This window comes from Coptis chinensis, chromosome 6 (genome assembly GCF_015680905.1).
Source record: "Coptis chinensis isolate HL-2020 chromosome 6, ASM1568090v1, whole genome shotgun sequence".
Taxonomy (NCBI): Eukaryota; Viridiplantae; Streptophyta; class Magnoliopsida; order Ranunculales; family Ranunculaceae; genus Coptis; species Coptis chinensis.
Window position 1 is genome coordinate 73,919,966 of NC_141461.1, and position 144,179 is coordinate 74,064,144.

General features: G+C 37.2%; 1 protein-coding gene, 1 long non-coding RNA gene, 1 other non-coding gene and 1 pseudogene across 3 annotated transcripts; 3 read left to right on the forward strand and 1 right to left on the reverse strand.

Moving 5' to 3' along the window:
* Window positions 1-57,375: 57,375 nt before the first annotated feature.
* LOC147494416 (uncharacterized) lies at window positions 57,376-80,755 on the reverse strand. The gene is made up of 3 exons (XR_015199045.1): window positions 80,677-80,755; window positions 58,057-58,186; window positions 57,376-57,516 (listed from the first exon to the last, which is right to left on the reverse strand). It is a non-coding gene; the product is annotated as an uncharacterized LOC147494416 (long non-coding RNA).
* Window positions 80,756-98,258: 17,503 nt separating this feature from the next.
* On the forward strand, window positions 98,259-98,362 carry LOC147494417 (small nucleolar RNA R71). Its single transcript, XR_015200629.1, has one exon. It is a non-coding gene; the product is annotated as a small nucleolar RNA R71 (small nucleolar RNA).
* A 29,705-nt stretch (window positions 98,363-128,067) lies between these two features.
* LOC147494418 (subtilisin-like protease SBT5.3) lies at window positions 128,068-129,345 on the forward strand. The gene is made up of 3 exons (XM_086568870.1): window positions 128,068-128,279; window positions 128,449-128,983; window positions 129,196-129,345. Exons 1-3 carry the CDS (start codon window positions 128,143-128,145, stop codon window positions 129,292-129,294), a joined length of 771 nt encoding a protein of 256 aa, XP_086424996.1. The 5' UTR covers window positions 128,068-128,142; the 3' UTR covers window positions 129,295-129,345.
* Window positions 129,346-137,020: 7,675 nt separating this feature from the next.
* Window positions 137,021-137,494, forward strand: LOC147494419 (subtilisin-like protease SBT5.3 pseudogene; annotated as a pseudogene).
* Window positions 137,495-144,179: the final 6,685 nt, after the last annotated feature.

Genomic DNA, 144,179 nt, shown 5'->3' on the forward strand with positions numbered 1-144,179 from the left:
TTACATAGAAGAAAAGAAGATATTAATAGCATAAACATAGGAACAACCTTAAGTAGAGTTAATTGTTAACGATGTTTCGTCCAAGAGGGCATCGACATTAGCTCGATTGCCTAATTGTAGTCTATTTGTAAGAACAACCATGAAGCAGAAGGTCATAGATCAAAAGAATTGGTGGATTCTAATCTCTTGAGTTCCCTCTCTTATAAATTCTCAATAGTTTAGTTAATTTAGTTTAGTTTAGTATTAGAATCTAAAATCTCTACAATCATAGTTTTCAATCCCTCAAACCCCCTTTCTAGTCCTGTCCTTCACATAACATACACTTAAAAGTGGAACGATACCCTACTCATCCTTTACTTATTGAGGGATAATTAGGTTTTGATATGCTTCTATTTTGTTCAATGACCATCATCCATCTACATCATCCATATACCATCTCATCTTAAAAACACACAAAAAGAAGTAGTGTCAGAGGGACTTAAGTTGCAAACAACACGGTCATGGGAATTTATTGGAACCTTGGAAAATGGTGTAGTTGATAAATGTAAAATGTTAGTTTTACCTACGAATAAGCAACGAAACTCAAACGCAAGTAAAACTAAAACTATTTTCTTACTTTACTATCAAAGTTTTCTACACTCTCGATGATATTGCACTAAGTAGAGTAGAGAATCCGTTCCACTCCTAGTCCTTTATAATTAACGTTAACTAAGATTATCAGTTCTATCAAAGTCAATGAGAGTAACGATGGAAATTATACTAATAAAAGTTCGATAATTCAAAATACGGAAATACTAATTTGACTATATGATAATGAATTAGGGGAATTTGATTCCACCACAATTCGACTTAATCAACTAGCGAGGAATTGTCGTAATCCTAATTGTGATGCTTCCACATAACAATTGGGTGTTTCTAATCCCTAATTGTTCATGGTAATAATCTCTACAACCTAACAACTAGTATGTGAAGTAATCAAACTCATTCTCATGGTGAACGAATTACTTTCTAGAATGGAATAGAATATTACGAACTATTCTACACTAACAACAATCAAGTTTTCATCAAGGCTTCTTCAAACCCATCTAATGGAGGTTTTAGCCTTGAATCATTATACTATCATTTTTACAACAAGAACCATCAACACAAGTCATTATTGAATAACTAATTAACTTTCTTAATCTAATTTAACAATAGTCTAAGATTCAAATGGATTACAACTGAAATTAAAACTAATCTAGAACTAAATTTATGAATATTAATTATCAATTTAAAACAACTAAATCTATGAATGCAAGATTGAATTTGAAATCAAAGATTGAAATATAAACTAAGTATTTATTCTAAGATTCAAACTTGTTCTAACAACTAATAGAATTGACAACTAATTAGATTAATCTATATAACTAATTTAATGAATTAAATCTAAGTATTTGGATCATTCACTAATGCAAACTAACTAGAAAACTAATTAATTCAATGTAAAAAAAAACTAGATCTAAAACAAGTTATTGGATAATTCTAAGTAAAAAAAACTAGATGCTTAAGAGCTAAGTCTTGTGTCTTCAAATGAAGGAAACCAGATCCACTTTTTCGTGCATGGGTTAAGGAGCCATGTTTTGGGCCGGAAAATCGAGCCCAAAACCTAATTTCTTCAGTCCACAGAGGCCTTTTTAGCTAGATTTAACTTCAACAACTTTTTCATCTATTTTTTCTCCTCTGATTAAATCAAGGCTTCCACCATTAGAAAGCTTGTTCCGAGCTGATCGTTTTGACATAAGGTAGGCCCAATTCCGAGGTCTGAGTCCAAAGATATGGCTTTCGAAAGTTCTGCTAACTTTTGTGCGCTATTTCTGCCCGCGTTGACTTTGACTTTTCAGCTTTGACCGGGCTTTAAAAAGGTTTTTTCTCCTTGGATTTTGGCCTTTAATCATAGAACTTCTTAACAACCAACCCTTGCTCCATTATCTCGCAAAAAGGGTGCATTTCTGCACATATTCAACTTCAATGCTTGAAATACACAAGAGCACGATAACAGTACTAACTCTTACTTATTAATCACATAATTGGTCAAAAAGTAATATTGTTAAGGGTTAAAACTATAGTTTTGGGCTCTTAACAAACCACCCCCAAATAGCATTTTGCTTGTCCTCAAGCAAATATGAGAAATTAGAATAAGTGACCAAAAATGGAGATCTAACTAATCTCGTTTCGCCGAGTGCGATTGCATTGATCATATGTAACAAGGCCTTAAACCACTAGGAATTCCCTAGTGGACGAGTTATAGCCTCGTGAAAGTTTTCTAGTGAAGGTACTCACAACCTTCATCTATACTACAACGACTAAGAAATAAAACTATTGTTTCCTTATTTATTGTCTCAATTATCTATCATCTCACTAGCAATGAATACAGAATAATCAAGTCGAAACCTAAGCTAATATATGCATAATAATCAATTATCTACGAATAAATATATATACAATGAGTAATAGTATGAAATATTCTAACAGGTTCGATTATGAAACTTTGGAATAGCGTTCTTAAGTAGGTCCTCACATAAATGTCAAGACAAAAACACTCTGATTTTTCCGCTCAAGTTTCACTACTCTAGTGTGCAGTGGGCACACTTTACCTTACAATATCAATGACACACAAGGAAGCCGAAGTCAATCAAACACATTTGCCACTTATTTTCACACTATCATATTCCTAATTGAGCTAGAGGTCTTATTTAGGTGTTGAGGGGATTAGGAGATGGTTTAAGAAGGAAGGAATGGATATTCAAAAAGGACAAGTATGAGATAATAGAGTCTTCATATTATATAACTAGAGAAAACCTTGTTCTTTACTTTTGCTTCTACACTTTGTTTCCATCCTTAGCTATTTCTTTTTCTTTTTCTTTGGCTTTTGACTCCTTTGATTCTGTTTTTGGAGTTCTATCTCTTTATTTATTTATTTTATTTATTTGAAGCGACTAACAAATTCTTGATTTCAGAGGTCTTTCCCTTTTCTATTCTTCATCTTTATTCTCAAACTCATTCAAAGATGGGTAGGCTGATTTTGTTACTTTTATTTTGTTTTGTAAAAGGTTAAAAGATTTGCGGTTTATGAAAGGCTAAAGAAAGGCTCAGAGGGGCGACTAGCGAAAATAATTTCATATAGGTTTGAATTTCTGGCTATATCGATCCAAAGAGGGCCTAAATTCTCGCTTAGGATATGGTATAGTGATCAAGCAAGTGGACGTGTGATTTCTCTATACGGATTTACTTCTCCCTTGTGCCACTTCTCAAATGTTTCACTCATAGAAGGCTTTAGGCTATATTCTGACAGGATTTGTAGAATAAGTACTCTAGCCTAGATTTCAGAAACTTACTTCCAATACAACATAGATACTCATACAATATAGTTATAGAAAGATGCAAAGATTATTACCTACATATTAACCTAAGTTTCTAAAAACTATTCTAATGCAAAAGCTAACGTGAGACTTCTAGATTATTAAGAGCATAGAGAAAGAAACAATACCAATATTCCTAAGTGTATAGCATAAACTTTTTATTTATATTTTTGATTCGTTTGAAATTTTTACTAGAAAACAAGTGCATATTGTACATATCTATATCCTAACAGATGCCTTAATTACATGTGTTTCTATGCCACCCCCAAACAAGAAGCATGCTTTGTCCTCAAAGTATTGAAATAAAAAAGGTAGAAAAATACCATGGAAACGCGTGATATTTTGGAACATCTACAAAACAAGGTTAAAACATACTAGTATAGATAAAGAAAAACAGACGCAACTCTATATGAGTTCCACCCGTTATACAAGAAGTAAAGTGCTTGGGACGTAAGCAGACACAAACTGAAACTAAAAACTTACCTTAAGTCCATCGTTTAAGCGTCGTCCTCCTCATCTTCTATAAAGAAATGAGATTCCTTCACATCCTGCCACTCCATGATGACTTGCCAGGCTTCACGCCATTTATCATCTACAATCGCTAACCTGTTTAACGCCACTTGATCGGATGGGGTGTAGGGGGCAACCCAATGAGGTTGTATCCTCCACCCCGGCCAAGTCATTGCACGGAAAGAACGAATAATGCAGTTGGTGGGTTGTACTATGTCGACCCCTACCCAATCCGTAAAACAAGCACAAAAAATGAGAAAGAAACATAGCATGATTCGACAAACTAAGAGAGGCATAAGTAGTTACTTATGCCTCATACTCTGGGCTCATGCTAAACTAGACATTAATATCTTGGGAAGGTCGTATAGCAGACATCCCTCAGCTAGAGCAAGGAAAACGTCGCAAGTGGCGTCATTCGCAGAAGAAAAATGTCACTCCCCTAATATGTTTAGCATGATAAAGAACATCACCGTGCCCACGTTAAGGGACAAGCTACCAAGGGCTACGTTATATGTCCCTTGGTCCTCTACACGGAAAATTCCAGCCCTATAAGTCTCATGCAAAAGCTCGTAGTTGTATGCAGAGAAATTATCAACTAAATAGCCCCATGAGTCTTGAATCTCAGCAGGCATAGGAAGGGCAACAACAAAAGCCAACAAGAACTTGGTTATTTCCATTGTTTCGTCATTAATGGTGATGGAGAACACGTGTTCTCCATCCATCTGATAAAAGAATTTACAATGGTCATAAAAATACGAAGTAAGCGCAGGAGAGTAAAGTTCATCAGAACTTACCATTAAAGCTTGCCATCCTGCTTGTATGATCACTTCGCAAAACCAAAATCCATATGTGTTGCTCGAGAACAAATCTTTGAAAGACTGCTCAGGTATGAGTGTAAGAGATGTCATCACAATAACTACTCTCTAGAAGAGCTGTAAACTACCCTGTAACAACTCATAAAAATTCAGAATTTTTCGTGGCTACGAAGGTCAGGGCGCGGGTCGCACTCAGAAATAGCCTTGGTAGGGCGCGGGTCGCGCTCAGGGCTAAATCGAGTTACAAGCGCTTCAGCGCTAGGTGCGCTTAGAATTGTTCTTGCTAGGGCGCGGGTCGCGCTCCGTGTGTGAAGAACAGGGTGCAGTGAAAATCAAGAGGAAAAATTGGAGGTTTAAGGTGAGAGATGAAAGTGAGATGTGTGGGTTTTGAGTGTAGAATGAAAGAAGTATATATAGGGTTTTAGTTTCTAAAACGAATCGACAAGTTGCCAAAAATTTTTAAGGCAATTGCCGAAAACAAAATATTTCCAAAACCTAAAACGGAAACAACCCATATTTCTTATTCCAAAACAAACCTAATATCTTTTAGATTGAATTTAGAATAGTAACTTTCTAACTCATTGAAATTTCATCCTACCACAATATCTAATCATAGCCATGCCAATATCGGCAACATTCCCAACAATCATCGCAAAATTACCTCTAAAATGGTTGATCATATAAAAACAATGCTAAAAGAAATAATACCACCCCTAAATAATTCGGGAATGTGGGATTAACGCAAAAATCATCGCATGCGTTGAAAAGAACCAAATTAAATTAAAATCGAAATTCAAATAACAATTAACTACCGAATTCAAATTTAGCTACTGAATTCAACAACTTAACATCCAAACTAATAAAAACGATAAAAAATAACATCAAAACAACAAATTTTTCTAAGCAACTAGCTACGAGATGAAGATGGCCCTTGAGATGAAGATGGGACCTGGGATGAAGATGGGCCTGAGCCATCCGTTCTTTAGCGACGATGCTTATGCCTCACAAACTCCTCTGAGGAAAGACCCCCCATGGGTGGCATGCGTTCTAGAATCTCTACTCAGAATTGGCGCTGTGTTTCCATCTCTTTCTTCATTTCTACCCAATGCACATCCTGACGCTGGACGAGAGTCTCCATGTTATACTGGAGATCCTTCCCACCATCGTTGAGCTGTTCATAATTCGTCTGAAGGTTCTTTTGTTTATTTCAAATTATAATCTACCTAGTCTGTAAATCTTCACAAATACCATAAACGCAACGCAAGCCACTATGCAGCACTAACATGCGTTCTAAATCAGAAGTACACCTTTCCAAGGCATTTTCATCCAAACATGTCATATCCTCCATCTTAACATCAGAATCAACAACCCTATCAGCCGGTAACTTCCAAGTCTTTTGGATACATTCCATATAAATAATTGCATTTGAATGCAATTTTAAAATAATATGAACAGATTTTGTAACAGCTCTAAAAGACATCATGATTTTAGTGATCAATACCGGGAATGGCGCAATACTCTTTCTAACTCCTCTAATCATATTTAAAATAAACTTGAGAATGCAGAATTTATACCTCTTCTCCTGCAATATCCAGAAAACGTGTAGACAGGTCAGACCGATGTCGCTGACTTTCTCCTTCCTGATGACGTTCTTACCAATCCATTAAGCTACAGCCAGCTGGTTGGTTCACAGAGATGACTATCGAACACAATGAGAATTCGGATTGTACCGTCCCTCCATGACAGTGTCTTTCATCAATGTAGAAACTCCAGTATACTAGGATTCCTGCAAGGTGGCTTCAAGGTGGCGTTCAGGCGTAATGCCTAAAATATTAGGCAACAACTCTCTAGAAACTTCTCTCCTCGTCCCAACCAACTTCACAAAATTTTTTTGAACATCCAACTCTCTCTTCTTATAGAATTGTTCGACCAAATCAGAGTGGTAAAAATTATCTGTCGAATACCACAACCTATTCCAATCCCTCCTAATCATCTCGTCACTAAAAAACAGTGCAAAGCGGGCGACAGTAAAAGCTTGTTCTGGCAAAATTCTTCGTCTTTGAGCCATTGAAGTTTTGAAACGATTTGTGGGATGAAGACAATGTAGGGAACGAGTTTGAATGCGATTCACTCACAAACTTGGAGTGGTGGCGGTGGTGGTTCGATTTTTTTTTTTTTATTTATGTTTTGGTGGTGCAAACTGTTAGAAATGGTGGTGGAGATGTTGTGGAGAAGTTTTGGAGTGGGGGAATCCTAATTGGCGTGGTGGGATTTGGTTTTTTTTTTTTTGGTTAGGGTTTTGTGGGTGCTAATGGCGAAAGTGAGAAGATGAACTTGCGATCTATTTTTGGTTGAGGGAGGAGATGCACGTGCCGTGCACGTGCGTGCGATATTTGGGCCTAAGCCCAATTTGATTTTTAAAAATTTTCGATTTTATGCGCGCAACTTCAAACTAAAATTGCCGATTCGTTACCGGTCCGATTTTTGCGAATGAGATATGAAAACGATCAGGAGAGAATTTCCAATACAATGATCCATAAAACACTCTATTCTAACCATGGGTGACATATAAAATGATGGAAAATGCCTCAAAGTGTGTGAATGATGTAAGTTATGCGAACTAATGAAATCTAAATTTATAGATCATGTCAACCCGAATCAAAATACGATTAAACGGCACACGCAACAACAAAAAATGGAAGGTTGAACAATCAAGGACGGAAATACCAACACCCCACCCCCAAACAAATTTGATAGAACATAGTTTAGAAAATTTGTTTTACGCATGGGTCTTTTAAAGTCAGATTCCCGACACTTACTAGATTACTATTTTTATGATTTTAAAATTTTTTACTTTGTATGAATAAGATTTAATATAAGAAAAACAATAAAGCAATAAGGACATAATTCACACCATAGAGAAACATGACTCAAAAACCGAGAAAACATGCAAGAGTGGAAAACGTTAATTATGTTAAACGTGGTCTTAGGATCCGGTACTTACAGCCACACACTCCATAGGGAGGGCCCGGTTACTTGAATGGTGTACTAACCAATATAAGGAAGTGATGGAAGTACACTAACAACAAAGGTCAGTCCTCATAGACGGGGTCCAATAAAAGGACTTCTTCTACAGCAGGGGACAGTAACTCATGAAAATATTTTAACTGTTGGCCATTGACTTGAAAGGTACTGTTGTTCTTGGGATTTACCAAGGTGATTGCCCCGTAAGGGGTGACTTCAGCAACCAGAAAAGGACCAGACCAACGGGTTTTTAATTTCCCTAGAAAAATAATAGACGGGAGTTGTAAAGCAAGACCTTTTGACCTACCACAAACTCTTTGCGCAAGATTTGCTTATCATGAACAGGTTTTATGTTAGCTTTATAATCCTTCCCGAGATCATAAGAATCGCTACGGATTTCTTCAAGCTCATTCAATTGTAACTTGCGCTTGACACCCGCCTCATGAAAATTGAAGTTAAGGCTTTTTATAGCCCACATAGCACGGTGCTCCAATTCAACGGGCAAATGACAAGGTTTCCCAAATACAAGTCTAAAGGAAGACATACCTATAGGAGTTTTGAAAGCAATACGCCCATAAGGCATCAGTTAGACGCTTTGACCAATCTTTTCTATCAGGATTTACAGTTGTTTCTAAGATTTTTTTGATTTCCCTATAAGAAACTTCTACTTGTCCGCTAATTTGTGGATGATAAGGAGTTACTACCTTATGTGCAACTCCATATCTTTTTACTAGAGACGCAACAAATCTGTTGCAAAAGTGTGTTCCACCATCACTAATGATAGCTTTAAGAATGCCAAATTGACAGAAAATGTATTCCTTAACAAAAAATACAATTGTCTTATGGTCATTGCTACGGTAAGCCATGGCCTCAATCCATTTAGACACGTAGTCCCCAACAACTAGAATACATATAAAACCGTGGGAAACAGGAAAATGACCCATGAAATCAATGCCCCATACGTCAAAAATTTCTACCACCATGATTGGATTTCATGGCATCATATTACGCTTCGTGATTCGCCCAAGTTGTTGGAAACGAACACACGTCTTGCAATGCACTTGGGCATCTTTAAAAAGAGTAGGCCAATAAAACCCACATTGAAGAATTTTAGCAGCTATTTTCATACCACTAAAATGGTTATAAACGTAAAATTGAATAATTTACCTACGAAATGAACGATGAAACTCAAAACGCAAGTGAAACTAAACTTAATTACGCGTTGCCATCAAAGATTTTTATACTCTCAATTCTATCGAAATAGAGTGGAGTAAAAAGTTCGTTCCACTCTTAGTTCTTTAGCATTCACATTTCCTAGATTGACTGATCTATTCAAAGTCTAATGAGAGCAATGGTGGGAATTATACTACGATGTGAATTAAAACTAGTCGTAATATAAAGATTATAACTTTATTAAATTTATCTAAACCATAATTGAATTCTAAATTAATAACTAAGAATTAAATAACAACAACTGAAATTAGATCTAACAATTTTAAATGACAAAATCAAAATGAACAAAAAATAACTATTTTATTTATCTAATCAATGAAGAACTATGATTCAAAGAATTAATCTAAAACAATGTATGAAACTAATTAATTTAACTAATTGAATTCAAAAACTAGATCTACAAGCTATTTTAATGGCTACTTTCTATTCTAGATTCTCTAACTATCCCTATCTTAAGAGCTAAGTCTTACTTTATGTAAATGAGGAGACCAGATCCACAACTTCGTGCATGGGCTGAGGTCTCATGTTTTGGGCCGGAAAATCGAGCCTAAAGCCCAATTTCTTCAGTCCACAGAGCCCGTTTCAGTTGACTTTGACTTCAACAGACTTTTCGTCCATTTTTGCTCCTCCGATTGGGTTAAGGCTTAGACCATTGGAAAGCGCTTTCCGAGCCGGTCGTTTTGACATAAGGTATGCCCAATTCCAAGGCCTGAGTCCAAAAATACGGTCTTTGGAAGTTCTACTGACTTGTGCACTATTTCTGCCCGTGTTGACTTTTCAGCTTTTGACCGGGCTTTATAAAGGCTTTGTCTCCTTGAATCTTGGCCTTTATCACAGAACTTCTTAACAACCAACCCTTTGCTCCTTTATATCGCCAAAGTGGCACATTTTTTCACATAATTGAGTTCCATACCTGAAATACATAAAAACACGTAATTAGCATTAACTTTTATTTATTACTCGCATAATTGGTCTAAAAGTGGTATTATTAAAAGGTTAAAACTATAGTTTTGAGCTCTTATCAAACCACCCCCAAACAGCATTTTGCTTGTCCTCAAGCAAATATGAGAAATTAGCATAAGTGACCAAAAATGGAGTTCCAACTAATCTCGTTTCGCCGAGTACGATTGGATTGACCATATGCAACAAGGCCTTAAACCACTAGGAATTCCCTAGTGGACGAGTTATGTCCTCGTGAGAGTTTCTAGTGAAGGTACTCACAAACTTCATCTATACTACAACGACTCAGAAATAAAACTATTGTTTCCTTATCTATGTCTAAATTATCTATACATCTCACTAGCAATGAATATAGAATAATCAAGTCGAACCTAAACTAATATGTGCATAATAATCTATCATCTACGAATAAACATATTTGCAATGACTAATACTATGAGATGAACTAGCAGGTCCATTTCTTAAAACTCGAAATATCGTCCTTAAGTAGGTCCTCACATAAATGTCAAGACAAAAACCACTCTGATTTTTCCGCTCAAGTTTTGCTACTCCAGTGTGCAGTGGGCACACTTTACCTTACAAACTCAATGACACACAAGGAAGCTGGAGTCGATCAAACACATCTGCCACTTACTAGCACACTAACTTATTCCTAATTGCGCTAGAGGTCTTTATTAGGTGTTGCGGGGATTAGGAGATGGTTTTAAGAAGGAAGGAAATGGATATTCAAAAAGAACAAGTCTGAGATAATAGAGTCTTCATATTATGTAATTAGAGAAAACTTTATTCTTTACTTTTGCTTCTACACTTTGTTTCCATCCTTAGCCATATATATATATATATATATTTTAATTTGGCTTTTGACTATTTGATTCTATTTTTGGAGTTCTAACTCTTTATTTTCTTTTTTCTTTTTTCTTTTTTCTTTTTTCTTTTTCTTTTTATTTGGATGGAAACTTACTTTTCTCTTGTGAAGTGAATAACGAATTCTTGATTTCAAAGGTTATTCTCTTTTCTATTCTTCATCTCTATTCTCAAACTTATTCAAAGAATTTGGTAGGTTGATTTTTTATTTTATTTTGTTTTGTAACAGGGTAAAGGATTTGTGGTTTATGAAAGGCTAAAGAAAGGTTCAGAGGGGCGACTAGCGGAAAATAATTCATAGGTTGGAATTTCTAGCTATATCCATCCAAAGAGAGCCTAAATTCTCACTTAGGATATGGTATAATGATCTAGCAAGTGGACGTGTGATTTCTCTATCAGGATTTTACTTCTCTCTTGTGTCATTTCTCAAATGTTTCACTCATATAAGGCTTTAGGCTATATTCTCACAGGATTTGTAGAATAAGTACTCTAGCCTAGATTTCAGAAACTTACTGCCAACAACCATAGATACTCATGTAACATATTTATAGATAAATACAAGGATTATTACCTACATATTAGCCTAAGTTTCTAAAAACTATTCTAATACAAAAGTTATGTGAGACTTCTAGATTATTGAGAGCATAGAGAAAGAAAACAATACCAATATTCCTAAGTGTATAGCATACTTTTTATTTATATTTTTTTAAAATTTTTGATTTTTTAGCTAGAAAACAAGTGCATATTATACATATCTATATCCTAACAGATGTCTTAATTATAATGTTTCTATGCATTTCAAAACAAGAAGCATGTTTTGTCCTCAAAGTATTTTAAATAAAGAGGGTAGGAAAATACCATTAAAACGCGTGAAATTCTGGAACATCTGCAAAACAAGGTTATAACATATTAATATAGAAAAGAAAACTGACACAACTTTATAAGAGTTCCACCCGTTATGGGGTTAATGAGAAATCGATTGCTTGGGACATAAGCAGACACTAACTGAAATAAAAACTTACCTGTACTCCCGTTTAAACATTAACCTCCTCATTTCCCTCTTCAAAGAGATGAGGTTCTTTCGCATCCTGCCATGCCATGATAACTTGCCAAGCCCGCCGCCGTGTGTCGTCAACTTGTGCTAACCTGTTTAGTGTTACTATGTCTGATGGGGTGTAAGGAGCAACCAAATGAGGTTGCACCTGCCATCCTGGCCAAGTCATTACTCGAAATGAGCGAACCACCCAATTGGTGGGTCTCATGACTTCAACCCTTTTCCAATCCGTGAACTTGGTACATAATTCTGGTAGACAATTGCGCAGGATGCGGCAAACCAAAACAGGCATAAGAAGATACTTATGGTGCATGCTTTGGGCTCTCTTAAGACTAGCCACTAATACTCGGAGAATGTCATATCGGTGACGTCCCTCTGCTAAAGCAAGGAAAACGTCACTAGCGGTACTATTTGCAGAAGTAAACTAAAACCCCCATAGAATATTCATGAGGATGAATAACATGGCGGTGCCTACATTTAAGGACAGGCTACCAAGGGCTATGTTGTAACGCCCTTGGTCTATTATACGAAATACCCCTCCCCCATAATACTCATGGAAATATGTATAGTCATAGAGGCATGAATTATTGGTCATATATCCCCACGTGTGAATAGGATCAGGTATTGGTATTCCCGAAACTAATGCTACCACATACTTATTGAATTCTAGGGGTGTGTCATCAACCGTGACGGAGAATTCTTGTTCTCCATCCTGGTTACAATATAACTTAACATTATTGTAGAAAATTTTAGTAAGCTTAGGTGAATACGAGTCGTCTTCACTTACCAGAAGATGCCTCCATCCGAACTGTGTGATCCTCTTGCGGAACCAATGTCCATAAGACTCGCTCCCCAACAAGTGTTCGAAAGACTGCTCCGGTATTACTATAGGAGAAGTCATCACAAAACTACTCTCTAGAACAGCTGCAACTATCCCGGAACAACCCTCGTAAAACATGAAATTTTTGGTGCCCACATGGGTCAGGGCGCAGGTGCGATCAAGGTACGTTTGGGATGGGCGCGGGTGCGCTCTGTTGAGTTTCAAATTCCAAGCACTTGGACGCAGGGTGCGCTCACATTTAGCTTGGGATGGGCGCGGGGTGCGCTCAAGATGAAAATTGGAATTCCAGTGTTTTGGGTGCAGGTGGCGCTCAGGTTTGTGTTGGAGAGGGCGCAGGTCGCGCTCATGGTAGAATTCCTCTTACAAAGTCTGATCTTTGCGCAGTGGCGCCCCATCAAGCTTGAGTGCTTCGAGGGGCTGTGGAGGCCAAAATGCTAAGGAAAAATAAGGTAAAGTGATAATGAAACGTGAGAGATGAATGTGAGATGTAGTTGGGGTTGCGAGTGTAGAATGAATGCAGTTTTTATAGGATTTAAGTTGCTAAAACGAATCGGGAAGTTACTCAAAAAGTTTTAAGGAAATTGCCGGAAATTAGAAAATTTCCAAAACCGAAAACGGAAACAACCCATATTCTCTATTCCAAAACAAACCTAATATCTTTTAGGTTGAATTTAGGTTAGATACTGCCTAACTTATCGAGATTTCATCCTAACACAATATCTATTTATAGCGATGCCCATATCAACAATATTCTCAACCCTCATTCCAAAACAACTTCTGAAAATAGATGATCATATAACGAATTATGTTAGGCTAAATAATACAACCCCCAAACAATTCGGGATGGTGGGATTAATGATAAGAACAACGCATAATTTGAAATTAACCAACTTATAATAAAATTGAATTCCAAATAACATACGACAACCAAATTCAAATTTGATTACTGAACTAATCTTTTTACATCCGTACTAAATAAAAACAAATACAATAAAACAAATCAACTCATTAGATCCCTAAACCACTCGCTACTAGTAGTGGAATGCGCTCGAGAAGAAAATAGCCCTTGGGCTTCCGATGGGCCAAAGCCATCCGTCTTGCGGCCACGACGCTCGTGCCTCACAAACTACTCCTCCGAAGAAGAACCCCCCTGGGGTGGGAAGCGTGCAAGCATGTCGTCTCGGAACTGGCGCTGAGCGTCCATCTCGGCCCTCGTCTATTCCCACCGCTCATCCTCGCACCAGGCACGAGTCTCGAAGATATGATGCATGGTAGCCTACCAAGTTCGGAGGTCTTCACAAATAGTATTGAGAGAACGCATGCCACGGTGAATCACAGCCATGCGTTCTGCATCCGACCTACACCTCTCCAAGGCTTCGGCATCAAAACATGTCTTGTCATCCTCATCCTCCGAGTCACTCTCCTCGACTACCCTCTCTTCAGGCAACCTCCAAACTCGCTGGATACACTCCGTATAAATATGATGATTTCGGTGCTCCTTCAGGCAAATCCTATCAGACCTCAGAGTCTGATAAGAGCCCAAAACTATAGTTTTAACCCCTTAATCATCATACTTTTAGACCAATTATGTGAGTAATAATTAAGAGTTAATACTGATTACGTGTTTTTATGCATTTCAGGCTTCAAAGTCCATTATGTGCAGAAATGTGCCACTTTAGCGAGATAAAGGAGCAAAGGTCGGTTGCTAAGGAGTTCTATGAATAAAGGCCAAGATTCAAGGAGACAAAGCCTTTGTAAAGCCCGGTCAAAAGCTGAAAAGTCAACACGGCGTAAAATTGAACAAGTCAAGTCAGAACTTCCGTAGGCCGTATCTTTGGACTCAGACCTCGGAATTGGGAATATCTTATGTCAAAACGGCTGGCTCGGAAAGAGCTTTCCAATGGTTCAAGCCTTGACCCAATCAGAGGAGCAAAAGTGGACGAAATATCTGTAGAAGCCAACTGCAGTTGAAGAGCCCATTTTGGACTCAAGAAATTGGGTTTTGGGCCCGATTTTTCGGCCCAAAACATGGCTCCAAGCCCATGCACGATTTTTGGATCTGAAAGTATAAAAACAAAAGTTTGACTCTTTGTTAGAGGAGGAGGTTAGGAAGTTAAATTAGGTTAGGTAGAAAGTAGCCATTAGAGATTAGTTTTTAGATCCAGATCTAGTTTTACATTATTTAGTTTTACATTAATTAATTAGTTTATTTCTTGAGTATTGAATCATTGTTTTTATTGTTCATTAGATTAATAAGTAGTTGTTATTCATTCAATCATATCTTGTTCTTATTGTTCTATTAGATTTATAAAGTTAATTACTTATTCCATAATTACATGTTCTTATTATTGTTCTTGTGTTGGGAATGGTAGTATAGAAATTTCACATCAAATCATTACTCTCACCATTGTTCCTTTTGGGTTTGATTAGTTGAATTCAATTTAAGTCTAGACAGTTAAGAGTGGAACGAATCCTTACTCATTATATTGCATGATTATGTTTTGAGAGTAAGAAGAATTGATTTAAACGTAAGAACGGTAGGATTATGTATTAGTGTTGTTAACATTAATATTTAGGATTGTACTATTTTTACGGTTATCAAATGGCGCCGCTGCCATCTTAATCTCGTTAAAGACAAGAATTCAATTGCTTGAATCCAAGGGGCAATCCCCCATTCTTTACCCACCCACCCTTTTAATTTTTCATTCTTATTTCTTGAATTTTCGGAACTGTTCATTGTTTTAAGCATAGGGGCTGTGGATTCACAATGAAAAACACTGCGGTGAAGGTATTTCTAAATTTTCAGACATAATATTTAATGTGTTGTTGATTTACTGGAATATTTTCAGATTTTTCAAAGTTGGTTTACCTTGTGAAAAAAATACGATCTTTACAGTGTTGCATTTCAGTTTTCACACCGTATGTTCTTGAAAAACAGACGCGTAAGGTTACTTAAGGAGTTCTAAAAATTCTATAATTTTTACAAGAGTATCTATCCTAAGTCAGGAGTTTGTAGTAAAAATTTGACGAGTTTTTGATTTGTTTTGACCTCCTAAATAGTAGAGTGTTTCCATTGTGTTTCTGCAGTATTGCAAACACTTAATATCTGGAACACCAGCTGATAAGGAGAGGTTGTAGAACTCCAATTGCTCTAAAGTTTTTATAGGAACAAGTAGGATCTATCAGGAGTCTCCAGTAAAAATTTGGAAATTGTTGGCTTTGTTTTGATGGGTTAACCATTCGGTTGTTTGTATTGTGTCCGAAAACTGTTTTGCAAACTTTGCAGGGCAGTAGAGGGACTTTCATAGCTCCGATTGATCTGACATTTTACAGGCTACTTGATAGACGTCTTAGCAAATTACTGTAAACATTTCAAATTTTTTGGAGTATGATAAAAGGCCTAAAACTCGAAAACCCTGAGGCGCACCTCTGCCCAAAATGAGTGTACCTTCCCTCAAAACATTGGACATTCGAAAACCCCCGAGGCGCACTCAAGCCTCAAAGGAGCGCGCACCGCGCTTAAAGTTACTTGGAAGCTGAAGCGGCGTGGCCGTGCCCAAACCGAAAAGCGACCAGCTCAAACACTGTAACTCGAAGTTTACACCGAGCTTTTCGCTTCAAAGTGAGCGCACTCGCGCCCTAAGCTGAATTTTGCCGGATTTCCACAGGTTTGTTTCGAACTTTGATTTTTTAAGTTTTTCAGTGTTCTAACTTGTTATATACATTGAACACGCGTAAACAAGATGCTATTCATAAGCGAAGCAAGGACGCAATCAAGTATTCCTTTCTTCCATACCTCGCATCTCCAGTTAGAGGTTTATACTAATTTATCAAGATTGTTTGGAGTGTTGTCGTGTTTAGACTTAGACTTGTATGAGATTAAGGTCTGGTCGGAGAAAAACACCAAACGTAATTAACCGTCAATGTCAACAAACAAGTCTATCGAGTATACCAATCACTATACCTCTAGCTACTATCCCACCCACCACACCTGACATAATGGTTGAAGAAAGAGAGACTCCTCTCTCCGACTTTTACAAAGCCTTGAGCGATAGCCCTAAATCTTGCATCGTTCTAGCAGACCCAGTGGGGGATTTTCAAATCCCCCCAAACACATTTAATTTGTTACCCGTTTTTCATGGTTTAGACCATGAAAAACCTTATCAGCACATGCGTAGGATTGAACAAGTCCTAACAACATTCCACCATCTCACGGTTGGTGTGGAACAAATTAAACTGAGCGTATTCCTTTTCACCTTAGCCGATAAGGCGGCGTCTTGGTTAACTGCCTAAATGCCAAACTCTGTAGACTCATGGGCTCAACTTGTTCAATTGTTCATGGAACAGTTTTACCCACCACTGATGACAGATGAAATGCTTCACAAGATTCATTTCTTCAACCAGAATCCTCATGAATCCTTTTCAGAGGCCTAGAATCATTTCACTGATCTTCTCATTGAATGTCCGTATCATAATCTTGCGAAAGACACGCTTGTTCGTGCTTTCTTCAAGGGGCTTTCACATTATCATAAGGAGGTTCTAGATATCATGACTGGGGGTAGTTTTCTTAGTAAAGGAGCCTTGGAGGCTTATAAATTCTTAGAAGATCAATCTAAGAAGAACAACAATTGGGGAGGTAACGATTCCTCCCGCTCCTCTGCTTCTTCTCTTGAGGTTAAATATGGTCCCGAGCTTAAAAATCTTATCGATGCCCTCACTAAAAAGGTAGATGCCATTTCTGTTCAACAATAACCCACTCCAGTCATGAACATTAACTCTACTCGTTGTAATGTCTGTTGTAGTCTTGAGCATTCCGACTTCTATCGTCCTTTTGTCTATGCACAAACACTACCACAACCATCACACTTCAACCAGTTAACTCAACATCAAGGACAAGGGAACTTAGGTGACCCAAATAGAGGTTTAGTACCCATAACCCAGAACTATCAACATCAAGACATGAACGCTCAACAAGCTTTAATTCCAATACAACCATTTACAGACAAAGTAGTAGTGACCTTTTGGAGAAACAAAATCAAATTATGCAACAAAACTCCAACTTGATGAAAGATCAAAGATGATCAAAACTCTAATATGATGAAACAAATGATGCAAATGATGCGGTCTTTGTGCCAAAAGGTTATTGACATGTCTTCTAACCAAAATAATAACCAAACCGGCGTGTTTCCAAGTCAAGCAGTACCTAATCCTAAGTCAACAAACACCGCCTTTGAAATAAACATTATTTACTGTAATGGTAATATAAACCAAGGGGACCTACAGGCAGTCACTACCCTTCGCCGCAGTAGCGCAGTAGTTGATAACCAAGTGACTATGCCTAAAGATTACCCATAAACTAAAAATAATACCATACCAAATACTATAATAGAAACTCAAGACCCTACAACCGTAGAAGTACCCGGTTAAACCATAACCAAAAAGGGAAAACATTACAAGACCCAATAATAGAAAGTGAAGACCCTACACAGTAGGGTTCCAATATGGACACCTAGATGGAAAACGGCTAGAGATAAAGCAAAGACTAATAATACTTTTATCCCTTCGCTAAAAATAGCGATAAAGCACCATATCCCCAAAGACTACTTGTGTTTAAAAAAGGACGAGAATTTTGATGAGATTAGGGAAGTGTTTAAAAATTTGACTATAAACCTACCTTTTCTAGAAGCTATAAAAAGTCTACCGGACACGCTTAAGTTTCTAAAAAAGTTGTGCACCAAGAAGAGGAAAACCAACATACCCCACGAAGCATTCTTAACTCGAACAATATCCCTCTTTATCCGAACATAACGGAATTGTTAAGTACAAGGACCCCGGTCGTCCCCCTATCAGACAATGCACCTTAGGTGATACCTTCATAACAACCGCTTTATTAGACCTGGGGCGAGTGTTAACTTACTCCCTTTTATTTATATAAACAACTAGGTCTAACAAAACTTCAACCAACCAAAATGACTTTTCGGTTAGCCGATCGTTCTATTAAGTATCCCAAGGGTGTAGTTGAAAATATTCTCGTTAAAGTTCAGGATTTTTACTATCCAAATTACTTTGTTATTCTTGACACGAAGTTGCTCATGATTTCATTCCCATCATCTTAGGCGCCCTTTCTTGGCAACCGCCAATGCCCAAATCAATTGTCGGGATGGCTCAATGACTCTTTCTTTTGGAAATCTTTCGTAGAAGTTAACATGTTTAGACAAAAACAGGGGACAACTAGGTTTGCCTGTAGAAGGGGAAGTGAAGTCCATTGAGAGTTTTGTACCTCACATTAGTCGCGGTGACACTTTAGTCCCCACACTAGTAGATACCCCTCTTATGGAAGAAGACAAGGATCACAATTTCTACTCCCTAGGCGTAGATAACATCAAGGAGGATTTCCTTCTACTCTTTTGCAACCCTTCTTTGCGCCATGAAGTTCTCTCCTATTGACATCCATTCATCTCTTGACGCCATGACGGAAGAAGAATTTTTTGCCCTCTATCCCAGTGATTCTTCTTACCCACCTATTGAGGAATGTCTTGCATATCTCAAGGCCTCTGATGATATAGACCTAAGAACACTAGTTGAACACCATTCACCCACCTCACATCCTCATGTCACTCATTCACCTTCCATCACGGATGTTCCTCGCCCTCTACCTTTTCAAAGAACCATTGAGTTTGTACTTGACCTTGGCGTTTCTCCTATGCTTCATAACTATCTAAAACCAACTGGTGAAGAAGTAACACCCAAGGACAAGCCACCTGACACTTTTTCATTTTTTCCATTTTTTTCTTCTCAAAATTATCCACATCCTACGTATCTTCCACAACCATCAATTTTCTCACGTTCATTTACTTGGCATCCCCTTCGTAGGAGGATAAAAAAAGAAACTCCAGATGCTTTCGATTAGGTTTTAGATCTATAAGGCTTTGCTTTCATTCCACTAAGCTACGTCATAGGAAATCTTGGTGCTTAATTCTGTTTGATGGTGCATTCCATGTTAATTATTTGTGGAAAGACCCACAACTTTTTAGATTGTTGATATATGGTAAACTGCATTTTAATACATATATATTAGATAAAGTCTCGAGTATCTGACTATAAAAGACTCATTTTATTCTTCGGTGTACTCCATTCCAATCTTATGTTATGGGAGTGCACCATTAAGGCAACCGGACCCTCCTTTTGGAGTAAGTGGTTGTAAGTGTCGGATTCTTAGTCTACGTTTCATGTGACTCACGCATTTATCTCTTGCACTTTTTCTCGTGGATTGAGTAGTGCTTCTCTATGGAGTGAGTTTCATTTTTATTTCTTTATCGTAATTTTGTTTTGTTTTTCTAAAAATCAAACATATAAAAACTAAATAAAATAAAAACATAAACATATATTAGTAAGTCTAGGGAATCGACTTTAAAAAGACCCAAGTTTTAAATACAATACCAACTTTCTAGAGTATAGGCCAAAAAAAATTTTCAAACTTAAAAAGAGTTTTCCAATTTTGTTTGGGGGGTGGCATATTTTGGTATTCATTTCAAATCATGTTGCCACCCTAAGCCTGTCATGTTTACTCCAGGAGAGTTAGTGTTAGTTAGTATGCACTACCCAGTTTAATTGTGCTTCATATTATCATATCATCTTTACAATATTTCTCATTCTGAGTCTTTGCCAATTTTTGCCACGCTTTCTATGGTAAATTCTTTCCTTATCTCTTTACACTTTGAGGACAAAACGTTCGATTGTTTGGGGGTGGGATAGAAACATTTGCAAAAATTAGACACTTTTAGGATGTAAATTACACACTTTTATTTATAAAATGTTAAAAATTATAAAAATTAGTTAGTTACATAATTTAATTATGCTATTGAATTGTTTCATGAACCCCCTTCTCCCAAATTGTTTGGGGGTGGTATAGAAACACGATGTAAATGTTAAGCACATATTAGGTTGTATATTATGTATTATTTGTCTTAAAAATAATAAAAATAAAAATAAAAATTTTATGTTATACACTTAGGAATATTGGTATTGTTTCTTTCTCTATGCTCTTAATAATCTAGAAGTCTCACGTAGCTTTTGTATTAGAATAGTTTTTAGAAACTTAGGTTAATATGTAGGTAATAATCTTTGCATCTATCTATAAATATATTACATGAGTATCTATGATTGTTTGACAGTAAGTTTATGAAATCTAGGATAGAGTACTTATTCTACAAATCCTGTGAGAATATAGCCTAAAGCCTTATATGAGTGAAACATTTGAGAAATGACACAAGGGAGAAGTATATTACGAATAGAGAAATCACACGTCCACTTGCTTGACCACTATACCATGTCCTAAGAGAGAATTTAGGCCCTTTTTGGATCAATATAGCTAGAAATTCTGACCTAAGTATATTTTACGCTAGTCGCCCCACTGAGGCTTTCATTAGCCCTTCCATAAACCACAATTCCTTTACCCTGTTACAAAAACAAAACAAATATAAAAATTAAAAAAAAAAATCAACCTACCCGTTTTAGAATAAGTCTGAGAATAGGATGAGTGAAGAAAAGAGAAGAGAAAAACCTGTATAAACAGAAATTAGTTAGTTGCTTCAGAAAAGAAAAAGAAAAGAAGTTTCCATCCAAAGAAAAGAAAAGAAAAAGAAAAATAGAAATAAAATAAGAACTCCAAAAATAGAATAAAAGGAGTCGAAAAGCCAAAAAGAAAAAGGCTAAGGATGGAAACAAAGTGTAGAAAAAAGAACAAGGTTTTCTAGTTACGTAATATGAAGACCCTATTATCTCAGACTTGTCTTTTTGAATATCCGTTTCCTTCATTCTTAAACCATCTCCTAATCCCCGTAACACCTAATAAAGGCCTCTAGCTCAAGTAGGAATAGGTTAGTGGGATAGTAAGTGGCAGATGTGTTTGATCAACTTCGGTTTCCTTGTGTGTCATTGAGATTGTAAGGTAAAGTATGCCCACTGCACACTGGAGTAGCAAAACTTGAGTGGAAAAATCAAAGTGATTTTTGTCTTGACTTTTATGTGAGAACCTACTTAATGACACTATTCCAAAGTTTCAGAAACGGACCTGTTACTGCATTTCATAGCATTACTCATTGTATACATGTTTATTCGTAGATAATTGATTATTATGCATATATTAGCTTAGGTTTCGACATGATTATTCTGTATTCATTGCTAGTGAGATGTATAGATAATTGAGACATAAATAAGGAAACAATAGTTTTATTTCTTAGTCGTTGTAGTATAGATGAAGTTTGTGAGTATCTTCACTGGAAAAATCTCACGAGGCTATAACTCGTCCACTAGGGAATTCCTAGTGGTTTAAGGCCTTGTTGCATATGGTCAATGCAATCGCACTCAGCGAAACGAGAGTAGATAGAACTCCATTTTTGGTCAATTACTCTAATTTCTCATCTTTGCTTGAGGACAAGCAAAATGCTGTTTGGGGGTGGTTTGATAAGAGCCCAAAACTGTAGTTTTAACCCCTTAACCATCGTACTTTTAGACTAATTATGTGAGTAATAATTTAGAGTTAATACTGATTACGTGTTTTTATGCATTTCAGGCTTCAAAGTCCATTATGTGCAGAAATGTGCCACTTTAGCGAGATAAAGGAGCAAAGGTCGGTTGCTAAGGAGTTCTGTGAATAAAGGCCAAGATTCAAGGAGGCAAAGTCTTTGTAAAGCCCGGTCAAAAGCTGAAAAGTCAACACGCGCGTAAATGCGATACACAAGTCGTGAGAACTTCGAAGCGCGTATCTTTGGACTCGGACACCGAATTGGGAGTATCTTATGTAAAAACGACCGGCTCGGAAAGAGATTTCCAATGGTCCAAGCCTTGACCCAATTTTAGTAGCAAAAGTGGGCGAAATATCTATTGAAGCCAACTGCAGCTGAAGAGCCCATTTTGGACTAAAGAAATTGGGTTTTGGGTCCGATTTTCCGACCCAAAACATGGCTCCAAGCCCATGCACGATTTTTGGATCTGAAAGTATAAAAACAGAAGTTTGACTCTTTATTAGAGGAGGAGGTTAGGTAGTTAAATTAGGTTAGGTAGAAAGTAGCCATTAGAGATTTGTTTTTAGATCCAGATCTAGTTTTACATTATTTAGTTTTACATTAATTAATTAGTTTATTTCTTGAGTATTGAATCATTGTTTTTATTGTTCATTAGATTAATAAGTAGTTGTTATTCATTCAATCATATCTTGTTTTTATTGTTCTATTAGATTTATAAATTTAATTACTTATTCCATAATGACATGTTCTTATTATTGTTCTTGTGTTGGGAATGGTAGTATAGAAATTTCACATCAAATCATTACTCTCACAATTATTCCTTTTGGGTTTGATTAGTTGAATTCAATTTAAGTCTAGACAGTTAAGAGTGGAACGAATCCTTACTCATTATATTGCATGATTATGTTTTGAGAGTAAGAAGAATTGATTTAAACGTAAGAACGGTAGGATTACGTATTAGTATTGTTAACATTAATATTTAGGATTCTACTATTTTTACGGTTATCAGAGTCACTCTCAAGGTTATCATGATCTTCGTTATCAAAACAGGGAGAGGTGCAATACTCTTTCCAACTACCATAATCATGTTACACAAAAACTCCAAAATACAAAACTCATACTTATGCTCCTGGAGTATCCATAGAACGTGAAGGCAGTTCAGACCGATATCACTAACTTTCTCCACCCCAGGGTTGGTTGGTTCGAAGAGACGACTGGCGAACACAATGCGAGCTCGCATTGTAGTTCCCTTCCGCAACAGTCGCGTTCATCAATGGTTCTACAATAGTAAACTCCCTCCTGTAATGTGGCATCGAGATGGTGTCTAGGTGGAATGCCTAAAATCTCAGCCAACAACCCAGTAGTAACCTCTCTCCTCCTCCCAGCCACATTAACAAAAATTTGATCCCCATTCAACTCCCTCGTCCTATAAAACTCTCGGACCAAATCTTCGTGGTAAAAATCGTCTGTCGAGTACCACAAACCACTCCAGTCTCTCCTAACCATCTCATCACCGTAAAACGGCGTGAAGTGGTCGGCAGTAAAAGCGTGCTCTGGCAATATCCGACGTCTTTGAGCCATTGGAGTTTTTATAAGATGTGTGGGTTTGAATAAGGTAGGGGACTTGTTTTGAAACACCCTAACTAAAAATAATGGCAGGAGGCGCGGTGGTGGTGGTGGCAGTCCAAATTTTTGAATTTTTGGTGGTGTTTGGTTGTTTAAGTTGGTGGAGGTGGTGGTGGATGTAGTTAGGAGGAGATTTGAGGTGGGTTTTGTGGGTGTATTTAGGTTTCTTATTTTGTTTTTTTTAGGTTAGGTTTTTGAAGCTTTGATGTTTGGTAATGGTGGTTTGGATAATGGAATCGCGACTGTTGGTGTGAAGGAGAGAGACGCACGTGCGTGCGAAGTTGGGCCCAAGCCCACTTGATTTTCGAATTTGATTTTTCGATATTTCGAGCAACTTCAAAATAATTTGCCGCTTCGTTACTGGGCCAATTTTTGCGAATGAAGTATGGAAATGATCAGGAGAGAATTTCCAATCCAATGATCCATAAAACGCTCTAGTCTGACCGTTGGTGACATATAAGAAGATGGAAAATGCCTCGAAGTGGGTGCATGACGTAAGTTATGCGAACGAATAAAATCTAATTTCATAGATAATGTCAACCCAAATTGTAATACAATTAAACGGTCTAACCAACACAACTGGAGAGTTGAATAATCCAGGATGGAACGAACACCCCACCCCCAAACAAATTTTAGACACAGAGTTGAGAAAATTTGTTTTAAAAAGTGGGTCTTTTAAAGTCAGATTCCCAAGACTTCTTAACTTACTATGTTTGTGATTTTAACAATTTTTTTTTTAATGAATAAAATTTAATATAAGAAAACAAGAAAGCATTAAATGCATACTTCACACCAAAGAGGGACATGACTTAAAAATCGAGAAAACATCCAAGAATGGAAAACGTGAATTATGTTAAACGTGGACTTAGTATCCGGTACTTACATCCACACACTCCATAGGGAGGGCCCGGTTACCTTAATGGTGCACTTACCAATATATGGAAATGAAAGGAAGTACACCAATGAAAAAGGTCAGTCCTTATAGACAGGATCCTGTAAAAGGACTTCCTCTACATAAGGGGACAATAGCTCGTGAAAATGTTTCAACAGTTGGCCATTTACTTGAAAGGTATTGTTATCCTTAGGATTTACCAAGGTGATTGCCCCATAAGGGGTGACTTCAGTAACCAGAAAAGGACCAGTCCAACGGGTTTTTAATTTCCCTGGAAAAATATGTAGATGGGAATTGTAAAATAAGACCTTTTGACCTACCACAAACTCTTTGCGCAAAATTTGCTTACATGAACACGTTTCATGCTAGCTTTATAATCCTTTGCGAGGTCATAAGAATCGCTACGGATTTCTTCAAGCTCATTCAATTGCAACTTACGCTTGACACCCGCCTCATCAAAATTGAAGTTAAGGCTTTCTATTGCCCACATAGCACGGTGCTCCAATTCAACGGGCAAATGACAAGGTTTCCCAAATACAAGTCTAAAGGGAGACATACCTATAGGAGTTTTGAAAGCAGTCCTATATGCCCATAAGGTATCAGATAGACGCTTTAACCAGTTTTTCCTATCAGGATTTACAATTGTTTCTAAGATCTTTTTGATTTCCCTATTAGAAACTTCTACTTTTCCGCTAGTTTGTGGATGATAGGGAGTTGCTACCTTATGTGTAACTCCATATTTCTTCACAAGAGATGCAACAACTCTGTTGCAAAAATGTGTTCCACCATCACTAATGATGGCCTTGGGAATGCCAAATCGATAGAAAATATACTCTTTAACAAAAAACACAACTATCTTATGGTCATTACTACGGCAAGCCATGGCCTTTATCCATTTAGACACGTAGTCCACGACAACTAGAATATAGATAAAGCCGTGGAAAACTGGAAAGGGACCCATGAAATCAATGCCCCATACGTCAAAAATTTCTACCACCATGATTGGATTCAATGACATCATATTACGCTTCGTGATTTGCCCAAGTTGTTGGCAATGAATGCACTCCTTGCAATGCACTTCGGCATCTTTCAAGAGAGTAGGCCAATAAAACCCACATTGTACAATTTTAGCAGCTATTTTCATACCACTGAAATAGCCACCACACTCTTTTTCATGGCAGAATGAGAGAACCTCATTATATTCCCACTGGGGAATACAACGACGAATAATCTGATCCATACAATACTTAAAAAGGTAGGGCTCATCCCAGTAGTATAGCTTAACTCTGGCCAAGAACTTCTTACGTTCATTTCTTGACCAATCATAAGGAATAACATCAGCCGCTAAATAATTCACAATGTCAGCATACCATGGTGTAGAAAAAATACCATACAAATACTCATCAGGAAAAGAGTCGAGTATGGACTCTGAATCACTATCATCATCGTTTTGACCCCTCTTTTGTCCTTTATTTCTAATGTGAACTCTTGCAGGAGGAGAATTCATCGGATTAATCTCTGCTTAACATCTTTCTTTGCGAGAAGGTACCTAAGGGCTACATGGTCGGTGTAAACTAGGGTCTTAGAACCAACCAAATAAGGATGAAACTTATCTAAAGCATAAATGACAGCTAAGAATTCTTTTTCAGTAGTTGTATAATTCATTTGAGCATCGTTTAGAGTTTTACTAGCATAATAAATAATAGTGGATTTATTATCTAGTTTTTGTCCCAAGACAACACCAACTACATAATCACTAACATCAAACATGAGTTCGAAAGGTTTAGACCAATCGGGAGGCTGTATAATGGGTGTAGAAGTTAAGGCGGCTTTTAAAGTTTCAAAAGCCTGTTTACAGTTAAAATTAAAATCAAAGATGGCATCCTTTAAAAGCAGATTAGTTAGCGGCCTAGCTATTTTCGAAAAATCTTTGATAAAGCGCCTATAAAAACCTGCATGGCCTAGAAAGGCTCTAATATCCCGGATAGTCCGTGGTATATGTAGAGTCGCTATCTTATCTAGTTTGGCCTTATCAACTTCTATGCCATCACTAGATACAATGTGACCTAGTACTATGCCCTTTTTTACCATGAAATGACATTTTTCCTAATTTAAAACTAGACTATTCTCTTTACACCGTGTCAAAACCTTAGATAGGTTAGATAGGCAGTCAGTGAAAGAGTCTCCATAGATAGAAAAATCATCCATGAATATTTCCATAAAACGCTCTACCATGTCACTAAATATATGAAGCATACCCCCCTAGAAGGTACCAAAAGCATTACAAAGGCCAAAAGGCATTCGTTTATAGGCGTATGTTCCAAAAGGACATGTAAAGGTAGTCTTTTCTTGGTCATCAATATCAATAATAATTTGGAAATAGCCAGAGTAGCCATCTAAAAAATAGTAAAAGGATGACCACTAGACGCGTTCTAGCATCGATCTATAAAGGGTAATGGAAAATGATCCTTTCGTGTCATGGCATTTAAACGTCTGTAATCAATACAGATCCTCCATTTCATAGGATCATGTGTGGCAACATATTCACCCTTGGCATTAAGTACCATTGTAATCCCTGATTTTTTTAGAACTACATGAATGGGACTGACCCATTCGCTATCAGAGATTGGGTATATGATACCCACATCAAGTAACCGTAAGACTTCTTCTCTAACCACTTCTTTCATGGCTTGGTTCAAACGACGCTGAGGTTCGCGAGAAGTCTTTACGTTATCCTCTAAATGGATACGGTGAGTGCACACATTAGGGTCAATTTCCTTAATATCAGCTAGGGACCAACCAATCGCAAAACGATGTTCCTTAATCACCCTGATTAAACGTGTCTCTTCCTCCTTAGATAATATAGAAGATATAATTACCATATGGCTACCATCCAGATCAAGTTGAATATATTTTAACTCAGGAGGAAGAGGTTTAAGTACCGGGGTGGTTGGTATGTCGATAAAAGCTTCTGGGGTGTCCTCATCTTGAGTAATGAATACTTGCTTAGGCAGTAGGTCTTCAAACTCTGTATATGGAGCAACCGAAGGTTCTACGATTTGTGTAGACTCGAAGATGGTGTTGACTTCTTGTACGTAGGAATCATCGACAAAATCTGAACTTCCAAAAGAAAGGAATTTATGCATATGGTTTTCTGGAAACGTGTTATTAAAGTAATCTTGCGATAAGCTCTCGATCATGCTAATCTCTCCATCTATATACGAATCTGGTAACTGTTTCATCATTTTAAAATCATTTACCTCAACCGAAAGATGGCCAAAAGACAAAGACATCGAACCATTTTGGCAGTTTACAAGCGCGTTGGCAGTTGCCAAAAATGGACGCCCTAAGATGATCGGAACAGAGTCATTAACGACTTCTATATCGATGATAACAAAATCAGCAGGATAGTAGAAATCCTGGACCTTAACTAGCACATTTTCAACCACACCCTTAGGATACTTAATAGACTTATCCGCTAATTGCAACGTCATTTGAGTAGGTTGCATCTCTTGTAGACCTATTTGTTTGTATAAATAATACGGGAGTAAGTTGACACTTGCCCCCAGGTCTAATAAAGCGGTGGTCGTGTGAGAATCTCCTAAGGTGCATTGTACAGTAGGACGACCAGGGTCTTTGTACTTCACAATTCTATTATGTTCTATTAAAGTTGGAAATTGTTCAGTTAGAAAGGCGTCTTTAGGAATATTTGTCCTACACCTAGTAGTGCACAACTCCTTAAGAAACTTAGCGTGGTGAGGTAATTTTTTAATTGCTTCGAGAAAGGGTAGGTTAATCGTTAGATTCTTGAATACTTTCCTAATTTCGTCAAAGTTTGTATCTCTGTTTAACATAGCTAATTTCTGGGGAAATGGTGGTGTCTCTCTATGCTTAGCGGATGGTTCAACTGGATGTCTAACCTTTGCTTTTTGTTCCTTAGGTTGTGGTTTAACTGGTACCTCTACAGGGGTAGGCTCTTCAGTTTCCATTTCGGTATCTAGTTCAATCTCCTGTGTAGGGACTACTTGTGGGGTAACTATAGGCATAGTTACATTGTTGTCAACCACTATACCAGAACGGAGAGTGGTGATGGCATTTAGCTCACCTACGTTTACATTTTCCATACTAGTACTACCATTCACCTCAAAGGCTGTGTTTGGTGTTTTAGGATTAGGTATCGCTTGTCCTGGAAACACAAATTTGGGTTGTACTTTCTCTTGAGCTAGCTGTTGTAAAGAAAGTTGGATGGCTTACAAAATCTGTTATTGAGATTGCATAAAGGTATCAGAACGATCCGGTTGTGGAAGAGTGTTAGCTATAGGTTGTGTGACAGGAACTATGTCACGTTGATTATTTGTGGGTAGGTTGAGATAGTTATTATTATTAACCGGAACGATACCTCGATTTCCATTATAATTATTATTGTTATAATTATTATAATTACCCTAACCTTGTGCTTGACCTTGTCGTGGTTGCGCTTGGTTGTTATAATTATTATAATTACCCTGACCTTGTCCTTGTCGTGGTGGAGGTTGGTTATAATTGTTTGCTTGCCTAACATTTTGATTATTAAATCCTGGAGTTGTTACTTGTTGATTATTTCTCCAACTGAAGTTGGGGTGTTGTCTCCAAGGGGCGTTAGGAATAGGATAACTATTAATTAAGCAAACGTTATCTTGCTGTAATGTTTGCTGTTCGTAAACAAAAGGATAATAGGAGTCAGGGTGCTCTGGACTCAAACAGAAATTACATGGGTTGGAGTTGAAATCCATGACGGGGATAGGTTTTTGTTGGACAGAAATAGCCTGTACCTTTTTAGTTAGAGATTCGATTAAATTTTTAAGTTCTGGATCGGGTTTCATCTCAAACATACCGGCGGCTTTAGCTGTTGTAGAAGAACTAGCGGAACGGAGATATCATCACTACCCCCATTATTATTTCGCTTAGTTTAATCTTCTAAAAATTTATAAGCCTCCGAGGCTCCTTTACTTAAGAAACTACCCCCATTCATTATGTCAAGGACGTCTTTATGGTGGTGTAGAAGTCCTTTGACAAAGGCACGAACTAACATGTCTTTCGCGAGCTTATGGTGTGGACACTCTATAAGTAGATCGGTGAAACGATTCCAAGCCTCTGAAAATGATTCATGAGGATTCTGTCGAAAGAAATGAATCTTAGAAAGCATTCCATTGGTCTTCAGTGGTGGGTAAAAATGTTTCATGAATAGTTGAACAAGTTTAGCCCACGAGTCCACAGAATTAGGCGCTTGGGCAGTTAACCAAGATGCCGCCTTATCGGCTAAGGTGAAGGGAAATACCCTTAGTTTAATTTGTTCAGCACCTATTGTAGGATGGTGGAATGTAGTAAGGACTTGGTCAATCCTACGCATGTGCTGATAAGGTTTTTCATGGTTTAACCCATGCAAAACGGGTAACAAATTAAATATATTTGGGGGAATTCAGAAATCCCCCACTGGGTCTGATAGAACGATGCAAGATTTAGGGCTATCGTTCAAGGCTTTGTAAAATTCAGAGAGAGGATACTCTCTTTCTTCAGCCATTACTTCAGGTGGTGTGTGTGGTATGCTAGCTAGAGGTGTAGTGAATGGTATACTAGAAAGACTTGTTTGTTACCATTGTCAGTTAATTACGTTAGGTGCTTTTCTTCGGCCCGACCTTATCTCATGGAAGGCTAAGACCAATATTAATGAAACACAACAACACTCCAAACAATCTTGATATGCTAGTATGAACCTCTAATAGAAGATGCGAGGTGTGGAAGAAAAGAGTACCTGAAAGCCTCCTTGCTTCGCTTATGAATAACGTCTTGTTTAAGCGTGCTCAGTGTATATAACAAGTTAGAACACTGAAAACTTTGAAGAAATGGAAGTTCGAAACAAACCTGTGGAAATCGGGCGGGTTTCAGCGAAGCGTCTTTCGAGAATATGCCTAGGCGGCGCAGGTCGCTTCGAAAGCAAAAGGTAGGATTCCAGCGTGTGAAGCAGGTGGCGCTCCAAGTTGGCCTTGGTAGGGCACAGGTGGCGCTCAGCCAAAGGGTGGGATTCCAGGCGTGTGGGCGCAAGGTGCGCTCCACTTTGGCTTTCCCAAGGCGCAGGTGCGCTCCGAGTAATTTTCTGTGGAAACTTGCAAAGCTGAAACAAACAACCACAGTGAGAATCCAAACAAGGGTGGGTGGGTTATGGGACTTTGAAAAATTATTAAGTCTACAGAAAACAATACTAAATAGTACTAAGATGGCAGTGGCGCCATTTGATAAACGTAAAATTGAATAATTTACCTACGAAATGAACGATGAAACTCAAAACGCAATTGAAACTAAACTTAATTACGCGTTGCTATCAAAGATTTCTATACTCTCAATTCTATCAAAATAAAGTGGAGTAAATTTCGTTCCACTCTTAGTTCTTTAACATTCACATTTTCTAGATTGACTAATCTATTCAAAGTCTAATGAGAGCAATGGTGAGAATTATACTACGATATGTGAATTAAAACTAGACGTAATATAAAGAATAACAACAACTGAAATTAGATCTAACAATTTTAAATGACAAAATCGAAATGAACAAGAAATAACTATTTTATTTATCTAATCAATGAAGAACTATGGTTCAAAGAATTAATCTAAACAATGTATGAAACTAATTAGTTTAACTAATTGAATTCAAAAACTAGATCTACAAGCTATTTTAATGGCTACTTTCTATTCTAGATTCTCTAACTATCACTCTCTTAAGACCTAAGTCTTGTTTTATGTAAAGGAGGAGACCAGATCCATAATTTCGTGCATGGGCTGAGGTCTCATGTTTTGGGCCGAAAAATCGAGCCCAGAGCCCAATTTCTTCAGTCCACAGAGCCTGTTTCAGTTGTCTTTGACTTTAGTAAACTTTTTGTCCACTTTTGCTCCTCTGATTGGGTCAAGGCTTAGACCATTGTAAAGCTCTTTCCGAGCCGGTCGTTTTGACGTAGGGTAGGCCCAAATCCAAGGCTTGAGTCCAAAGATATGGTCTTCGGAAGTTCTGCTGACTTGTGCACTGTTTCTGCTCGTATTGACTTTTCAGGTTTTGACCAGGCTTCATAAAGGCTTTGTCTCCTTAAATCTTGGATTTTATCATAGAACTTCTTAACAACCAACCCTTTGCTCATTTATATCGCCAAAGTGGCACATTTATGCACACAATTGAGTTCCATTTCTGAAATACATAGAAGCACGTAATTAGCATTAACTCTTATTTACTACTCGCATAATTGGTCTAAAAGTACTATTATTAAGGGATTAAAACTACAGTTTTTGGCTCGTATCAAATGGCAACCACACTCTTTGGCATGGCAGAATGAGAGAACCTCATTATATTCCCACTAGGGAATACAACAACAAATAATCTGATCTGCACAATACTTAAAAAGTTAGGGCTCATCCCAGTAGTATAGCTTAACTCTGGCCAAGAACTTCTTACGATCATTTCTTTACCAACCATTAGGAAGAATATCAGACGCTAAATAATTCACAATGTCAGCATACCATGGTGCAGAAAAAATAGCATACAGATGCTCATCAGGAAAAAAGTCTGGTATGGACTCAGAATCACTATCATCGTTATTTGTTAGTCTAGATAAGTGGTCGGCAACTACATTTTCGACTTCTCTTTTGTCCTTTATTTCTAATGTGAACTCTTGCAGGAGAAAAATCCATCGGATTAGTCTCTACTTAACATCCTTCTTTGCGAGAAGGTACTTAAGGGCTGCATGGTCCGTGTAAACAAAAGTCTTAGAACCAACCAAATAAGGACGAAACTTATCTAAAGCATAAACGACATCTAAGAATTCTTTTTCCGTAGTTGTATAATTCCTTTGAGCATCGTTTAGAGTTTTACTAGCATAATAAATAACAGTGGACTTATTATCTAGTTTCTGTCCCAAGACAGCACCAACGACATAATCACTAGCATCACACATCAGTTCGAAAGGTTTAGACCAATTGGGAGGCTGTATAATGAGTGTAGATCTTAAGGCGGCTTTTAAAGTTTCAAAAGCCTATTTACAGTTAAAATTAAAATCAAAGATGGCATCCTTTAAAAGCAAATTAGTCAAAGGCCTAGCTATTTTTGAAAAATCTTGAATAAAACGCCTATAAAAACCTGTATGGCGTAGAAATGCTCTAATATCATGGACAGTCCGTGGTATAGGTAGAGATGTTATCTTATCTAGTTTAGCCTTATCTACTTTGATGCCATCACTAGATACAATGTGACCTAGGACAATTCCCTTTTTCACCATGAAATGACATTTTTCCCAATTTAAAACCAAACTCTTCTCTTCACACCGTGTCAAAACCTTAGGTAGGTTAGACAAGCAGTCAGTGAAAGAGTCTCCATAGATAGAAAAATCATCCATGAAAACTTCTATGAAGCGCTCTACCATGTTAGTAAATATATAAAGCATACACCGCTGGAAGGCACCAGGAGCATTACAAAGGCCAAAAGGCGTTCGTTTATAAGAATATGTTCCAAACAGACATGTGAAGATAGTCTTTTCTTGGTCATCAATATCAATAATAATCTGAAAATAGACAGAGTAACCATCCAAAAAACAATAAAAAGCATGACCAGCTAGTCGTTCGAGCATCTGATCTATAAAAGGTAAAGAAAAATGATCCTTTCGTGTCATGGCATTTAAACGTCTGTAATCGATACAGATTCTCCGTTTCATAGGACCATGCATGGAAACATATTCACCCTTGGCATTACGTACCATGGTAATCCCTGATTTCATCGGAACTATATGAATGGGACTAACCCATTCACTATCAGAGATTAAGTATATGATACCCGCATCGAGTAACCGTAAGACTTCCTCCCTAACCACCTCTTTTATGGCAGGGTTCAAGCGACGCTGAGGTTCCCAAGAAGTCTTTGCGTTATCCTCCAAATGGATACGATGAGTGAAAACATTAGGGTCAATTCCCTTAATGTCGTTTAGGGACCAACCAATCGCCGAATGATGTTCCCTAATCACCTTAATCAAACGTGCCTCTTCCTCATCAGATAATAGAGAAGATATAATTATTGGATGACTACCATCCGGATCAAGTTGAATATACTTTAACTCAGAAGGAAGAGGTTTAAGCATAGGGGTGGAAGGAATGTCGATAAATGCTTCTGGAGGGTCCTCATCTTGACTAGTGAAAACTTGCTTAGGAAGTAGGTCTTCAAACTCAGTAGATGGAGCAACAGAAGGGTCGACGATAGGAGTAGACTTGAAGAGGGCATTGACTTCATCTAAGTAGGAGTCATCCTCAAAATCTAAACTTTCGAAAGAAAAGAATTTATGCATTTAGTTTTCTATAAACATGTTGTTAAAATAGTCTTGAGCTAAGCTCTCGATCATGCTAACCTCCCCATCGATAGTCGTATCAGGTAACTGTCTCGTCATTTTAAAAACATTTACCTCAACAGAAAGATGGCCAAAAGACAAGAACATCGAACCATCGCGGCAATTTATAAGTGCATTGGTAGTTGCCAAGAAGGGACGCCCTAAGATGATCGGAACAGATTCGTTAACGACTTCTATATCGAGGATAACAAAATCAGCAGGATAGTAGAAATCCTTAACCTTAACAAGCACATTTTCAACCACACCCTTAAGATACTTAATAGACCGATCCGCTAATTGCAACGTCATTTTAGTAGGTTGCATCTCCTGTAGACCTATTTGTTTGTATAGATAATATGGGAGTAACTTAACACTCGCCCCCAGGTCTATTAGCACGGTCGTCGTGTGGGAATCTCCTAAGGTGCATTGTACAGTAGGACAACCAGGGTCCTTGTATTTAACGATTCCATTAAGTTCGGTTAAAGTTAGAAATTGTTCTGTTAAAAAGGCGTCTTTAGGAATATTTTTCTTACGCCTAGTAGTGCACAACTCTTTAAGAAACTTAGCATGGTGAGGTAACTTTTTAATTGCTTCAAGAAAGGGTAGGTTTATCGTTAGATTTTTAAAAAGTTCCCTAATCTCATCGAAATTCATATCCTTGTTTAACATTGCTAATCTCTAGGGAAATGGTGGTTTCTCTCTATATTTAGCGTATGGATCAACAAGATGTCTAACCTTGCCTTTCTGTTTCTTAGGTTGTGGTTTAACTGGTACCTCTACAGGGGTAGGATCTTCAGTTTCTATTTTGGTATCTAGTTCAATAGCTGGTGTAGGGACTACTAGTGGGGTAACTATAGGCATAATTATGGCGCTATCAACCACTCTGCCAGAACGGAGAGTGGTGATGGCATTTAGCTCACCTACGTTTGCATTGTCTTTACTAGTATTACCTTTTACCTCAAAGGCTGTGTTTGTTGTTTTAGGATTAGGTATCGCTTAACCTGGAAACACACCTTTGGGTTGTACTTTCTCTTGGGCTAACTGCTGTAAGGAAAGTTGGATGACTTGTAAAATTTGTTGTTGGGATTGCATAAAAGCGTCAAAACAATCCAATTGTGGAGGAGTGTTTGTTACAGGTTGTGTGAGAGGAACTATGTCACATTGATTATTAACAGGTGGGTTGTTATAGTTATGATTAACTGAAACGATACCTCTATTAGCATTATAATTATTATTGTTATAATTATTATAATTCCCTTGACCTTGTCCTTGTCCTTGTCTTTGTTGTGGTGGAGCTTGGTTGTAATTGTTTGCTGGCCTAACATTTTGATTATTATACCCTGGAGGTGTAACTTGTTGATTATTTCTCCAACTGAAGTTGGGATGTTGTCTCCAAGGGGCGTTAGGAATAGGATAGCTATTAATTGAGCAAACATTATCTTGTTGTGATGTTTGTTGTTCATAAGCGAGAGGACAATAGGAGTCGGGATGCTCAGGACTCAAACAAAAATTATATGGATTAGAGTTGACATTCATGATGGGAATAGGCTTTTGTTGAACAGAAATAGGTTCTACCTTTTTAGTTAGAGATTCGATTAATGTTTTAAGCTCAGGATCGGGTTTAATCTCAAACATACCGGCGGCCTTAACTGTTGAAGAAGAACTAGCAGAGCGGGAGATGTCATCAACGCCCCCCCCACTGAAGTTATTATTATGCTTTGTTTGATCTTCTAGAAATTGATAAGCCTCTGAGACTCCTTTACTAAGGAATCTACGCCCATTCATTATATCAAGGACCTCTTTATGGTGGTGTAACAGAATCCTCTTTATGATGTGGACACTCTATAAGAAGGTCAGTGAAACGATTCCAGGCCTCTGAAAAAGATTCATGAAGATTCTGTCAAAAAAATGAATCTTGGAAAGCATTTCATCTGTCTTCAATGGTGAGTAAAAATATTCCATAAATAGTTGAACAAGTTTGGCCCATGAGTCCACAGAATTAGGCGCTTGGGCAGTTAACCAAGACGCCGCCTTGTCGGCTAGGGTGAAAGGAAACACCCTCAGTTTAATTTGTTCAGCACCAACCATAAGATGATAGAATGTGGGTAGGACTTGTTCAATCCTACGCATGTGCTGATAAGGTTTTTCATGGTTTAACCCATGAAAAACGGGTAACAAATTAAATATATTTGGGGGGATTCGAAAATCCCCCATTGGGTCTGCAAGAACGATGCAAGATTTTGGGCTGTCGTTCAAGGCTTTGTAAAAGTCAGAGATAGGAGACTCTCTTTCTTCAGCCAATATATCAGGTGTAATGTGTGGTATACTAGCTAGAGGTGTAGTGAGTGGTATACTAGAAAGGCGTGTTTGTTGACGTTGATGTTTGATTACGTTAGGCGATTTACTTCTACTTGACCTTAATCTCATGCAAGGCTAAAACCAATCTTAACTAAACACGACAACCATCAAAACAATCCTAATATGCTATTATAAACCTCTAACAGGAGATGTGAGGAGTGGAAGAAAAAAGTACCTGAATGCCTTCTTGCTTCGCTTATGAATATCGTCTTGTATACGCGAGGTCAGTGTGTGTAACAAGTTAGAAACACTGAATAACTTGAAGTAATGGAAGTTTGAACTGACCTGTGAAAATCGGGTTGCTCCAGAAGAGGGCACGGGTCGTGCTCAGAAATAGCCTAGGTAGGGCGCGGGTCGCGCTCTTGTCCAACTCGAGTTCAAGGCGCTTCAGCACCGGGGCGCTCGAAATTTGCCTTGATAGGGTTGATAAGCACCCAAAACTGTAATATTAAACCCCGAGGGACATAGCATTTTGGTCGATTATGTGTTTAATAATCATGTACTAATTATATTTTCGTACTTTTGCAGGTTTCCGCAATTAAAATGAAGATAGTGATAAAACATACATCAAAGTACAGGAATACGGGAACATTTGGAGTTTCCCACTCGACCCCCGCGGAAGCGAAGTTTCCAAAAGAAACGAGACCCGTCGAACGGGCCCACATATGAAGAAGCAGCAAATTTCCGATGCTCAAATCGGATAAATCTAGGTGCCGACGTTGGCTAGTGAAGCTGCCAAGTACAAGAATATGGGAATATTGGGAATTCACACTCAATCCCGTGAAGCCCAACAAAGCCCGACTAGAGCCGGTTCCCAAAAGAACGAGAACCGGTCGCGAAACGGGCCCACATATAAAGAAGTAGGAAACTTCCGATGCTCAAATCGGATAAATCTAGGTGCCGACGTTGGCTAGTGAAGCTGCCATAGCGACGAGGCGACGAACTTCTGCTTAAGAGGACAAAAGTAGTAAAACGCCAATTTAAACGCCAATTTACAACACAAAGTGGACACACTCTGCGGGCCCAGAAGGCATGATGAGTCAGCATAGGCAGGTGGCAAATGATGGTTTCAAATTGATACCACCTGGCAAGAAAGAAGACACGTACTAATTCAAACCAGGTGGTTTGAATTGAAATTAGCTAACAGACGAAACTTTAAACAGCTAAAAGACGAAAAGATAAGCATATCAAAACAAAACTCAAAGTTTTGAACAAATAAACCAGCTACCGGCCAAAAGCAAATTAAAATCATTCACGGATGGTCATCCTATGATGCCTATAAATATGAAGGGGTTGCCTTCATTATGAGGTCTTCAGCATATTAATGCTTTAGCTACGTTTAGTTTTTCTTAATACTTACCTTCCGCCATTTTTATTTCAAAGACTTAATCTGATGAAGTTATTTTACCCTTAATAATAATCATTTCTTTTCTTGTTTAATTTTTGTCCTGCATTTATTTACTTAATGTATACAGCAAGTTTTATTATTCCTGCTATGATGATGAGCTAATTCCCCTCATGGGAGGGTTATCTTTGCTTCGTGTGAAAATCGGATTGACTTCGTTAATATTCTAGAATCACTACTTAGGAATTAGGCATAGAATTAACATCCGGTCCCAAAATGATCCCGAGCATACAAAGTTAGATCTTTGATGCTCGAAACGTCTCGTAGCGAAAAAAATGTCTCTCGCCGCGACTTTCTAAGTGTCGAACTGACTCTCCAATTCGTCCGGTGATGTGAACTTGTGCGAGGGCGGAGATAATATACCGAGATCGCGGTATTATTAAAACTCCTTATGCTAGTGAAATCGCGACCTAGAGATGTGGGCATGCACTAGGGATCAATACTCGACGTCGTCTCCGAAACGAGACGAACTAGAGATGTAGTGATTTGGTAATAAAAACTGTTGAAAAATGATTCTTGTATGAGAATGATTAACTCTCTCCCTGTTTCTCTACATTTTGTTTACCTATATTTAATCACCGTAGTAATTTACATTACCGTTAATTTAATTAAAACCAACTAAAAAGAAACCTAAAATCCTACTCACTTAAAGTTGTAATTCCAGTTGTGAACCTATCCGAGTCCTAAGGTTTGGATGATCCCTTACTCGACCTATCCTGCCAATCCCACGTGAGTAAGGTAACTTGACTAAAATGTACGACTATACGGACGTTGGACTTTGGACTTTGGACTTGGACTGTGGACCTCGGACTTTGGACTGTGGACCTCGGACTTAAGAAATAAGTAACTGAAAGCCGATAAACGTGTGTAAATTTGTGTTTTTTATCAAATGGCGCCACTGCCGGGGAAGGACTCTGGACTTAACGTAATAACTGGAATACATCCATAAAAACCCCTCCCTTACCTCATCATCTTTTTAATTGTCATTTCTGTTACAATACTAACTCCTTACCGTATTTTTTTTTCTACTAACAAATAACTGTGAGCCAAGTTTTGTTTATTTTCATTAGCACAGTCTAAGTACTCCGTAGGAATTTGAAGTACTAAACAGACAAAAGAGTCTCGGGGCCGAGATGAATTAGTAAGCACGCGAAACTAACCCGGAGTATCAACACTCCGGTTTTTCAGTCTGAGCCACTTTCCTTTTCATTACTCTTTTTTGGGCTCTTTGGTCCTGTTTTTCTAGTAAGCATAAGCTTGGGAGTAGTCGATCGCTATCTGAGGAATCGCGGGGCCGCCGTGTTTCAAACTCTTAAACTCCTCAAACTTTGTCGAGGATATTATTTGCTATAACCTGTTTTACCTCGTATATTTGTATGTTGGAATGAGAACTCGTGCATGTAAAAGGTGGTTCGTCATCACATATTCACGTAACACAATTAATATGATTCGTATATATTTTGATATATCGTAGCACCAAACCACTTGCTTAGAATATTTTTGTATGTGTATGTTACATCAATTCACATACGCGGTATTCAATTGCATGAGTTAGTTCTTGACATTCCCTTAACTCACATTATAACTTACACATAGTTGCATTATAGGTAATATAGATTTGCATGGGTAGACTTTTCTCGTAAAACTAGTATATGTTAGTTAGTTTCTATTTTGGCATCTATCGTTTTTAATTGCATATTTCGTAATCAAGTCTCCATAATACACTAATCACGTAAATTAAAATAAAAAAAAAATTTTAAAAATTAAAAAAATTAAAAATTAAAAAAAAAATAAAAAAAAAATCATAGTAATTAAAAATTTCATCTAAATCATCTTAATAACACCCCGCATAATACACCATCATAAATCATCATCATATTCCATCAGTGCCTAGGAAACTTGAAAAAAATTGAGGTTGCCTAATTAAGGAACGTGCTAGCACGAACAACCTCCCTCAATTCTCTCAGGTAACCTGGCTGCTGGAATATTCACACGTTATCCTAGTGATATATGTAAAATGAATAGTTTACCTACGAAATGAACGATGAATTCAATCCGTAAGTAAACTAAAACTGATCTTTTTGAGCCTATGTTTATCAAAGCTTCTACTCTCGATGCGAATTGCACTAAGTGGAGTAGGAAGTTCGTTCCACTCCTAGTTCCCTAGCATGGATTGTTTTCTAAGTCTAAGAAATCAGTCTTAAGTCTAATGAGAGCTTTACAAAATGTTATGCTAACAAGACGCGTTAATTTAAATAACAAGATATAATAATATAATAAATAACAAGAATAAATATAAACTAAAGTTAATCTACGAAAGCTACGGAAATACGATTGTTTGAATCTAGATAAAGAAATTAGAGGGGAATTGAATCCACCTCAAATCCAACTTAACAACCTAGCGTAGAATGTTGTATCTCAATTCTCACGTTCTTACGGTGAGAATTTCGAGTTCTAATCCCTAGTGTTCATGGCATTCCTACCGGATACTAACTAGCATGTGAGGTCGTCCACCCATTCTCATGGCGAAACACGACCTTCTAGAGTGGAATAGATTCTACAACGATTCTATACTAAACAACTAAGTTTTCATCAAGGCTTCTCAACCCCCTTTAATGGAGGTTTAGCCTTGAATCATTACGCAATCATTTCCATTTAGATTAAAACTAAACATAATATAAAGCATTGAAATTTACTTAATTAAACAATAATGAAATCTAATTTAATAACTAAGAATTGAATGATAACAAGAATTGAAATTAGATCTGATAAATTGTAAATGACAAAAATCGAAATTGATAAAGAATACTACTTTATTGATCTAATCAAATTGAAGAGCAAGATTCAAAGGTTTAATCTAATACAATAATTTAAATGGAACTAAACTTAATTAAAACAATTAAATCTAGATCTAGAAGCTATTCTAATGGCTACTTTCTATTCTAAGCTATCTACCCTAATTCTCTACTAAATAATCTACATGAAAAAACTAGATCTAGAATTCATTAATGGAGGCTACTAATCTAATCTATTTCTAGGTCTAACTATCTACCATTAACAAAGAGCTAAGCTTTTGTTTTTATCCATCCAGATCCAAAAATCGTGCATGGGCTTGGAGCCATGTTTTGGGCCAGAGAATCAGGCCCAAAACCCAATCTTCGATCCAAAAGGCCTCTTCAGCTAGATTCGGCTTCAACAGACTTTTCGTCCACTTCTGCTCCTCTGATTGGGTCAAGGCTTGGACCATTGAAAAGCTCTTTCCGAGCCGGTCGTTTTGACATAAGGTGGGTCCAATTCTGAGGTCTGAGTCCAAAGATATGGCATTCGGAAGTTCTGCTGACTTTTGCTCCTTTATCTCGCTAAAGTGGCACATTTCTGCACATAATGGACTTTGAAGCCCGAAATGCATAAAAACACGTAATCAGTATTAACTCTTACTTATTATTCACATAATTGGTCTAACAGTATGATTATTAAGGGGTTAAAACTACAGTTTTGGGCTCTTATCACCTTGCTTCCCTGCTCGAGTTAGCAACAGCTCAGGAAGACGTGCTTCAACTTCCTCCTTCCTAACTTCTAAAAAACTCCAGTCATTATTCGTTCCTTATGACCACTAAATTAAAATCCATACTTGTATGAGACTACGGTCTGGTAAACATAAGGAATTAGAACTTACATATCATCGTCGAAAATACAAGAAACAACTGTTTATGTTATCTCCTAAGCATAGTTCCTCCTCCGTAAATCAACCTCGTCAAACATCTCCGTTTCCATTATCTCCTTTAATTATGGCTGAAGAAAATCTCACGGTCGAAAAACCCTTTCGGTTCTATCTTGCCATACAGGGAAGGACACGCTTCTGCATTAAACTTCGATCGATTGTAGGTGATTTTAGTATTCCATGAAACATTTTCGGTTTGTTACCTGTTTACCATGGTTTAGACCATGAAAAACCGTACAATCATCTTCATCGGATGCAACAAGTAGTCACCACTTTCCGCCATCCGACCGTTACCAACGAACAAGTCTTGCTTAGGTTGTTTCCCTTTACCTTAGCTGATAAAGCTTCAGTTTGGCTCGCCGGACAAGCACCACAATCCATTGACACATGGGCCAAACTTGTTCAAGCATTCATGATAAAGTTCTATACTCAGAAGAAAACTACAGAAATGCTTCAAAAGATTCAATTCTTTTCGCCAAACACCCGTGAATCCTTTTTCGGGCGTGGAGCAGATTTACTGATCTACTTCTCGAATGTCCCCATCATCAACTCGACACTGCTGTATTAGTCCGTTCATTCTTTAATGGTCTCTCTGACCATCAAAAGGAAACATTAGATATCATGAACGGCGGTTGTTTCATGGACAAGGGCTTTCTTGAAGCATACACTTTTCTCGAGAAACAGGCCTCCTGAAGCACCTATTGGGGTAACGATTCTTCTTAGATCTTCTAAAGACACTCCTACCAAAGTTACGTCTATGTTCGAGGTCAAACCCGATCCGGAATTAAAAACTCTAATCGAGTCCCTAATCAAAAAGGTCGATGCTCTTTCGGTACAAGTAAATGAACAAAAACCCAAACAGGTCATGGCTGCCAACGCTTCCCCATGCCCTCTTTGTTTAAGTCCTGAGCACGCCGATTCTTATTGTCCTTTGGTATACGAGTGTCCTCCCCAACCTTCTGAAGAGGTTTGTGCTTTCAACATCCCTAACGCACCTTGGCGACAACATCCGAATTTAGCTTGGGCACCCCCTGTCCAACAACAAGCTACTTCAGGTGGCAACAACGCGTTCTGTCACGACCACCCGCGAACTACAATTCCTATCGTCAAGGAAATCCTCCACAATTTCAGCAAGGGCAAAGTAATTTTCCCAACAACACAAATATGGGATACCAAAACAACCGAAACCTTGTTCCCACTAACTAAGGATATGGCTACCAAAATCAACCCGTGAATAACAACCGTGAACTAGTTCCTGCTGCTCCCTTAGTACAATCCACAGCCGATAAAACGGCTGAAACTTTCCTGACATACATGAATCAACAGAATCAAATCCTAGCTTCTATCCAACAGTCTCTTCAGCTGTTAGCTCAGGATAAGAGTCAAAAGGGCGTGTTCCCTGGCCAAGCAGTTCCAAACCCTAAGCCTACAAACACTGCCTTTGAACTCAACAATGCACCAGGACATAGTAATCCAAGCCAGGGTGAGGTAAATGCCATTACCACTCTTCGTTCTGGCCGAACCATCGACAATAATGTACGTATGCCAGACGAGGAATCGACGGAAGTCACGACTGACGTCCTTCTAACTCCTACCTCGCAACCTATAACGGACGAAGTTGTACCATCAAAATCTACACCTACGTCCCTAGGAAAAGATACCACTGATCCTTATACGCGATTCCGTCCAAAAGCTCCGTTCCCTGCCCGTTTGGTAAAGAACAAACATGACGAACATTTTGATGAGATCCGTGAAACCTTCAAAAATTTGACCATAAACTTACCTTTCCTAGATGCGCTAAAGCATTTGCCCAAGCATGCCAAGTTTTTGAAGGACATGTGCACCACCAAACGACGTACGAATGTACCTCAACAAGCGTTCCTCACTGAACAGTTTCCCTCGATTACCACTACTAATGGTGTGGTAAAGTACAAGGACCCAGGTCGACCAACTGTACCATGCACGTTAGGCGACAAGTATACCGCTACTGCACTTTTAGATCTAGGTGTCAGTGTTAACCTACTTCCCTACTACTTATTTAAACAGTTAGGTCTTCATGAATTGAAACCTAACAATATGACTCTACAACTCGCGGATCGCTCCATCAAGTACCCAAAAGGCATAGTAGAGAACGTTATAGTAAAGGTCCAAGATTTTTACTATCCAGTTGATTTTGTCATTCTAGATACTGAAGTAGCCTGTGACTCCATCCCTATCATCTTGGGGCGCCCTTTCCTTTACAAAATGCCAACGCTCTCATAAATTGTCGGGCGGTTCAATGACATTGTCTTTCGGGAACCTTTTCGTCGAACTCAACGTGTTCAAATTAATGAAACAGTTTCCGATCCTATAATGGAGGGCTTAGATTAGCTTGGTTGATAGTCCGGAACATGATTATTTCGCAAACTCTTTTCCCCGCACGAGATACACCAATTTCTTTCTTTTGATAATCCGGAGTTTGACGATGACTTCATTACATAAGGGATGTCCATGCATTATTAGAGTCGGTACCACTATTTGACCCTAATGCTTCTGGTGCAAACTAATTCGTAAGAACTGGATTAAGCTCTTTTCCATTGAAGAGATGATCCCTCACGAATCCTTGATCCCCAATCCTCCAACTCGGTTTAAAACCTTTACCCCTGATTTGAAGTGCGTGCATCTCAATCCCGATGGTAGTCACCCTATAATAATTTCTGCTCACTTGACTACAGACGAAGAGGCACGTTTGATTCATGTCATTCGTGAACACCGCTCCGCTATCGGATGGTCCTTAGATGATATCAAGGGAATAGACCCTAGCATATGCACACATCGTATACATCTTGATGACGGCACAAAGACATCACGAGAACCACAACGCCGCCTTAATCCCGCCATGAAGGAAGTAGTGAGAGAGGAAGTTCTACGTTTACTTGATCGCGGTATCATATACCCTATCTCGGATAGTGGATCGGGTTAGTCCCTGTCCCACGTTGTTCCCAAAAAGTCCGGCATTCAAGTTGTGCAAAATGAAAGTGGTGAGTGCATCTCCACTCGCGTTCCTTTGAAATGGAGAATTTGCATTGACTATCGCAAACTTAATGCCAGAACCCGTAAAGATCACTTCCCTCTCCCGTTCATTGACCAGATGCTAGAACGTTTAGCCGGTCATGCCTACTACTGTTTTCTTGATGGCTATTCGGATACTTCCAAATTGTCATCGATCCCGCGCCGATCAAGAAAAGACAACTTTCACGTGTCCCTTTGGAACCTTTGCATACGCATCGAATGCCTTTTGGTCTTTGTAATGCCCCGGGCACTTTCCAACGCCGATGCATGCTTCACATTTTTAGTGATATGGTGGAACGTTATATGGAAGTCTTCATGGACGACTTTTCCATTTACGGAAATTCCTTTGACGACTGTTTATCCAACCTTTCTAAAGTATTAACGTGTTACGAAGAGAAAAATCTGGTACTCAATTGGGAGAAGTGTCATTTCATGGTTATCAAAAGACTTGTTCTAGGTCATATTGTTTCAAAAGACGGGATAGAGGTTGATAAAGCTAAAATTGTTAAAATTTCTTCGCTACCCTTTCCACGCACAGTTCGGGATATCCGTGCCTTTTTAGGCCACGCTGGGTTTTACAGGAGATTCATTCAGGATTTCTCTAAAGTTGCTCGACCCTTAACCAATCTCCTGCTTAAGGATGCAGTATTCGACTTCAATTTCAATTGCAAACAAGCTTTTGATACTCTAAAAACCGCTCTGACTACCGCTCCTATCATTCAACCCCCTGATTGCTCTCAACCATTCGAACTGATGTGTGACGCTAGCGACTTTGCTATTGGTGCTGTGCTAGGCCAACGACGTGACGACAAACCCGTTGTCATTTACTACGCTAGTAAAACTCTTAACGACGCTCAACGTAATTATACCACAACTGAGAAAGAGTTCCTAGCTGTTGTCTATGCTTTGGATAAGTTTCGCCCTTACCTGGTTGGAACATCGACCATAGTATATACTGACCATGCCGCAATTCGGTACTTACTCGCGAAAAAGGACGCACAACAACGATTGTTCCGCTGGATCCTTCTCTTACAAGAATTCACCCTGGAAATCAAAGACAAGAAAGGAACCGAAAATGTTGTAGCCGACCATTTATCAAGGCTGGTTGGTGACATCGATAGTGATTCTGAAGCTATCGGTGATTCCTTCCCGCATCGAATACTTGTACTCTATTTTCTCATCCCCATGGTACGCGGATATCGTTAACTACCTAGTTACTGAGGAAGTCCCCTCCTTTTGGTCACGTCCTGATCATAAAAAGTTCTTATCCACTGTAAAATATTATTTCTGGGATGAACCCTACCTCTTTAAGTATTGTTCCGACCAACTCATTCGTCGCTGCATTCCCGATTAGGAACACACCGTGGTATTATCCTTTTGCCATGAACAATCTTGCGGAGGTCATTTCAGTGGAAAGAAAACTGCTGCCAAGGTGTTACAATGTGGTTTTTACTGGCCTACCCTTTTTCGCGATGCACACGAACATTGCGTAGCTTGCATTCGTTGTCAACACTTAGGTCGAATTACCAAACGAAATATGATGCCCCTAAATCCTATATTGATTGTGGAAATTTTTGATGTTTGGGGCATTGATTTTATGGGACCCTTCCCTATTTCTCAAGGTTTTCTATACATTTTAGTCATTTGTAGACTATGTGTCCAAATGGATTGAGGCACTTTCGCGATGTCGCTTCAAATGACCATAAGATGCACGTGAGATTTGTAAAAGAAAACATTTTCTCTCGCTTTGGTGTTCCCAAAGCTATCATCGATGATGGGGTACACATTTTTGTAACAAAATTTTGGGTTTTAATGAAAAAATATGGAGTTACTCACAAGGTTGCTACTCCATACCACCCACAAACGAGTGGCCAAGTGGAAGTCTCCAACGGAGAGATAAAGTCTATTCTCGAGAAAAAACTGTCAACCCATCAAGAAAGGATCGGTCTCTCCGGCTTATCGGATGCCTTGTGGGCATACCGAACAACATTTAAGACACCTATAGGGATGTCTCCTTACCGCATTGTTTTGGAAAACCTTGTCATCCGCCAATTGAACTTGAGCACCGTGCCTTTTAGGGGCCATCAAAAGCCCTCAATTACAATATCATCGAGGCAGCGGTGAAGCGAAAACTGCAATTAAATGAGCTAGAGGAGATTCGGAGTGATGCTTATGATCTCTCGAAATCCTACAAAGCTAATATGAAAAGAGTGCACGACAAGCACATTTTGTGTAAGGATTTCAAAATTGGCCAAAAAGTTTTACTGTACAACTCCAGATTACACATCTTTCCTGGTAAATTGAAAACACGATGGTCTGGTCCTTTCATTGTGTCAGCTGTGAAACATTATGGGGCAATCTCTTTGCTTAATCCAAAAGATAACAGTGAATTTCAAGTCAATGGGCAACGCCTAAAAAATTACCACGAATTACGCTCACCGGATGTTGAATGGACTTCTTCTTCGAATCCAAAGATACACGACTAGATGTTTAGATCGGGCGTACTTTCGATCCTGTTTCTATAGAGGGTACGCCATTTTGGTAGCCGGGCCATCTTCTATCTTATGATCTCCAAAGTTCTTTGAGGTGTGTGGTTGCAAGCGCCGGAACCTTAGTCCACGAAAACTCTTTTACAGAACTGAGTATAAATGTCTTCTGCACCACGAGCAAACGTGCTTTTCGGTAAACGATGGGTACCTAAAATTTCACCTCCTTCCTTCTCTTCCCTTTTCTACTCTCTACCTCGTGAACTTCAGCTAATCATTTGGTGTAAGTCTTACTCATCACGAATAGGAAATGGTCGTAGTTCTTTTGCTCGTAAACGACGTGCGCGAAGGATGGGCTGGTGTATGCATTGCCAAACACCCTTCTGTCTAGGCCCGGACTTCCTATCCGATACTAGCCAGTTTAAGGTATACTTTTGTCTAACACCAGCTGCGCAGGATAATCTTCGTCGCCGCGCCGTTTCTCCCACAGGATGGGATTCGTCTTGAGAATCTGACATTAAAAGACTCGATTCGTCTTGAGGATCTGACGTTAAAAGACTTACCTTGTAAATATGTTTATTTTGTTACCTTTTCCCTTTGCATTAAGTTTTGCACAAGGGATTCGTGTAAAACCTCAGATGTTGCATACTTGGAACACAAACGGGCAATGGATTCCACCAGACCAACCCTATAATTGGTTACTTTGAGTCCCTTGGGGCGGTTTGAGGATAGCCGTATGTAAAAAGGGCAATTCTATTAGGCCGTGTAGCGACGGGTCCAGATGGTACCGCCCCGCCTCTAACCCCATAATACATAGAGGTGAAGCCACGATCACTGGATTGGGTTCGCTCCAGAGCCGACATGACAGTTGTCTATGATTTAAGATGGTGACTCCCCTGGACATCCAGTGTTTTTCACGTATATCTCCCTTGTATGTAAATAAAACCCTTAAAAAAAAAAAAAAAAAACAAACAAACAAACAAAGGGGCACTCCTTGTCACATGCCCCATTCTTCTCATCCACACTTCATCCACTTGTGCGCATATCTTAGAAGATACACGTGGTCTAACTACCCCTGTGACACCTCGAACGTATCTTTTACATTTTCGGATGGGTGCCTATTTATACCAAGGATAGACACCTCAAAATTTAACTTCCCTTTTTCCAAAATAATTTTTCACCACTCCATCTTTAATGGCCCTCACTTTCGAAGTTTAGATGCCCGAGCAAAATTTTATGGAAAATTTTCAAAATGGTCTTTTTCATCCTTTTTTACAATCGAAATATTACGTCGAGATGGTACCCTCTTTTACACCATAAGCAAACATTTTATTCCGAGAATTGGTCTTGTTATTTTATAAAAGTGGTTATTTCCAAAACGGACAATTCTTTTGTCCGTGCTAACGGATCGCGAACATGAATTGACTATGGAAATCATCTCTCGAGGTACTTCAAATTCCTATTACAAACCAAGGAGTACACCTTCGTGATTCCCTTTCGATAATATCCAAAGATCGATGTTTGCAACTATCCTTCATGGCGAATACAACCGAAAAACCGTATTGTTTATCGAGGTCTTTACAAAAGAACCAATTATCTGTGATCCAATGGGTAGCTCATAATGTCCTAGGCACGCCTAAGACTTCGAAATAACCAAACCCCTCCTCCATTTACTCTGGGGTGTTGCGGACTAACCGCAATGATTTTTGCATTATTAAATTTCTGAATGCGATCGACGCGCGCGGAAAAAGGCGCCCTTTACCAACCATTGTGACACTTATCATGATACATTGGGGTTTTTCTAGTACTTCTCCTCACACACCTCTTGAACAGCCTAACATTCTTACCATTCACTCAAGATGTAGGAACGGATTCGAATCCCGACGTTGCAAAGAACCATGTCGGTCAGAACCAACGAAGATTGTTCCACCGACAACATCTTTCATGAAAATGCATTATGCAACGTATTTAATCCCATGGAAGGGCTTCGCTTAATTCAACAAGGACTGATGACATTATTCAAACGTCAGAACATTATTATCACCAGCCTTCTTGAATTTCAGGACCTGCGGACAATAACACTATGGCGATTTTGCTGCCCGCTATGGCGATGGCCTTGCCCACGTCAAAGAACGTGCCGAAGCTGGCCGATGGCCAGAATTCACTATTCCACTAGCCAGTATGACCATGAATGTGGGAACTGCCATGCTATTTATTCTTCTGAACATCATGGGAGATTGGCATTTTTCCACGGCATCAAAGGAAGCGTGTAAGACATTCCATGCATTGGCCCGAGAACGCACCACCCTTCGACATTACGTAACTAGTAATTGAGAATCTTAAGAAGGCTCGGTCTTTTCGGCAAGATTACATCACCCCCGCCGATTCAAAGATAGTGATAGTGGACATATTTCCCTCGAGTTTGCGTACACCTTTCAAGATCGGGTAAAGGTCGACTTCTATGTGTCCAACAAACAAGATAATTCGTTCCTTTACGATTTCGGACATGGACACGCTCGCAAGGTATCTTAAGAAAGTTCGTTCTTTCCCTAATGATGATAAAATGATAGCTCATCTAGACAATGCAAAAGAAAAAGGAAGTGGAGTGAAGTCCGAAAGCTATGATAGATTGGCGGGATCTTGAGAAGGAATGGCATTTCTACTGGGGACGAGGCAAGGAGGACTATCCCCCGTTCAAGGTCAGGGCAATGTGAGTTGATGCATGTACATATTTGTTTTATGTTTTGATGTGAAATAAATAAGTGACCTAACAAAGGTGCTCCTCTAACAACGGTGTGCTTCTACTTTTATGATGTATAATATATAGTGTGTTACAATAAATTTCGTGGAAGATGTCACTTTATTTTTGCTCAAAGCCTCTCGTATACTCTTTCTTCCTCTTAACACTTTGAGGACACAAAGGTCCGACTGTTTGGGGTGGTGAGAACCTTTTGCAAAAATTAGGCATGCATAGTTGTACATAGTTACTTAATGTCTAAATAAACGATTTAGTGACAAATTCTCGCTTCTCTTTATATGATGAAAAATATTTAGAAATCTCACCCTAGTATCAAAATTAGGACTTGTTCTTAGAAACTTAATTTAATAATGTATGCAATAGTTTTTACATCTTTTCATGAGCATTCACGACCGACTATCATTAAATGTACACAGTAGTGAAGTTTCGGGACCCACGGTTAGACAACTTAGTTCCATATCCTATAAGAATCTAACCAAAAGCCTCAAAATGTATGATATATGAGTAATGACACGCAGGAGTAGTTCTTCCTAATAGAGAAGTTCACACGCCTACTTACTTGATCACTACCAAATCCTAGGCGAGAATTTAGGCATTCTTTGGATCGATATAGCCAAAAAATTCGCGACTGTGAATTTTTTTTTTTTTTAGCTAGTTGCCCAATCAACCTTTCATTAATCCTTTCTACTTCACCAATAAAAATCATTACCCATCTAGTAACCACAAATAAATAAGCCTACCTAGATGATGAGTATGAGAAATAGGATGAAGTGCAGAAAAATGAAGAGAAAAACCTATGCACAAATCAAAATCAGTTACCTGTTTCAAAAAAAAAAAAAAAAAAAAAAAAAAAATAGAAATAGGTTTCCAAAAATCAAAAGAAATATCAAGATTAGAATTTCCCCCAAAGATCAAATCAAAAGGGAATACAAAAGCTTGAAAAATCCAAGTATGGAAACCATGTTGGAAGCAGGAAAGAAAAAAGGATTTCTCTAGTATAAATATCTCGAAGACCTTATTCTCTCATAATTATCATTTTTTTTCCATTCCATTTTCTTCTACACTACCACCTAAGCCCCATAACACCTAATAAAGACCTCTAGCTCAATTAGGAATAGGATAGTGTGATAATAAGTAGTAGTTGTGACTTCTAATTCTCGCCTCCTCCGACCGTCATTGAGTATGTAAGGAAACGGTGCCCACCGACACCGGAGATAGCAAAGCTTGAGTGGAAAAATAAGAGAGAAATTGTGTTTCGACACATACCGTGAGAACCTACTTAAGGACGCTATCCAAAGGATCCAAAACGCCCCTCGCCAGACATTTCATTATTAGATCAATGCATGCATGCTCATACGTGAGATGTTTCGATTATTGTATGTATATTAACTTGAATTTCGAAAGAATAAAATCCTTGTTTCCCTTTGCTAAGCGAGATGTCTAGATATCCGAGATTAATTAAGGAAACAAGCATTTGTTATCGAAGTCGCCAGTAGTATAAATGAAGTTTGTGAGTATCTTCTCTGAAAACTCTCACGAGGGTTATAACTCGTCCACTAGGGAATTCCTAGTGGTTCAAGGCCTTGTTGCATACGGTCGGTGCAACCGCGACTCTGAAATGAGATTTAGCTTAGGACAACACATTTTGATCACTTATCGCTTTAGTGTCTCTTCTTTGCTTGAGGACAAGCAAAGTGCTTTTTTAGGGGTGGTGTGATAAGCACCCAAAACTGTAATATTAAACCCCGAGGGACATAGCATTTTGGTCGATTATGTGTTTAATAATCATGTACTAATTATATTTTCGTACTTTTGCAGGTTTCCGCAATTAAAATGAAGATAGTGATAAAACATACATCAAAGTACATGAATACGGAACATTTGAGTTTCCCACTTTCGACCGCGGAAGTCGAAGTTTCCAAAAGAATGTAACCAGGCGAATCGGCCCACATATGAAGAAGCGAAGAAATTTCCGATGCTCAAATCGATAAATCTAGGTGCCGACGTTGGCTAGTGAAGCCGCCAAGTACAAGAATACGGAATATTGGGAATTCACACTCAATCCCCGTGAAGCCCAACAAAGCCCCGACTAGAGCCGGTTCCCAAAATAACGTAACCGGTCTGCGTAACGGCCCACATATAAAGAAGCGGTGAAACTTCCGATGCTCAAATCGGATAAATCTAGGTGCCGACGTTGGCTAGTGAAGCCGCCAAGTACAAGAATACGAGAATATTGGAATTCCCGCCAATCCCGTAAAAAGCCCAACAAAGCCCCGACTAGAGCCAAGTTTCCAAAAGAACGTAACCCGATTAAAGACGGCCCACATACAAAGAGGCGTGAAACTTCCGGCTCAAATCGGATAAATCTAGGTGCCGTTGGCTAGTGAAGCTGCCATAGCGACGGCTAATTTAACTCGCTAAAGGACAAAAAGTAGTAAAAACGCCAATTTTAAGCCACCACGACACACTAAGTGGACACACTCTCAGGGCCCGTAAGGCATGATGAGTCAACATAGGCAGGTGGCAAATGATGGTTTCAAATTGATACCACCTGGCAAGAAAGAAGACACGTACCAATTCAAACCAGATGGTTTGAATTGAAATTAGCTAACAGACGAAACTTTAAACAGCTAAAAGATGAAAAGATAAACATATCAAAACAAAACTTTTGATTCTCAAAGTTTTGAACAAATAAACCAGCTACCGGCCAAAAGCAAATTAAAATCATTCACGGATGGTCATCCTATGATGCCTATAAATATGAAGGGGTTGCCTTCATTATGAGGTCTTCAGCATATTAATGCTTTAGCTACATTTAGTTTTTCTTCAGTACTTACTTTCCGCCATTTTTATTTCAAAGCCAACCTTAATACGGTAGTTATTTTACCCTTAATAAATGATCATTTCTTTTCTTGTTTAATTTCTGTCCCCTGCATTTATTTACTTAATGTATACAAAAAGTTTTATTATTCCTGCTATGATGATGAGCTAATTCCCCTCGGGGGTGGTTATGCTTTACTCGTGTGAAAATCGGATTGACTCGTTAATATTCTAGAATCACTACTTAGGAATTAGGCATAGAATTAACATCCGGTCCCAAAATGATCGATCGGCATAAAAGTTGAGTCTTTGATGCTCGTAAAACTGTCTCAATGGCCACTCTGCAGTGTCGCATGACTCTCCAATTCGCCTAGCCGATGTGAACTTGTGCCAGAGAGGCGGAGATAATATACCGTAGATGCGGTATTATTAAAACTCCTTATGCTAGTGAAATGCGACCTAGAGATGTGGGCATGCACTAGGGATCAATACTCGACGTCGTCTCCGAAATGAGACGAACTAGAGATGTAGTGATTTGGTAATAAAAACTGTTGAAAAATAATTCTTGCATGAGCATGATTAACTCTCTCCCTGTTTCTCTACATTTTGTTTACCTATATTTAATCACCGTAGTAATTTACATTACCATTAATTTAATTAAAACCAACTAAAAAGAAACCTAAAATCCTACTCACTTAAAGTTGTAATTCCAGTTGTGAACCTATCCGAGCCCTAAGGTTTGGACGATCCCTTACTCGACCTATCCTACCAATCCCACGTGAGTAAGGTAACTTGACTAAAACGTACGACTATACGGACGTTGGACTTTAGACTTTGGACTTGGACTGTGGACCTCGGACTTAAGAAATAAGTAACTGAAAGCCGATAAACGTGTGTAAATTTGTGTTTTTTATCAAGGGTGCAGGTCGCGCTCAGGTCCAACTCAAGTTCTAGGCGCTTCAGCGCAGGGCACGCTTAAAGTTAGCCTTGGATGGGCGCGGGGCGAACTCAGGTTAGAATCAAACAAGGGTGGGTGGGTTTAATGGGACTTTGGAAATACTAACAATACTACTGTAAACAAATCTAAATAGAACTAACCCGGCAGCGGCGCCATTTGATAAATGTAAAATGTTAGTTTTACCTACAAATAAGCAACGAAACTCAAACACAAGTAAAACTAAAACTATTTTTTTGCTTTACTATCAAAGTTTTCAACACTCTCGATGCTATTGCACTAAGTGGAGTAATGAGACTCCTAGTCCTTTAGAATTAACGTTAACTAAGATTATCAGTTCTATCAAAGTCAATGAGAGTAATGATGGAAATTATACTAATAAAAGTGCGATAATTCAAAATACGGAAAATACTAATTTGACTATATGATAATGAATTAGGGGAATTTGATTCCACCTTAATTCGACTTAATCAACTAGCGAGGAATTGTTGTAATCCTAATTGTGATGCTTCCGCATAACAATTGGGTGTCTCTAATCCCTAATTGTTCATGGTAATCTCTACCAACTAACAACTAGCATGTGAAGTAATCAAATCCATTCTCATGGTGAACTGATTAGTTTCTAGAATGGAATAGAATATTACGAACTATTCTACACTAACAACAATCAAGTTTTCATCAAGGCTTCTTCAAACCCCTCTAATGGAGGTTTTATCCTTGAATTATTATACTATCATTTTTACAACAAGAACCATCAACACAAGTCATTATTGAATAACTAATTAACTTTCTTAATCTAATTTAACAATAGTCTAAGATTCAAATGGATTACAACTGAAATTAAAACTAATCTAGAACTAAATTTATGAATACTTATTATCAATTTAAAACAACTAAATCTATGAATGCAAGATTGAATTTGAAATCAAAAATTGAAATATAAACTAAGTATTTATTCTAAGATTCAAACTTGTTCTAATAACTAATTGAATTGACAACTAATTAGATTAATCTATATAACTAATTTAATGAATTAAATCTAAGTACTTGGATCATTCACTAATTCAAACTAACTAGAAAACTAATTAATTCAATGTAAAAAAAACTAGATCTAAAACAAGTTATTGGATAATTCTAAGTAAAATAAACTAGATGCTTAAGAGCTAAGTCTTGTGTCTTCAAATGGAGAAAACCATATCTACTTTTTCGTGCATGGGCTGAGGAGCCATGTTTTGGGTCGGAAAATCGAGCCCAAAACCCAATTTCTTCAGTCTACAGAGGCCTTTTCAGCTAGATTTGACTTCAATAGGTTTTTCGTTAACTTTTACTCCTCTAATTAGGTCAAGATTTGGACCATTAGAAAGTTCGTTCCGAGCCGGTCGTTTTGACATAAGGTAGGCCCAATTCCGAGGTCTGAGTCCAAAGATTTGACATAAGCTAGATTTGACTTTTGTGCGCTATTTCTGCCCGCATTGACTTTGACTTTTCAGCTTTGACCGGGCTTTAAAAAGGCTTTTTCTCCTTGGATCTTGGCCTTTAATCGTAAAACTTCTTAACAACCAACTCTTGCTCGATTATCTTGCAAGAAAGGCGCATTTCTGCACATATTCGACTCCAATGCCTGAAATACATAAGAGCACGATAACAGTACTAACTCTTACTTATTAATCACATAATTGGTCAAAAAGCAATATTGTTAAAGGGTTAAAACTATAGTTTTGGGCTCTTATCAGTAGTACCAATTGATCCGGTTTTGAAAGAATCGAATTTTGGTGAAAATATAATAATCTCAAACATTGACACATGTATGAACAATATTTGTTTTCAATTCTTTATGTACGACAAATCGAATAGTCCTCCTTTGATCACCAAATTTGAACAAGTATTTATACTCGAGCTACGCACGGTTGTAGTTTTAGCAAGGAGGTAATTATAATTAATTTATTAATTTAGTTAGATAATTATATATATAATAATTAAATGGGGTTTTATTATGAGTAAAATAAATAGGAATGAGGCACTATTAAAAAAAGGGCTTTCTATGACAGCTTTTAGTTGTCATGACATACATATCATGACACTTTCTGATTGAAAAACTAGCCGTCATTACTGGGGGTGTCATAAAATGTCAACCAAAACCGTCATTAAAGTTATGACAGTTCATAGAAAGGCGTCTTAAAAGTTTCTCCCATTATGATATATATTAGTCTTTAATATGTCATAGTAGGTAAATTTTATTATGACACCTCATACGTAATCGTCATAAATTATAGTTATAATCGTCAAGAAATGCCCATTGACTATTGTGGAACCGTCATTTTGTGGAACATAAAATGTCAACAAATAGTTTACACTATGACAGTTATTCTAAAATCGTCATCCTTTTTTTTCATCCAAAAATTCTACATAATAACAACACCCCTGTAGAACTAGCCAAAACAACACATTTAAAAAAACAAATTGCTCCATAAAATGCACATGTACACATCATTCCTATTCAAGAATATAGCATTCATTCTATCATTGTACTTACATTTTCCTCCAAAAGAAAAGTACAATACAAAAAGCACATTACATTGAACTTACAACTAGCTAGAAAGAAAATCTTGTTAGAAAATTTCCAAGTTGTTGCAGTATAGACCACCTCCATTCTTCAAAGCAACAAACAAATGCCACATACATTGCCTGTTTCATTTAACAACAGAGTTTAGATAGACTCCAATCTTAAATTGAAACTTAACATTCATAACTTAGATGAAAGCTGGTAGGCACTAGGCATTCATTCTACTAATAAAGACTACTCATCTCGACAAAACAAAAAATAAAATAGAAATCCTTAGATCATGCATCCATATGCAAGTAAACAACTCAAAACATATAAGTTTAAGGTAATAGGTTCCAAGAGTTCAAAGGAGAAACAAATGTAGCAACAACTATAGTTACCCGAAAAACAAACTACTTACAATAAGCCTTGTAACGTAGAAAAGAACTGAAATTTTAGATGAACTTCGTGGGGTCATGCAATCATTTCTAAAACGCAAAATTATATGAACATTGTGGTGCGAATGTGCCTTGGCCGGAAAATTAAATGGGGTAAAAGAAATCAATTGCGAATTCACTTCAAGACCGTTACAATGCACTACTAATATAAAAATTGATAGACAATGTACTACTACTGACCTACTGTAAATATCTATAATAGTACAAGTAGATGATAGTGCAATATAATTTACTAGATAAACCAAGTCTCTAATTAAGACTTTAGGAACAGATTAATAGATTTGTATGAAAAATCACACCTGAAAAAATAAGAAAACACCTGAAAAAATCAAATTAAAGATAATTAGATAAATACCGTATTAAATATTTTTAAAAAGGCCTCAACAATGTTGGCTTATTTCCTTGGGCACGCTTCAAGATGTACTTGCTTTGGATGGAAAACAAGGGATGCACATAACAAGCTTATATTTAGTAAAAACTTCAAAAGTTTAAAACTAACTTGAGAAAATCTTATTACTAATTATCTTTTACACATAAGGGATAACTTAAAGCCCAGCTCAACCAATATCTTAAATATTTATGTACAACAAACTGACATACAAATAACAAACATGTGTAAGAAAAACAAATACCAAATAGAAGCAGGTTCGTAGTAGCAGGCAGCAGCAACAACACCCAGCAGCAGCAGACATCAACAGACTCCATCCAACTGCAACAACACCCAGTAGCAACAACATATACCTTGCAATTCGTAGCCAAAAGGGTGACGTAAATCCCTCAGTGTGCAAAGGGATAAGCTAGTTACAAGGCCTAACCAAAAATGTCACTGCCACAGTAGAAATAATTTAGTTTTCTTATCTAAAAAGTCAATTTTAAACAAATAACAAGATGAAAGAGTCTTTATGTGAGCCATGGTCTTCTTCCTTGACTAGTCTGCAACCATACATTGTTTTGGCCATGATGTGGTACGCGCCAACTCAAAAGCATTTTGATATGAGTACCCAACTCCAATTGGTATCAAATTTTAACATGTAACTTATTAGTTCGGTGCACAACCTCCATATCTTAACAACCATTATATGTTATGTTACATGGACACGCCATATTTCAAAACAAAAAAATACGTGTCGGATACGTATCCACGTGTCCGTGTCGGACACACATGGACACATCGTAATATACCTCAATTTTTTATATCTTGCCGTGTCAGACACTTTGTATCCGTGTCGGATACGGACACACGTGTCTGTGTCAATGTAACTTAGATAATATGTGAAACAAAGCCAATTCAATAAAAAAAAACAAAAAACAAAAAACAAAAAACTTGAATTATGTAGAACAAAGTGATCCTCTAAAAGATACATACCTCTTAACATGTTGTACTATGTGGTCTGCCCCTCGCGATGTCAAATCTAGGAGTTGCAGCGAAGCACAAGGAATACCAAGCCTGTCCACCACAAACCATAATGCATTTCAAAAAGAATAACAAACACAACCTAAAAGATTCAATCAATACATAAAAAAGAAACTGAATTAGGTTAGGTTGAGTCAAAGTTGCAAGTTGGGGTTAGGTTGAAGTAGAACCCTTCAGTACTATTATAACAAGAGTGTGTCTACACCTAACACCAAGATTGGTACAACTTTGGTACTGCCCTAGACCATTCTGTTCCTTCACTTTGACCAACGACACCCATGGACAAGGGAGCATATTGATAAACCGTAAAATTGATAGTTTTACCTACGAAATAAAGCGATGAAACTCTATACGAAAGTAAAACTACAAACTGTAACTTATACTAGACTTATCAAAGATATTTGTTTTCTACTCTCGAATCTATTGAAATAGAGTGGAGTAACAAATTCGTTCCACTCCTAGTGCTCTAGCATGGAATGTTTTCTAATCTAATTAGTCGGTCTTAAGTCTAATGAGAGCTTTACGAAGGGTGTTATACTACGATACAATATGAAATTGATTATGTTGAATTTAAACTACGAATGCTATGGAAATATGATTGTTTTTTAATCTAGATAAAGGATTAGAGGGGAATTGAATCCACCTCGAATCCAACTTAATAACCTAGCATAGATTCTTGTATCTCGATTCTTACGTTCTTACGGCAAGAATTTCGAGTTCTAATCCCTAGTGTTCATGGCATTTCTACCAAATACTAACTAGCATGTGAGGTCGTCCACCCATTCTCATGGCGAATCACAACCTTCTAGAGTGGAATAGATTCTACAATGTTTCTACACTACTACTAAGTTTTCATCAAAGCTTCATCAACCCCTCTAATGGAAGTTTTAGCCTTGACTCATCAAACCATCATTTCCCATTGAATTATAACTACTCATCATATTAAAATTTTAACTTAACTAAATTAACTAACAATGTTTCAATCTACTTAAACTACGAATTGATAATCAACAAGAATTAAAACTAGATCTATAAATTGAGATGACAAAAATCAAAATTAACAAATAACTATTTTATTTATCTAATCAATCAAGAACAATGATTCAAAGACTTAATCTAAAACAAGAATTGAAAATGGAACTAAAACTTAATTAAAATACTGGAAACTATATCTAGAATTATCTATACTGTTTAGGTCTAACTAACTACCATTAACAAAGAGCTAAGCTTTGGTTTTTATACTTTCAGATCCAAAAATCGTGCATGGGCTTGGAGCCATGTTTTGGGCCAGAGAATCAGGCCCAAAACCCAATTCTTTCAGTCCAAAAAGGCCTCTTCAGCTGCAGTTGGCTTCAACAGACTTTTCGTCCACTTCTGCTCCTCTGATTGGATCAAGTCTTGGACCATTGGAAAGCTCTTTCCGAGCCGGTCGTTTTGACATAAGGTAGGCCCCATTCTAAGGTCTGAGTCCAAAGATACGGCCTTCAGAAGTTCTGCTGATTTGTGTGCTGTTTCTACCCGTGTCGACTTTTCAGCTTTTGACCGGGCTTTAGGAAGGCTTTGTCTTCTTGACTCTTGGCCTTTAATCACGGAACTACTTAGTAACCAACCTTTTCTCCTTTATCTCGCTAAAGTGGCACATTTCTGCACATAGGACTTTGAAACCTGAAATGCATAAAAACACGTAATCAATGCTAACTCTTAATTATTACTCACATAATTGGTCTAAAAGTATGACTGTTACAGGGTTAAAACTACAATTTTGGGCTCTTATCAAACCACCCCCAAACAGCATTTTGCTTGTCCTCAAGCAAAGATGAGAAATTAGAATAAGTGACCAAAATAGGAGTTTTATCTACTCTCGTTTCGCTGAGTGCGATTGCATTGACCATATGCAACAAGGCCTTAAACCACTAGGAATTCCCTAGTGGACGAGTTATAGCCTCGTGAGAGTTTTCGATGAAGGTACTCACAAACTTCAACTATACTACAACGACTAAGAAATAAAACTATTGTTTCCTCATTCATGTCCCAACTATCTATACATCTCACTAGCAACCTAATAAGAATAACCAAGTTAAAACCTAAACTAATATATGCATAATAATCAATCATCTATGATACAAATATATATACTATGAGTAATACTATGAAATGCCTAGCAGGTTCGTTTCTGAAAAGTAGGAATAACGTCCTTAAGTAGGTCCTCACATAATTGTCAAGACGAAAACCACTCTCATTTTTCCGCTCAAGTTTAATTTACTCCGATTAATGCGGTGGGCACACTTTACCTTACAATCTCAATGACAAACAAGGAAACCGGAGTCGATCAAACACATCTGCCACTTACTATCACACTAACCTAATCCTAATTGAGCCAGAGGTCTTTATTAGGTGTTGCGGGGATTAGGAGATGGTTTAAGAAGAAAGGAAATGGATATTCAAAAGGACAAGTCTGAGATAATAGAGTCTTCATATTATGTAACTTAGAGAAAACCTTGTTATTTTCTTTTGCTTCTATACTTTGTTTCCATCCTTAGTCATATTTTTCTTTTTCTTTTCTTTGGCTTTTGACTCCCTTTTATTCTATTTTTGGAGTTTTTATTTATTTCTATTTTTTCTTTTTTCTTTTCCTTGGATGGAAACTTCTTTTCTTTTCCTGAAGCAACTAACTAATTTTTGTTTACATAATGTTTTTCTCTTCTTCTTTCTTCACTCATTCTATTCTCAGACTTATTCGAGATTGGGTAAGTTGAATTTTTTATTTTGCTTTGTTTTTGTAACAGGGTAAAGGAATTGTGGTTTATGGAAGGCTAAAGAAAGGCTCAGAGGGGCGACTAGCATAAAATAATTCATAGGTTTGAATTTCTGGCTATATCAATCCAAAGAGGGCCTAAATTCTCGCTTAGGATATGGCATAGTGATCAAGCAAGTGGACGTGTGATTTCTCTATCCAAATTTTACTTCTCCCTTGTGTCATTTCTCAAATATTTCGCTCATATAAGGCTTTAGGCTATATTCTCACAGGATTTGTAGAATAAGTACTCTAGCCTAGATTTCAGAAACTCACTGCTAACAATCGTAGATACTCATGCAATATATTTATAGATAGATGCAAAGATTATTACCTACATATTAACCTAAGTTTCTAACAATTATTCTGATGCAAAAGCTACGTGAGACTTCTAGATTGTTAAGAACATAGAGAAAGAAAACAATACCAATATTCCTAAGTGTATAGCATAAACTTATTTATTTATATTTTTGAAAATTTTCAACTTGAAAACAAATGCATATTATACATATCTATATCCTAACGGATGCCTTAATTACACGTTTTCTATGCTACCCCCAAACAAGAAGCATGCTTTGTCCTCAAAGCATTTAAATAAAGAGGGTAGAAAAATACCATGGAACGCCATGGAAATTCGCACATCCGCATAACAAGGTTAGAACATACTAATATAGGGAATTAAAAAAAAACTGACGCAACTCTATAAGAGTTCCACCCATTATGGGGTTAACCGAATTAAATTGCTTGGGACATAAGCAGACATTAACAAAACTAAAAACTTACCTTATCTCCCGCTTAAGCATCCTCTTCCTCGTTAGTGAGACGAGGTTCCTTCGCATCCTGCCAGTCCATTGTAATTTCCCAAGCTTGCCGCCAGTTATCATCTACTAATGCTAACCTGTTAAGTGTTATCATGTCTGATGGGATGTATGGGGCAACCAAATGAGGCTGCACCTGCCATCCCGGCCAAGTCATTATTCGCAACGAAGCGAACCACCCGATTGGTGGGTCTCATGACTTCAACCCTTTTCCAATCTGTGAATTGTGCACAGAATACAGGTAAACAACTACGCATGATGCGGCTTACTAACACAGGCATAAGAAGATACTTACGCCTCATGGTTTGGGCTCTCTTAAGACTAGCGACTAATACTCGCGAAATGTCATATCGGCGACGTCCCTCCGCTAAAGCGAGGAAAATGTCACCAGCGATCTTGTTTTGCGAAATGAACCGCCATTCCCCAAAATATTCATCGGGATAAATAACATGGTGGTGCCTACGTTTAGGGAAAGGCTACCAAGGGCAATGCTATATCGCCCCTGGTCCATCACTCGAAATACCCCTCCCACATAATACTCATGGAAATATGTATAATCATAAAGATATGCATTATCGCTCATATATGCCCATGTGTGAGCGGGGATCGGTATTGGTAATCCTGAAACTAAAGCGACCACATTTTTATCGAATTGATGTGTCGTGTCTTCGACTACGATAGAGAATTCTTGTTCTCCATCCTGATTACAATAGAATTTAACATGGTCGTAGAAATAAGCAGTAAGTTGTGGTGAATATGAATCGTCATCACTTACCAGTAGATGACGCCATCCTAACTGCAGGATCCTGTGTCGGAACCAATGTCCATAGGTCTCGGTGCCCAACACATCTTCGAAGGACTGTTCAGGTATGACTATAGGAGATGTCATCATAACAACTCTTTGAATAGTTCCACAAAAATCCTGGAATGACCGTCTGAAAATTGGAATTTTCCGTGTGCACAGAAGGCTGGGCGCGGGTACGCTCACATAGGGCGCGGTCGCGCTCGTAGGTTTTAGAATTACAGTGTTTTGGGCGCAGGTCGCGCTCAAGGAGGGCGCGGGTCGCGCTCTAACAAAATTTTGTGAAAATGTAGAGGGCGCAGGCGCTCGGCCCGAGGCGCTTCGTAGTAGAATCTTTGGCCGGAGTTTAGAGCAAAAAGAAAGAAAAACTTGGAGTGGAAGGTCCGGGATGATGGTGGGGTGTAGAGTGGTTTGTTAGTGTAGAAAGAAGGGAGTTTAAATAGGTTCTGAGCTACCAAAACGAATCGGCAAGTTCCCAATTTGTTTGAAGGCAATTTCCGGAAATAGAAAAATTCCAAACCCGAAAACGGAAACAAGCCATTTCCATGATTTTCTCTAAATCCTGGTATCTTTCATACTGGATTTAGAATAGCAACTTCTAAACTCTCCTAGATTTCATGCTACCACCACACAAATCATAGATTTGCCGATATCGGCCAAATTATCAACCTTTCCTCCAAGACAACTTATAGCAGATGATCATATAACGACTTATGCTCGGTATAAATATTTCCACCCCCAAACAAGTCGGGAAGGTGGGATTAATGATAAAACAAGCAGTACTCGAAAATAACCAATTATAATAAAAAGTAAAATTTAAAACCAAACAACATAAAACAAACGCATTAATATTTAAATTTAACTACTTAATTAAATTTCAACTAATAAAACAATCAAAACTATGAAATAACAACGAACACAACTGATGGTGAACACCTAGTTGTGTGATGAAGATGGACCCTGAGATGGAGATTGGCCATGGGATGGAGAATGGCTTGAACCATCTGTCTTTTGGCGACGACGCTCATGCCTGTCGGACTCGGCTGAAACAGAGTCCTCCACGGGTGGCATGCATCGTAACATCTCTATTCGAAACAAGCGATGTGCTTCCATCTCAGTCCTGAGTACTGCATACTGGGCTTGTTGATGCTGGTGGATAGTCTCCATGTTAGACAAGATATCGTCCTAAACCCCTTCGAGCATTTCAAATCTCGTCTGAAGGTTCGCTTGCTTCTTTTGAACGTCAATCTGTCTATCTCGGATATTTTCACAAATACCATAAACACACCGCAAGGCAGTTTGCAACAATTGAATGCGTTCTAAATTAGAACTACATTTATCTAATGCATCTTCATCCAGACATGTCATATCCTCCCTTTCATCTTCCGACTCAACCATTTTTTCTTGAATAACGGCCAAGTCTCTTGGATGCAATCCGTATAGATACTTGCATTAGAATGCAATTTGATCTTAATAGGAGCAGGATCTTGCGGCGGACTCTAAAGGAGAGCATGATCTTAGTGATCAATACGGGAAGAGGCCAAGCTCTTCCCCACTCCTCGAATCACATTAAACATTAAATCAATGATGCAGAAATTATACTTATTTGTTTGCAAAATCCGAGAACGTCTCACGGACATTGCGGGCCGATATCAATCGACTTTGTCTTTCCCGAGGATGTTCCTACCAATCCACCGAGCTACTGACCCGGTTGATTGGTTCTCGAGGTTGGCCGGGGATATGATAATGAGATGTCGGATTGTATTCACCCTCCACGACAAGTATCCTTCATCAAAGCGGGAACTCCGGTATCTTGGATTCCTGAATTGTCGCTACCGAGTTGCTTTCAAAGCGTAATTCCTAACAGTTCAACAACAACTGCTGTCGTTAGTTTCCTCCTCGCCTCCTGCTACCTTTATGAAAATCCTATCCCCTCAATTCTCGCTTCTTATAAAACTGTTCTACCAAATCATAGTGATAGAACTCCTCGGTCGAAAATACCATAGTCCGTTCAATGCCTTTTAATCATCTCCGTCGTAAAATGGCGAAAAGTCGCCGGAAACAAACTGCGTGCTCGGTAAAAAATTCGGCCGTCAGTGGCGCCATTGAAGTTTCGAGACAACTAATGGTTTTGTAGACTGTGGGGTGGCGAGTTTGAAGAAAAACTACTAAAAAACGGCGGTGGTGGCGGTGGTTACTTTAATTGGTGGCTGCTTTTCGGAGTTGGGGTGGTGATGGTGATGGTTTAGAGAAGGTTTTAGGTGGATTTGATTTTCTTGGTGTAGGTGTAGTTAGGTGTTATTCTCTCTTTCTATTTTTTTTTTTTTTTTTGGTTTTCAAGGTTTGTTTAAACTTGGTAACCGGCGGGATTGAAAAGGGAAGGTACTGTGCGTTTTTTGGAAGGAAGGAGACGCACAGTCGTGCGTGCGGTTTGGGCCCAAGCCCAATTTGAATTCCGAAATTTTCCGAATTTTCGCGCAATTTCAAATTCAATTTGCCGCTTCGTTAGTGGCCCGATTTTGGCGAATGAGTTATGGAAATGATCAGTAGAGAATTTCCAATCCAATGATCTATAAAACACTCAATTCCAACCATGGGTGACGTATAAGAGGGTGGAAAAAACGCTTCGAAGTGCGTGTGTGACGTAAGTTATGCGAACGAAGGAATTCTAAGTTTAGATTACGTCAACCCAATTGAACTACAAGTAATGGGCCTAAGCAACACAAATGGAAACTTCGAGCAATCCAGATGGAAAGACCGATTGCCCACCCCCAAACAAATTTTTAAACACAAAATTTGTTCTAACGCGGGTCGTTTAAAGTCAGATTCACAAAATATATATATATATATATATATTTTATTATAAGAAAAACGAAAACAATAAATACATAATTCACCCCATAGAGGAATATGACTCAAAAACCGAGAAAACATGCAAAAGTGGAAAACGTGAATTATGTTAACCATGGACTTAGGATCCGGTACTTACATGACCACACACACTCCATAGGGAGGGCCTAAGCATACTGAATGGTGCACTTACCACTATATGGAAGTGAAAGGAAGTACACCAATGACAAAGGTCAATCCTCATAGACAGGGTCCTGTAAAAGGACTTCCTCTACATCAGGGGACAGAAGTTTGTGAAAATGTTTTAACCATTGACCATTAACTTGAAAGGTACTGTTGTCATTGGGATTTACCAAGGTGATTGCCCCGTAAGGGGTGACTTCAGTAACCAGAAAAGGGCCAGACCAACGGGTTTTTAGTTTTCCTGGGAAAATATGTAGACGGGAGTTGTATAGCAAGACCTTTTGACCGACTACAAACTCTTTGCACAAGATTTGCTTATCATGAACACGTTTCATGTTAGCTTTATAATCCTTCGGGAGATCGTAAGAATCGCTATGGATTTCTTCAAGCTCATTCAATTGCAACTTGCGTTTGACACCTGCCTCATCAATATTGAAGTTAAGGCTTTTTATAGCCCATAGAGCACGGTGCTCTAATTCAACGGGCAAATGACATGGTTTCCCAAATACAAGTTTAAAGAGAGACATACCTATAGTAGTTTTGAAAGCAGTTCTATACGCCCATAAGGCATCCGATAGACGCTTCGACCAGTGTTTCCTATCAGGGTTTACAGTTGTTTCTAAAATCTTTTTGATTTCCCTATTAGAAACTTCTACTTGTCCACTAGTTTGTGGATGATACGGAGTTGCTACTTTGTGTGTAACTCCATACTTTTTCTAGGGATGCAACAACTCTGTTGCAAAATCGTTTTACCATCACTAATGATGGCTTTAGGAATGCCAAACCCACAAAAATATATTCTTTAAAAAAAAATACAACAGTCTTATGGTCATTGCTACGGCAAGCTAGGGCCTCTATCCATTTAGACAAGTAGTCCACGGCAACTAGAATATAAATGAAACCGTGGGACACCAGGAAAGGACCCATGAAATCAATGCCCCAAACGTCAAAATTTCTACTATTAAGATTGGATTTAATGGCATCATATTACGCCTCGTGATTTGCCCAAGTTGTTGGCAACGAATACACGTCTTGCAATGCACTTGGGTATCTTTAAAAAGGGTAGGCCAATAAAATCCACATTGAAGAACTTTAGCGGCTGTTTTCATCCCACTAAAATGGCCACCACACTCTTTGTCATGGCAGAACGATAGAACTTCATTATATTCCCACTGGGGAATACAATGACGAATAATCTGATCCGCACAATACTTAAAAAGATAGGGCTCATCCCAGTAGTATAACTTAACTCTGGCCAAGAACTTCTTACGTTCATTTCTTGACCAATTATAAGGCATAACATCAGCCGCTAAATAATTTACAATGTCAGCATACCATGGTGCTGAAAAAATAGCATACAGATGCTCATCAGGAAAAGAGTCCGGTATGGACTCAGAATCACTTTGATCGTCGTTTGTGAGTCTAGATAAGTGGTCGGCAACTACGTTTTCGACCCTCTTTTTGTCCTTTATTTCTAATGTGAACTCTTGCAGGAGAAGGATCCATCGGATTAATCTCTGCTTAGCATCCTTCTTTGCAAGAAGGTACTTAAGAATCTTTGCATGGTCCGTGTAAACTAACGTTTTAGAACCAACCAAATAAGGACCTAAACTTATCTAATGCATAAATGACAGACTAATAATTCTTTTCTGTAGTTGAATAATTCCGTTGAGCATCGTTTAAGGTTTTACTAGCATAATAAATAACAGTGGACTTATTATCTAGTTTTGTCCCAAGATCGCACCAACCGCATAGTCACTAGCATCACACATGAGTTGAAGATTTAGACCAATCGAGGTCAGATAATGGGTGCAATGGTTAGGGAGGCTTTTAAAGTTTCAAAAGCTTGCATACAGTTAAAATTAAAATCAAAGATTGCATCTTTCAAAAGCAGATTAGTTAAAGGCCTAGCTATTTTCGAGAAGTCTTTAATAAACCGCCTATAAAACCCTCGCATGGCCTAGAAAGGCTCTAATATCACGGACAATCCGTGGTTTAGGTAGAATTCGCTATCTTATCTAGTTTGGCCTTATCTACTTGATGCCATCACTAGATACAATGTGACCTAGTACTATGCCCTTTTCACCATGAAATGACACTTTTCCCAGTTTAAAAAGAGGCTCTTTTCTTCACACCGTGTCAAAACCTTAGACGGGTTAGACAAACGATCTGTGAAGGAGTCTCCATAGATAGAGAAATCATCCATGAAAACTTCCATAAAGCTCTACCATGTCACTAAATATATGAAGCATACACATTTGGAAGGTTCTAGGAGCATTACAAAGGCCAAAAGGCATTAGTTTATAGGCATCACGATCCAAAGGGACATATGAAGGTAGTCTTTTCTTGGTCATCAATATCAATAATAATCTGAAAATAGCCCGAGTAGCCATCCGAGAAAACAATAAAAGCATGACCAGCTAGGGCGCTCGAGCATTTGATCTATAAAAGGTAAGGGGAAAGTGATCATTTAGTGTCATAGCATTTAACCGTCTGTAAATCAATACGGATCCTCCATTTCATAAGACCTTGTGTGACAACATAGTCACCCTTCCCATTTCATACCATGGTAACTCCCGATTTCTTAGGAACTACATGAATGGGGCTTACCCATTCGCTATCAGAGATTGGGTATATGATACCCGCGATCGAGTAATCGTAAGACTTCTTCCCTAACCACCTCTTTCATGGCTGGGTTCAAAGCGACAGCGACGGTTCACGAAGTCTTCGGCGTTATCCTCCAAATGGATCACGATGAGTGCAAATATTAGGGTCAATTCCTTTAATGTCGGCTAGTGACCAACCAATCGCAGACCGATGTTCCCTAATCACCCGGATTAAACGTGTCTCTTCATTCTTAGATAACAGAGAAGATATAATTACGGATGACTACCATCCGATCAAGTTGAATATATTTTAACTCTTGTGGAAGGGGTTTAAGCATCGGGTGGAAGGAAAATCAATAGATGTTTAAAGTAGGGGTCCTCATTTTGCATAATGAATACTTGCTTAGGTAGCAAGTCTTCATACTCAATATAATGGAGCAACCGAAAGGTCTACAACCGGTGTGGACTCAAGGATGGTGTTGACTTCCTCTAAATAGGAGTCATTTGCAAAATCGGCGTTCAAAAAGAAAGGAATTTGTACATATTGTTTTCGGAAACGTGTTGTTAAAATAATCTTGAGCTAAGCTCTCGATCATGTTAACCTCCCCATCTATAGGCGAATCCGGTAACTCGTTTCATCATTTTAAAAACATTTACCTCAACCGTAAGATGGCCAAAAGATAAAGACATCTTACCATCGCGGCAATTTATAAGTCGCGTGGCGGATAAGAAGAAGGCTACTAAAATGATCGATGACAGAGTCGTTGGCGACTTCTGTATCGAGGATAACAAAATCAGCAGGATTGTAAAAATCCTGAACCTTAACAAGCACGTTTTCCACTACACCCTTAGGATACTTAATTGACTTGTCTGCTAATTGCAACGTTATTTGTGTAGGTTGCATTTCCTGTAGACCAATTTGCTTATACAAATAATATGGGAGTAAGTTAACACTCGCCCCCAGGTCTAATAAAGCGGTCGTCGTGTAGGAATCTCCTAAGGTGCATTTTATAGTAGGACGACCAGGGTCCTTGTACTTAACGATTCCATTATTTTTGGATAAAGTTGGGAACTGTTCAGTTAAAAAGGCGTCTTTAGGTATGTTGGTCTTACGCCTAGTAGTGCACAACTCTTTAAGAAACTTAGCGTGGTTAGGGAGCTTTTTAATAGCTTCGAGAAAAGGAAGGTTTATCGTTAGATTCTTGAAAACGTTCCTAATCTCCTCAAAGTTTGTATCCCTGGTTAGCATGGCTAACTTCTGAGGGAATGGTGGTTTTGCTCTATATTTAGTGTATGGCTCGACTTGATGTGTTACCTTGGCTTTCTCTTTCTTAGGTTGTGGTTTAACTGGCACCCCTACAGTGGTAGGCTCTTCAGTTTCTATTTCAGTATCTAGTTCGATATCCGGTGTAGGGAGTACTGATGGGGTAACTATAGGCATAGTTACTTTGTTATCAACCACTCTTCCAGAATGGAGAGTGGTGATGGCATTCAGGTCACCTACTATTGTCATTTCCGTACTAGTATTACCGTTTACCTCAAAGGCTGTGTTTGTTGTTTTAGGGTTGGGTATGGCTTGTCCTGGAAACACGCCTTTTGGTTGGGCTTTCTTTTGGGCTAACTGTTGTATGCCCTGATTTATGGATTGTAAGATCTGTTGGTTTGATTGAGTCATTGATTGGAAAAGTTGTTGGGTAACTTTGTATAAAGGCGTCTATACGATCCGGTTTGATTGTGTAGTAGTCCGCAGTGGTGGTCGACCGACCTATCTCACGTTGATTATTTATGGGTGGGTTGTGATAGTTACTATTGTTAACCTAACGATACCTCTATTAGTATTATAACTATTATAATTACCCTGACCCTTGTGCTAAACCTTGTCGGGTTGCGCTTGGTTGTTATAATTATTATAATTTCCCTGACTTAGTCCCTGGCCTTGCCTAGGTGGAGCTTGATTATAGTTGTTTGCTTGCCTAACATTTTGGTTATTAGACCCTGGAGGTGAAACTTGTTGATTGTTTCGCCAACTAAAGTTGGGATGTTGTCTCCATGGGGCATTAGGAATAGGATAGTTATTAATGGAGTAAACATTATCTTGCTCTAATTGTTGTTGTTCATAGGCGAGAGGACAATAGGAGTCAGGGTGCTCAGGACTCAAACAGACATTACATGGGTTGGAGTTAACATTCATGACGGGGATAGGCTTTTGTTGCACAGAAATAGCCTCAACCTTTTTAGTTAGAGATTCGATTAAATTTTTAAGTTCTAGATCGGGTTTCATCTCAAACATACCGGCGGCCTTAACTGTTGAAGAAGAACTAACTGCGCCGGGATATCGTCACTACCCCCCCAATTGTTATTACGTTTAGTTTGATCTTCTAAAAATTTGTAAGCCTCCGAGGCTCCTTTACTTAGGAAACTACCCCCATTCATTATGTCAAGGACTTCTTTATGGTGATGTTGAAGTCCTTTGAAAAAGGCACGAACTAACGTGTCTTTTGCTAGGTTATGGTGTGGACACTCTATAAGCAGATCGGTGAAACGATTCCAAGCCTCAGAAAATGATTCATGAGGATTCTGTCATGGAGGGTGAATACAATCCGACATCTCATTGCGTCCGCCAGCGATCGACCGAACCAATCAATCAACCGTAGCTCGATGGATTGGTAGGAACGCCCTCTGAAAGACAAAGTCGATGATATCGGCCTGCAATGTGCGCGTTTCTCTCCTGGATTTTGCAAACAAATAAGTATAATTTCTGCATCATTGATTTAATGTTTAATGTGATTCGAGGAGTGGGGAAGATCTTGGCGCCTCTTCCCGTATTGATCACTAAGATCATGCTCTCCTTTAGAGCTGTCGCAAGATCTGCTCCTATTAAGATCAAATTGCATTCTAATGCAAGTATCTATACGGATTGCATCCAAGAGACTTGGCCGTTGTCTGAAGAAAAAAATGGTTGAGTCGGAAGATGAAAGGGAGGATATGACATGTCTGGATGAAGATGCATTAGATAAATGTAGTTCTAATTTAGAATGCATTCAAGTGTTGCAAACTGTCTTGCGGTGCGTTTATGGTATTTGTGAAAATATCCGAGATAGACAGATTGGCGTTCAAAAGAAGCAAGCGAACCTTCAGACGAGATTTGAAATGCTCGAAGGGGTTCAGGACGATATCTTGTCTAACATGGAGACTATCCACCAGCATCAACAAGCCCGAAGATCGCGATTTTCGGGGATGAGATGGAAGCACGCTTGTTCCGAATAGAGATGTTACGACGCATGCCACCCGTGGAGGACTCTATTTCAGCCGAGTCTGACAGGCATGAGCGTCGTCGCCAAAAGACAGATGGTTCAAGCCATTCTCCATCCCAGGGCCAATCTCCATCTCAGGGTCCATCTTCATCACACAACTAGGTGTTCACCATCAGTTGTGTTCGCTGTTATTTCATAGTTTTGATTGTTTTATTAGTTGAAATTTAATTAAGTAGTTAAATTTAAATATTAATGTGTTTGTTTTATGTTGTTTGGATTTAAATTTTACTTTTTATTATAATTGGTTATTTTCGAGTACTGCTTGTTTTATCATTAATCCCACCTTCCCGACTTGTTTGGGGGTGGAAATATTTATACCGAGCATAAGTTATTATATGATCATCTGCTGTAAGTTGTCTTGGAGGAAAGGTTGATAATTTGGCCGTTATCAGCAAATCTATGATTTGTGTGGTGGTAGCATGAAATCTAGGAGAGTTTAGAAGTTACTATTCTAAATCCAGTGTGAAAGATACCAGGATTTATAGAAAATCATGGAAATGGTTTGTTTCCGTTTTCGGGTTTGGAATTTTTCTATTTCCGGAAATTGCCTTCAAACAAATTGGGAACTTGCCGATTCGTTTTGGTAGCTCATAACCTATTTAAACTCCCTTCTTTCTACACTAACAAACCACACTACACCCCACCATCATCCCGGACCTTCCACTCCAAGTTTTTCTTTCTTTTTGCTCTAAACTCCGGTTTCAAAGATTTCACGAAGCTGCGCCCTCTACATTTTACAAAATTTTGTCGAAGACCAGCCCCTCCTCCTTGAAGCGACCGCGCCCAAAACACTGTAATTCTAAAACCCACGAGCGCGACCGTGCCCTATGTGGCGCATTCGCCCGTATACGCAGGCAAAAATTCCAATTTTCAGACGGTCATTCCAGGATTTTTGTAGAACTATTCAAAGAGTTGTTGTGATGACATCTCTTATAGTCATACCTGAACAGTCCTTCGAAGATGTGTTGGGCACCGAGACCTATGGACATTGGTTCCGACAGAGGATCCTGCAGTTAGGATGACATCATCTACTGGTAAGTGATGACGATTCATATTCACCACAGCTTACTGCTTATTTCTACGACCATGTTAAATTCTATTGTAATCAGGATGGAGAAGAAGAATTCTCTGTCGTAGTCGAAGACACGACACATCAATTCGATAAAAATGTGGTGGCTTTAGTTTCAGGATTACCAATACCTGATCCTGTTCACACATGGGCATATATGAGCGATAATGCATATCTTTATGATTATACATATTTCCATGAGTATTATGGGGGAGGGGTATTTCGAGTAATGGACCAGGGGCGATATAGCATTGCCCTTGGTAGCCTTTCCCTAAACGTAGGCATCACCATGTTATTCATCCTGATGAATATTTTGGGGGAATGGCAGTTCATTTCTGCAAACAGTACTGCTGGTGACATTTTCCTCGCTTTAGCTGAGGGACGTCGCCGATATGACATAATATATGATACAAATCTTTAGCTGGTCACTTATTCTAATTTCTCATCTTTGCAACTGAATAAGAATAACCAAGTTAAAAACCTAAACTAATATATGCATAATAATCAATCATCTATGATACAAATATATATACTATGAGTAATACTATGAAATGCCTAGCAGGTTCGTTTATGAAAACTCGGAATAGCGTCCTTAAGTAGGTCCTCACATAATTGTCAAGACGAAAACCACTCTGATTTTTCCGCTCAACTTTCGCTACTCCAGTGTGCAGTGGGCACACTTTACCTTACAATCTCAATGACAAACAAGGAAGCCGGAGTCGATCAAACACATCTGCCACTTACTATCACACTAACCTAATCCTAATTGAGCTAGAGGTCTTTATTAGGTGTTGCGGGGATTAGGAGATGGTTTAAGAAGAAAGGAAATGGATATTCAAAAGGGACAAATCTGAGATAATAGAGTCTTCATATTATGTAACTTAGAAAAACCTTGTTATTTTCTTTTGCTTCTATACTTTGTTTCCATCCTTAGCCATATTTTTCTTTTTTCTTTTCTTTGGCTTTTTGACTCCTTTTATTCTATTTTTGGAGTTTTTATTTATTTCTATTTTTTTTTTTCTTTTCCTTGGATGGAAACTTCTTTTCTTTTTTACTCAAGCAACTAACTAATTTTTGTTTACACGGTGTTTTTCTTCCCTTTTTCTTCACTCATTCTATTCTCGGACTTATTCAGATTGGGTAAGTTGAATTTTTTATTTTGTTTTGTTTTTGTAACAGGGTCAAGGAATTGTGGTTTATGGAAGGCTAAAGAAAGGCTCAGAGGGGCGACTAGTGGAAAATAATTCATAGGTTTGAATTTCTGGCTATATCGATCCAAAGAGGGCCTAAATTCTCGCTTAAGATATGGCATAGTGATCAAGCAAGTGGACGTGTGATTTCTCTATCCGGATTTTACTTCTACCTTGTGTCATTTCTCAAATGTTTCGCTCATATATGGCTTTAGGCTATATTCTCACAGGATTTGTAGAGTAAGTACTCTAGCCTAGATTTCAGAAACTCACTGCTAACAATCGTAGATACTCATGCAATATATTTATAGATAGATGCAAAGATTATTACCTACATATTAACCTAAGTTTCTAACAATTATTCTGATGCAAAAGCTACATGAGACTTCTAGATTGTTAAGAGCATAGAGAAAGAAAACAATACCAATATTCCTAAGTGTATAGCATAAACTTATTTATTTATATTTTTGAAATTTTTAACTTGAAAACAAATGCATATTATACATATCTATATCCTAACAGATGCCTTAATTACACGTGTTTCTATGCCCCCAAACAAGAAGCATGCTTTGTCCTCAAAGCATTTAAATAAAGAGGGTAGAAAAATACCATGGAAACGCTGTGAAATTCGGAACATCTGCAAAACAAGGTTAGAACATACTAATATAGGAAATAAAAAAACTGACGCAACTCTATAAGAGTTCCACCCATAATGGGGTTAACATAATTAAATTGCTTGGGACATAAGCAGACACTAACTAAAACTAAAAACTTACCTCCACTCCAGCGTTTACTCGTCATCCTCCTCTTCTATAAAGAAGTGAGGTTCCTTCGCATCCTGCCATGCCATTATAATTTGCCAAGCTTGCCGCCATTTATCATCTATGGATGCTAACCTGTTAAGCGCCACTTGGTCGGATGGGGTGTAAGGTGCAACCTGATGAGGTTGTATCCTCCACCCTTGCCAAGTCATTGCACGGAAAGATCGGATAATACAATTGGTGGGTCTCACAATTTCGACCCCAACCCAATCCGTGAAACGGGCACAAAAAATAGGGAAGAAACATAGCATAATACGACAAACTAAAACAGGCATAAGAAGATACTTATGCCTCATGCTATGGGCTCATGCTAAACTAGACATCAAGGTTCTGGGAAGGTCATGGCACATACGTCCCGTGGCTAAAGCAAGGAAGACGCTGCAAGTGGCATCATTCACGTAAGAAAAACGCCATTCCCCTAAAATGTTTAGCATGATCCAAAACATAACAGTTCCTATGTTCATAGACAAGGGCTACCAAGAGGCGGCGTTATATTCGCCTTTGGTCCTCGATCTGAAAAAATGCCTGCCCCATAAGCCTCATGCAAAAGTCATAAGTGTAGACATGCATATTATCTACCCAATAGCATCATGGGTCTTGTATTTCAGCGGGCATGGCAAGTCCAAGAACAAATGCTAGCAAGAACCATAAGCGGTTCCCAGCCTACGTGTGTGATCACCTCGCGAACCCAAGCACCATAAGTAGTGCTTTGAAACAAATCTTCGAAAGACTGTTCCGGTATTATTGTAGGAGATGTCATCTCAACACTACGCTCTGGAACTGCTCCAAATCACTTGGGAACAACCCGCAGAAAACTGGAATTTTCCGTGTTCACAGAAAGCAGGGCGCGGGTGCGCTCCACTTGGGCGCGGGTCGCGCTCTGATGATTTTGGAATTCCAGTGTTTGAGCGCGAGTCGCGCTCACCTTGGGCGCGAGTGCGCTCTGTACAAAAATTCTGACAAATGTGTAAGGCGCGAGTGCGCTCCTCTGGGGCGCAGGTGCGCTCCGAGGTGCTGATTTGTGAAAATGGTGAAGAACAACGGGAAACGTGGGAGTGAAAGGTGAGAGATGGAAGTTAGGTGTAGTGTGGGTTGTGAGTGTAGAATGAATGAAGTTTTTATAGGTTTTGAATTGTTAAAACGAATCGGTAGGTTGCCAAAAAGCTTTAAGGCAATTTAAAACAATAAAATTTCCGAACCCGAAAATGGAAACAACTCATATTCTTGATTCTATAACAACCCTAATATCTTTTATACTGGATTTAGACTAGTAACTTCTAAACTCTCTTAGATTTCATCCTACCACCACATCTAATCATAGGTATGCCAATTACGACAATATTCTCAACCTTCACTCCAAAACAAACTCTAAAATGGAGGATCTTCTACAAATCATGATAAAATAAATAATGTCACCCCCAAACAATTCGGGAAAGTGGGATTAACAATAAAATCCATGCACAATTTGAAAAGAACAACATTATATTAAAATTGAATTTCAAACAACATTTAACTACCAAATTGAAAGTTAACTATGGAATTTAACAACGTAACATCCTATCTACTAAAAATAATAAAAAACAACATCAAAACAACAAACAAGGAGAAATCTAGCTACTCTTAAAGGGAGCGAGGTGGGGATAAGAATAGGAATTTTAGTGATCAAGCATGGAAAAACCAAACACCCATTCCCCAAACAAATTTTTGAAAACAGGTTTGTAAAAATTTGTTTTAAAACGTGGTCTTTTAAAGTCGATTCCCTAGACTTAAAGTGATATATATGTATTTACATGCAGTTTCCCATATATCAATAATCTAAACAATTGTGGATCTTTCCATAAATAGTTAACATGGAATGCACGACCAAACAGAATCAAGCTCCAAAACTTTCTACGGCCTTAACTTAGTTGAATAAGAAGGTGTCCAAGTGAATGATCATGAGTAAATGAATGGTTTTGGAAAATACTTGGAATGTGGATAAGTGTTAGAAGAAAAGGGTGGGAAGAATGATTGGATTTTATGAGGGATTAACTCGGTGGATGGTGGTAGGGTGGTGCTCTAGGTAGTGCTTGAGAAGGTGGATCATCACAGCTCTTAGAAACTTCGTCGAATTCCTTATCTAGGTTGTTCGCATCCATATAATTATGGTATTCATCTCCATCTTTGAGGAATTCATCTATCTCGCTATTATGAGGTTTAGTCCATCTCTTCTATGGTCGAAGGCAGGATTGAAAATTCTTTCTCTAGTTCGGTTATGTTCAAAGAGTCAAAATTGTGATCTTTGTCTTCTTCCATAAGAGGGATATGTACTAGTGTAGGGGCGACATCGTCGGAAGCACTAATGTGATATACAAAACTCTCAATAGACTTAACTTCACCTTCTACAGGGAAAAACTAGTTGTTCATGCGGTGTTTTATCCCTATACCTAATATGAGGGGGGAACATATTTGTTAACCGTTGCTTTATCTTTTATCACTTTCCAACTAGGTTTCCATATTGGAACCTCTACAGTGTAGGGTCTTCAATTTCTATGACGAGATTTGGTATGGTATCATTTATAGTTTCTTGGGTGATCTTTAGGCATAGTCATTTGGTTATCAACTACTCTCCCTGAACGAAGGGTAGTAACTGCCTAGGTCCCCTTGGTTTATATTACCATTACATCAATACTTTTTTTTTGAAAAGCGTGTTTGTTAACTTAGGATTAGGCCTTTGCTTGACTTGGAAACACGCCGGTTTGGTTATTATTTTGGTTAGAAGACATGTCAATAACCTTTTGGCACAAAGACTGCATCATTTGTATCGTTTGTTTCATCATATTAGAGTTTTGATCATGCTGATCTTTCATCAAGTTGGAGTTTTGTTGCATAATTTGATTTTGTTTCTCCAACAAGGTCACTACTACTTTGTCTGTAGATGGTTGTATTGGAATTAAAGCTTGTTAAGCGTTCATGTCTTGATGTTGATAGTTCTTGGTTATGGGTACTAAACCTCTATTCTGGTCACCTAAGTTCCCTTGTCCTTGATGTTGAGTTAACTGGTTGAAGTGTGATGGTTGTGGTGGTGTTTGTGCATAGACAAGAGGACAATAGAAGTCGGAATGCTCAAGACTACAACATATATTACAACGAGTAGAGTTAATGTTCATGACTGGAGTGGGTTGTTGTTGAACAGAGATGGCATCTACCTTTTTAGTGAGGGCATCGATAAGAGTTTTAAGCTCGGGATCATGTTTAACCTCAAGAGAAGAAGGAGAGGAGCGGGAGGAATCGTTACCTCCCCAATTGTTGTTCTTCTTAGATTGATCTTCTAAGAATTTATAAGCCTCCAAGGCTCCTTTACTAAGAAAACTACCCCCTACCATGATATCTAGAACCTCCTTATGATAATGTGAAAGCCCGCTTGAAGAAAGCACGCGAACAAAGCGTGTCTTTCGCAAGATTATGATGCGGGCATTCAATGAGAAGATCAGTGAAACGATTACAGGCCTCTGAAAAGGATTCATGAGGATTCTGGCTGAAGAAATGAATCTTGTGAAGCATTTCATCTATCTTTAGTGGTGGGTAAAATTGTTCCATGAACAATTGAACAAGTTGAGCCCATGAGTCCACAGAGTTTGGCTTTTGGGCAGTTAACCAAGACACCGCTTTATTTGTTTCGTTGTAGTATAGTGGTGAGTATTCCCGCCTGTCACGCGGGTGACCCGGGTTCGATCCCCGGCAGTGGCGCTGTTTGATAAACCGTAAAATTGATAGTTTTACCTACGAAATAAAGCGATGAAACTCTATACGAAAGTAAAACTACAAACTGTAACTTATACTAGACTTATCAAAGATATTTGTTTTCTACTCTCGAATCTATTGAAATAGAGTGGAGTAACAAATTCGTTCCACTCCTAGTGCTCTAGCATGGAATATTTTCTAATCTAATTAGTCGGTCTTAAGTCTAATGAGAGCTTTACGAAGGGTGTTATACTACGATACAATATGAAATTGATTATGTTGAATTTAAACTACGAATGCTATGGAAATATGATTGTTTTTTAATCTAGATAAAGGATTAGAGGGGAATTGAATCCACCTCGAATCCAACTTAATAACCTAGCATAGATTCTTGTATCTCGATTCTTACGTTCTTACGGCAAGAATTTCGAGTTCTAATCCCTAGTGTTCATGGCATTTCTACCAAATACTAACTAGCATGTGAGGTCGTCCACCCATTCTCATGGCGAATCACGACCTTCTAGAGTGGAATAGATTCTACAATGTTTCTACACTATACTACTAAGTTTTCATCAAAGCTTCATCAACCCCTCTAATAGAGGTTTTAGCCTTGAGTCATCAAACCATCATTTCCCATTGAATTATAACTACTCATCATATTAAAATTCTAACTTAACTAAATTAACTAACAATGTTTCAATCTACTTAAACTACGAATTGATAATCAACAAGAATTAAAACTAGATCTATAAATTGAGATGACAAAAATCGAAATTAACAAATAACTATTTTATTTATCTAATCAATCAAGAACAATGATTCAAAGACTTAATCTAAAACAAGAATTGAAAATGGAACTAAAACTTAATTAAAATACTGGAAACTAGATCTAGAATTATCTATATTGTTTAGGTCTAACTAGCTACCATTAACAAAGAGCTACGCTTTGGTTTTTATACTTTCAGATCCAAAAATCGTGCATGGGCTTGGAGCCATGTTTTGGGCCAGAGAATCAGGCCCAAAACCCAATTCTTTCAGTCCAAAAGGGCCTCTTCAGCTGCAGTTGGCTTCAACAGACTTTTCGTCCACTTCTGCTCCTCTGATTGGGTCAAGGCTTGGACCATTGGAAAGCTCTTTCGGAGACGGTCGTTTTGACATAAGGTAGGCCCCATTCCGAGGTCTGAGTCCAAAGATACGACCTTCGGAAGTTCTGCTGACTTGTGTGCTGTCTCTGCCCGTGTCGACTTTTCAGCTTTTGACCGGGCTTTAGGAAGGCTTTGTCTTCTTGACTCTTGGCCTTTAATCACGGAACTACTTAGTAACCGACCTTTGCTCCTTTATCTCGCTAAAGTGGCACATTTCTGCACATAATGGACTTTGAAACCTGAAATGCATAAAAACACGTAATCAGTGTTAACTCTTAATTATTATTCACATAATTGGTCTAAAAGTATGACTGTTACAGTGTTAAAACTACAGTTTTGGGCTCTTATCACATATTAGGAAAAAAAAAAAGAAAAACGCAACTTAGCCAAGACAAGATAAAATGGTTAGCTAATTAAGTTGCTCAAAAATGCACAACAGTTGAAGAGTACATTTAAAACTAAGTACAACACAAAGCAAAGCTTTTACACATTGACTATAGCATTAGTTATAATATCAAAGCAATTCAACCCCAAATTCAAAGTATTAGAATTTAGAACTTCATAGAGCAACCAATTATTATATATGCTTTCTAAAATTTGAGTAAGTCTTGACTAGCAATTATTATTGAGAGGACAAACAAACGTATAAGATAGCTAGACCCAAACACTTCCCTTAATAATTGTGATTGAACAAGCAACAAAAAATGGTTGCATTGCAACATTTTTAATGACTTATAATGGATTCAAGTGGGAAACAAGAAGACTAAAGGAAAAAGCCAATCCCCATCCGACTTAAAAAATGCGGGAATCTCACGGTAAATGTTCACACTTAGGTAAATATTTTAGATATATATAAATCATAAACTACTACATCTTTCACACGTTTTCTCAAAGTCGTAGTATGCCTTGTCTGATCAATTAGCATAAAAAATAATTTTAGTATTTTTTACATCTCAAATAAAGATCGAGGATAAGGACACAAACAACTTGAATATTCAAATTTCTTACTGTGATTTTATCATATAAATCTTAGACACCTTGCAGTAGTAAGGTTACCTAAAAAACAACCCCTCTCGAAGACACGATACCAAAAGAACTTGTTCATCAAGAATGTTGAAGCACTCAAATACAGAACGGAATATATAAAATTTGGAGCATAAAAAAATCAAATATTGAATAAAATGAAGTTGATTTTCAGTTTAATTAAGCATCAAATCCAAGCAAGCTAAGACAAGGGGGAAATTTCAAAACCCTAACCTGACTTCAACTATATAACTGAAACAATTGGCAGTCTCAGATTAATCCCAAGTTTCATGGCTTTCGAACCTTTCTCCACGTGTTTGAGTGATTTTCCAAACCCGTCTCCTTCTTCTTCAGCGTCTTTGCCTTCGGTACTAGTTGAAATAATCTAAGACTTACTTCAATTGTTTTTGGAGTTTGTTCAGCCATCATTCAAAGGATTTCTGTATATTTTACTGATGGGAAGAGACAAGGTAATTGGGCGAGAGAGAGGAACTGATTCTAGAGAAGTGTTTGAGTTGTAATTTATTTTTTTATGCGACTGTAATTTTTTCGAGAAGACACGTCCCTTTTTTGTAATATATGGTATTCTTAGACACGCTCTTTTGCGGTCTTGCCGTCACTTTATTTCTTAAAATTTAATTGATATAATTATCAAATTATGGTGACGATTTTAGCATTTTAGTGACGATAACATACCGTCACAACTGTCCTAACGCCAATTTGGCGTCACTAACGAGAAAAATCTAGTGTCACAAAAATGTTGTTATGTTGTAGTGAATACGTCATAAATTTTTGTGACGCCTCCCTTATTTATGTCAAAAATTGGACAAAACCGTCAAGAAATTTTTAAGTAATCTGGTTTATTATATTACTAAGGGGTTCGTTTTTAATTTCTCCTAAATGGTTAGACAATTAATTGAACGGTCATGCTGGAAGGAAAAAGTTAGACAACTTTTTACTTGAAGTTTGTGAAAATGAACTCATAAATTAGACACCAAACTTGACACATTGATAAATAACGTCAAAGATATTTATGACAGCTAGCCTATAACAATCAACATTAATATCATGTGTCATAAAGTGAACGGTAAGTATACAATTGTTGGTCACAAACTTGACACATTGATAAAAAACATCAAAGATATTTATAACGGCTAGCCTATAACCATCAACATTTAACATCAAGCGTCATAAAATTAATGGTGAGATAGAAATAATAATGGCTTATACGGAAGCTGTCAAAGTAGAAAAAAAATAGCCGTCATAAAAAACCCTTTTTTTAGTAGTGAGGCTATCCTAAATTTCATTAAGAGGGAGATTAAAGATTTACATTGTACGGTAAATAATTGTGGCTTTGAATGATATGGTCCAGCTATCTCTTATAGTGTAGACCACTAGCTTCTAGCGTAGAGAAGAGATGAGAATCTTTGTAGAAAACTAAGTAAAGATACACACAAATCCACAATGCAACCATTTTTCAACAATACTTAAGAAAGTGGATTTTTTTTTTTTTTTTTTTTTTTTTTTAACTTTTATCATTTGTTCATAAACTCGTAACTTCATTGAATTGAATTGGACTAAAAACTCAGGAGTCGACTTAGCAAGTTGAATTGTTCACATATATACATATATATCTAATTTATATTTTCATTTAAACTTGTGGTAGTGAACTTTTAATTTGCTAAAGAAATTGGATTTCAATATATATCAGCAATGAAATGATGTCCATGTTATGTTAAAAATTCTTACTAACCTTCAAACAATTTTCATTTGAAGAGTTTTTGAATGTCAGGTTTTGATTATATTGGACATGCACATACACGCATGGTTTGATTTTTAAAGAAGGATCAAGATAATATATTTTGAACTCGTAAAGAAGATAAAGTTTCTCTTGTTGCACCAGCGCGTAACTTGTCTTTGTCGGCTTGTTTAGCATTCAACATCGTAGTTACTTAGCATCATAAAGAAGTTGTTGCCAAAATTGTTTTATAAAGTAAATAATAAGCTTCTTACATCGTTTTTTTTTTTAATAAGTTGTTGTAGGGTTATGGCTGACCCAAACCTTTCTTACATCGTTTTTATTACAAGTTAACATTGGATTTTTCTTTCTAATTTTCCCACGCCACTAGATAATACTGGCCATGTAACGGCTCGATCTTAAGGTGGTTTGATATATGTATATATATATTAAGTATATAGTCCTCCTCTAAAACGTACCTACCTAAGTTAACTTAAAATAAGTACGTAAGTAAATCTTCACTTAGAAAATGAATTCAAACCTAATTTTGTGTAGTTATGAAGCACTCACCATAAAGTTCATCTTCCCAAAATTTCGACTCATTTGGAAACTTTTAACATAGATAAAAATTGTTGTCATCTTTAAAAAGAAATCTAACGGTCCCGAATCACCAGAGAACTGGATAAGTAGGTATAGGGCAGGGAATCAGGTCGGCTTGGACCCAAACCCGACCCAACCCGAATAGGTCGGGTTAAGGTTGATTTTCATATCTGTTTTTTAATTTGGGTCGGGTTCGAGTTCGGATACAAGTTTTGGGCTTTTTTTAAATTTTTAGTGTTATGTGATCGAGTTTATCGGGTCGGGTTTGGGTTGAACTTTTCGGTTTGGTTCGGCTTCAGATTCGGGCTCAAATGTGGTAAAACTATTCAGGTTCGGATTTGGCCATATCCGACCATTCCTTGTCCTATGTAGGTAACTCGCAGAGACCCGAGCCAGCCAGTCATTACCACATTTTCCCCCATTTTCCCAGAATTATAAGGTTTTAGAGCAATGGTGGGGTTTTTTTTAGGTAGAGCAATGGGGACGATTTTAGGGGAGACCGAGAGCGAGATAACTTAAGATGTTTCCTGATCCAGTGCTCTGCTTTCTTACCGAAGATAGTAAAAAATACATTTCGCTAAGTTTTCTTATCCTTATTATCCACCTGTTTCTTTCCACTATTGGTAAAATCCTCCATTGCATACAGTGAGAGTTCTTTAGTGGAATCAAACAAGTTTTCCAGGTAAGTTCAAAAGGATGGAAAACAACAAAATCACTGATGCTTCAAAACCAGGCTCACGAAACCAAGAAGATACTGATGACGAAGATGGGGAGACGATTGCAAAAGAGTTTGAGAAGAAGTATGGACAGGGCTCTCTTGAGGAATTCATAAGGAAAAAAATGCACAATATTCATAAAGAACTACTGGTGCAACATGAAGAAGAGGAGAATGGCAAGCTAGATTTGAACAAGGTTGCGTCTACCTCTTGCATGCCAGATACACGAGAAAACATGGAAGCAACAAACAAAGGTGTACCGAAATTGAGTACCTTGCTTTTTGGTTTTGAAAGAAGGAGGAATCAACTCACTTATACCAATAAAGCTAATCTTGAGGCCAGTTCCTCTAGAACGGTGTCTAGAACAGCCATTGCAGAAGGGAAAAAGGTTGTTACATATGCTGAGGCAATAAAGGAAAAGCCAAAGCGAAATTTGGTAGACCTCACCAAGCTACCGGTCCCTTCTCTTGGAGGAGTAACTCCGTCTATCAAGATCTCAGCCAGCATGGTACAAAAAGGTATCAAGTTTTACAAGTTTGCACTTATTGGTCGGTTGGATTTGCATGATAATACAATTGAAGAAGTAAGAAAACATGTGAGGGACTCCTGGAGTATTAACGCCAAAATCTCACCACTTGGGAAAGGCTATTTGTTGTTTAGATTTGAATGTGAAGAGGAGTACATGAAGACTATGCTAGGAGGGCCATGGTTCATTAAGCAGAAGCTTATAAGGTTTACAAAATGGACCCCAAACTTTAGTGTGGAAAAGCATAAGGAAACAATGCGTTAATTTGGATTAGATTCCCTGGCTTAAGTATGGAGTACTGGGAAGAAGAAACCTTGATATCTATGGCCAGAATAGTCAGAGGTCCGATTAAGTTGGATAAGAACACTCTGGATAGGGATATGGGCTATTACGCCAACATCCAAGTCGATGTGGATCTTGCGAAACCAATCCCAGACCACTTTATGGTTGAAGCTGAAGGGGGAACGAATTTTTTGCAGGAAATTCGGGTGGGAAGGATTCCTAAATTTTGCAACAATTGTAAAATCATTGGGCACTTAGTCACTGAATGTAGGCACCTTTAACAAGCACCACAAAGAATGGGAAAGAGCAAAGAAGATCATAAGCATACTACTGGCAACAAGAAAGTATCGGAGCAAGAACCTCTGGTAAACAATATGACAAACAACCAAAGAAAGAGATAGAGAAGAAAGAATAGAGAAATACATGAAGCAATAGAGACAACCAAGATGGAACAAACAGAGGTTGAAACTAGTATTTCAAAATCGAGCTCAATGCTGGCGCCAGTGGGATTGGAACTGATCATGAACCATAAATGGAACCGGAAGCAGTGGTGAATTCAAATGGGTAGCATCAAACCGAGGAGAATCCTGGTGTGTTTGAGGGTTCAAGGGCAGTTATTGTGTATGCAGGTACTGAGGCTCGGAATGAGTTGGAATTAAATGCTTGTCCATGCACTAAAACCGAGATTAGGGAGGAAGCTGGTAATGAGTTGACTCTTGAGAATCAGCGGAAGGAAGTGGAACATGAAGAAATCAGCAAGGCTACTGTGAGTTGGGCTAATAGAGTTGAAAAAGATGGTCTAGAAGCAAAGATGCATAACGAGATCATAGTGGAGCCGGATGGTACCTTTTGTATAGCACTTCCATGAGCTGAAGTAATTCCTGGACCTCAAGTGGGAGTCATGCAAAAAACCAGTTTCATTACAGCAAGATTGGAGACAAGCCACGGTCTAAAAAAGAGCCTACCTCCCAAAGGTAAGAATGAGACAAAAGTGTCAAGTGGTGGTCAACTAGTGACAAGGTCTATACATAAGCTTCCTGAAAAATCCGGTTCTAAATGAGAGTTCTATACTGGAATATTAGGGGAACTAGAAAGAATAAAGATGTAGACAGATTAAAACAAATGTGTAGCTTTTTTTAACCCGATCTCCTTTGTGTTGCTAAACCTAAAGTCAGACCGAGTGCTCACATTGTTAGTAGTTATGGGAATTTCCTAGAATACATTTTTTTGCACAATGATGAACCAGACTGAAAGGGAAATTTGTGGGTATTTTGGCGGAGGGGTTAAGATGTTTCTCTGGTTTCTAAATCTCATCAGCAAGGCAGTTTGGTTACCTTTGTACATGCAAACTGTTTAACAATCAGAAGGAGGGAGTTGTGGATAGAGATGAGCAATTTATATACTGATGAACCTTGGCTTGTAATAATAGGTGATTTCAATGTCGTTTTAAGAAACAATGAAAAGAAAGGGATTAGACCTCCATATAGAGTTGCAGTGGATGAGTTCTTTTCAGCCATTAACATGTGCCATCTTCAGGAAAGTAGTTTTAAGGGTTTGAAGTTCTCTTGGTGTAATAACCAAAAAGGAAGGAATCGAGTTCTCTCCAAGATTGATAGGGCTATGTTTAACCAAGCTTGGAGTGAGAAATTCAATGGGTGGAGTTACAAAGTTAAACACAGATTGTTTTCTGATCATGCTCCCCTATTGGGTAGACACTACCATATCCCAAGACCATAGAATGTACCTTTCAGATTCAATAAAGTATGGCTTTCCCATGATACATTTCAAAGCTTAGTCGATGAAAGTTGGAAGGAGGTGTTACTGGCTGGGTACTCCGATTCTCAAGTTTACTCAGAAGTTGAAAAGATTAAAGGGTGCGATCAAAAGATGGAATGTCAATGTTTTTGGGAATCTGGATAACATAATAAGAAAGCTTCAGGCAAAATTTGATGCTTTACAGACAAGAGGTGATGAAGACTTAGAAGATCAAGCACTATTCGAGTTAGTTGAAACAAAGGAATTGCAGTTGCAAAATGCTCTTTCTAATCGGGCTGCTTTGTGGAGACAAAAAAGTAGAGTTAAAGATATTAAAGAAGACAGCAGGAACACAGCTTATTTCCACACGATGTGCAAGATCAAGCAAGAAAAACATATGATAGTGGAGATGCAAATAAAAGAGAATGTACAACTCACTTCATAATATAAAGGACTATATGGTCAAATATTATAAAGAAAAATTTGCCTTGAGAAATACATAGGTCAACGACCAGCTCCTGAACTTAGTCTTAAAAGTGATTACTGAAGAAGATAACTTTATGCTCTGTGCAATCCCTCTAGAGGTAGAGATCCAGAAAGTAGTTTTTTCTATGAAGTCAGAGAGCTCGCCAGGACCAGAAGGGTTTCAAGGATGCTTTTATCACGCGTGCTGGAACATAATCGAAGATAACATATGTAGTGCTATGACTTCTGTCTTTAGAGAAGCCTACATTCCTATGGGGGTAAATAATAACTTTCTTGCTCTTATTCCTAAGGACAGAAATGCTAAGAAAGCTTTCCATTATAGACCTATCTATACGAGTAATTTCTTTATGAAGATCTTGTCAAAAATCATACAGACTAGGCTGAAAAGGATCATTTCAAAGTTAGTCTCCATTGAACAAGTAGGGTTCATTCATGGTAGATCAGTTCATGATAACATTTGTATGGCATCCGAAATGATTAATGCAATGAAACAAAAGAAAACTAGTGGCTCCATTGGTCTCAAAATTGATATATCTCAGGCATATGACACACTTAGTTGGGAATTTTTACTTGAAGTTCTCAAACGGCTAGGGTTTGGGCAGAGATGGATTGATTGGGCGTACACAATTCTTGGGTCGGAAAAATTATCTGTCCTCATCAATGGGGGTCTTTGTGGTTATATGGGAGTTGGAAGGGGGTTGCGACAGGGAGACCATCTCTCCCCGTTACTATTTGCACTGGATGAAGATGTTCTAAGTAAGGGACTTAACTATCTGAGGGATAATGGGCTCATCAAACCCCTTTACACAGCTAAGGGTTATCCTAGCCCTTCGCCCCTGTTGTTCGCAGATGACATTTTTATCTTCATGAATGGCAACATAAAGGAGGTAAAAAATCTTACAGGGTTTCTCAAAGAATATCAGAATGCGGTTGGTCAGGACATTAATAGAAATAAAAGCAAGCTCTTTTTGGGTGGATTGACTGAGGTCATGAGGGAAAGAATAAAAGAGGTTCTGAATGTACAAGAAGGTGTGATATCTGAGAAATACCTTGGCGTGCAATTAATGCAAGGGAAAGTCAAATATACAATTCTCTTGAGTTTGGTTGACAAGATCAAGAATAGGATTACCAGCTGGCAAAGGGAAACTCCTTTCTCTTCAAGGAAGGGCAACTCTTATCCAATTAGTGCTTGGGAGCATCTCAGTTTACAATATTAGTGTGTATAAATGGCCCTCGAACATTATAAAAAAAAGGTAGAAACTCTTATGAGGAACTTCTTATGGACAGGTAACCCTCGTGTTTCTAAAAAGACCATCCACAGTGGCATGGGATAAATGTTGTAAGCCAATTGATGAGGGGGGTCTTGGATTCAGAAAACTGAAGGAGATGAACCCCTTCTCATGAAGCTTGTGTGGCATGTCCTTACTGCGGAGGATCACTTTGCAAACTATATGAGAAACAAATACTTTACAAGGGATGGTGGCATGATTACCTATTATGTCAAATCTTCTATTTGGACTGGCATTAAGTGGGCACTAGAGGAACTGAAATCTAGAACTCAATGGGTAATTGGAAATGGGTCCAAGATCGATGTCTGGAGAGATAACTGGTTGGGAAATTTCTCAATCAAGCAAAAGTTAAACCTCACTGACTCTGAACTCAAAAGCTACAGAGCAAGAGTTAACACTCTCATCCATAATGGGAATTAGGCCCTTCCTATTCAAATTCAGCAACTCCTGAGCAATGCAGGGATATCTTGGCAGAACCTGCAAGGTCTAACCACTAATGAACAAGATAACATGCTTTGGACCCCAAACCATTGTGCGAAGTTCTCGGTGCACTCGACTTTCAAGGAAATCAGGAGAAAAAGACCAAAACCTTGTTGGGTGTTGATAAACATAAAAATTGATTATTTCTACTCACGAATAAATGATGAAACTTAAACACAAGTAAAACTAAAAACTTTACGAATTATAATTTATCAAAGATTTCTACTCTCGAATCTATCGAAATAGAGTGTAGTAAAAGATTCGTTCCACTCCTAGTTCTTTAGCATTCAAAGTTTTCTATATTATCAGTCCTAGCCAAAGTTAGTGAGAGTAATAGTGGGAATTTATACTACGATGTGAATTCAAATAACAAGATACGAATAACTAAATGACGAAAAATACTAAAGTTTGAATCTAGATAAAGAATTAGGGGGGATTGAATCCACCTTAAATCCAACTTAATAAACTAGCATAGATTGTTGTAATCCAGTTCTTACGATAAGAATTGGTCGTTCTAATCCCTAATCAATCATGGCAATCTCTACCAAATAATGACTAGCATGTGAGGAAGTCCAACCCATTCTCATGGCAAATCAACAACATTCTAGAATGGAATAGACTCTTACAACTAGTTCTACACTACACAATCAAGTTCTCATCAAGGCTTTATCAAACCCCTCTAATGGAGGTTTAGCCTTGATTCATTAAACTGTCATTTCCAATTGAATTAAAACTAGACATCATATAAAGATTCTAACTTTACTAATTTAACTAATCAATAAATTCAAATCTAAATTAACAACTAAGAAATGAAATTGATAACTAAATAATCGAAACTAGATCTAAATAATTTAATAATTAAAACTAGATTATGATTAGCTAATTAGCAATTGAAGACAACTAATTTATGAATTTAACAATACTAAAACTAAACAAGAATTGAATCAATAAACTAAATCAGAATTAAAAATGAATATTTTATTATAAAACTAAATGTGATTCTAAATTAATCATTTACTTATTCTAACTAATCTATTGCAAAGTAAAAACAAGATGTAAAACAATAATTGAAAACCAATTAATTGAATAAAACTCAAAACTAGATCTAGAATTATCTCTAATGGCTCCCTTCTATCTAACCTAATCCTCCTTTAAGAGCTAACTCTTGTGTGTGGAAATGGAGGATACCAGATCCACATTTTCGTGCATGGGCTGAGGAGCCATGTTTTGGGCCGGAGAATCGAGCCCAAAGCCCAATTCCTTCAGTCCACAGAGCTCTTTTCAGCTGGCTTTGATTGGGTCAAGGTTTAGACCATTGAAAAGCTCTTTCTGAGCCGGTCAATTTTACATAAGGTATGCCTAATTCCGAGGCCTGAGTCCAAAGATACGGTCTTCGAACGTTCTACCGACTTTTGTGTGCTGTTTCTGCCCGCGTTGACTTTGACTTTTCAGCTTTTGACCGGTTTTTACAAAGGCTTTTTCTCCTTGAATATTGGCCTTTAATCATAGAACTTCTTTGCAACCAACCCTTGCTCCTTTATCTCACCAAAGTGGCACATTTCTACACATAATTAACTTCAATGCCTGAAATACATAAAAGCACGTAATCAGCATTAACTCTTATTTATTACTCGCATAATTGGTCTAAAAGTATTATTGTTAAGGGGTTAAAACTACAGTTTTGGGCTCTTATCAAACCACCCCCAAACAGCATTTTACTTGTCCTCAAGCAAATATGAGAAATTAGCATAAGTGACCAAAAATGGAGTTCTAACTAATCTCGTTTCGCCGAGTGCGATTGCATTTACCATATGCAACAAGGCCTTAAACCACTAGGAATTCCCTAGTTTACGAGTTATAGCCTCATGAGAGTTTTCCAGTGAAGGTACTCACAAACTTCATCTATACTACAACGACTAAGAAATAAAACTATTGTTTCTTTATTTATGCTCCCAATTATCTATATATCTCACTAGCAATGAATAAAGAATAATCAAGTCGAAACCTAAGCTAATATATGCATAATAATCAATCATCTACGAATAAACATATATACAATGAGTAATACTATGAAATGCACTAGCAGGTCCGTTTCTAAAAACTCGGAATAGCGTCCTTAAGTAGGTCCTCACATAAATGTCAAGACAAAAACCACTCAGATTTTTCCGCTCAAGTTTCACTACTCCACTGTGCAGTGGGCACACTTTACCTTACAATCTCAATGACACACAAGGAAGTCGGAATCAATCAAACACATCTGCCACTTACTATCACACTAACCTATTCCTAATTGAGCTAGAGGTCTTTATTAGGTGTTGCGGGGATTAGGAGATGGTTTAAGAAGGAAGGAAATGGATATTCAAAACTGATAAGTCTGAGATAATAGAGTCTTCATATTAAGTAACTAGAGAAAACCTTCTTCTTTACTTTTCCTTCTACACTTTGTTTCCATCCTTAGCCATATATATATATATATATATATATATATATATTTTTTTTTTCTTTGGCTTTTGACTCTTTTGATTCTATTTTTGGAGTTCTAACTCTTTATTTTCTTTTATTATTATTTTTTATTTGGATGGAAACTTTCTTTTCTTATTTGAAGTGACTAGCAAATTCTTGATTTCAAAGGTCTTTCTCTTTTCTATTCTTCATCTCTATTCTCAGACTCATTCAAAGAATGGGTAGGTTGATATTATTTTTTTTTTATTTATTTTGTTTGTTTTGTAACAGGGTAAAGGATTTGTGGTTTATGAAAGGCTAAAGAAAGGCTCAAAGGGGTGACTAGCGGAAAATAATTCATAGGTTTGAATTTCTGGCTATATCGATCCAAAGAGGGCCTAAATTCTCGCTTAGGATATGGTATAGTGATCAAGCAAGTGGACGTGTGATTTCTCTATCCGGATTTTACTTCTCCCTTGTGTCATTTCTCAAATGTTTCACTCATATAAGGTTTTAGGCTATATTCTCACAGGATTTGTAGAATAAGTACTCTAGCATAGATTTCAGAAACTTACTGCCAACAATCATAGATACTCATGTAACATATTTATAGATAGATGCAATAATTATTACCTGCATATTAACCTAAGTTTCTAAAAATTATTCTAATGCAAAAGCTACGTGATATTTCTAGATTATCAAGGGCCTAGAGAAGGAAATCAATATCAATATTCCTAAGTGTACAACATAAACGTTTTATTAATATTTTTAAAATTTTTGATTTTTTTAACTAGAAAATAAGTGCATACTGTACATATCTATATCCTAATAGATACCTTAATTACGCGTGTTTCCATGCCCCCCCCCCCCCCAAACAATAAGCATGCTTTCTCCTCAAAGTATTTAAATAAATAGGGTAGAGAAATACCATGGAAACATGTGAAATTCTTGAACATCTGCAAAACAAGGTTAAAACATACTAATATAGAAAATAAAACTGATGCAAGTCTATAAGAGTTCCACCCGTTATGGGGCTAATGAGAAATAAATTGATTGGGACATAAGCAGACACTAACTGAAATAAAAACGAACCTTAACTCCCATTTAATCCTCATCCTCATTTCCCTCTCCAAAGAGAGGAGGTTCCTTCGCATCCTGCCATGCCATGATAACTTGCCAAGCCCGCCGCTGTGTGTCATCAACTTGTGCTAACCTGTCGATTGTTACTATGTTTGATGGGGTGTAAGGAGCAACCAAATGAGGTTGCACCAACCATCCCGGCCAAGTCATTACTCGAAATGAGCGAACCACCCAATTAGTGGGTCTCATGACTTCAACCCTTTTCCAATCTATGAACTGGGTACAGAATTTAGGTAGACAACTGAGCATGATGCGGCAAACCAAAACAGGCATAAGAAGATACTTATGCCTCATACCTTGGGCTCTCTTAAGACTAGCCACTAATACTCGGGGAATGTCATATCGGTGACGTCCCTCAGCTAAAGCAAGGAAAACGTCACCAGCGGTACTATTTGCAGAGGTAAACTGCCAATCCCCTAAAATATTCATCATGATGAATAACATGGTGGTGCCTACATTGAGAGACAGGCTACCAAGGGCTATATTATAACGCCCTTGGTCCATTATACAAAACACCCCTCCCCCATAATACTCATGGAAATATGTATAGTCATAGAGGTATGCATTATCAGTTATATATCCCCACGTGTAAATAGGATCAGGTATTGGTATTCCCGAAACTAACGCTACCACATACTTATTGAATTCTAGTGGTGTGTCATCAACCGTGACGGAGAATTCTTGTTCTCCATCCTGGTTACAATAGAACTTAACATTATTGTAAAAAAATTCAGTAAGTTTAGGTGAATACGAGTCGTCTTCACTTACCAGAAGATGCCTCCATCCGAACTGCATGATCCTTTTGTGGAACCAATGTCCATAAGTCTTGCTCCCCAACAAGTGTTCGAAAGACTGCTCCAGTATTACTATAGGTGAAGTCATCACAAAACTACTCTCTAGAGCAGCTGCAACGATCCTGGAACAACCCATAAAAAATTGGAATTTTTCGTGCCCACGGGGGTTAGGGAGCGGGGTGCACACAACCTATGCCTGGGATGGGCGCGGGTTGCACCTTGGTTAATTTCGAGTTCCAGGCACTTGGGCGCAGGGCGCGCTCACTTTTTGCCTGGGATGGGCGCAGGTCGCACTCAGGATGAAAACTGGAATTCCAATGTTTTGGGCGCAGGTCGCACTCAGGTTTGGGCTTAGTAGGGCGCGGGTTGCGCTCTGAAGAAATTTTGATCGGCGATTACCTGGGGCGAAAAGCGCCCGAGGTCTTTGAAATGCAAAAGTGAGAAGGAAAAAGAAGGAAAAGTTGGGAGTGAAAGGTGAGAGATGAATGTGAGGTGTAGTGTGGGTTGTGAGTGTAGAATGAAGGAAGTTTATATAGGTTTTAAGTTTCCAAAACGAATCGGAAAGTTGCTGATAAAACATAAAATTGATAGTTTACCTACGAAATGAACGATAAAACTCAAAACGTAAGTAAACTAAAACTACCTTATGTGCCTATATTTTATCAAAGATTATACTCTCAATCCTATGAGATATAGTGGAGTAGATGATTCGTTCCACTCCTAGTCCTTCCGCATGCTGTGCTCTCTACGTATAAGTAAACTTAACTAAAAAGTTTAATGAGAGATTTACGAAATGGCAACTAGACTACGATGCAACTACCCACAAGATGCAACTAGTCGACTATTAGAACAACTATGGGAATGCTACGTTGATTCTATGATAAGGAGTTAGAGGGGATTGATTCCACCTTAACTTCGACTTAATCCTACTATCCATCTAATCGTCAGTAATCCGAATTGAATCGCCCGTGAGAACAATATGGTTACTCCTAATCCCTAATTACACATGGCATTTCTACCAATTCATAACTAACATGTGAACGATTACACCCATTCTCATGGTGAACTAATCATTTCTAGAGTGGAAAGGAAATTACGACGACTCTACGATAATCGAAATCAAGCTTTCATCAAGGCTTCTCAACCCCCTCAATTGGAGGTTTAGCCGAGAATCATTACGCTATCATTCCCAATGGAATTCAAACAAGACATGATATCAAGATTTGAACTTTTCTTATTTAAACTCAATGGAAACTAATCATGCAATAATTTAATTAAACTAATAATGACATCAATGAATTGCAAGAGATGTTTAATGGAAAATGAAGCTAGATTATCAAAAACAACTAACTTTATTAATCTAATGAAAAGTAACAATGATTCAATAATCTATATTAAAACAAGGTATGAAAACTAATTAATTAATGGGATAAAACTCAAAACTAGATCTAGATCTATCTTATTTTCTAACCTAAACTCCATTAACATTAGCTTCCTAACCTAACTTATTTTCTAACCTAACTATCAACGTAACATGGGAATTTAGATCTAAACAATTGTAAATGACAAGAATCGAAATTGACAAACTAGCTATTTTATTTATCAAACTAATGATTAATCTAAAATAATAATCAAAATTAAACTAAAATTAATTTTATTAAATGAAAACTAGATCTAGAATTATCTATAGTTTTAGGTCTAACTATCTACCATTAACTATCTACCATTAACAAAGATTCAAGCTCTTGTTTTTATACTTCCAGATCCAAAAATCGTGCATGGGCTTGGAGCCATGTTTTGGGCCAGAGAATCAGGCCCAAAACCCAATTCTTTCAGTCCAAAAAGGCCTCTTCAGCTGCAGTTGGCTTCAACAGACTTTTTGTCCACTTTTGCTTCTTTTATTGGGTCAAGGCTTGGACCCTTGGAAAGCTCTTTCCGAGCCGGTCGTTTTGACATAAGGTAGGCCCAATTCCGAGGTCTGAATCCAAAGATACGGCCTTCGGAAGTTTTTGGAAACTTTGTGTCTTTTTTACGCCCAGCGTCGACTTTTCAACTTTTGGCCGGGCTTTAGAAAAAGCTTTGTCTTCTTCAATCTTGGCCTTTAATCACAGAACTCCTTAGCAACCGACCTTTGCTCCTTTATCTCGCTAAAGTGGCACATTTCTGCACATAATGGACTTTGAAGCCTGAAATGCATAAAAACACGTAATCAGTATTAACTCTTAATTATTACTCACATAATTGGTCTAAAAGTATGACTGTTACAGGGTCTAAAAGTATGACTCTATTAAGATAGTGGAAAACGCCTCGAAGTGCGTGCATGACATACGTTATGCGAACGAATGAACTATAAATTCATAGAATATGTCAATCCGAATCGAATTACAATTAAACGGCCTAAACAACACTAATGGGACATAAAACATTCTAGGACAGAAACACGACCACCCCACCCCCAAACAAATTTTTTACAACAAGGTTTAGAAATTTTTTTTATTTTTTTTAATGGGTCTTTTAAAGTCAGATTCCCGAGACTTCCTAGATTACTATATTTATTATTTATATATATATATATATATATATATATATATATATATATATATATATATATATATATATATATATATATATATATATATATATATATATATATATATAAGGATATAAGGAAAAATAATAATGAGTAAGGACATAATTCACCCCATAGAGAAACATGACTCAAAAATCGGAGAAAACGTGTAAGAGTGGAAAACGTGAATTATGTTAAACGTGGACTTAGGATCCGGTACTTACAGCCACACACACTCCATAGGGGGGCCGGTTACCTTAATGGTGCACTCACCCAATATCTGGAAATGAAAAGGATGCACCAAACAAAAATTGAGTCATTTATAGTCGGATACTTTCGAGACTTTATCTAAACATATGTATGAACATGCAGGTTTATCATATATCAACAACCGAAATAGTTGTGGATCATTCCATAAATAAATATCACAGAAAACATATCCAAACACAATCAAGCACCAAGATTTCCTATGACGCAACCTAGTGAAATGACAGCGAAGTCGGATAACCCTATAACGTAACCTAGCATGCACCATCTTTTTCATTTTTGCAAGAGAGGGTATCCTAGTGAATAAGTGTGGAAAAGTGAACGGTTGTGGAAGATATGGTGGATATGGATAAGTTGTAGAAGGAAAGCATGTAAACAATGAGGATGTGGGTTTAGCACAAAACTCATTCATGGTGTAGGTAGGGACTGTCTCAAGTCTGAAAATGAAGGTGTCAAATAGTTTGTCCTTCTAAAGTATTTGTTTACTAGGTGGATTTAAAAAATTGTGAAGCACAGGAGAAACAAAAGGATCGAGTGCAAACTCGAGATTCCTTTGAAAGGGTGGAAGGATGGAAGTCGAGGTGGATGTTGTGCAAAGTAGTTCTTGATAGGGTGAATCATCACCTGCTCTAAGAAACTCATCGAATTCCTCATCTAGATTGGTCATATTCACATTACTATGGTAGTCCTCTATATCTTTGAGAAAGTCATCTATCTCGTCCTCATCCATAATATGTGTATCGACTAGTGTAGGGATGAAATTGTTGGAGTCTGAACTTCCAAAGGAAAGAAATTTGGGCATATGATTATCAGGGAACGTGTTGTTGAAATAATCTCGAGCGAAGCTCTCGATCATGCTAACCTCTCCATCCATAGAGGAATCGGGTAAATGTGTCTTTGTTTTAAAAACATTTACTTCAACTGCAAGATGGCCAAAAGACATGGGCATTGAACCATCGCGGCAATTAATGAGCGCATTGGCAGTTGCCAGGAAAGGACGCCCTAAGATGATCGGGACAGAGTCGTTGGCGACTTCTATATCGAGGATGACAAAATCAGCTGGATAGTAGAAATCCTGAATTTTTACCAGCACATTTTCAACCACACCCTTAGGATACTTAATAGACCGATCAACTAATTGCAACGTCATTTTAGTGGGTTGCATCTCGTCTAGACCTATTTGTCTATATAAATAAAACGGGAGTAAGTTAACACTAGCCCCCAGGTCTAATAACGCGGTCGTTGTATAGGAATCTCCTAAGGTGCATTGTACAGTAGGACGACCAGGGTCCTTGTACTTAACAATTCCATTATGTTCAGATAGAGTTGGGAATTGTTCTATTAAGAAGGCGTCTTTTGGTATATTGGTCTTACGCCTAGTAGTACACAACTCCTTAAGAAACTTAGCATGGTGTGGTAGCTTTTTAATAGCTTCGAGGAAGGGAAGGTTTATAGTTAGATTCTTGAAAACGTCCCTAATCTCCTCATAATTAGTATCCCTAGTTAACATGGCTAATTTTTGTGGAAACGGTGGTTTCTCTCTATATTTAGCAATTGTATCACCTAGATGTTTAACCTTGGCTTTCTGTTTCTTAGGTTGTGTTGTAACTGGTACCTCTACAGTGGTAGGCTCTTCAATTTCTATTTTGGTATCTAGTAAAGTAAAGCGGTGTAGGGACTCTTGGTGGGGTAACTATAGGCATAGTTACTTTGTTATCAACCACTCTGCCCGAGCGAGGAGTGGTGATGGCCTTTACCTCACCTACATTTTCATATTCATTACTAGTATTATCGGTTACCTCAAAGGCTGTGTTTGTTGTTTTAGGATTAGGTATTGCGTGACCTGGAAACACACCTTTGGGTTGGGCTTTATTTTGGGCCAACCGTTGGGTTAAATTATTAACGGATTGTAGAAGCTGTTGGTTAGATTGAGCCATGGTTTGGAAAAGTTTTTTGGCTCACTTATATGAAGGTGTCAAAGGCGATCGGTTGTGTGGGTGTAGTAGTCACGGGTGGTGTATTTGGAACTATTCAGCGTGAATTATTTATGGGGTGGATTTTGATAATTATTATTTACCTAACGATACCTCTATTAGCATTATAATTATTATAACTACCTTGACCCCATGCTTTGACCTTGTTGAGGTTGCACTTGGTTGTTATAATTATTAAAATTACCCGACCGTCCTTGTCGTCGTGGTGGAGCTTGGTTAAAAGCGTGCGTTGGCCTAACATATTGATTATTGTACCATGGAGGTGTGACGTGTTGGTTATTTCTCCAACCGAAGTTGGGATTTTGTCTCCAAGGGGCGTTAGGTTCACTATTAATGGAACAAGCTTGTTCATAGGCTATGGGACAGTGGAAGTCGGGATGCTCAGGGCTCCAACAGAAACTACATGGATTTGAATTTACATTTATGACGGGGATAGGCTTTTGTTGAACAGAAATGGCCTCTACCTTTTTAGTGAGTGATTCGATTAGAGTTTTAAGCTCGGGATCGTGTTTGATTGCAATCATACCGGCGGCCTTAACTGTATTAGAAGAACTAGCGGAGCGGTGGATATCGTTACTACCCCCCCAGTTGTTATTTCGCTTAGTTTGATCCTCTAAAAATTTATAAGCCTCCGAGGCTCCTTTACTTAAGAAACTACCCCCATTCATTATGTCAAGGACTTCTTTATGGTGGTGTAGAAGTCCTTTGAAAAAGGCACGAACTAACGTGTCTTTCGCTAAGTTATGATGTGGACACTCTATAAGGAGATCGGTGAAACGATTCCAAGCCTCTGAAAATGATTCATGAGGATTTTGTCGAAAGAAATAAATCTTGGAAAGCATCTCATCCGTCTTTAGGGGTGGGTAAAAATGTTCCATAAATAGCTGAACAAGTTTAGCCCACGAGTCCACAGAATTAGGCGTTTGGGTAGTTAACCAAGACGCCGCCTTATCGGCTAAGGTGAAAAGGAATACCCTGAGTATAATTTGTTCCGCACTAACCGTAGGATGGTGGAATGTTATTAGGACTTCTTCAATCCTACGCATGTGCTGATAAGGTTTTTCATGGTCTAACCCATGAAAAACGGGTAACAAATTAAAAATATTTGGGGGATTCGAAATCCCCAATCGGTCCGCTAGAACGATGCAAGATTTAGGGCTATCGCCAGGCTTTGTAGAAGTCGAGAGAGGAGTCTCTTAGCCTTCGGCATTATATCGGGTTGTGTGTGTGAAATAGTAGCTAGAGGTGTAGTCGGTGGTATACTAGATAGACTTGTTTGTTGGCGTTGTTGTGTAATTACGTTCGGTGTTTTGTTCGACCGGACCTTAATCTCATACAAGGCTAAGACCAAACTTAGCTAAACACATCAACACTCCAAACAAATCGATATACTAGTATAAACCTCTAACGAGGAGATGTGAGGTGTGGAAGAAAGGAATACCTGATTAAGGTCCTTGCTTAAACTTATAAATAGCGTCTTGTTTACGGCGTGTTGATTATATATAACAAGTTAGAACACTGAAAAACTTGAAAAATCAAAGTTTGAATCAAAACTGTGGAAATTCGGCAAAATTCCTCTCAGGGCGCGGGTCACGCTCACTTTGGGCGCGGGTCGTGCTTAGTATAAGTTCAAGTTATAGTGTTTGGTAGTGGTCGCTCAACTTCCAAGATATCTTGAGCGCGGAGTCGCGCCTTTTAAGCGAGTCGCTCTGTGCAAAAAAAATTCGAGGAAGTTTAAAGCTGAAAAAGACAACCACAGTTAGAATCGAACAAGGGTGGGTGGGTGAAATGGGACTTTAAGAAGAGTTGTTATACTACGAAAACAATGCGAAAGTGAAACTAAGATGGCAGTGGCGCCATTTGATAAAACATAAAATTGATAGTTTACCTACGAAATGAACGATAAAACTCAAAACGTAAGTAAACTAAAACTACCTTATGTGCCTATATTTTATCAAAGATTCTACTCTCAATCCTATGAGATATAGTGGAGTAGATGATTCGTTCCACTCCTAGTCCTTCCGCATGCTGTGCTCTCTACGTATAAGTAAACTTAACTAAAAAGTCTAATGAGAGATTTACGAAATGGCAACTAGACTACGATGCAACTACCCACAAGATGCAACTAGTCGACTATTAGAACAACTATGGGAATCCTACGTTGAATCTATGATAAGGAGTTAAAGGGGGATTGATTCCACCTTAACTCGACTTAATCCTACTAACGACGAATCGTTGTAATCCGAATTGAACTGCTTCACAGAACAATATGGTTACTCCTAATCCCTAATTACACATGGCATTTCTACCAATTCATAACTAGCATGTGAATGATTACACCCATTCTCATGGTGAACTAATCATTTCTAGAGTGGAAAGGAAATTACGGCGACTCTACGATAATCGGAATCAAGCTTTCATCAAGGCTTCTCAACCCCCTCAAATGGAGGTTTAGCGGAGAATCATTACGCTATCATTCCCAATGGAATTCAAACAAGACATGATATCAAGATTTGAACTTTGCTTATTTAAACTCAATGGAAACTAATCATGCAATAATTTAATTAAACTAATAATGACATCAATGAATTGCAATGGATGTGTTTAATGGAAAATGAAGCTAGATTATCAAAAACAACTAACTTTATTAATCTAATGAAAAGTAACAATGATTCAATAATCTATATTAAAACAAGGTATGAAAACTAATTAATTAATGGGATAAAACTCAAAACTAGATCTAGATCTATCTTATTTTCTAACCTAAACTCCATTAACATTAGCTTCCTAACCTAACTTATTTTCTAACCTAACTATCTACGTAACATGGGAATTTAGATCTAAACAATTGTAAATGACAAGAATCGAAATTGACAAACTAGCTATTTTATTTATCAAACTAATGAAGAACAATGATTCTAAAGATTAATCTAAAACAATAATCGAAATTAAACTAAACTTAATTTTATTAAATGAAAACTAGATCTAGAATTATCTATAGTTTTAGGTCTAACTAGCTACCATTAACTATCTACCATTAACAAAGAGTCAAACTCTTGTTTTTATACTTCCAGATCCAAAAATCGTGCATGGGCTTGGAGCCATGGTTTGGGCCAGAGAATCAGGCCCAAAACACAATTCTTTCAGTCCAGAAAGGCCTCTTCAGCTGCAGTTGGCTTCAATAGACTTTTCGTCCACTTTTGCTTCTCTAATTGGGTCAAGACTTGGACCATTGGAAAGCTCTTTCCGAGCCGGTCGTTTTGACATAAGGTAGGCTCAATTCCAAGGTCTGAGTCCAAAGATACGGCCTTCGGAAGTTCTGCTGACTTTGTGTGTTGTTTCTGCCCTTGTCGACTTTTCAGCTTTTGACCGAGCTTTAGAAAGGCTTTGTCTTCTTCAATCTTGGCCTTTAATCACAGAACTCCTTAGCAACCGACCTTTGCTCCTTTATCTCGCTAAAGTGGCACATTTCTGCACATAATGGACTTTAAAGCCTGAAATGCATAAAAACACGTAATCAGTATTAACTCTTAATTATTACTCACATAATTGGTCTAAAAGTATGACTGTTACAGGGTTAAAACTACAGTTTTGGGCTCTTATCAGTTGCCAAAAAGCTTTAAGGCAATTGCCGAAAACAAAAAAATTTCCAAAACCGAAAACGAAGACAACCCATATTCTTGATTCAAAAACAACCCTAATATCTTTTTAGATTTAATTTAGAATAGTAACATCTGAACTCTTTTAGATTTCATCCTATCACAACATCTAATCATAGATATGCCCATATCAGTAATATTCTCAACCATCACTCCAAAATAACTTATAAAATGGAGGATCATATAACAAATCATGCTAAAGTAAATAATATCACCCCCAAACAATTCGGGAAGGTGGGATTAACAATAAAAACAATGCACAATTGAAAAGAACCATATTATATTAAAAATAAAATTCAAACAACATTTGAACTACCAAATTCACATTTAACTTCGGAATTCAAAGTTTAACATTCGAACTAATAAAAAGAAATACATAAAACATAAAAGGAACAATAAAAACAACATCTAATCCATAAGAGCCCTAAACCACTCGCTGCTTGTAGTGGAAGGCACCTGAGAAGGAGATGGCTCCTGAGCTCTCGATGGCCAGAGCCATCCGTCCTGCGGCGACGACGCTCATGCCTCACAGAAACCTCCTCAGAAGAAGAACCCCCCTGGGGTGGGAAGCGTGCAAGCATATCATCTCAAAATTTGCGTTGAGCTTCCATCTCGTCCTTCATCTATTCCCAAAGCTCATCCTCGCGCTGGGCACGAGTCTCGAAGTTATGATGCATGGTAGCTTGCCGAGTCTGGAGATTTTCGCAAATAGTATTAAGGGAACACATGCCACGATGAAGCACCGACATACGTTCTGCATCCGACCTACACCTCTCCAAGGCATCGGCATCAAGACATGTCGTGTCCTCTTCATCCTCCGAGTCATCCTCTTCAACTACCCTCTCTTCAGGCAACCTCCAAACTTTTTGGATACACTCCGTATAAATAGTAGGATTTCTGTGCTCTTTCAGCCAAATCCTATCAGACGTCGGAGTCGCTCTCAAGGTCATCATGATCTTCGTTATCAAAACAGGGAGAGGTGCAATACTCTTCCCAACTCCCCTAATCATGTTACTCAAAAACTCCAGAATATAGAATTCATACTTCTGCTCCTGGAGTATCCCTAAAACATGAAGGCAATTCAGACTGATGTCGCTGACCTTCTCCTTCCCTATGAAATTCCTACCAATCCACTGAGCTACAGCCAGCTGGTTGGTTCTCAGAGACGACTGGCAAACATAATGCAAGCTCGCAATGTAGTTCCCTTCCAAAACAGTCGCGTTCATCAAAGGCTCGATCCCAGTAAATTGGGATTCCTGTAATGTGGCATCGAGATGGCGTCTAGGCGGAATGCCTAAAATCTAAGCCAACAACCCAGTATATACTTCTCTCCTCCTCCTGGCCACCTTAACAAAAGTTCTATTCCCATCCAACTCCCTCGTCCTATAAAATTGTAGGACCAAATCTTCGTGGTAAAAATCATCTGTCGAGTACCACAAACCACTCCAATCTCTCCTAACCATCTCGTCACCGTAAAACGGCGTGAAGTGGTCGACAGTAAACGTGTGCTCCGGCAAAATCCTCCGTCTTTGAGCCATTGAGATTTTGGAACGATTTGGGGGTTTGTATATGGTGTAGGAAACAATGTGAAACAACCTCACTAGAAAAACGATGGTGGTGGCACAGTGGTGGCGCGGCAGTTCAAATTTTTTTTGGTTTTTTCTAATTTTCGGTGGTTGCAAATGTTGGGGATGGTGGTGGGAGAGGTTTGGGGAATATTTCGGGTGGGAATGAATTTGGGCATGGTTAAGTTTGGTTTTCTTTTTTTTTTCTTTTTTTTTTTTAATTTTGTTCTAGGGTTTAAAGCTCGTTAATGGCGGTGGGGAAGACAAACTCGTGACGGTTGGTTTGAAGATGGAGACACACGTGCGTGGCACGTGCCCACGAGATTGGGCCCAAGCCTAATTTGATTTTTCGAATTTATTCAATTTTTCGCACACCTTCAAACTAAATTTGCCACTTCGTTACCGGTCCGATTTATGAAAATGAGATATGGAAATAATCAGGAGAGAATTTCCAATCCAATGATCCATAAAACACTCTATTCCAACCGTGGGTGACATATAAGAAGATGGGAAATGCCTCAAACTGCGTACATGACGTAAGTTATGCGAACGAATGAAATCTAAATTCATAGATAATGTCAACCCAAATCGAAATACGAATAAACGGCCTAAGCAACACAAATGGAAAGTTGAACAATCCAGTACGGAAAAACAAACACCCCACCCCCAAACAAATTTTAGACAACAGAGTTTAGAAAATTCGTTTTAAAAGTGGATCTTTTAAAGTCAGATTCCCGAGATTTCCTAAATTACTATTGTTTGTGATTTTAACAATTTTTTTTATTTTTTTATGCATAAGATTTAATATAAGAAAAACAAGAAAGCAATAAATGCATAATTCGCACCATAGAGGAACATGACTCAAAATCCGAGAAAACATGCAAGAGTGGAAAACGTGAATTATGTTAACTGTGGACTTAGGATCCGGTACTTACAGCCACACACTCCATAGGGAGGGCCCGGTTATCTGAATGGTGCACTTACCATTATATGGAAATGAAAGGAAGTACACCAACGAAAAGGTCAGTCCTCATAGATAGGGTCTTGTAAAAGGACTTCCTCTACATCAGGGGACAAAATCTCGTGGAAATATTTTAACCGTTGGCCATTGACTTGAAAGGTACTATTGTCCTTGGGATTTACCAAGGTGATTGCCCCGTGAGGGGTGACTTCAGTAACCAGAAAAGGACCAGACCAATGGGTTTTTAATTTCCCTAGAAAAATATGTAGACGGGAGTTGTAAAGTAAGACATTTTGACCTACCACAAACTCTTTGCTCAAGATTTGCTTATCATGAACACATTTCATGTTAGCTTTATAATCCTTCGCGAGATCATAGGAATCACTACGGATTTCTTCAAGCTCATTCAATTGCAATTTGCGCTTGACACCCACCTCATCAAAATTAAAGTTAAGGGTTTTTATAGCCCACATAGCACGGTGCTCCAATTCAACAGGCAAATGACAAGGTTTTCCAAATACAAGTCTAAAAGAAGACATACCTATAGGAGTTTTGAAAGCAGTCCTATATGCCCATAAGGGATCAGATAGATGCTTTGACCAGTCTTTCCTATCAGGATTTACAGTTGTTTCTAAAATCTTTTTGATTTCCCTATTAGAAACTTCTACTTGTCTGCTTGTTTGTGGATGATACGGAGTTGCTACCTTATGTGTAACTCCATACTTTTTCACGAGAGATGCAACAACTCTGTTGCAAAAATGTGTTCCACCATCACTAATGATGGCTTTGAGAATGCCAAAGCGATAAAAATATACTCTTTAACAAAAAACACAACTATCTTATGGTCATTGCTACGATAAGCCATGGCCTCTATCCATTTAAACACGTAGTCCATGACAACTAGAATATAAATGAAACCGTGGGAAACTAGAAAGGGACCCATAAAATAAATGCCACATACGTCAAAAATTTCTACCACTATGATTGGATTTAATGGCATCATATTACTCTTCGTGATTCGCCCAAGTTGTTTGTAATGAACACATGTCTTGCAATGCACTTGGGCATCTTTAAAGAGAGTAGGCCAATAAAACCCACATTGAATAATTTTAGCAGCTATTTTCATACTACTAAAATGGCCACCACACTCTTTGTCATGGCAGAATGAGAGAACCTCATTATATTCCCATTGGGGAATACAAAGATGAATAATCTGATCCACACACTACTTGAAAAGGTAGGGCTCATCCTAGTAGTATAGCTTAACTCTGGCCAAGAACTTCTTACGTTCATTTCTTGATCAATCATAAGGAATAACATCAGACGCTAAATAATTCACAATGTCAGCATACCATGGTGCTGAAAAAATAGCATACAGATGCTCATCAGGAAAAGAGTCCGGTATGGACTCAGAATCACTATCATCGTCGTTTGGAAGTCTAGATAAGTGGTCCAACTACATTTTTTACCCTTCTTTTGTCCTTTATTTCTAATGTGAACTCTTGCAGGAGAAGAATCCATCGGATTAATCTCTGCTTAGCATCCTTCTTTGTGAGAAGGTACCTAAGGACTGCATGGTCCGTGTAAACTAGAGTCTTAGAACCAACCAAATAAGGGCAAAACTTATCTAAAGCATAAACGACAGCTAAGAATTCTTTTTCAGTAGTTGTATAATTTCTTTGAGCATCGTTTAGAGTTTTACTAGCATAATAAATAACAGTGGACTTATTATCTAGTTTCTGTCCCAAGACAGCACCAACTGCATAATCACTAGCATCACACATGAGTTCGAAAGGTTTAGACCAATCGGGAGGTTATATAATGGGTGCATAAGTTAAGGCAGCTTTTAAAATTTCGAAAGCCTATTTACAGTTAAAATTAAAATAAAAAATAGCATCCTTTAAAAGTATATTAGTTAACGGCATAGCTATTTTCAAAAAATCTTTGATAAAGCGCCTATAAAAACCTGCATAGCCTAGAAAGGCTCTAATATCACGGACAGTCCGTGGAATTGGTAAAGTCGCTATCTTATCTAGTTTGACCTTATCTACTTCGATGCCATCACTAGATACAATGTGACCTAGTACTATGCTTTTTTTTCACAATGAAATGACATTTTCCCCAATTTAAAATCAGACTCTTCTCTTCACATCATGTCAAAACTTTAGACAGGTTCGACAAGCAGTCAGTGAAAGAGTCTCCATAGATAGAAAAATCATCCATGAATACTTCCATGAAATGCTCTACCATGTCACTAAATATATGAAGCATACACCGCTAGAAGGTACCAAGAGCATTACAAAGTCCAAAAGGCATTCATTTATAGGCGTATGTTCCAAAAGGACATGTGAAGGTAGTCTTTTCTTGGTCATCTATATCAATAATAATTTGGAAATAGCCAGAGTAGCCATCCAAAAAACAATAAAAAGCATGACCAGCTAGACATTCAAGCATCTGATCTATAAAGGGTAAAGGAAAATGATCCTTTTGTGTCATGGCATTTAAATGTCTGTAATCAATACAGATCCTCTATTTCATAGGACCACTCATGGCAACATATTCACCCTTGGTATTACGTACCATGGTAATCTCTGATTTCTTAGGAACTACATGAATGGGACTTACCCATTCGCTATCAGAGATTGGGTATATGATACCCACATCGAGTAACCGTAAGACCTCTTCCTTGACCACCTCTTTCATGGCAGGGTTTAAGCGACGCTGAGGTTCGCGAGAAATCTTTGCGTTATCCTCCAAATGGATACGATGAGTGCATACATTAGGGTCAATTCCCTTAATGTCGGCTAGGGACCAACCAATCGCATAACGATGTTCCCTATCACCCTGATCAAACGTGTCTCTTCCTCCTTAGATAACAGAGAAGATATTATTATCTGATGCCTACCATCCGGATTAAGTTGAATATACTTTAACTCAGGGGGAAGAGGTTTAAGCACCGGGGTGGAAGGAATATCGATAAATGTTTCTGGGGGGTCTTCATCTTGAGTAATGAATACTTGCTTAGGCAGCAGGTCTTCAAACTCTATAGAGGGATCAACATAAGGGTCTACGATAAGTGTAGACTCGAAGATGATGTTGACTTCCTCTAAGTAGGAGTCATCGGCGAAATCTGAACTTCCAAAAGACAAGAATTTATGCATTTGGTTTTCTGGAAACGTGTTATTAAAATAATCTTGAGCTAAGCTCTCGATCATGCTAACCTCCCCATCTACAGATGAATCTGGTAACTGTTTCATCATTTTAAAAACATTTACGTCAACCGAAAAATGGCCAAAAGACAAGGACATCGAACCATCGTGGCAGTTTATGAGCGCGTTGGCAGTTGCCAAGAAATGACGCCCTAAAATGATTGGAACAGAGTCGTTAGCGACTTCTGTATCGAGGATAACAAAATCAACATGATAGTAGAAATCCTGGACCTTAACAAGCACGTTTTCAACCACACCCTTAGGGTACTTAATAGATCGATCCCTTAATTGCAACGTCATTTTAGTAGGTTGGATCTCTTGTAGACATATTTGTTTATATAGATAATACGGGAGTAAGTTAACACTCGCCCCTAGGTCTTGTAAAGCGGTCGTCGTGTGGGAATCTCCTAAGGTGCATTGTACCGTTAAAGTTTGAAATTGTTCAGTTAAAAAGGCGTCTTTAGGAATATTTGTCTTACGCCTTTTAGTGCACAACTCTTTGAAAAACTTAGCATGGTGAGGTAATTTTTAATTGCTTCCAAAAAAGGTAAGTTTATCGTTAGAGTTTTAAAAACTTCCTTAATCTCATCAAAGTTTGTATCCCTATTTAACATAGCTAATTTCTGGAGAAACGGTGGTTTCTCTCTATATTTAGCGTAGGATCAACTGGATGCCTAACCTTTGCTTTCTGTTATTTAGGTTGTGGTTTAACTAGTACCTCTACAGGGGTAGGCTCATCAGTTTCTATTTCGGTATCTAGTTTAATCTCCGGTGTAGGGACTACTTGTGGGGTAACTATAGACATAGTTACGTTGTTATCAACCAGTGGTGATGGCATTCAGCTCACCTACATTTGTATTATCCGTACTAGTATTACCGTTCATCTCAAAGGCTATGTTTGTTGTTTTAGGGTTAGGTATTCCTTGTCCTGGAAACACACCTTTGGGTTGTACTTTCTCTTGTGCTAACTGCTGTAAGGAAAGTTGGATGGCTTGTAAAATCTGTTGTTGAGATTGCATAAAGGTATCGAAACGATCCGGTTGTGGAGGAGTGTTAGCTATAGGTTGTGTGACAAGAACTATGTCATGTTGATTATTAATTGGTGGATTTTGATAGTTATTATTATTAACCGGAATGATACCTCTACTGGCATTATAATTATTATTGTTATAATTAATATAATTACACTGACCTTGTCCTTGTCGTGGTTGAGCTTGGTTGTTATAATTATAATTACCCTGACCTTGTCTTTGACCATGTCGTGGTGGGCCTTGGTTATAATTCTTTGCTGGCCTAACATTTTGATTATTAAACCTCTCCAACTGAAATTGGGATGTTGTCTCCAAGTGGCATTAGGAATAGGATAACTATTAATTGAGCAAACGTTATCTTGTTGTAATGTTTGTTGTTCGTAAGTGAGAGGACAATAGGAGTCGGGATGCTCTGGATTCAAACAGAAATTACATGGATTGGTGTTGACATTCATAATAGGAATAGGCTTTTGTTGAATAGAAATAGCCTCTACCTTTTTAGTGAGAGATTCGATTAAATTTTTAAGTACAGGGTCGGGTTTCATCTCAAACATACCGGCGGCCTTAACGGTTGTAGAAGAACTAGCGGAATGGGACATATCATCACTACCCCCCAATTATTATTACTCTTAGTTTGATCTTCTAAAAATTTATAAGCCTCTGAGGCTCCCTTCCTTAGGAAACTACCCCCATTCATTATGTTAAGGACTTCTTTATGGTGGTGTAGAAGTCCTTTGAAAAAGGCACGAACTAACGTGTCTTTGGCTAGGTTATGGTGTGGACACTCTATAAGAAGATCAGTGAAATGATTCCAAGCCTCTAAAAATTATTCATGAGGATTCTGTCGAAAGAAATGAATCTTGGAAAGCATTTCAGTGGTCTTCAGTGGTGAGTAAAAATATTCCATAAATAGTTGAACAAGTTTAGCCCACGAATCCACAGAATTAGGCGCTTTGAAAGTTAACCAAGATGCCGCCTTATCGGCTAAAGTGAAGGGAAATACCCTCAGTTTAATTTGTTCAGCACCAACCGTAGGATGGTGGAATGTAGTAAGAACTTGGTCAATCCTACACATGTGCTAATAAGGTTTTTCATGGTCTAACCCATGAAAAACGGGTAACAAATTAAATATATTTGGGGGGATTCGGAAATCCCCCACTAGGTCTGATAGAACGATGCAAGATTTAGGGCTATCATTCAAGGCTTTGTAAAAGTCAGAGAGAGGAGACTCTCTTTCTTCAGCCATTATTTCAGGTGGTGTGTGTGGTATATTAGCTGGAGGTGTAGTGAGTGGTATACTAGAAAGGCGTGTTTGTTGACGTTGTCGGTTGATTACGTTAGGCGTTTTTCTTCGGCCTGACCTTAATCTCATGCAAGGCTAAGACCAATCTTAATTAAACACGACAACACTCCAAACAATCCTGATATGCTAGTATGAACCTCTAACAGGAGATGCGAGGTGTTTGAAGAAAGAAGTACCTGAATGCCTCCTTGCTTCGCTTATGAATATCGTCTTGTTTACGCGAGCTCAGTGTATATAACAAGTTAGAACACTGAAAACCTTGAAGAAATGGAAGTTTAAAACAAACCTGTGGAAATCGAGCAGTTTCAGTAGAGGGCGCAGGTGGCGCTCAAAATAGGCCTAGGTAGGGCACGGGTCGCGCTCAGGTCAAGCTGGAGTTCCAGGCATTTGGGCATGGGTGGCGCTCGAACTTAGCCTTGGTAGTAGGCTGGTCGCTTCCGGAAAAAAACTTCAAGGTCCAAGCTTGGAGGGGCCGAAGTTTTGCCTTTTCGCGACTCGACTAAAACTGAAGTTCTAGGCTTTGGGCTAAAACTCCAATTTAGGGCCTTTGGGTCACAATCGTGTAATTCTGCGAGGAAAATTTTAATGCTGAAACGGACAACCACAGTTAGAATCAAACAAGGGTGGGTGGGTTTTTGGACTTTGGAAGACTAACAATTCTAAAGATAACAATACTAAAGGGAACTAAGATGGCAGCGGCGCCATTTGATAAACATAAAAATTGATTATTTATACTCATGAATAAATGATGAAACTTAAACGCAAGTAAAACTAAAAACTTTACGAATTCTAATTTATCAAAGATTTCTACTCTCGAATCTATCAAAATAGAGTGGAGTAAAAGATTCGTTCCACTCCTAGTTCTTTAGCATTCAAAGTTTTCTATATTATCAGTCCTAGCCAAAGTTAGTGAGAGTAATGGTGGAAATTTATACTACGATGTGAATTCAAATAACAAGATACGAATAACTAAATGACGAAAAATACTAAAGTTTGAATCTAGATAAAGAATTAGGGAGGATTGAATCCACCTTGAATCCAACTTAATAAACTAACATAGATTGTTGTAATCCAATACTTACGTTCTTACGATAAGAATTGGTCGTTCTAATCCCTAATCAATCATGGCAATGTCTACCAAATAATGACTAGCATGTGAGGAAATCCAACCCATTTTCATGGCGAATAAACAACCTTGTAGAGTGGAATAGACTCTTACAACTAGTTCTACACTACACAATCAAGTTCTCATCAAGGCTTTATCAAACCCCTCTAATGGAGGTTTAGCCTTGATTCATCAAACTGTCATTTCCAATTGAATTAAAACTAGACATCATATAAAGATTCTAACTTTACTAATTTAACTAATCAATGAATTCAAATATAAATTAACAACTAAGAAATGAAATTGATAACTAAATAATCAAAACTAGATCTAAATAATTTAATAATTAAAACTAGATTATGATTAACTAATTAGCAATTGAAGACAACTAATTTATGAATTTAACAATACTAAAACTAAATAAGAATTGAATCAATAAACTAAATCGGAATTAAAAATGAATACTTTATTATAAAACTAAATGTGATTCTAAATTAATCATTTACTTGTTCTAACTAATCTATTGCAAAGTAAAAACTAGATCTAAAACAATAATTGAAAACTAATTAATTGAATAAAACTCAAAACTAGATCTAGAATTATCTCTAATGGCTCCCTTCTATCTAACCTAATCCTCCCTTAAGAGCTAACTCTTGTGTGTGGAAATGGAGGAGACCAAATCCACATTTTCATGCATGTGCTGAGGAGCCATATTTTGGGCCGGAGAATCGAGCCCAAAGCCCAATTTCTTCAGTCCACAGAGCCCTTTTCAGCTGGCTTTGACTTCAACAGACTTTTCGTTCACTTCTCCTCCTCTGATTGGGTCAAGGTTTAGACCATTGGAAAGCTCTTTCCGAGTCGGTCGTTTTGACATAAGGTACACCTAATTCCGAGACCTGAGTCTAAAGATACGGTCTTCAGAAGTTCTGGTGACTTTTGTGTGATGTTTTTGCCCGCGTTGACTTTGACTTTTCAGCTTTTGACCGAGCTTTACAAAGGCTTTTTCTCCTTGAATCTTGGCCTTTAATCACAGAACTTTTTAGCAACCAACCCTTGCTCCTTTATCTCGCCAAAGTGGCACATTTCTGCACATAATTGACTTCAATGCCTAAAATACATAAAAGCACGTAATCAGCATTAACTCTTATTTATTACTCGCATAATTGGTCTAAAAGTATTATTGTTAAAAGGTTAAAACTACATTTTTGGGCTATTATCAAGTGTTGATGGTGTGGAGATCATATGTTCCTATCAAAACGGCAACTATAGCGTGGAAGTTGTGTAATAACTGTTTGCCACTGACAAAAGCTTAATGAACAAAGGGTTGAAGTTAGTTTCAAGGTGCTACATGTGTGGGGAAGAAGAAGAAACACTAAAGCATCTGCTATGGGGTTGCTCCTTTACTAGAACAGTGTGGAATTGGATTTCTGAACAGTTTGGGTTTAGAAATAACTTTTAATCCCTGAATGAAGCAAAGCGATTGTCTTAGGGTAGCGGCGACATGATAAAAGGCTATGTATGTGCAAAGACTAATTGGGGTATGGTAACTATATGGAAACAACCGAATAAAGTATTCTTTGAAGACAAAAAACCGAGCTTTATCCATTGTACTAAGGAGATTACAAGACTGGTTAGACAGACACATTTCCTAGATTCAAGCAGCATGTACAAGAGCACCATAGATGTAAGAACTCTACTAAATTGGAATCTGGAAGCAAGACTACATAGAGCTCCAAGAATTCGAAAGTGCTGGTGGAATCTACCTATTCGAGATATGGTTAAAATCAACTGTGACAGCTCGTCGAAAGGTAATCCAGGAGTGGCAGGACTAGGTGCAACATGTAGGAACCACACAGGAGATTTCTTACTAGTCATATGGAGGAAAATAGGTGTCAACACAAACTACTTGGCAGAGTGTCTTGCGATAGTGGAAAGTGCAGAAGTGGCGGTACAAAGGAATTGGAAAAAAGTATGGTTTGAGTCGGATTTTCAGCCGCACCCATTGTTGCTTTCGGTACTAGCAACATGTTTTGGAGTCTCAAGAATAGGTGGCATAAGTGCAAGAATTTCTTTTCTCAATGCATCCTCTCATCCACATGGAGAGAAGCAAATTTTAGTGTCGATCAAGCCGCAAAGTATGCAACTGATATGATCACGGAAGACTTATTTTTGTATGAAGGCAAGCCCCCGTGGATCTATAAATGGGAGGTTGCTCATAGCACTTATTTTAGATTTGATTGAGTTCACAAAGGTTTCTGCATATGATTGGTGGGACTCCAGGAGGCCTACCTAGTAGGGTTTCTGAAGTTTTACAATGATGCAATTCTTTTGGTGAAGAAACACTCTCTTTTTTTTCTTTTTTCACTTTTTTGTATCTTTCTTTCTTCTTTCTTAATATAATTTATTGCTCACCTTTACCGAAAAAATAAGGTTCTGTACAAAATGAACCTTTACACTTGTTGCTTACGTACTGAAGCTGCCTTTTCAACTCTTTTCCATATTCCGACAATTTAATCCCACCGCTCGGAAAACACTTTCAAGCCATCAACTTTGGAGTGGAGATATCCTTCATCCACCAAGTTTGCTTTGAGCAAATGAAGTCTTTCCTTGGCTCTTGCTAGGATCATATGATCAGCTTATCGCCTTAACTATCTTCTTTCATCCGTTATCAAACCATATTAAAACTCACAAGTAAAGTCCCAAAACTCACCAAATAAATATAAAATAAAATTTTGAATGAGTAAATCGACCTGAACATGTTTTAACTGGAATTTCTTTTGGTACAATCTTGCTGGCTTTCACTCATTACATATTTATGCATGTGACTAAAACGGCCAGGGGAAGCAGAGGTACGTCGTCCTAAGTCTTACAATTCACCTAAGAATAGTACATTATGTACAACAAACAATACCAGTGATTTAACGAATGTAGAAATTATGCTTTGTCATTTGTTATAATTGCCTATTCTTCGGTAATTCCTCCACCATTTTCCCTTTACTAGAACTAACTTAAGTAGAAAAAATGCACAAATACATCAATGGTAAGAAATTCAATGGAAGATAAGATTGTGATCAATCATAAAAACATAGTGCTAATTTCAAAGTTTAAGGATATGAAAATGGAGAGATGTATATAGAGAGATAGAGTAGTAGAAAGCCAAAATGGTGAGGTCAAATCGTACTGGTTGTAAAAATGATAGATGAGATTCAGCTTCTGATGGTGGAAGAGCGAGCTAGCACATCTGAAAATGAAGACACAGCAGCGATTTCAATGGTTCTATCTCCTTATCATATCGTGCTTGGTTGATTACTCATAAATTGATCGAAGAATTAACTAACATTGATTGATGGAGTTCATGTTGGAATCTCTATTGTATGTCAAAGTACTAGTGTGTGTGTGCAAAGTGGAGGAGATGAACAAAGAGTGTTCTCTCCACTTTAGTGCATAGAAGATAGTCCCACATTGGTTATCCACCACTAGCAAGTGAAGTATATGAGGAATTCCTCGACCATAAGGGCGTGCCCTTAGGGTACAAATTCTTTTGTATTAGGAGAGAGGACTCACCCAAAGCCACCCGCCCACACCGCGTCGTGTCGGGCTTGGGTAGTGGCTTGACCAATTGCCTAAACTTATTTTTGGTTTTGCTTCAGCAACAAGTTTCAGTGTTCTATTACGAGTTGGTCTCTCTTCCTTATCTGTTTAGGAGACCGACTGCTGTGACAGACCTAACCTCTATATAAACATGACTGTAAGTCTATAGAGGGATATCTCACTCTAGCAGAACTCATGAAACCTATCAGAGAAACAAAACTCGCATGCTACCATCTTCTTTTTCTCTTCTTACTATAGCCGCCAGAGAGAGTTATACTGCCGTTCTAGAGAGTAGTTTGTTCTAGTGCAAGTCAAACTGCTGTAAACCATTGTATCCTGTGAGGAAGACACCACGGTTGCCGTTCTGCACCACTAGAAGGGGTGAAATCTTTCCTTAAGGGCAGCCTAATCCGCGCCTTGGTTGTTCACTGTTCCTTCTATTCTACTCTAGTTGTTGTGTCCATACAACTATTCTAACAATCTTAAGGAAAGATTATTTCATAGTAGAACAAAGGAGAGTGCTTTAATACGGCAATCAAAAGATAAGTCTTTTACTTTGAGTTATTGTTTGTGTTATTGGGTTATGACTTTAGAAATTTTCTAATAATTTTGTTTTTGTTAGGGAAACCAATTAAAGATTGAATATTTATTGATCTTTTGTGGTTTATCAAACCCTATATGGTTGTAGACCTTTCTCCTATGTTTGTGGGAGTTAAATATGAGATTTCTATCAAGAAAAACGACAAAGTTCGTCTTTTTGACAACTGTGTCACTCGTTACGGAAACTACTATAATTTTCAACTTAGAGCTCAATTTTGCAATCCGCTTCTTGTGTTAGATATCTGATTCAAAGAGATTTCCAGTGGTATAAGGGTTGATACCCAATTCATTCTGAGGTGGTTCAGAATTACAGTTCTTTTGAACTGTTTTTCTGAAAGGAGGAAAATATGGTAATCTGGTTTTTCAATCGGTTAGGTATCGTATTCTTTCACTCTTTGCAATTCTTTTGGTTTGTTTATATGGTGATATTCTTGTCTTGAGTTGCATGCTTGTTTTTCTTAGGAGGGAAATTTCTAAGCTTAAACTTCTTTAATAACCTAGTTAACAAATTATACATGTTTATCACTAAGATGTTAATTGGTTTGACTAGAAGTAGTTTGATATTAATTTTCTTTGTACATATATAGATGTATGTAGATGGTCTAAGAGAGACCTTAAGATATTTAATATCAACCACACTCAAATCTTAGATAGTAATTATAATGTATTCAATGCATAATTGTTTACCTCTATTGAGTGTACGTGTTGTTAGACGATGGTTATAATTGTATTGTTGTGAAAATACATATTAGATGAAGTAACGTGTAGCTTATATCCAATATAGCATATGTTAAAGTTGTGTAGCATGCTAGTATTGGATATTAATCATCGTGGATTTACTTTGAACTTGATAATAGTTTATTGGTAAATTTTTCTAGTTGAAGACATTAATAGGTTGAGCCATTAGATGTTGTGGTAGTACTTGAGGTCTTGTTGATAGGGTATTCTATCTTACTTGAGCTCATATAAAAAGAGGAGGTGGAGTCCTCAGTTGTTTTGCATATTAAGTGGCTAGATTTGCTTAAATATCGTATACTTTTTGTTGTGAGGGGTACAATTAAAGTTTACTTTTCCTGAACCTATGATATGATATTAACCATGTTTGGCATGAATGTATTATTTAATATTGGCATGAAGCTTAACCATGTCATATATTATTAAATAATGAGCATCGTTGTCTACGAGAGGAAACAATATAGGAAATAATCAATAGCCTCCTAAACCTAATTTAGTCAAGAAGATGTAAGGTTATGGATTGTCTTCTTAGACAATATCCAGTGGCTATTTTAGACAAAGAGATGTAACACTTGTAGATTGTCTTATTAGGCATTATCCTCCTATGACTATGAATAAATAGCCAAGGTGATGTACAAGTACGTGGATTGTCTCACTATGTAAGTTGGAATGTTGAATGATGAAAAGAAGAATGATAATGATATTATTTTGGGTAAAATCTTTTTCATCTAATTCTTCTATTCTTTAAAATTCATTTGAATCACTTGTGGATTTCCTTTCATATAGATAGCATGAACATAATATAACTATGTTTAATATGATCCATAATCATAGACTTGAGTAAAGTATATTCTTGTCATAAGACTGCATATTATTGTTGTTGATTATTTTAGTATTTGTAACGGTATAATGTGTTTTGCATGTAAGTTTGATTAGGCTTAGTAACCATTGAACTGTGGGGGGGGTATGCATGACACTGTTTTACCATAGTTTACCTCACAAGATAATTGGAAAGACACTAAACTACAAAGTATGGAAAGGTCTTGGGCCTATCCAAAAATGCTTCCAAATGTGGGGGGTGTCTTGCCAAGGCTATTGTGAATGAATCTAAAAGAATTTTTTTTTTTTTTAGACCTAGAACTATCTAGTAGATATTCAATGGTGAAACTCATAATAGTGATGTTTGTTTTTAGTTGTCATGCGTGATAATAATCTTGTAGATACCGCACTATTATTGAATGTCTTATATGCTAATTTTATTTAAGGATGTGCTTTCTGTGAAATTGGCATAGAGTGGTTGGATGTTCATAATGAACTATATAAGAGGATCCCATCATTTCTGAACAAGAAATTTGGAAGACTATCAGTGAGTATATCCACCATTCACAGTGATGATGTTTATATGTTTCTTGAGGAAGATTCATTAACCTATAAGGAAGTTGTCTGTCTATGAGAAGTGTCCTTTTTGAAGGATTCAACTCCTCTAAATTGGACTCTTGATTTATTGGGGGATCTATAGGTTGAATTGGATCTTCAAGAGAAAACTAAAACGTGATAGTTGTATTGCAAAATATAAAGCTAATAATAATAGCCAAGGGGTTTCACTCAGAAACAAGATTTATACTACTTTGGAACCTCGCTCATGTAACTAGAATTTCTTCTTCGTAATTCTAAAGACTCTAGTTGAGTAGTTGTGCGGAACTACAATACCAAGTAGTACCAGGTGATGAGCTTAAGGTATACAATTTAGTTAAATCTTTGTATGAATTGATTCAAGCGCCTATAAATGGCATGAGCAATTCAACAATATATTGGTGTCGTATGGATATCAAAGTATCGTTGTTGATAAATATGTGTTATTTCTTTAGAGTAAAGCAAGACATATGTGTTAATCTCTCTTTGTTTAGATGATTTCATATCATGAGTGCTAGCATTGAGAATGTGTATGAGACAGAGAAATTCTTATTTGAAACACATAATAGACCGTCATTGAAAATGATAGTTCATTATGTTGTTAAACTCATTTCTGTAACTGTTATATTCAGTTGTCAAGATGTCAGTGATTGAATATGGTTGAAGTCCACAGCGTACCTTAAACCAGACCGGCCAGATGTTATGAGGGGATTTCGGGGACTACAGAATTGAATGACTGGTGAATATAGAAATTATAACTCATGTTGGTCTCATTATGTTGTTTTAGCACTTAGTAGAACTATTTTCATTGAAAAGTATGGGTATTACGTTAGTAAGACTGTGTCAATACTTCTTGTGGCAGATATCCATCTTATGAAAAATAATCTACTTATGTTTTCTCATACTAAATATCTCAATATCATTGGTAGCTTATTGTACTTGATGGATTATATTTGTAAGACATGACATTGCCTACATTAATGGCATACTGAGTTGATAACCCATTGTTCTTATAAGGAACATTGGATGTATATTGTCAAATTATCCAAGTACTATAGTAGAGTTATTGATTATGGACTTATATTTAGTAGATTTCCATCATTATTGTTGAAAGGGTAATGTGTTATAAGTTGGATCCAGTAATGTTTATGTGTTTACCCTTGATGGAAATTGAGTGTCTTGGATATCATCCAAGCTAATTGCCTTAGAAAAGGCATGTGATGATGTTGAGTAGGTTAACAACCTCTTGGCAAATCTTCCTATTGGCTCTAAACAGTCTCCTGATGTGTATATACTTTGCAACTGTCTCATTGCAATAGCTAAGACATAAAGAAATATGTGCAATGGGAAAAGAATACATGTAAGTTTGAGATATAACTTATTAATCAAGCAGCTGCTAGAGATTATGTTAGGTTGGACTTCGTTTGGCCACATGTCTGACCACACCACTTTTTGGAGGCAAGTGGTTATACGTCGAAGGGGATGGGACTTATGCCCATACATAGGGCAACATTGACGGCAACCCTACCTATGTGATTGGAGATCCCATGAAATAGGTTCAAAGGAAAAAACAAGTCACTTCGTCGTCCTGCAGTACTATCGTCTTATATATTTATGAGACGTCCCACCCTATGATGAGATGGTACTATAGTATACTTTGTATAACTAGAATTGTAGTGAGTAAAGATGAGTTCTTTAACTCTTATTGGATTTCATAGCCCATATTTTAATGAGGTGGTGTATTTAAACTGCAATGTACACCTGATGGAAATCCACCTACGTGAATGTAAAACTGGGTCGGTTCTTCTGAGTATTCGAGCCAGTACTCTAGAACATTCATGGAACACAAGAAGCGCAAGGGCCAAAAAGTGCAACACCGCAGAACTGACATATAATGAAAGAGCAGTGTGGGTGCATGTAATCTATTTTACTACAAGAGATTGTTGGTTCAAAAAAAATTTAATCCACCACTTTCACGTATTATAAAACATGTTACCCTATGACTGGTTCAAGCCCGTAAAGCACCATTATCTTAGGCATTGCTTTTTCGATTCTCTCTGGCATTTCGTTAACCCATTTCTTTTGTAATATCCTATTACAAAATAGTGGGGGACTATTAATATTTTGAAATAGTGGGGAATTGTTGGGATCTCTATTGTATTTCAAAGTACTAGTGTGTGTGTGTGCAAAGTGGAGGAGATGAACAAAGAGTGTTCTCTCCACTTTAGTGCGTAGAAGATAGTCCCACATTGGTTATCCACCACTAGCAAGTAAAGTATATGAGGAATTCCTCTACCATAAGGGCGTTCCCTTAAGGTACAAATGTTTTTTATTTATGAGGGAGGACTCACCCAAAGCCACACACGTGCGCACCTGCCCGCACCGCATCGTGTCGGGTTTGGGCTTGGGTCTAGTGGGTAGTGGCTTGACCAATTGCCTAAACTTCTTTTTGGTTTTGCTTCAGCAGCAAATTTCAGTGTTCTATTACGAGTTGGTCTCTCTTCCTTATCTAATTAGGAGACCGACTGCTTTGACCGACCTAATCTCTATATAAACAGGATTGTGCGTCCATAGAGGGATATCTCACTCCAACAGAACTCGTGAAACCTATCAGAGAAACAAAACTCGCGTGCTACCATCTTCTTCTTCTCTTCTTACTATAGCCGCCAGAGAGAGTTATATTGCCATTCTAGAGAGTAGTTTGTTCTAGTGCAAGTCAAACTGCTGTAAATTATTGTATCATGTAAGGAAGACGCCACTATTGCCTTTCTGCACCACTAGAAGGGGCGAAATCTTTTCTTAAGGGCAGCCTAATCTGCGCCTTGATTGTTCACTGTTCGTCTATTGTTTATTCTGTTCTACTCTAGTTACTGTGTTCATACAATTATTCTAACGGTTCACTATGTCATGACGACTATCTTCTCGACATTGAGGATGGGGGACTGAGCGAGTATATCGAAGTCAGGCGTGTGCGCAGAAAGTGTGTTGATATGAAACAGATTGAATACGACAGTATTAACCACAAAAGAAAACTCTGACACAAAATTTAGAACAATAACAAATAAATTAAACAGATGTATCGAACAAGCAAATCTTATTGTTGCAGAAACTAGAATTTGTTATTGGAGTATCAATATCATAGTTGGAGGTCTAGCTGGATCTCCAAATATAGTTGACAGGCGGTGATTCTTCATTGGGGATGGAGCACTTGGAGTAAATATCGCTGGGGAAAAAACTTACTCGTTTCTTGATAGTTCTAACTGCATGGATTTCCACCGTCCGCTTACGTGAAAAGGCAGCTAATGAACTTTTTTTTACAAATAAAATGCAACTGATCTGAGCAGGTTTTCAATTAAGAGAAAAAACAAATAAAGTAGCTCTATCAAGAAATACTTTATCAATCAGGAGAAGAATGGCAATTAACAAGTCCTGCATTTGTTTTACTGTACATCTATTTGTTTTCTCTACATTGACGACATACATCTTTGCAATCAGAGAAGTAAGATATTCTGCATCTTCTTTTATTCAACGTACAGATATTTTGCTTTTAAGATAGTTTACAATCTTTTTTTTTTTGGCACACAAGTAATTAAGGAGTAGTTTACAATCGGTTATTAATACGTTTTTATTTACATAGCCTTATGCGGTTTACTTCGGTGGGCACTCGCATGGTTCTGAGCCTAGTTCGACAGATTCCAGTCTGGCAGAGAAATCTCACAATGAGTTTCTGGGTTCATTTTTACAAAGGTAAATGTGTATGTCATTTTTTTAGGCTACTTCTCCATCATTTTCCCAAAAGTTATTGTTTGGTTTTTTATTCTTATTGGTTTCCAGTAAAGACAACGCAAAAGAGGCCATGATTCACTCCCATACAAAGTTTATCAATGCTTTCAGTGCAATGTTAGAGGCTAAAGAAGCTGAAGAGATTTCAAGTAAGACATACTATAATTGCTAAACTAAAAAAAATACATGTATCAACCACCTTCTAATCATGCATATATATGCAAAAACATATATAAGGTCTTCTTGCATGTCGTGGTTTCTTATAATTCAGCAAATCTTGTGCAGAGCACGAAGACGTTTTGTCGATTTTCAAATGTGAGGGACTTAAGTTGCAAACAACACGGTCATGGGAATTTATTGGAACCCTGGAAAATGGTGTAGTACAAATTGATCCGGTTTGGAAACAACCGAATTTCGGTGAAAATATAATAATTGCAAACATGGACACAGGTATGTACAATATTTGTTTTCTTTAAGTACGACAAATTCAATAGTTCTTTAATCTCCAAATTTGAACTAGTATTTAGACCGATGCCACACACCGGTTGTAGTTGTATCAAGGAGGTAATTATAATTAATTTATTAATTCATGAAGGAAATTATATCTATAATTAATTAATTGGGGGCTTATTATTTTTAGTAAAATACAAAGGAATTGAAAGAGGTTATCCTAAATTTCAATAAAGGAAATTTACAATGTACAGTTAATAATTATATGAAAGGTCCGGCTATATCTTAACTACTTAAAAAAATCCAACTCAGCTCCCACCTACATACTGCAATAGTACTTAAATATTTTTTTGTATGTGACTCTTGATCTATTTTTTGTGACGGTATTGCCCTTTGCTTTATTTATTTTATGACTGTTTTGCTCCGATCATTAAATTTCAAAAGGGGAGTGTCTAACCCACAAGTGTGTAGCACGTGTATCATGCTAGCTAGTGATAGAAGTGTAGAGGAGATAGGAATCTCCTCGAAATTAACTAAGTAAAGATACACACAAACATTTTTCGATCATCTTAGTAAAGCGGAACCTTTTTTTTTTGTTTATTTTTATCATTTGTTCAAAAACTCCCAATTTCATTGAGTTGAGTTGGACCGATAATTCGGGAGTCGACTCACCAAGTTTTTTTTTTTTTTTTTTTTTTTTTTGAAATATTTATTAGAGGGTTAAGGCATACCCACACCGGTATATTGAAGGTCCCTAGCCTGAAGGCTTACCAACCCCGAAGGCTTATATGCGTCATGTTTGAGTAAACTCAACGGCCTCCACATTGTCCGTAAAGACTTGATTTCGCTCCTTGATCCACCTATCGTAGCAACACCCTGTCTCTAGCTTGAAGGCTCACTTGGCTCAAAAGGCCCATCACATAATGACACAAGAAAGAAATCTCAACCAACACTTGGTGAGATTCGAACTTGCAATTCCCAACCTCTCCCATGAAGAGCTAGAGGGGTACACAACTAATTGAGTTGAATTTTTCACAACATACATGTATATCTAAGTTATATTTTCATTAAGTTCTGGTGGTGAACTTTTAATCTACTACAAAATAGGATTTCAGTATATATCAGCAATATAATATAATGTTGTCTAAGTAGTTAAAACTTCTTACCAACCTTCAAACAATTTTCATTTGAAGAGTTTAGGAATGTCAGGTTAATTTTGATTATGTTGGACACAAACATACACACATGGTTTGATTTTTAGCAAAGGATCAAAATAATTTTGAACTAGTAAAGAAGATAAAGTTCCTTTGTGCACACTAACGTAACTTGTCTTTGTCGGCTTGCTGAGCATTCAACATCCAAGTTACTTAGCATCACAAAGAAGTTGTTGGCAAAATTGTTTTACAATTGAGTAATATATACTTCTTACATACATTGTTGTTAATTACTGCAAGTTAATATTGGATATTTTTCTTTCTCATTTTCGACTCCACTAGATAGATGATACAAATCATGTAGGTACCATCCGAGTTAATAACTCAGATGACACCGGAATATACATAGTGTTCATGCATGATATATATGTATAATCAGTACATTCATCCCAAACGTTAAAAATAAACTCTCTCTCATCCCCCTCCCCCCTCTCCATAAAACAAAGTATCACGACGATATTGTCATATACCGAAACTCGAAATGACGATATATATCGTTGATATATCCCTCACTGTGTTGAGGTTTTACATAGGAGACTCTGTAATAATCGACGATATATCACGGCATCTTGTAAAATATCAATGTGCAATGATATATTAAATTAAATATCAACATGTAAGTAAAATAAAAAAAATTAAATGAAAAAAAATACCAATTATATCCAAAGATTTTTCAATTTTTTTAGAAGGATTTATTTGGAAAAGATGTCATTGATATACAAAAAGGAAATTGAATAGAACAAAATGGAAATAACTAAAAAAATAGGAAAAGAAATTGTTAATTTGATTGTTGATTGATCTTTCCATAAAAAACTAATAGATAGTTTTGAACGATTAGGATCTAGTCCGAATTTAACAAAATAAAATGAAATAATTCAAATCTATTAAGTATTTGTCGTATCAAAACAAAAAATTAAAATTAAAATAAAATAAAAATAAAAGGAAAAAAAAATATAATGAGAAGATGGGGTTCAATTAAAAATTACTATCTCTTTATCAACAAACCTTAAATCTCATCTTTAGCTCTAGCTTCCTTCTCCTCTTAATATCAACATAACAAAAGATGAAGAAAATTTCAACCTCTTTGAGTTAAGGAAGATGAGTTGGGAGGCTTTGAGTGTTGAGGAAGAAGAGAACTTGAGGTGTAAAAAGTCATTAAATATCGCAATTTTTTTTGAAATATCAATATATCGTGATTATATAGCGATATTTGAGGATATATCGACGATAATTACAACATAATCATTTGAATATATTAAACCCATATCATGGATATTATCATATCTTTCTCTAAACAATGATAAATATCGCGACATTTTGTACTCTCTCTCTCTCTCTCTCACACACACACACGCACACACCAGAGATACTAGCTCAACGATGGCATATATGTATATATATCCCGACTCCTAAAAGGACCTTAAATAATGACCAAATCTAAAACAACCCACAACTTCACCTACAAAATGATCTAAAACCTAATATTTTGTGCATATGATCAACTAACCATAAAGAACATCTCTACAAAAATTCAACTTGTTTGATATCCTTTAACTTAGATAAAAATTGTTGTCCACTTTTGAAAAAATATCTAACGGTCCAGAAATGTCTAGTTTTTGTAATCATCTTTTGCCAATGTTAAAAAATGTCAAACAAGTTGAATTTTTGAAGAGATATTATTTGTGGTTAGTAGATCATATCATATCCACAAAAAATTAGGTTTTAAATCATTTTATAGGTGAAGTTGTGGGTTGTTTTATATTTGGTCCTTATTTAAGGTCCTTTTAGGAGCCGTATATATATACTAATTTTCATTTTCAAACTATGCTAGGATTTTGCAGATACCCAACTGTATCATAACTTTTCTTAAATAACAATTACATCTTTCTCCATAGTATAATTCAAAATATTACATAAAGGAGGTGTAAAAACATAATGCTCGATCCATGTTCCCGCCTAAAGAGGGATTTTGCAAGGTGATCGATTGCTCTGTTTTTTCTTCTCATAACACATGAAGCAAGGAGGCCTCATAAAGCAAAGCATTATATTAGTATTCTAATAGTATCCACCAGGTTCCAACATTATTGCCACGGAGGAGTCTCAAAATCCTTAAGAACTTTAATTGTCTTTAACGAGCTAGTCTGATGCTAATAAAATTCTTTTATATCCATGATCAATATGTAGACTAGTTATAGAATTGAAGGTAGATCTCCAACAAAATTAAAAGCAAACATGACATGGCCTTACTCATTCCGACCAAATCCACCATATCCAACATATTCCTGCTTCATAGAATCTTCACAATTCAACTATATGCAACCTATGGGTGGGAGTATAATACGATCATATATGTTAGCTGAAACCAGTTCAGTTAAGGTGCGAGACGCACCGTTATTGCCTTGCCTTGACCATGCTAGCTGCGGGTGCAAATATAAAGCACGTGACTTTTTGCAGTTTGTTGAGGAGCGAGTAGCACTAAACGCATATATTTATTTCTTTTTTCGATTTGTGACACATCCACACTCATTCATTTGAGTGGTTGTATTGGACAAGATGTAGGAACCACATGTTAAACAATATGAAAAATTACACAAAGTAATAATAACTTTATTGATAACATTATAGAATTGAGAAAATATTATAAAAAACTAATATAATTAAAGTAATATAAATTTACACTTTTCGATTGAGGATTGCAAATCAATGTTCTAAAGACAAATTTAGCCCATGTTTGAGTGTTTACAGTCCTACAAGCGTCGTCTTCCCAGGACACAACAATCGATAACTCCAAATTGTAGCACGACAATTCGAAGTCCTAGCTAGCTTAACCTTTTAATGGAATTTTGTATTCTCAATGAAAACTTTACAAGGAAGAAACAAGAGAATTATTTTTGAGTACTTTGAATGAAGTTGACAAGGGTTTTAAATAGAAAATAAGTGTCTCTTTAAACAGTCTCCATGTTTGTTCAAAGAGTCACTTTGTGTCCCTACAATCATATGTTTATCCAACACAATGTTTGAAGAGGTTTTATGAATGTTAGAAAAGAAGTAACCGCCAATAACTTTTTTAATAACGGATAAGTGAAATTCGAATTTTCAAGAGCCAAAAATGTCAAAATGAATTTCAAAAACTAAGTTCCAACATATATATATATATATATATATATATATATATATATATATATATGTGTGTGTGTGTGTGTGTGTGTGTGTGTGTGTGTGTGTGTGTGTGTGTGTGTGTGTGTGTGTGTGTGTGGTAAAACCCCAATGGGACCATTTTATGGGGCCACTTTCTACTCACTAGGATATTTCCAATATAATAAACCATACAATTTCTAAACTATCGTGGAATACACTCTAAACTTTTTTTTTGCTTGGTAAGTTTATCTATTGTATACACTCTAAACTTTCATTGTTATAAGTTTTGGTTAAGTTGTGTGGATTGAGAAAGAGACATATTTAACAAGGCAAATTATAAGTCTTCGATATTTCAATCATGTGTTCCCATTTCGTCAATACTTCTTTTGCCCCTGCTAAATTTGTTTGATCCTTAATTTAGTTCATTGAAGTTGAGTTGGATTTATTTTGAAAGATGTAAGTTTTATTCATTTATTGTATTTGCTTGTTGCTGATCACGTCTTTCCCATGATTAATTAATACAGTGATGATTCCTGGTATTCAGGTCTGTTGTTCAAAGTTAACATGTTTTTTATCACATAGACTTGATTTGATTGTACTATATATTATAAGAAATCAAATTGATAATTCGTGTCATAATAAAAACTTATTAATTTGAATACTATGTGTGTGCCTCACTTCATTTAGTCACAATCCGCGCCCCCAGGCATTACACCCAAAGCACAAAGAGGTGTTCCTTAGGTGCGTCTTAACACTTTGACTACAATGTTTGTAAATAAACTATTTATTCTATCATTTGACAGTTTTCAAAAAATATGATGGCAGATGAGGTAGATTTGAGTGAAAATAAACGAGAAAAAAAAAAAAAAAAAAAAAAAAAAAAAAACTCTTTCTTATTTTGTGTTTTCTTCCATTATATCTCCTCAATATAATAGATTAATGACTCAATCTTTAATTGCAAGAACTTGAAATAAACAAAAACCAAGACACAGACGTCGAGAACTCAGTCGGAGACGGTCCTTGTGTTATTTAGAAACTATATTGGTTAGTTTCCAGAATTAATTGGTTAAGGAGTGATATGCGATTAATCGGTATAGGTGATTAATCGGATGTATATATTTGGCCCTATCAATACATATGTATATATATTACAGTATAATCAAACCAAATATTTCTAAAGGATTATCTGAAATGCAACAAACAATATTAAATTCTCACATTCACATCTAACCAACTTAGTCTTGGAATACTACAGAGAGAGAGAGAGAGAGAGAGAGAGAGAGAGAGAGATTTTGTACAAGAATTTGTAAATTTGTGCATTTAACCTTTGTTAAAGTATAGAAAATAATAATACTATTAACGAGCTTTGTGTATTGATTACATTCTGTTATTATTAACCTAGTTTATGAATCTAATTATTATTTCTATGTTTTTTTTTTTGAGTGGGGAAATATCTTTTCTCGATTTTGTCTGTCTTCTCGGCCAATTAATACGTCAATTTGGTGATTACCTTGGGTCGGTGAGAAAAATTGAGAAATCAGTGAAAAACTAACCGCTTCAAAAGAAATATGCGATTAATCACTAATAGCGATACTGATAGCGTAGCTTAGAAAACAGTATATGATAAACTTCTCATATAGGTCGCACACATGCATGCAACTACTGATGCTACAATAAATTACACAAGTTTATGACATATGAGAATGCATGTTGTGGAGACTAGATGATACATCCATGCATGCATCATATAGAAGCAACTCGATGAAGACAGTGTAAAATTCAAGGAAAAAAGGAGACCAAAAGGGACAATAACCCGGCCTTGATTGGCCCGACCCTAATTAAGCCCTACAAAGCCCTCACAACTAAAGCCCTCACAGAGTTTAGGGCAGGGTCAGAGATAAGGTTCTGAAACATAGGCCTGACCCTAATTCAGCCCTCATTAGCCCGACCCTAAACAAGTCCTAGTTATAGTTTGACTATAAATACACATATCATAACTATCCAACTCCTTGTTAAATATTTTCATTTAAAATAACATTGTCTTTTGTAATTTATCACTTACAATAGGGGATCTAATAACTTGTCTTATATAAGAAAAATTTGTAAACCTAATTGTTTTTATCTCACAACTCACAACTTCCCATCTAACATAGCCACCAAGAAGAATAATGAGCACTAGTCTAATGAAAAATAGGTTGACGACAGTAAAAGCTCATTCCAAACTCTTATTTGTATTTGTGTTTTTCAATGTTAAATGTAATTTTGGTGAGGTTTGAGTTCGAGGAATATCATATTGATGTTAGTGAAAACTCCTACCAAAATGTGTCCTGTGCATTTTAACTCTAATTTTGAAATACAAGTATGAGTCTTTATGTACTACAGTTCATTAGATTGTGGACGTACATTTTAAATTGTTGGACTTGTTAGGAATTATTACTAGATTGGTTGTTATTCTAATTTCAAAGTGGTGGGACTTTGAGTTTGTAGATTTTTGTAAATATAAAAAAGTTTTAAAATTGATGGGGGTAAAAAGGAAGAAAACATACATGCCAGGGCCGAAACGGATGCAGTAACAGGGCTAAGGGTCGAGTATGGGCTTGAGATTTAAGCTTATGACCCTGCCTTGCCCGCACCCTATGCTGACTTTAGGGCTAGGCTGGCCCAGCCCAGTCCTAATATCTGAAGGGCTTAAAACACATGCCAATTCTGCATTGGCAACTTTAAACTTTTAAAAGAAGGTTTCATCCACCTATAATACATGAGGCAACTGGATTAGGAGTGCTTGCGTTTTAACCACATGGAACTCCTTCAAAGGATTTCTATAATTTCTATATGGTTCTTATGTCTAGTTTCATAAAATGACACATGTTATTTTGGTTCTTAGGGGTAGTCCCACAGTCACAGAGCTTTAAAGATGACGGGATGGGACCAATTCCTTCAAAGTGGAAAGGTCGTTGCAATGACGAAGACGATTACTTTGTCTCTAACAGCTCTTGCAACAGGTATAGTTAATTTTTTTTTATATGAAATTAAAATAAAAAAAACTTAGTTAATAGTCCCTTACACATGAATTTAAATCACTTATCACTCGTGTACCACATTATATCCATTTAATTAATAATTAATTACTTTCATTTACTTACTTTTTTCTTACCATGGAGAAATTTCCAGGAAGCTTATCTCAATGAGAAAGTTTGACAAAGTACGCCAGAAGAAAAATGGGTATAATGCTACATCGTCCACAGCAGTTGATCTATTTGGTCATGGAACACATACGCTCTCCACTGCAGGAGGTCGCTTTGTATTAGGAGCAAATGAAAATGGCTTTGCTAATGGAACAGCAAAAGGCGGATTACCGAATGCTCGAGTAGTGTCATATAAGGTCGGAGCCTTCTCTACCTACGGGGATGATATAATAGATTGTGACGTTCTAACAGCATTTGAAGAGGCAATACACGATGGGGTTGATGTGATATCAATTTCTCTTGGCACCCCTGCTACTTCGTCGTATAGCAATAACTCTATTGCAATCGGTTCATTACATGCTGTGAAGAAGGGCATTGTGGTAATTACAGCAGGTTCTAATGAAGGGCCAGCTGCGGCTACTGTTCAAAATATTGCCCCATGGTTGTTAACAGTTGGAGCAAGCACAATTGATCGACAATGGACATCATTTTTAGAGCTTGGAAACAAACAGCGGATCAAGGTATGGTATTATGTATTTATGTCAAGTATTTTTAGCTTGATGAGTTGGTAAGTGTGATGTGACGGAGAGTTTATTTATAACCTATCACAAACGTTTCCTGCTAATCAAATTATTACTCTTACTATCGTTGAAGAAAATGTAACCTTCTTTTATTAAATCAGGGAAGGCTATTTAAGCACAACACTTAACCTTTTTCTTTTTTTTCCAAACAGGGTGTAAGCTTTTCATTGACAAAGTTGGAGAATAAATTATATCCTCTCGTCAGCTACATGGATGCACTAGGAGAAAATGTAACAACAGAGAATCCGTAAGAAGATATATATATTTCAAGATATATCTATTATGTATGGAAGCTCCTTATTACCTTTCTAGAAAACATTTCATCCATAAATGAACCCAAATTGTAGGGTTCAACGTTGATGGTCTAGATGATCGAAGTGAAGATAGTTTTTATTCTCTAACACAAGCAAGTTTTGCTCACTTATTTTATTCAAAATTGGCAGATTTCACTGTAATGGAAGTATCAGTCCAGAAAAGGTGGGAGGAAAGATCTTTGTATTCGTTAGACCATCAGAAGAAAAATCTACAACTTGCTACAACATGGCAAGAAAAGCGGGAGCTGTTGGAGTAGTTCAAGTTACGGATAATCGAAATAATGTTTTTGAAGCTTATGATTTTGGAATGGCCGTCTCATTGATATCTATTACAGATGGTCAAATTGTGTTCTCCTACATAAATTCTACCAAGTAAGTTTTAATTTTTTCAAATGGAATCGTTACTCCTAGCTGTACATAAAATATAAAATACTCCAAAATATATCTATTTAGCATTGGGTCATAATATATTCCATAATAATTCAACACATTTAAACTATAACGGAGAGTTCTCATTCTTGATATTATTTTTATTTATATTTAGTTTTTTGAAGATGCTTAGATATTAGTCATAATTGGTGCCACTGGGCTTCTACCTTTTATTTTGGAATATTATGTTTATATCCTAGTTTTGTCTCTTGATGGTGAGTCAACCGAGGTCAAACTGTTGGCTTTTAAAATATGACCAAAATACTCATTGCCAAAATAATAACCCAAATGCCATTAAAAAAATTTTCTTCCCATTTAAGTTAGGTGTCATGTGTTTCAATCTTAAGGCCATAAATCGCTATAATCTAATGGTCATGATTTCATATTCTTCCTTTTCTTTCTAACCACCTCCTCTACCGCCACCGCCACCAATCACCAAACACCACCTCCTCAACGTACCTAACAACCACCACTATTAGATATTGCAAAATTTGAGAAAATTTAAAATTGCATTGTAAAATTTGAGAAAACTCATAATCCCATTGCAAAAATTGTTGAGGGAGGCCAAAGATCAATACTCAAGGAAAGTGTTTCGGCAATAACTTGCTTCAACACAACGAGAGCAAATGATAAAGAATGCACTAAGAAACAGAGAAAATTGATGTTGGGAGAGATGAAACTGAACTAAGATAATGGCTGCCTACGTACCCAAGATCTACTATCTAGGGATCAAGTTTCAACGTCATTCACATTATGAGAAAAAATGGTTTTTATATGACTGAAGATGTTGAGTCCTAAGAGGACTGTGTTTGTTTGTGTCACAAGAATTGTTATCTCTTTGAACTTTTATCCTTATCTTTCTACAATAATGAACCTGGATATATCCTTAAATAGACCAGTTATTAGGTGTAGCTAGAATTAAGCCCTTGGGCTTAATTAATTTGGGCTGGATCCGTGGGCTTAATGAGCTACAAAGTGGGGTCTATACAAAAGTACAAACAATTCAATACTTACTTGCGGGGTTTGTTGAAGGTGGACCAACTTGAGGTTGTTGTTGTGTCGACTCCCTCAAGGCTGTGAACATCCTTAAGGAAAAGAAATCACCCTTGGTATTGTTTGAACATTGTTCTAGCCTTAGCAACCTAAAGCGTGACACTACTACCACTCACATCCACTATGTCCGAGCTCTGATGCATAATCTAAAGTGAAATCAGGATAAAAGCATGCCCTACACTTACTAAAATGCTACATAAAGTCCAAGTCTATTTGAACTTTGGGAATAAGATGTGGTGATGACTCTAGCTAGGGGTGAAAAATGGGTCGGGCTAGCCCTCAAACAATGAAGCCCTCATGCTTTGAGGGTCAGGCCAACCCTATCCTCGTTTACCTTGAGGACAAGGTCGGCCTGGGCCAATGCTTAAATTTGGAAGCCCTTACCCCTATCAACCCTCGAGAAGGCTTTAAGGGTCGGGTACTATGTTATACATTTGATTATTTACAAAATCAATTTATAAACATTACTTAAAAAAAAAAAAAAAAATGTACACACTTCAAACTCCTAAAAAACATGTTAAACTTGTCTTGGTCAATTAAGATCAACTAAATTAATTTCATAAAATGTTATAATGAAATCATAAAGTTGACAAACTTAAAAGATACTAATATTAATAAACTTGTAGGGGTCCGCCAAACCCCCCTCCCCTCTTGAGGCTTTTGATTAAAAAATAAATAAAATTCAATATATTACAAGAAAATTCAATAAAATCTGTGTGATAAATGTTGAGGGCCTAATGAGGGCTTAACGAGGGCTAGGCTTAAGGTTGGGCCTCTGCTTCAAAGTCTAGCTAGGCCCTTACCCTCCCCTCAAACGCTTGAGGACCGGGTTGGCCCGGACCACGAATGTGTGAGAGCCTCATTTTGAGGACTTTTTTGACCCATGGGCGGATCGGGGGGTAGGTGGGTTGAGGGGCTTGACTCCACGCAATGGCGGAACTAGAAATTTCTTCCAAAGGGGAACACCGCGCAAAGTGGCTAGTGACGACAAATACTAATAATTTATAATTTTATCGAAAAAAGAACAATTAACAAAATAATAAACAATACTTCATTAGAAAAGATTACCCACTTAACAAAATTGAGTATAGATTGTTTACTTAAAACAAATTTTATTTCTCAACTCCAATAACATAACAATATTCAAAAGCCTATGCAACAATGATATAGTTAGGTGTGCAAACGGATAGGTTCGGATTCAGATATGTTTGTATCCTAATCCGAATCCGAGTCCGACGGATATTAAAAATTTTATCCGAATCTGATTTTGGATATCTGAATCGGATATCGGATAATATCCGATCCGAAAATTAATATTAATTAAAATTTTATTTACTTTGAATAATTTATTTTACCACTATAAAAACTATTATAAATATATATATATATATATATATATATATATATATTTGTCATTTATTATTATTATTTTGTTATTATAATTTTATATTATTAGTTTATTATTTTATATAATATTTTATACAATAATTAATTAATTAATTATATATAATAACTATTAATTTTTTAAGTCGGATCGGATATTTTCGGATCTTGGATATAGCGATATCGAATCCATTATCCGTATCCTAAAACCGGTTCGATCATAAAAATTATTCAATCGAATCGATATCTGAAATTTTCAGATAATGTCCGATTTTTCGAATATAAATTCGAATCGGATTCAAATATTTAGATATCCACTTGCACCCCTAGATATAGTAAAGCAATAGTAGATTTTGGTTTCGAAAAGTGAGTAGATATTAGCTGAATTTGATTACAGAAATGAATAGAGAATGAGGTTTTGAAATAATTAATAAAAGAATTGTGTAAAGCTAGGGTAATTCCCCTTCTTGGGCGTAATTCGTTGATCGATAGGTACTACCGTGGTTAGATTTAATTTGCATGTTCTAGCAAGAGACTTGTTCAATATGTATTATAGGTGGGCTGGGTGTTATGGTGTGGTGTAGCATTTTTTGGGCTTGTAAAACTTAGGCCTAATTTAGAATACAAGAGGATGTTAGCACTACATTTTATTTTTTGTCTACAAGTTGAGGTGGGCAAGGGCACTACCTGGCCGCTACATTGCTCCGCTATGTTTTCATTGGAAATACTGAAAAAGCAAACAGTTAGGCAATTGGGCGTTTGGGACCCTCCATCGTAGCCCCCAACGGGTACAGGCCCATTACCAAGCCCAGATCTACATGCCCTAACTGTAATGGGCATGAATCTATCAGGATAAAGCCCAAAAGGCTCAGTTCCAATAAAGCCCAATGGCTCATATTCATTAACAAACAGGTCCAACCCTTGTTTACTGGCCGGATATCCAGGCTTGGTACAGCGCAAGCCCGAGTCCGGTCTTGCTAAATTACACAAGGAACCGACCATGTAGACTCGGGAAACATGTCCGAGAAGGTTTGATTCAATCTTGAAGCAAGATTGGGCCCGAATGGAAAGCTTTATAATTCCATCTGGACTCCTTCACGCGGTCTTAGTTCCCTATATAAACAAAGAAAAAAACCTAGATGAGCTACACAAGCAAGATTGAGCAGATTCCTCTTTTTGTTTGAAGCTTGATCCCATACTAAAAGGTATGTCGGCAGCTCTCCCGAGTCCAGTCTCACCTATCCCATACTAACCATCCCCTCTTCTTAATCTTATTTAGTTTAGGCAAATTACCATAAACATTGGGCATATCTAATTTTCTATAATTTTACTAATTCAGTTAAAAAATACTCGAGTATTAAAAAGACAGACACTCAAAAGGATAATAATAAAATATTGAAAAGAATAATACTCATTTTCAAATTATCAATCCAACTACAAGTAGGCAAGTACACATAAATATTGTGCACTTACCTCATAGGCTGATTAGCTGATAGTTAAAAGACTAAATTATAATATAAGTAATTTCCTTAGGCGAATGAAAATTTGGCCAATAGTTACTACTTCAAAATTCAAATGAATACTATTTTTTTTATTCTGAAATTTTAATATTTCTTTGATATTATGATTTGTAAAACTTAATAAAGTGTAAATTACATATATGTGGATGGCGTGCTCTGAAGGCGCTTTCAATAGTGAGAATTTTTTTGTCCTTGGTGCTTTCACGCACCCGCACTCGCTCTCTAAATGTTGGAAGACCTCGTTTATGCATGTCTATAGAGAATCCAATAGACCATCAAATTATCTAGCTACTTGAAGTGGTTGTGTGGGTTGTAATTACTTTGTCCCTCATATAGATGAGATTACAATCATATGTAATGGAAGACAATGAAGATCAATTTTCTTGAAATTTTACTATAGGTTAGGGTCAAGCCATAACCCTAAACTAAGATAAAAAAAAATGTAAAATCTCAAAACTCATTGGTGAAAAAAGATCTCTCGATTAGTGAGTTAACTTAACTGAGTTGGGAGATGTTAGTTGCAGAGATATGTCTCTCGATTTTCAAAATAGGGGGTATCTCAAAAAAAAAAATAAATAAAAAAAAAAATCAAACAGGGGTATCTAAAATTAACCCAAAAACATAACCGTCAACTCAGTCAACTCGAAATCAAGAGTTCGAAGTAGGATATAAACCTAATGTTTGAAAATAAGAAGATAGAAGCCTAATAACACCATAAAGAGTAGGACTAGAAGCAAAACATCCCTTAATTTTATTTATTTATTTATTTTAATTTATTTATATTTTTATATTGCATTTTGAATCACATTGACCTATAACAGGTCACCAGTGGGTTATATTACACCAGTGATGACAGAAGTCGGTACAAAGACAGCACCAATAGTTGGCTCATACTCAAGTCGAGGACCTAATAGCATAACAGCAGAGATTCTCAAGGTTCGTTACATTTTTTCATTAGTTTTTATTTCTCTTTTATATTTATTTTTTTATACTAAAGTTCCTCTCCTTAAATAATAATCTTGCAAACGAAAGTAATGGTATTTTAGTTCGCGCCAAACATGTCTCAATGCGTGAAATAATTACTGCTCATCCCAATCATAATTACTCGAAAACTCAAAAAGAATAACAAAAATGATGCGGAAATCATGAAAACGTACATCTTATCGAAAACTTCAAGTTAACACAAGTTACATGCTGTTGTGTGAGAAGCGAGAAATTCCATGTCTCAATTTAGCTTACTAATTTTGATACATTTCAGCCCGACGTCATTGCACCTGGTACGAGTATTTTAGCTGCATCAACAAATGACACATCGGGAACGACTCCACCAGGTCCCACTTACAAATTTAGTAGTGGCACATCAATGGCAGCACCTCATGTGGCGGTGTCGCTGGTCAGCTTAAGGCACTATATCCCGATTGGAGCCCTGCAATGATTCATTCTGCAATAATTACCACAGGTTAGTACAATTGCATCCGATTTCTGTAAAAAATCTTCCTCCGCCTACCGTGTTATTTCCACTCCACTCCACGAACATTTTCTTTTCCAATATTTACTTCTCTTATTTTTTTCATAATATTTACAATACTCAAAACACAATGGATATGGTATTTTGAATTAAAGCTAAGGGCTAAAACATAATTATACATATTAGTTCGTAAAGAATCCTTATTCAAATGCACAAATTATCAGACAATATACATTATTTTTCTGATTGTATCCTCACTCTTTCCTTTGAACTACATTACTATACCAATAAAAAAAAAACAGTAATTTGCATGGTGGAAAAGGATAAAAATATGATTGTACATGGTATTGAACCTACTTTTAAAAAAAGTAGGGATCATAATTTGTCTTTAATCGGCTACTTTTTCAGTTTTTTACATGTGGAGAAAGTGGGACCCATTGTTACATAATCACATGTGCAAACCCACTAAATTATGGAAATTGCCACTATGAAAATTCTACATTGTTTTGGAGGCATACACACGAGCACCGCAGGTGTGAAGTTACTAGTTTTCATTTTTCAATAATAACTCTCTCCATTTCCATGTTCAGAGTCCTTATTTGCTGATGTTAAGGTACAAAGTTGCAAAAAACCTTTCTTACTTTTAGACCTAAAAATTTATATTTATCTTGAGTGGAAACGAAGTTAAAAGAATTTTAAAAAAAAGTTGAATCTAACAAAAAAAATCCAACTAACGGTGCATTAGATTGTAGCATTTTCATATGTAGGGATATATATACTAATGAATGTCATTATGCTTTTGCCTTTACTGCAATTTAAATGTAATGTTGTTAAAGATTCAAGAGTAAGGGTGTGCTTAATTATTTTGCATATTGTTGTGCATCACTACTAAGATGCTTTAACTAATTAACACGCCTTAAATTTGGCGATCCTTGGTAGCAAAAAACATGATAAAATTAAAGAGCCAAGAAAAAAACATAAATATTGATTATAGATTTCATATTTTTACTACTTTAAAAATCACATCCACCTCCACCTACAGTATTACAATAGTACTTTAATAACTTTTTATGTGTGACTCTTGGTCATTTTTTTTCCAGATTTGCCCCTATAGAAATTTGCATTTACTATTGTCTTAAACCTAAATTTTGACAGTTTATATTTTTTAAATTACCGTAAGAAATTTTGAATAAATTTCAACATTTTCTAATCGAAATTCCAAACGAATTTTTAAACTAATAATTTATATTGTGGGCCCACATGCGGGTCCCATGTATAGTTGTGTGTGTGTGTGTGTGTTTACAAGCATGTACTGTATAACACGCACAATGTGCGTACATCATACTAGTTAAAAAATAGTGGGAGTGACAAATTTGTTTGAACATATGTGTCCAATATGTCGCATAAAAAACCATGTAATTTTATGGTCGATCTAACCGTTTTACTAGCTCAGCTTGCACTACGTAGAAAGGGGAATTGATTCTAAGTTTCTTTCAAACCCTAATAATTTCAATTACTTTGACAATTCTAGTATTAATAATATACTATATTGATTCTAGGAAGATCTAAACCGTCCTTACAGGGGTAGAATTATGAAAAGTATAGTATTTGTATCCGCTCTTTTGAAAGGGTAGTATGTCTTGATGCATAAAAGAATCGATTCAATGTGCCTTCACGTACAGTTTTAATTTAACGTTTAACATTTTATCCATTACTTACAAATTCTTCTTTTTTATCCTCAGCAAGTACAATTGATAACACAAATCAACCAATTAAAGATCACAACGGAAAGCCGGCGACGCCATTCGACATGGGTGCAGGCCACATTATGCCCCAAAATGCAGCAGATCCTGGTTTAGTCTATGATTTGACATTTGAGGATTACTTAAGATTTCTATGTACCCAGCAAAATATCAATGCCGCTCACTTATCGAAACTTTCTAAACAACCATTTCAGTGTCCCAATCACTACAATCTATTAAACTTCAACTACCCACAATCACAAATCCCCAACTTATCCTGGGTCCCGATTCGTAAAGTAAATCTTGTTAAAAATATTGGTACTCCAGGGAATTATAGTGCCTATATTGAAGAACCACATGGAATTTATGTCACTATTACACCAGATAGCTTACTATTCAAGGAGATTGGTGAAGAAAAGAATTTCACGCTTACTTTCACGGCAAAGAAAGATGCAGAACCAAATCATTACGTATTTGGAAAGCTCGTATGGTCTGATCATACACATAATGTAACAAGTCCTATTGTTGTGAAAGCAGCATAAGTGAAAATTTATTTCATCTCCTTCTAATAAAGTATACATAATGAGACGAGTAGTATGGAATTGTTGTCAAAAACGGAATGAATGAGAATATATAAGATTTGACAATATTAATTTGAATACTTAATATCTGATATAAGTTGAATTTGTATTATCTGATATAAGTTGATTAAATGATAGAAATTATTTGAATATAAATGATATAATTTGTATCCATCTTCTATCATTTAAATAAGTTTGATTACTTTTTTATTATCTTTTTTCAATGATATATAGAAGATGGATAAATCAAACTCCAACCCGAGATTCTTTCAATAATAAAAACTTATTTAATCAAATGCAACTAATGAGTAATAAACAACCAATTAGTAATTATTCATTGTTCTTTAGTAAATTATCTCTAGAGAACTAAGAACATGCATAGTGAAATATAGGAAAACTAAATCTATATATGAAACTACATATTTCACTACCCCTTATTATCTAGTTTCTATCTCTATATGACTAGAATAATTAATTAATAAAAGGGATTAATTAATAACTCTACTGCATTAAATTTAATTACGAATTAAAATATTAAATTTCGTTTTGGTATTTCATTTAATCCCTCCAATTAGAGTGCTACCCCTAGAATGAGATATGAAAATATAGTTTTACTCTTCCCCTTTTATAGGTGAAAGGGAGAGTTTAAATAGATTACAAGAAGTCATGATACATTCACTTTTAGATCAATAAATATATCTTATCTAACCTGAAATCTTATCTATATCTTTCTTAGAAGTCCTATAATTTTCTTGCTAAATTAAACACTCAATTCGATCTAGAACCTTCTCTTAGAAAACCAAAATTTCTAGGATTAATGACGACCAAAAAGGACCTGATCAAATTCGGACCTCGAAGACCCCAGCTAACAAGTTGTGTGAAGTTATATACTATTGCATAGAGCTTGTCGCGTTAATCGTTTTGATATGTCACATGTCCCAAGTAGAATTACGGTTTTGTGAATTTCACAAGATTCAAGCACAACTTTTCGTTTCTGAACATATTGACTTAGTTTTACCCAAGGCCAAAAATATTGGTCGAAATATCAATATATCATCGATATATTTTTGTTTTTGAGGTACTCGATATGGAAATAATGTGATATATCAATGAGATATATTGTTCGGACCGGTATATATTGCATATATCGATATATCGGCGATATATCCGATATATGTTATATATATATATCAATTGACTTTGTTTGACTTGTTGATTGTTTGACCAATCTTGTTGACTGTTGACCGATATTTCCAACTTATATCGTTATATATCGGCGATATTTATGATATATATCGACATTTTGATTTGTTTCACTAAAAAAAGTTGGTATCTTTGATATATCGATATAGACCGATATATTTTGGTTTTTTGGGGGTTCGATATATCGGTCGATATGGAAAAATTGGGCCTTGGTTTTACAAAAGAATGACTTGAGTTGAACCAACGTAGAAGTCTTGACTTGGTCCTTTTTGAGCTTCCAATGGGATTCTCTTGGACTATATTAAAGGGTTTTTGCTACCTAGTTAGCTAGCTATATTTCGATCTCTTTTACATGCTAAAATGTGAGATTTTACTAAACATTTTCACAATTTAAGTACCAAAATCTACCAAAACATAAAAGCTATGATTATTCTATATTATTAAACAAATAATTGACCCATACAATAAGTTATTATGAGTGGGGTTAATATATCTGCACAAATAATTGACCCAGACAATATGTTATCAATATCAAATATATGGTGTATAGAAAATATATCATAGAATTAAATTCTAGATTAAGAAAGTTTAGGATATATTGGTTTTCATTTCTATTTAAGTGACAAGTCTCTATATGTACGCTAAAAAGGTCTAATGGCTTGTAATCAAGGATTAATAAAATCATCTCCTAATCTACTTCTTTACCTTCTCACAAATTGTTATCTTTGGGCACTTGTTTTCCCATCTACAACTTGGTATCTCATTAACTAGAAACTAGAAAACTTAATTATATTCTTGTAAATGTACAAAATTGAGCCAAAAGAAGAATCAATTAGGCCTTACACTAACATAATTATTTGCTAAGTAAGAAGTGCCGAAAGAAAAAGAATTGAGAAGACAATAATTTTACGTGGTTCATCATGTTTTGAGCCTACGTCCACAAAGAAGAGATTTTTGTATCACTGATAATGGTTTCCAATGGTCCAGATGAGTGGGTGTTAATGGTAACCCAAGTAGAAGAAGAGTGGGGCAGAGGAAGAGACATATTATTGATTCTCTCTTCCTATTTGTTGAGAATGATACATAGTGATCGACGCATCAAGGCACATAAGTAACCACTTTACATTACTGATAAATAAATTGCAGTCGGCCATGAGGTGCTTAATTATAGCTCCTTTGCCACATTAGAGTTGTCACGTGCCACTTGGTCATCATTAGGTGGATTTTCGTCTAAAGCACTGACATGTATAATTGGAGAATAAATATATGCACATACAGAGTCACCCTCTCTCGTTAGGTCGTTGTTGTAGTAATCAAGTGTGTAGTTGTAGATGAACATGTTGATGTATTAAGATCGAAGAAGGATTTGATTTGAACTGAGTAAAATCTTATTGATCTCTAATGGCGGTTACAAACTCTCTCTGCTTTCTCTCTTTCTCTCCAGTTTACAATATTTTTTGTGGGAAACTTTGAATGACCTTTCTTTCTCCTGATCCAGTCTTTATATAATGTTTTCAATTAGCTTTGATCCAATTAGATCATGACGCGTGTCCATCTTCTTCTTCCTCCTTTTCTTCCCGCTCAAACCTGCAACATATGAAACTAATAGACATATCTCGAGTTAGTTATGGAATTACGGACTGAAATATCGTCCTGATGATATTTTCCCACGACATCGCCCCCTCTTGAAACTTTCAAATTTCAAACTCGAAAATTTGAATGTTTCGAGAATAAACTGCGAAAAATCAAATTTAGAAAATTGAAATTCAAAAACTCAAGCGGTTACTATTTGGAAATGAAAAATCGTGCCCAATTTGTCACTATATAAACTTGATGTCATTTTCTCTCTCTTTAATTATTTGCAAAACTTAAACATACAAAACCCCACCGCCATTACCAAATCTCCCAAAAGCTTCGGTTTGTATTTACTCGTTGATAGATCTTGAAGTACCTAAAAACTTCTACAAAATTAACAGGTTAGTCACGCATATTTATTATTATGAACTTCTTAATTTTTATTCTATCAGTTTCTCTCCAAACCCGTGTCTGTTTCTCATCTCTTTCTTAAATTAATAGGTCTAGGGTTAGGGTTTGAACTCGAACGTTTTATATTTACTACTGTTGTACTAGTTAAAATTTTGAATTATATATTTTGATCTGTTTCAGTATGGCTAGGAGAAAAACTTATTGTGTAAATTTTAGGCGAACCATTTCGAAACGATCCTGGCTTCGACGTCAAGAACGTATGCTTTTGAGGCAAAACACATCACCTCGAACACCATCACCGCCACCTCAAAATCTCGATACGTGTGTAATAAATACTATAATATATAATTGTACGGAGTATAATGATAGCAGTACTGATAAGGGATATGATTCTAATAAAAAATTGGGTTAGTTAGATTTACTTGATTTGGTAGATCCAACGGTCATGTTTTTTAAAAACTTCATCTTGTAGCCATTGGGGGGGGGGGAGGTCACTAATATTTTTGAAAATGGGTGTGTGTGTGTGTGTGTGGGGGTGTAAGTCTAACTAACCCTAAAAAATTATTGTCTCTAGTGATACCGATATGTCAAGTGAACGTATCGAGTCTGAAGATAGAATCAAGTCTTCCTCCTCAGCTGCGACATCACAAAGGACTGATATCGATGAACCAGCATGGCAACCAACGTAGCTTGCTGCTGGCATACCATGCCACCCTTTTGAGACTGTGACCTCAGAATCAGAGCGTAAAATTATGGAAGATAACAACATATGGAGTAGAGGTTTGAATCCCAACTTCCCAAAAAAACCCAACCTAGAAATAGTTAGAACTGCATATCAGATACCAAATACTGTCACTCTTTGACATTATGTTGGAGGTAGCTAGGAAAGGGACCAAATGCCAAAGTGGTGATGCCCAGTCAATCATCATCAGTGTTGGGCAACTAGCTACTGGTTTACGACTCCCCTTGACCGACCTCGATCGAGAGGTATTGAACCATTTGAACCTCTCTCCGGGCCAAGGCATGGGCAACTTTTGGAGATTGATGTATATTTGCAACTACTATAATGCCCATCTTGACCCCATCATGCAGAGATCCCACAAACTTAGGCTTGTCGATATTCTGAATCATTATACCTTTGTTGAACGTACGGAAAAACCCAAAACTGGCCCATCATTTCCTACTGGTTACTTTTATCCCAAGAAGAGGAGCAACCGACAAGGTATCATAAGAGTGAACTGGGATAGCGACTGTAGATGGCCTCTTTATCCTTTCATCATTTCTGGCCAATGGGAATCATCCAGACCTATCGTTGTTCCTTCTTTGGTGCACCATGTGTTTAATCTTGGAGGTACGTTACCTATTACGACTATCTTAAAAAGTTTTCCGACATTCCATCTCGAACCTTTTATCTGATTGTCCTATATTTGTGCCATTGTTTCAATGCTAAGACCTGCCACTTTGAGAAGTCATGGAGATTCTACTAGAGTAATGGAGCTTCTGAAAGGCACTGACGAAGAAATAATTGTTAGAACTGGTGCTGATAAATATGGAAATCCAATCTCGAGTGTCGTCTTACAAGATGTCGACAATTATCTTGCTCTTTTGTATACTTTAAAAAGTAGTGTGCTTAGAAGTCAAGATCCTTCACCTTCCCAAACTGCTCCATGTTTATTATAGCCTTGTTCTTCTGAAAATATGTTTAGAAACACTTTTGGTTTCTCTGAATTACCTCGTAACACTTCTCGATGCTATTTTGATTACATAATTAATGGCTTTGCTATGATTGAAGATCTTTTTCCAAAAATCAAACAAGAAGTTCCAGACTTCTATAATTATCCACTTTCGCCAGATGTGTTTGATCACCACTGCTTATTGTACACAGATATGGCCTCTCTAATCCCCCGTGGGAATAAAAGTGCAACCTGCAATTTTCTGTCCTCGAAAAAATCAATTAGAGGTAGCTCCTCCCAGGCTCCCACTAACTCCAAAGAAAAGCATGCCAACACTCATCAGCATCAGAAGAAAAGGAAACAATGCTCTACAGCTTAATTGTTGCCTAATGTTGAGACGTCAAATTTTTTGAAGACTACAACATCTACAACACCTGCCTCGGTGCCAGCTAAACACCTTGTTGCTCCCTCAACTGATCATACTAATGCTCAACCTAAATCTCATGCTTCCTCCTCTTCTGCTGAGGTTTTTGTGCTAGACCTGGTTCTCCACAATAATCGGAGGGTTCTAAAATCTTCTTCTTTATATGCTGAGCCACCGACACCTGGACTCGGTGAGGCAATTGTGCTGAACACCATTCTTCCTCGAGATCGAACAACAATGGCTGAAATTTTGATCACTAAACGATTCCAAATCATGTGTACTTCGCTTGAAAAGGTACGTATATACTTTTTGCCTTGCCCTTATAACTGTTTGACCATTATTTATAATGCACCCATTTTCTGTATTCTTGATTGCAATTTAAAGTTGCTGATGTCAGTCAATTCGAGACCGATATGGCTACCTTCCGCCATTATAGGGAAGAAAATGAAAAACTGAAGATGGATAATGAACGCCTCCAACATTCTTTTGAAAAGGAAAAGAAAAAACATGCTCTCACCACCACAGATAAAAAGGCTACTATTGATGATTTGAAAAAAATTGTTGAGGAGAACGCCCAGTTGGTGAAGAAAATGAACAGCTCGTATGTCAGCTAAATATGAAAAAGAAAAAACATAGCTCTTAGCCCATATAACCCAGGCCAATCTCAATTTGGCTGAAGCTGATGAAAACATGGATTATTGTATCACCACCATGAAGAGTTTCAGGCCCTATCTTCCTCAAGATCTTATTGATCGATATAAACTTAATTCTGGTGATGAGAATATAATTACTTCTAAGGCTGCCATTGAAACTGACAATGATGTGGTTGAGACTGATAAAGAGGGTATTGAGACTGATAAAGAAGCTAGCGATGATGATGTTGAAGCACTTAAACCATCCGATATCGCGACTACCCCACTTGTCAACCCTGAATCCAGCTGTCTGGAGGGAGTCGATATGTGTGCCGATCTCGATTTGATTCTTGAGGCCAGATCGAATGATTTCAACCAACCCAAAGACTCATGCCAGAATTAAATTTCTCTTTATGATTTGCTGAAATTTGTAATATTGATACAAAGGCTTGATTATTTTTGAAACATTTGCTTAACACATTTTGTTGAAGTATGAAATAGATCTTTTTGCTCATTGTTGTTTGTTTATATCTCAAATATATCTATTTGTAGCTTTTGATACTTAGAAATATTCGAAAAGAAATCTAAAATTTCGATACTACTCCACTTAAGGGTTGTATCAATTGATACTTAGCAATATTAGAAAAGAAATTTGGAATTTTGATACTACTCCACTTAAAAGTAGTATCAATTGTATAGTGGCCCATTATATAATAATGGACTTGGTC

Coding starts and splice junctions, on each gene's coding strand:
- LOC147494418 (XM_086568870.1), top strand. CDS start 128,143: ATGTTATTTTGGTTCTTAGGGGTAGTCCCACAGTCACAGAGCTTTAAA. Junction 128,280..128,448: donor TCTAACAGCTCTTGCAACAG/GTATAGTTAATT, acceptor AGAAATTTCCAG/GAAGCTTATCTCAATGAGAA. Junction 128,984..129,195: donor GAAACAAACAGCGGATCAAG/GTATGGTATTAT, acceptor TTTTCCAAACAG/GGTGTAAGCTTTTCATTGAC.